The sequence below is a fragment of the Coptis chinensis genome, chromosome 1, assembly GCF_015680905.1.
Source record: "Coptis chinensis isolate HL-2020 chromosome 1, ASM1568090v1, whole genome shotgun sequence".
Lineage (NCBI taxonomy): Eukaryota > Viridiplantae > Streptophyta > Magnoliopsida > Ranunculales > Ranunculaceae > Coptis > Coptis chinensis.
The window spans coordinates 2,865,259-3,009,139 of NC_141456.1; the positions used below are offsets into that span (position 1 = coordinate 2,865,259).

At 34.0% G+C, this 143,881-nt stretch overlaps 14 protein-coding genes, 1 long non-coding RNA gene and 2 pseudogenes across 19 annotated transcripts in view; 7 read left to right on the forward strand and 10 right to left on the reverse strand.

The window, feature by feature from the left end:
• The window catches only part of LOC147521306 (inactive leucine-rich repeat receptor-like serine/threonine-protein kinase At1g60630), a 3,809-nt gene extending 370 nt beyond the window's left edge, over window positions 1-3,439 (reverse strand). Inside the window, exons 1-2 of the mRNA XM_086606740.1 lie at window positions 1,504-3,439; window positions 1-450 (exon numbers count right to left, since the gene is read on the reverse strand). The exon at window positions 1-450 is cut by the window's left edge and continues 370 nt beyond it. Coding sequence (XP_086462866.1) covers window positions 1-450; window positions 1,504-2,917 — 1,864 coding nt within the window. The 5' untranslated portion in view covers window positions 2,918-3,439. The remainder of the gene's footprint in view (window positions 451-1,503) is intronic.
• Window positions 3,440-7,104: 3,665 nt separating this feature from the next.
• LOC147521307 (serine carboxypeptidase-like 34) lies at window positions 7,105-11,875 on the forward strand. Its single transcript, XM_086606852.1, is given in 11 exon segments — window positions 7,105-7,512; window positions 7,699-7,803; window positions 7,972-8,061; window positions 8,615-8,707; window positions 10,274-10,362; window positions 10,488-10,775; window positions 10,880-11,016; window positions 11,102-11,197; window positions 11,325-11,430; window positions 11,608-11,710; window positions 11,713-11,875. Coding segments are annotated over 11 exon segments (1,416 nt in total). The 5' UTR covers window positions 7,105-7,247; the 3' UTR covers window positions 11,757-11,875.
• A 1,458-nt stretch (window positions 11,876-13,333) lies between these two features.
• On the forward strand, window positions 13,334-16,615 carry LOC147521308 (geraniol 8-hydroxylase-like). Its single transcript, XM_086606956.1, has 3 exons — window positions 13,334-14,761; window positions 15,133-15,588; window positions 15,723-16,615. The coding sequence occupies exons 1-3, from the start codon at window positions 14,261-14,263 to the stop codon at window positions 16,338-16,340; spliced, it is 1,575 nt and encodes a 524-aa protein (XP_086463082.1). The 5' UTR covers window positions 13,334-14,260; the 3' UTR covers window positions 16,341-16,615.
• Window positions 16,616-17,401: 786 nt separating this feature from the next.
• On the reverse strand, window positions 17,402-19,961 carry LOC147521309 (SNF1-related protein kinase catalytic subunit alpha KIN10-like; annotated as a pseudogene).
• Window positions 19,962-21,565: 1,604 nt separating this feature from the next.
• On the forward strand, window positions 21,566-28,531 carry LOC147521310 (zinc finger CCCH domain-containing protein 32-like). The gene is made up of 4 exons (XM_086607050.1): window positions 21,566-21,875; window positions 25,215-25,426; window positions 26,023-26,133; window positions 26,250-28,531. The coding sequence occupies exons 2-4, from the start codon at window positions 25,280-25,282 to the stop codon at window positions 28,290-28,292; spliced, it is 2,301 nt and encodes a 766-aa protein (XP_086463176.1). The 5' UTR covers window positions 21,566-21,875; window positions 25,215-25,279; the 3' UTR covers window positions 28,293-28,531.
• Window positions 28,532-28,683: 152 nt separating this feature from the next.
• Window positions 28,684-31,123, forward strand: LOC147521311 (photosynthetic NDH subunit of lumenal location 3, chloroplastic-like). The gene is made up of 3 exons (XM_086607149.1): window positions 28,684-29,467; window positions 30,102-30,349; window positions 30,814-31,123. The coding sequence occupies exons 2-3, from the start codon at window positions 30,113-30,115 to the stop codon at window positions 30,925-30,927; spliced, it is 351 nt and encodes a 116-aa protein (XP_086463275.1). The 5' UTR covers window positions 28,684-29,467; window positions 30,102-30,112; the 3' UTR covers window positions 30,928-31,123.
• Window positions 31,124-33,902: 2,779 nt separating this feature from the next.
• Window positions 33,903-35,081, forward strand: LOC147521312 (psbQ-like protein 3, chloroplastic). The gene is made up of 2 exons (XM_086607237.1): window positions 33,903-34,662; window positions 34,950-35,081. The coding sequence occupies exons 1-2, from the start codon at window positions 34,213-34,215 to the stop codon at window positions 35,043-35,045; spliced, it is 546 nt and encodes a 181-aa protein (XP_086463363.1). The 5' UTR covers window positions 33,903-34,212; the 3' UTR covers window positions 35,046-35,081.
• Window positions 35,082-35,971: 890 nt separating this feature from the next.
• On the reverse strand, window positions 35,972-40,141 carry LOC147521313 (uncharacterized). Of its 2 annotated transcripts, none has more exons than XM_086607423.1 (8): window positions 39,389-40,141; window positions 39,160-39,259; window positions 38,176-38,238; window positions 37,562-37,679; window positions 37,141-37,223; window positions 36,835-36,896; window positions 36,643-36,739; window positions 35,972-36,442 (listed from the first exon to the last, which is right to left on the reverse strand). In XM_086607423.1, exons 1-8 carry the CDS (start codon window positions 39,733-39,735, stop codon window positions 36,389-36,391), a joined length of 924 nt encoding a protein of 307 aa, XP_086463549.1. In that variant the 5' UTR covers window positions 39,736-40,141; the 3' UTR covers window positions 35,972-36,388. The 2 variants fall into 2 exon arrangements, with proteins under 2 accessions (XP_086463549.1, XP_086463463.1); XM_086607337.1 differs by having other exon boundaries at window positions 37,141-37,229; window positions 39,389-40,134.
• Window positions 40,142-44,059: 3,918 nt separating this feature from the next.
• Window positions 44,060-47,838, reverse strand: LOC147521314 (cytokinin dehydrogenase 3-like). Its single transcript, XM_086607549.1, has 5 exons — window positions 46,622-47,838; window positions 46,370-46,497; window positions 45,998-46,276; window positions 45,649-45,914; window positions 44,060-44,645 (listed from the first exon to the last, which is right to left on the reverse strand). Exons 1-5 carry the CDS (start codon window positions 47,199-47,201, stop codon window positions 44,276-44,278), a joined length of 1,623 nt encoding a protein of 540 aa, XP_086463675.1. The 5' UTR covers window positions 47,202-47,838; the 3' UTR covers window positions 44,060-44,275.
• Window positions 47,839-53,784: 5,946 nt separating this feature from the next.
• On the reverse strand, window positions 53,785-61,341 carry LOC147521315 (uncharacterized). Of its 4 annotated transcripts, none has more exons than XM_086607794.1 (5): window positions 59,477-61,341; window positions 58,835-58,931; window positions 58,704-58,758; window positions 54,798-54,872; window positions 53,785-54,171 (listed from the first exon to the last, which is right to left on the reverse strand). In XM_086607794.1, the coding sequence occupies exon 1, from the start codon at window positions 60,894-60,896 to the stop codon at window positions 59,547-59,549; it is 1,350 nt and encodes a 449-aa protein (XP_086463920.1). In that variant the 5' UTR covers window positions 60,897-61,341; the 3' UTR covers window positions 53,785-54,171; window positions 54,798-54,872; window positions 58,704-58,758; window positions 58,835-58,931; window positions 59,477-59,546. The 4 variants fall into 4 exon arrangements, with proteins under 4 accessions (XP_086463920.1, XP_086463852.1, XP_086464008.1 ...); XM_086607726.1 differs by having other exon boundaries at window positions 54,798-54,875; XM_086607882.1 differs by lacking the exon at window positions 54,798-54,872 and having other exon boundaries at window positions 58,709-58,758.
• Window positions 61,342-62,221: 880 nt separating this feature from the next.
• On the forward strand, window positions 62,222-71,305 carry LOC147521316 (ADP-ribosylation factor GTPase-activating protein AGD2-like). Its single transcript, XM_086607988.1, is given in 20 exon segments — window positions 62,222-62,372; window positions 62,456-62,532; window positions 62,626-62,726; window positions 62,801-62,871; window positions 62,939-63,001; window positions 63,357-63,401; window positions 63,519-63,584; window positions 63,756-63,803; window positions 63,916-64,011; window positions 64,105-64,146; window positions 64,800-65,015; window positions 65,235-65,366; window positions 65,890-66,108; window positions 66,490-66,576; window positions 66,699-66,953; window positions 67,310-67,343; window positions 67,346-67,430; window positions 68,002-68,089; window positions 68,648-69,069; window positions 70,840-71,305. Coding segments are annotated over 20 exon segments (2,310 nt in total). The 5' UTR covers window positions 62,222-62,324; the 3' UTR covers window positions 70,955-71,305.
• Window positions 71,306-99,106: 27,801 nt separating this feature from the next.
• LOC147521317 (uncharacterized) lies at window positions 99,107-105,408 on the reverse strand (the record flags this gene model as incomplete). The annotated part of the gene is made up of 11 exons (XM_086558392.1): window positions 99,107-99,537; window positions 99,631-99,672; window positions 100,368-100,558; window positions 100,743-100,847; window positions 101,074-101,212; window positions 102,151-102,207; window positions 102,423-102,563; window positions 102,670-102,828; window positions 104,514-104,819; window positions 104,920-105,007; window positions 105,335-105,408. Coding segments are annotated over 11 exons (1,476 nt in total), but the record flags the coding sequence as incomplete, so codon positions are not given.
• Window positions 105,409-106,097: 689 nt separating this feature from the next.
• LOC147521318 (uncharacterized) lies at window positions 106,098-108,320 on the reverse strand. The gene is made up of 3 exons (XR_015192814.1): window positions 108,268-108,320; window positions 107,094-107,208; window positions 106,098-106,185 (listed from the first exon to the last, which is right to left on the reverse strand). It is a non-coding gene; the product is annotated as an uncharacterized LOC147521318 (long non-coding RNA).
• THO1 (nuclear matrix protein-like protein) lies at window positions 108,088-117,181 on the forward strand. Its single transcript, XM_086608064.1, has 21 exons — window positions 108,088-108,582; window positions 108,753-108,836; window positions 108,992-109,066; window positions 109,231-109,324; window positions 109,443-109,588; window positions 109,729-109,800; window positions 110,517-110,589; window positions 110,684-110,749; window positions 110,863-110,909; window positions 111,280-111,351; window positions 111,439-111,567; window positions 111,664-111,729; window positions 112,332-112,373; window positions 113,989-114,105; window positions 114,238-114,320; window positions 114,815-114,881; window positions 115,552-115,623; window positions 115,750-115,800; window positions 116,228-116,287; window positions 116,366-116,518; window positions 116,694-117,181. Exons 1-21 carry the CDS (start codon window positions 108,475-108,477, stop codon window positions 116,940-116,942), a joined length of 1,926 nt encoding a protein of 641 aa, XP_086464190.1. The 5' UTR covers window positions 108,088-108,474; the 3' UTR covers window positions 116,943-117,181.
• Window positions 117,182-117,722: 541 nt separating this feature from the next.
• LOC147521320 (small ribosomal subunit protein eS24z-like) lies at window positions 117,723-119,914 on the reverse strand. Its single transcript, XM_086556871.1, has 4 exons — window positions 119,710-119,914; window positions 119,453-119,623; window positions 118,069-118,155; window positions 117,723-117,978 (listed from the first exon to the last, which is right to left on the reverse strand). The coding sequence occupies exons 1-4, from the start codon at window positions 119,827-119,829 to the stop codon at window positions 117,937-117,939; spliced, it is 420 nt and encodes a 139-aa protein (XP_086412997.1). The 5' UTR covers window positions 119,830-119,914; the 3' UTR covers window positions 117,723-117,936.
• A 3,111-nt stretch (window positions 119,915-123,025) lies between these two features.
• Window positions 123,026-124,107, reverse strand: LOC147521321 (putative F-box/LRR-repeat protein 23). The gene is made up of 2 exons (XM_086558399.1): window positions 123,811-124,107; window positions 123,026-123,544 (listed from the first exon to the last, which is right to left on the reverse strand). Exons 1-2 carry the CDS (start codon window positions 123,999-124,001, stop codon window positions 123,232-123,234), a joined length of 504 nt encoding a protein of 167 aa, XP_086414525.1. The 5' UTR covers window positions 124,002-124,107; the 3' UTR covers window positions 123,026-123,231.
• Window positions 124,108-133,362: 9,255 nt separating this feature from the next.
• On the reverse strand, window positions 133,363-134,985 carry LOC147521322 (uncharacterized; annotated as a pseudogene).
• Window positions 134,986-143,881: the final 8,896 nt, after the last annotated feature.

A 143,881-nucleotide genomic window follows, 5' to 3' on the forward strand; every position in this document is an offset into this window, starting at 1 on the left:
ATGCTTCATTCCCTGATGAAGGATCCTCCCCAGACTCCGTTTCTTCTTCTCGTACAGACTGAACCCAACCAGGAATGTCAGCTCCATGTTCTTGGACAAGGTCTTGGAAAGGTGTCTTACCCGTAAGAAGTTCTAAGAGGAGAACACCAAAACTGTAGATATCGGATTGTTGAGTTGGTAGTTTACGAGGATCTCGGCATTCAGGAGCTCGGTAAAAAAGGGAAGAAGCACTGGATTCTTCAACTGAGTCAGGGTCTCGAAATGCAGTCAAACCATAGTCAGTCAGACAAGATTCAAAATCTGAACCCAAGAGTACATTGGAGGATTTCAAGTTTCCATGAGTTAGGCCAGGGTTTGAGTGGAGGTAAACCAATCCAGTTGCTAGATCCTCAGCTATTTTTAAGCAAGATGTCCAGTGTAGTGGCTTTCCACCACCTGAACTTCTTGATCCTGCACGAATAGTAATGGTTTATTACATCATTCATTAAACTAAGCACACAACTATGTTTGCAGAGCCTAATGAAAATAACTGCTAATATTGAATTAACAGAATTAAGAGAAGAAAAACTATCATGTAATATTGATAAGAGAGAAGAAAATAAGTGTCAAAATACAAACACCAAACTTCAGTCTGATACAAACAAATCAGTAGGTCCCTGATCCACTGCTATTCCGCCAGTTATGCCAGTGACTATTTGACTAGGTCAAAACTCCAAACAATTCAGAAAATAAAACCCTACTAATGATAGATTTGGAGATCTATCAAATTTGTGATGTTGTATATCCCCGCAACTTTGGTTTATTCTTCAAAACAATGCAAGGAAGTTGAAAAACCCATGAACAGGTGAGACGTCTTTTTCTATCTATCCCAGACAGGACAACCTACCCCATACTACTTAATTTCGCTTCAATTACAGCAAAGACAGAAAAAACCAAATCTCCTTTTTTTGATCTGAGAAACAGGCCCACCTACAATTACCCATTATTATGAATGCATAGTGTCTTTTGTGAATCATGTGCCCATTTAATTCCATCATATGATTCAAGTAAAATAAGTAGGCATTATTATGGATAGCATTATGCAGAAAAACGTCACAATGAGAAGACAAGGCTTAGAGGTTTTGCCCAATAAGCTCTTGACCAAGTGACTAGCTCTCAATCTAGGTACAACCAAACATAGGTCGGGGATATAAGCAGGAAACCTTGAAATTTTAATGAAAATGTTGGTTTCTTTCTTACCAAAAAAGCATTGGAAAGTATGAAGAATTGAAAACTGCTGTCAAAACTTTGGTGTTTCAACTTGTCCAGTATTCCATTATGCAATTTACTATAACTTTGGTGTTTACTATAACAGTTACTGTGAATGCATTATGGCATGCTAATTGCTAAATAGTGCACACTCACATGCAAATTAGTTAGGAGAAGCTAATAAATTAGATTATTTAAGACAGAAACTACTAGAATAGAAGCAGTGAAAGAGGATAATGTGGGGTTAAGAATTACCATGAACAAGGGAGAACAAACTCCCATTGGGGAAGTAATCATAGACCAGCAAACGCTCTTCCTTGGCTTGAAAATAAGCCCTGAGTGGGACCAAATTAGGATGTCTAAGCTTCCCAATCACCAACATTTGCTTCCTAAACTCATCCAACCTTGGATACCTTGAATCCTTCAATCTTTTCACTGTAACAATAAAACCTGATTCCATCACTGCCTTGTAAGTACTTCCCATTGTTCCTCTCCCTAATGTCTCTGCAGAAGCTTTTAACAAATCCTCCAAACTGTAACTCATTTGCTGATCTCCTGGTCCACAAAACACTAAACTCCCTAACCCTTCTCCTTCCCATGAAAATCCCACCCCTTGTTTATCTCCATTATTACCACCACCCATACCAGAACCTTCACCACCCACTAACCCGCTTTCTGTCACATGATCTTCCCCACCTTTGTAACTCACCTCACGTGACTTGTTGCTCTCTCTACTCTTCTTGTTACAGAGTATACTCAACAGAAGTAAACACACTAACACAAGAACCAATCCACCAATACTTCCAGCTATAATGGCAATAAATTTTCCCCTTTTTCGATTTTTAGAAGACGATTTTTTCGAAGACGGTAATGGAGATTCTGCGCCGACTGGGGACAATGCACTACTACATGGTTTTTGAATTTGTACACCACATAGATTTAAGTTATTGGAAAATGAAGAGTTATTGAATCGAATTAATGCTGCGGTTAAAGGAATCGCACCGGAGAGTTGATTGTTGGATACATTGAAGAATCTCAAGCTAGTTTGATTGAATGGTGGGACTTTTCCTGTGAGCTGATTGTCTTGCAAGTATAGAACATATAATCGTCGCAATTTTAGAACAGACATTGGTAATTCACCAGAGAGCGAGTTCCCCGACATAACAACTACTTTTAAACGGTGAAGACTAGTAATGGAGGTCGGAAAGTGGCCCGAGAAACGATTGTCATTGAGAAAGAGAGATTTGAGATTGGGTAAACCAGAAAGATTGGGGATTTGGCCAGTAATGGAGTTTCCTTTGAAACTCAAAACTCGAAGCTGATCGAGTTGGTTCAATGTTACTTCTTGCAATGTTCCATTTAAGTTCAAGTGTTCTAAAACAAGCTTTGTAACTCTTCCTCTATTACATTCTCTGACACCATCCCATTTACAGAAATCTGAATTATTTCCTCCCCATTGAAGTGTGTTTAATGGATCAATCGTTGACTTCAAACTAAGCAATGCATCTCTATCCCCTCTTGATCTTGCTAATGGAAGTAAAAAAAGTAAACAAAGAAGCTTAAAGAATAAAAATGAGTAGTACCTTGTATCTTCCATTGAACTGAATAATAGTAATGCGCGCAGCAGAAAATTTGAAATCTTTTTCTCAGATCTTCTTCTTTCCCACATTAATGATGTTTCTTTCCTTCTCTTGCTGTGTTTCTATTTCCATCACTTTCTGCATTAAACTCATTTCGCATTCTTCCTCATTGTCTCTGTATCATTTCTCTTTAAAGTATCATCATTTCCACAGTGCAATACAGTGAAACATCACATTGTCAAACAAGCCCAACACCAATATCATACCAATATCAAAAGCTCAAATCTTCAATGAATCCCGAAAACTTATTTTAGTTCTTGAATTGCATGCTCGACAAAATCACGTGAAATGACTACAGAAGTTTGCAGAAAGATGTATAGTTTTTTTACTATTTTCCTCGGGTTCCTCAACTCAAGTACAGTACTCACACACAGACACTTCAGAATCTTACTTGTTTAACAACTTCGAGACACAAGAGTGAGTGAGTGAGAGAGAAGAAAATGTAGCTCAAACCCAAAAGCTTTCTTCTCTAAACTCTCTATCTCTTCAGTGCTGCATTGAAGAGGAGGAATGGAGTTCAAGTGTACAACAAGAATAACATTGAGATCTGTGAAGAAATGTGCATGTTGCTGCAACGAACATAACTAATAATTGAAGAGAAAGTGGTAAAATAAAAGAAAAAAACACCAGTCAACACATTCTAACACAGTAACAGCTCATCTGTTTATGTAAGATTTGCATTTTTTTTTTCCCTCACAGAGAAGCAGTGAAGGAATTGAAGTCCATAGTTAGAGTGTCAGCAATGAGCTGTCGATGTTCCAAGGACATGTGTAGTTGGTTGAGACTTGAGACTGTGGAGAGTTCAAGTGAAAAAGTGATGAGTTGACAAGCAGAAAAAGTGAATCTAAGATCACGTGGTCTGAGTGCTAGAGTTAATATTGTGGACCGAAATTCTGTTAAAATTATTAAACTTTGACATACATTTTCGTCTTATGCTTTCCTAAAAACTAAACGTTCTCAGTTAGTTTTGTACACGACGTGCTAACCCTACACGAAATTAGTTGGTTTTGGTTCGGAAAAAAAGTTTTTGGATCATTTAAGAGTTGACCCGTTGACCCATCAAATAAATAGATTGGATTAGGGTCATGTATGTTAATCCGTTAGTAGACCTGATTAGTTTTCGGGTCTAATGGGTCGGATCATCATAATTTGTATAATCTATTTTAAAATAAGTTTCATTATTTTTTAAAATCTCATGTATCCTAACAATCTAAAATAAACGACTAAAAGAAGAAGAATTAGCCATCATATTAATTTATTCAATAAATATATGTTTATTTATTCAATTTTCATTGATATGTAATTGGATTATGGATTGTTTTTGAGAATTAATACATATATATTTTTTTATATATGTTTTTTTGATAAATAAAATTGTGAAATACTAAATATTTTGTATACAAATTGTTTGTTAATCTGATCCGAAAATGATCTAAAATTGATCCGCTGACTTAACAGATTACCCGTTGGGTAACCCATTATATAAACGGGTTGGGTTTGGATTTGACAAACTTGACACAATTAGTAATTGAGTTAGATTTGGGTTTGCTCTCCTAATAACACTAACCCGACCCAACATGACCATTGCCACCCCTAGTTATTCCAAAAAGTAGTGGATTTGAGTTTGACGTTAATTTGTCAGTGAGAAAGTTCCCATTGAAATAGGCGGAAATCCAGGTAAAAGACAGGAAGAAGCAAATTATATGTCTACTTTCGGTTTCAAGACTTGGCCTCATATCCCGTTTCAAATCTCTCCCAATATACAAAAGGATCCCACCAGACTACCAGAGTACCTTATTTAGTTCGTATTCTTTGTCCCATGCTCAGCACGACTATACAATCGTGACTAGCAATTTCACAAACCTTACTACCACCTTTGTGTTGATTAGTTCAAAATGTGGGTATACTGACTCTGTGACTCAGTGTATCAAAAAGTTTAAGTGATTTGCTATGTCATTGCTCTTTCCCTTTCTACTGTGAAAAATATTCCTAATATCAATGAATTCCAGTTCTCCAACTCTCCACGTAAATGTGCCCTTTTGTGTTTGGCACAAGACAAGTGCACAACATGTTGGCATTTGCGCTTCAAAATCCAATTCTGGAATTAGGACTATAGGAGCAGCATCCACTGGCTCAAAAATCATCCGCAAAGAATCCAGCAAGGCGGAAAAGTTGAGATGAAACTTGATCCAGGCCCAATATATATCTTTCCTCTGTAAAGAAAATGGGCAAATGGCTCGTGGCAACAGTATCGATTTGGGTCAACTGGATTTTTTAGTTTCCTAAATTATCTTCATTACTAATTTCTATTTACGGCCTCTTATACTAGGTAAAATATAAATTCTGGTATTTAAAACAGAATAAATTTGTGGACAAGCAACTGTTTGCTGTCCATAAGACCTCAGCTTCTTATTGGTGGAGTGGCTGCCCAAAAAAACTATGCCTACTGACCGAAAAAACTGTTAAACAATAGAATTGTGCTGTTTGTGGACAAAATCTGTCCACAAATTCGGACTCTATTTAAAAAGAGTATAAATGTTATTAAAATATAATTCTTTCAAGTCAACAATTTCTACTGGGCTTTATGTAATATATATATGCTTATAATGCATGAAACCATTTGGGCCAGCCCTTGATTCTTTTGAATCCCAAGTCTGACCCGCCCAGACAAATGAAAAGCTGCAAGTAGAATGGATTTTGACTTAAACGAAAATCAAGCCCCCAAAACAACACTTAGAATTTGATTATTGGTTTTCTTAAATTTTTCCGTGAAAAAACAAAAAAAATATAAACACTACCTACGTAGAGGTGAAAAGAGAGGAAAAATAATGACTTACATTAGAAATGCTCTAATAATTTGGGATAATGCTTTTTAAGCATTTACAAAGAGTGGTCCAACTAGGTGTCCTTATAGAGGCCCATATAACGACTCATGAGGCCTAGGAAAAAGAGTTGACACTCCAACAGACGAAGACCCATTATCGAAAAAAGAGAGAGACGAAGACCTTATATATATGAGGCCCACATAAACGCAAAGATTTTGATAAACTGACAGCCATAAGCCATTGCAATCAACATGCATAATCTTCATCTTACGAAAATTACAAAACAATTCTCGAAGTCTACATCACCTCATGGTTTAGAGTCCGAATTTGTGGACAAGTCTGTCCACAAACAGCAGTTTCTTATTGGTTAACAGTATTTTTGGGCAGTTTTAACAGTATTTTTTTTGGGCAGTTTTAACAGTATTTTTGGGTAGTTTAACAGTTTTTTGGGGCAGCACTCCACCAATCACCAGCTGCTGTTTTGTGGACAGCAAATAGTTGCTTGTCCACAAACATACTTTCCATGGTTTATAACTCTAAATAACTTGGTTTTACCAGTTCGTAGTTTTTTTTTTTTTTTTTTTTTTTTTTTTCGATAATATATCATATATTATAAACTAAATATTAAGTACATCTGTTTTCTGAAAGAGAAGAGGAGGAGGCAAATGTCTGACATTCGCAGATGCCCATTTTGCCAAAATATGGGCCTCCCCATTAGAGGTTCTAGGTATCCATTTACATATAAACTTACTGAAACTAGTACTAAGGTTCTGAATAGACAGCAAAATTGGGTGGCAGTTCCAGTCTGTGGGAGATGAGCCTCTTGTGACAGCAGCAACTAGGGATTGATTATCACCTTGAATCTGGACTTCAGACAACCCCAACCTTTTGGCCAGTTTTAATGCCACTTCTGCAGCAGAGAACTCTGCGTGTTCAACACTAGTTGCATGAAACCTTGAATAAGCAGCAGCTATCATGAGTCCTTCCTCAGAGTAACAACAAGCTCCAGGAATGTACCAATAGTTACCGGCCTCACGATATTCATAAGCTGATATATAAACGACAAATTAGGAATATGTTAACTCTATTTCATTGCAACCTTGGTCTCATCAACTTTCTCATAGTCCAAATGCAAAAGGCAAGAAAATTTACAGCTTCGTTGAGTATTTTATGTTAAGAGTTTGGAGGTAGCATTGTTAGGCCTTCTAAAATGACAACAAAATTTGATCCAGTTTTTAAAGAAAACATGTTAAGCATTGCTAAGTATGTATTGCATAGACACTTCTTAAAGTTGCAATTACATGGCAAAAGAGAAAAAATGAACACAGTTAATACAGCATAAAACTTCTTAGTATAATGCTTTCAAAGAAAATTCGTCTCAAGTTTGTATTTCTTAGCTAACTAAAGCCAACCATATACTTCTCAACGCATCAAACACACAGTACATAAATTAGACTCAATTAATTGTCAAACCGTGGAAGCTCCCTATATAAATTAGGCAGATTCAGTATATTCTGGTAAATACTTCATTTCAATGGGTGTATTAAAATCTGCTCAGTGTGTCTTTCTCTGCGTATTTGCGCTAGCGTCCCGCATATCGTGGGCTCTTGACCCTGAGACAGAAGCGTTGCAAGAGGCAGATCGCGTTTGGCAGATTCCTGGCCAACCCCTGGTGAAATTCAAGCAGTACTCAGGATATGTGACGACTGATGAAAGTTATGGAAAAGCTCTTTTCTATTGGTTCTTTGAAGCTACGCAAAAGCCCGCTGAAAAGCCTCTTCTCTTGTGGCTAAATGGAGGTAATACATCTATATAAGATTCTATCAAGAGGAAATGCAATTCAATGTAGTAGAAAAAAATAAATGAAACTTGCACGAATTCAACCATGTAATGCTTATAAGAACTTGTTATATTTTCAAGACCAGTAAAATATTAATTGGCTTCTGATATGTTATTGCATATTTGCATGTGTATCTGTAATGCAGGGCCAGGTTGTTCTTCTGTTGGTTTTGGTGAAGCGCAAGAGCTTGGACCCTTTCTAGTGAGAAAAGACTCTGTAATCAAATTCAACAACTACACTTGGAACAGAGGTCAAATTTTGATTTCTTACAATTTTGGCAAATGTATTCAACAATTTCTTATAGAGAAGTATATAGCATCTACAGAAAGTAAATCATACTAGGCACACGTAATATTATAGTTCATCAAATATTTTAGATATTTACTAACTAATGTTTTATTCCCATTTATCATTTCAGCGGCTAATCTGTTATTTTTGGATGCTCCTGCCGGGGTGGGATTTTCATATTCTAATGCAAGCATTGATAACTACGGAGACAATTCCACAGGTATAAAACAAACACAGGGTGACACCACAACTCCATTAATAAATTAAACTTGCCTGCCCATGCAAAACATCTTCCTGTTTGGGAACACATAATCCTGGAAAGCCAAACAATATATTAGCCATCGCCAACATTAACATGTTTAATTTTGGAAATCATTGCATAAAGTTATCAAGTAATTGGGCCAAGAGCCCAATTTTTCCAAATATTTTCGCAAGTCCACTTTAATTTTAATTTCCCCTAAGTCCTATGTAAATTTATATAAACTATGTAAAGTTAAATTTTCATATATAAATTTATATTTTCATATACAAATTTAAATTAACATAGTACTTATGATCGAAATTAAAATTGAAAATGTGTCCTTGAGCCAAAATTATAAGTAAAAAATATGACGTTAACCTGGTTTGGGACCCATGGCGAAATCAAAAATCAAGGTGGACTTGTGGGGAAATTATAAAATTATTATTGGGCTTTCCCGTAATCTCTGTAGAATTATATATTATTTATGTAAATAAATCACTAATTGCAAGATGTACTTTTCTATATTTTTCAGCTCTTGGTTCGTATACATTTCTTGTAAATTGGTTCAAGAGATTTCCTCAATACAAGTCAACTGAATTCTACATTGCTGGGGAGAGCTACGCAGGCAAGTAAACTTCGACATTAACCATACTCGATGTGTAAAAAGAAAATTCGTATAAACGTCTATACTTTTTTATTTTTATATTTTTAAAAAATAACTGCAAGGTGTGTGCGTTTCCACAAGTAATAAGAATAAGAATAAGTACTCAGTATCAACAGAATGGTAGAATCGTCCTTAAAATCCAATAGTAGCAAGAAGGTAGCACCTGAAGCAATCAGTCCCTGCCCTCTCCTTTGTTCTATTCCTGGTATGTCGCAAGCTCCTGGATCAAAGAAGCAAGGAATAGCAGCAGTGCAAAGCGGAGTCTGATCTGTTTGATTGCCTAGCAATCATGGATATGAAAAGCACCCTCGATAATATACAAATCACTTCCACAAAGAAAGGCATGCAAGCTACCATCTCTTTCCTCTACGCCAAATTAATAGCACGCCACATCAAGACCAAGAGAAGGCCGTGCCCTACACAAACCCAGGCATATGTTTCGCTTCCCTAAATGAATGAAGAATACTCTTCTATCTCCTTTGTACACAATATCATCAAGCATCCATGTTGCCTCCTCCAAACCATGCACCTTAAGTAATTCCTTTCTCATGCCCTCTTTTTCTTCAAAATTGTACAGGACATCGTCGACAATGACCTGTCTCCGTCCATTTACATGTGTCCGTCTATTCACATCATTTCTAACTTCATCATCAATAGTCATGGGTAAACAATATTCCCATGACTGAGTAGTTACACCAAAAAAACACATTCCTACTCCCGCAAAATATAAAATAATTTTTTTCTTCTTTTCATAAACTAAAGACTTACGAGATAGGCGCCAAGAACAACTTCTGAAGGACCAGCGGGCAACTCATTCCACATATACCTAGCGGGATCAAAGACCTCAGAGCATGGTCCAACGTGGAAGCCATTATTAGTGGCGCACCTTTGCCCAAAAGCATAGATCTTTCCTTCCACAGCAGCAGCTACAGCACAAGCCTTTCCGATATTCAGCTGCTTGATATGTTTCCCAGTGATTTTGCGGTTGGAAGAGTCGATAATGTAGGCAACTGACCACGGCACTAGATTTAGACGCATACTGCTGCAGCATGCAAGGAAGTGTCTTAGCATCCGCAACAAGAAGGCCCATGGTCTGGGTTGACCTCTTTTGGCCGGCCTAAGATATCCCAGAGATGCTCTGGGGTAGCTTTACGTCTAAATTTGTGGAAGGGGCTGCGCCTGTCAGCAAAAAAAATATATCATCCAAGTCATCCATCTATTTTTTTGAAATGATATGATAGTGTTGGCAGACGTTTCTTTTCACGAGCCAAGACTCGAGCACAGAGTTGTCTCTTCTTCTTCCCTCTTTCTCCCCCATTCCGATATGCTGCTGATGATCGACCTTTTTTTTACGAATGCACCACAATACTTATTGTATCCCGTGCCCTGTAATAGCATATATATTACCCTAAAGCCTCAATCTCCATTAATTTTGCATATGGAGCTGAGAATTGTTCCAACAGTTTTCGGTCCCAACCCCGTAAGGCTAGTGCATCTGATTTCTTATTTGTTTTCACTGTTGTTCAGGACATTATATACCACAACTTGCAAATTTGATTTTTGACGAGAACAAGAAAACCTCAGTGGACAATTACATAAATCTCAAAGGTTTCATGGTCAGTAAGCCTGCAAACACAACCTCATCTTTTAAAAAAAATATATAGATGGGCCTAGCCTATTGGATAACAATTGATACTCGAGGTGCGCTCTGTTAAATTAAATGTCATATGTTTTGTCACAGATTGGAAATGCACTGATGGATTATCAGACAGATCAAGAAGGAATGATTGACTATGCTTGGGGACATGCTTTAATCTCTGATGGAACACATGAAGCAATTGTGAAAAATTGCGATTTTGCTAAATTGGGTCAAACAGAAGAATGTGAGAATGCCTTGAACGAATACTATGGCTTATATGATATCATGGACATGTATAGTTTGTATACTCCTTTGTGTCCAGAGGGAAGCCCACTCAGCACATCTTCAATGGTTTCTCAGAGTACTGCAACCCCCAAATTCTCTAGACTGGTACGTACTTCACTGTTCAATTCTCATTGTTTGAAACTTTGAATATAAAATGAAAATAGTTTTTCATTGATTTTTTGCTTCTATCATTCTATGTTATTTCGTAGGAATATCTGCGTAAAATACCAGCAGGTTATGATCCATGCCTAATGAATTATGCAACAACATACTTCAACCGTCCAGATGTTCAAGAAGCTTTGCACGCAAATGTTACAAATATTTCTAGACCATGGGCTCTTTGCAAGTAATAAGTTGTTTTCTTTTTTAATTTCGAATGTTGGGAACTTGGGGTTGATTTTCACAAATTTCATCTTCAACGTATACTGTAGCTTTGATGTTCTGTATGCATGGAATGACTCAACCGACTCAGTGCTTCCAATTATTAAAAAGCTCAGTGATGGTGGTCTTCGCATATGGATCTATAGGTAAATTGATGCTTTCTTCTGATATATTCAAATTATGTGCAAACTCACCTAATTTTTATTCTAAACTAACAAAATATTGCAAGTAGAATAGTACCAATGAATCGGAACTTATTATCCTATTTTGCAGTGGCGATACAGATGGAAGAGTTCCAGTAACAGCAACTAGATACACATTAAATAAGCTTGCTTTGAATGTGACTGAAGATTGGACTCCTTGGTACAGTCATAAGGAGGTATAAGAGAAAAATATTTAGGAATGATCCATTTCTTTTGTATAGCTCTGCAAAAGTATGTGGTGGTTTGGATATATATGGACAACCTTAATCTTCGACATTATTCATAACAAATGAAACCAACACGTACTATTCATAACAATTCCACTGTTAACATATGTTTGCTATGTATCACAGGTTGGTGGATGGAGCATTGTCTATGATGGTTTGACCTTTGTTACTGTAAAAGGAGCAGGGCACCAAGTCCCTACATTTGCTCCTAAACGTTCTCTTCAATTGATAAAAATTTCTTAGCAAATAAAAAGATGCCATCTGCCAGCTTCTAATGGAGCTTTCACCGATAATAAATTGAATTATGTATTACTCAATTTTGGACCTTCTTCATAGTTCATACACATGAAAGCGAAATAAGAATCAAAATAAATGTAGGGTAATTTTGGCCTTTTATGCGTTGTCTCATCTGTCATCCCTTGTATTATTCTCCCCCTTTCAATGGCCTACTGGGCGAAAGATCGAAACAACGACAGACGTTAGGTTGATTACAGACTTATAGTATTATTCACATTACTAGAATAGTTTATATTATCATCGATATGTATCAGTGTGTCACCTATATATTACTATATAGAAAAATATGGGACTAGAATAGTTTATATTATCATCGATATGTATCAGTGTGTCACCTATATTACTATATAGAAAAATATGGGATATGATGAATAGCGTTTTCATGTACGTCACAGGAGCAGTTTGGTAATTTCACATTCTCTTTTATTCTTTTTTTTTTTTTTGTCATTTTGTAGGGGCAAAATTGTAGTTTTATAATTTTTTAAATTAATTTCTAATCATAAAGGGCTTTATGTTGGGAAAAGTCAAACAAATAGGGGTAAAATAGTCTTTTTCACATATGTTATAAGAGTATAATTGTATTTTTTTTTTTTTTTTTTGAATGTCTAAACTTTGCCATTTGTCTTCATTGGTGGGTCTTCTCATCTCGTCGTGAGAAAGTTAAACAACGGCTGCACAGTTGAATATGTGCGCAGCACGTGCCTTTTGCTAGTACTGGATTAGTGGTATGGTAATGGTCTAATAGAGAATCAACTCTTTGAAGCTGTGTGAGTACTCTTAGCATCTACTCTGCGTTATAAAGAGGGTAGGCGAAGCACCGTGGAAAATACTGTTCGCACAAAACGACAAAAATACTTTTTTAGTTTTTATTTTTTTTGTTAAAGTGAGTACTAGTATACATAGTACAAAATATTGCGATATCTATTGACATTTCAAATAAGAATACAATAATATTCAGGATATGGGTTTGATATTCTCTATCATGGAAAATTGCAAATATCTTCAATATATCCTAAAATATTGTGGCATATATACTTTTTTTTTTTATTCTTCTCTCTCATTTTTGACCTCTAAAGCACTGACGCACCTGCTAATGGGCTGTGTCCGCGTCGGATGCGGTCAATATGGTCAAGATGCAGTCAACTAAACCGGACGCGGGTCAAGACACGGTCAACATGGTCGAGATGCGGATTTTGACCCAAAAAAAATAAAAAATAAATCAAAATAATATTAAAAAACTCAATTTTTTCATTTTTTGTTTTGTTAAGACTTAGGAGATGTTTTTAAAGTTTGATTAAGAAATATTAAACTTAATTTTGTGGCTATTTATTTTTAATAGTTTTGAATTTATAAATGTTGATATATTTAATTTAGTTTTTAATGTTCAATTTATATAAAATAAAATTATAAATATTAATTAATTTTCGCGTCCTTTGTTGCGTCTGTGTCCTACCTTTTTGAGATATAACAGAGTCGCTACGTCAGTGTTTGCGTCCGTACAATATAGTTTTTGACTTTTCTTCAATACACAAACAATAACTGCCTTTTTCAACATACTCAAAAAAGAGTTAGAATATGCAAAATTGGCCAATCTCTTTGAGCTTTTTAGGGAGGAAGAACTAAAAAGAGAGGTTTGAGTTTTCTAATTAATCTTGAACTTCATCTTCTCATTCTCATCTCTCTTGTTGCCTTTTTTTTTGTTCCAAATTTTTAGATATAATTAAACTCTTTTTTGTTTTTATTTTTCGGACCAATCTTCTTGAAAATCATTTGAATTTAGTCAATCAAATATAATCTTTCCATATGCATATAGAGAATGCCAATTATAAAAAAAAAAAAAAAAAATCGGTAAATCCAAGTTTCTTTCTTCTGAGTGTTTTTTGTTTAGTTCCTTTTATGAATTAATCTAAAGAAAATTAAATAAGAATATTAAGAATATTTTGTTTCAATTAAATCATTCTCAAATCTTTGGATGTAGATCTCAAATCTTTCCCTTTTATTATTGATTATTTAATAGGAGTATCTACGAAATTTTGGTTTATCATCGATATTGTACAATATATCATAGATTTTTACAAATATCACCCTGTCAAATACCGACACAAATAGTGATATTTCATAGATATATGTCGAGATTTGGGGGTTGGATATATTCTCCTATCGATACTTTGTTCTATGCTAGTATATATTCAAGAGGACTCTGAAGTCTCCCACGAGCAACACGCTTCGTACTTAAACTTGTCTTGCACGAGTCTATTATTTTTCCCACGGAGTCCTCGTTGCACTTCAAATCATCCTACATGCACATCCACTCACTTGAGTCAAAAATATGTAGTTTTCATAAGTCATAACATTAAATTTTATTATAAACTTTCCTCTCCTTACTATAAGATTTTATTAATCCAACATTAAATTTTACTATAAACTTTCCTTTCCTTTGCACTCATATCAAACTCTCATTTTTTTGCACTCATTCACAAAAATGGATCAGTTCAATCTTCTTCTCACAGAAACCACCACCTACCTCACCTCTCTAACGTTCCCCACCATCCTCACCATCGCCGCATCGGTCCTCGCCTTCTTCCTCCTTCCAATCATAATACAACGTAAAAATTGGCACAATGCGCCACCGGGTCCAACTGGATGGCCAATACTTGGGTACCTCCCATACTTAACTGATAGACTACATGAAGATCTTTTTCACTTAGCCAAAACATATGGCCCGTTATATAGTCTCAAAATGGGACAGAAGCCTGTTATTGTAGTATCATCACCGGAAATCACAAAGGAGATTCTCAAAAATCAAGATGCAACATTCTCTAGCCGTACCATCACTGAAGCTGTACGTTGTGTTACTTACGATGCGACATCGTTGGTTTTTGTTCCTTATGGTGCCAGATGGAGGTTGCTACGTAAGCTTTTGACGACTGAGCTTTTCTCTTCTCGTGCTATTGAACTCTTGCAGCCTGCGCGCAAGCTACAGGTTTGTTTTTCCTGGAAACCAACTCTTTTTGCTTTTGAATGGGAACATAACTGATTATCTGAAATGTTTTGGATGTATATCTCGTGGAATGTTTTGGTGAGAAAGCTTTTTTTGCTAGTTGTGTGTGTGACAACTGACAACTGACAAAAATGAGTTGGGAAATACCAACAAAATGTAGTGGACTAGTGGTTCAATACTTCATCTGTTCATCACTCAAATGTGATAGATTGTCGATTCAGTATTTTCTATTAATAATTCTGTTCAAATGATCAATTATAACTTTTTTGTTGTATACTTCTTTCTCTCTTCATCTCTATTACTGTAACGACACATGCATTCTAAGCACTGCATACTTTTTTCGTGGTTGCTAGGTCCATGGCCTTCTCAAAACTTTACATTCGGCATACATGACCAAGACTTCGATCAATATGGCCGATTCTACATTTGTTGTTTCTGCCAACCTCATAAGTAACCTTGTGTGCTCTAAGATTCTATTTGACAACTCAAAGAAGGAAGGGAGAGACTTGAAAGAGATGGTATGGGAGATACTTGAGGTGGTAGGCGCACCCAATTTGGCTGACTTGATCCCATTCTTGAAAGTGTTTGATCCGCAAGGACTAAAGAAGAGAGTGTGGAAGGTTGTAAAAAGGTTCGATGACTTCTTCGAAAAACTGATTGATGAGAGGCTGGAGGAAAGGAAGAAAGGTCTTAAGATAAATGAGAATGGGAGGTTGGACATGCTGGACGTTTTCTTGGATTATAGGAGCGACAAGAAAGACGATGAGTTGAAGCAATTTTCCCGCGTTGACATCAAAGGAATGCTCTCTGTAAGAAATTTTTCCTAGTTATTTTGCAAGCTATAAGATCTAGCTAGAGGTGTCAATATGTATTTTCTGATACAAGAATAACACCATTCCAAATTACAAGATGACCTTATTTTTAAAATGATTTTGTCTTGTAGGATATGTTCGTCGCTGGTACTGATACATCTTCAAGTACTGTCGAATGGGGGATGACTGAGATCTTGAAAAGACCAGACATTTACAAAAAAGTAATGGCTGAGCTCGACGAAGTAGTGGGCAAGGATCGATTTGTGGAAGAAAATGACATCCCAAAACTTACATACTTCCAAGCTGCCGTTAAAGAAGTCTTTCGATTACACCCTGGAGTTCCACTTCTCATCCCTCGCCGGACAAATGAAGCTTGTGAGGTTTATGGATACCAAGTTCCTAAGCATTGCATTGTCTTCGTTAATGTCTGGGGCATGGCCAGGGACCCCAAGGTGTGGCCTGAGCCACTTGAGTTCAAGCCAGAAAGATTTCTTGGGTCAGAGCTTGATGTGAAGGGTCAAGATTTTGAAGTGTTGCCTTTTGGGACGGGAAGGCGGTCATGTGTTGGTATGCCACTTGGTCATCGCATGGTTCACTACTCATTAGCATCATTGCTTCAGGCTTTTGAATGGAACTTTCCAACTGATATGTTGGAGGACATGACAGAGAAGGTTGGAATTACTCTTCAGAAAGCCAAAACCTTGGTTGGCATTCCAAAACCACGACTACAGAATTCTCTGTATCAGTAAAGGGTGAGCTTTTGCGGTAGAAAAGTTAAGGTTCCAAGATGATTGTAAAATGTGAGCTAGGCTGGGTTTTGAGGTTTTTCTAATAGGTAGCATGATTATCATTTCCATGAAATGGTAACTGATCGATGTATGATTTGTTGTGTGTCCAAAGTTAATCTGAACGGCTATATATGGTTCCTGTTGATTGAATAATGTGCATACCATGTTTAACATATCAAGAATGATAGACTGAAGAATGAGATATATACAGAAAAAAAAAAAAGGTATTTCTTCAATCTTGAGATATTTAATTTGTTTCTGTTAGGAATATGATGGCAACTTATGAATTGTCGAACATAAGCTTAAAAGTCTTTTCCAATTACCAAACTATAAAACCAGATTTATATATAAAACTTTTAAGTATCTTGGCATCCGCAGGTAGTGTAGATTTACAAAAAAAAAAATGTCCTTAAACAGCAAATTTTATCAACATTGCTTGAAGGTTGATGGGAAACTATCTCCCAAGATAGAATTTCCTTACATGTAAAACGAATGACACACAACATAGTATTTGACTTTGTAACTGAGGAGAAAGAGAAATCGTCCCATCGGTGTATTTTTCTCTCCAAATTCATCCACTATTTATAGGTGAGTGGTGCGCTTTTCAAATAACACAATAGAACAAAACTCTTGGGAAAAACAATCAATTTGAAAAGTCACGACATTTTAAGTGAAAGCCCATGCGCCATCATACTAAATTACTAATGATAGACTTAACCAATGTTAATATTACTTTTATTTTGTTGCTTGAAAAAATAAATAAATTTTCGGCATGATCTTTTTTTTCCAACATACAACACTCTTGTTTAAGTTGAACTAAGTTTAAGATTAACACTTAAAGATCATATAATGCTTGTTTCAAACAAATGCATCATTTTGAAAATGTGATTTTTTTTAACAATCAAAAAAAAAAAAATGAGCCCATTTTTGAAATTGTTATCCAAGGAAATCAAGCTTTTGGGAACAAACTAAATCATTCATATTTAAATGGATTTGAGCAAATCATTTTTCTAACATTTCTGTGGTCAGCACCTCAGCCCAAGGACGTAATTGATGGCATGAGGTATGAAAGATGTCGAACATAAACTATAAAAGTCTGTCTTCCTGTGTAATGAGATGTCTAGTTTTATATATACATCTGAACTTCTTTTTATCTTACAAAGTTTTTCGAGCAGATTAATTAAGTGGTTTCTGTCAAATCCCATCTGAATCACTTTCTGAAGAATTTCGTTATCACTCTGTAAAACCAATAGGGATACTCAGCTACTATGAAATATGAATGCGCTTAAGTAAAAGAATAGGAGAACATAGAACAAAAACTATCTGAAACAGTGAAACTGGAAAACTAAACAATCAAAGAACAACATGTTCAATAATAGATAAGCAACATTTGTAAGTGGTATAAGCCCATGCGCCATCATACTAAATTACTAATGATAGACTTAACCAATGTTAATATTACTTTATTGTTGATGTCTGGTTGAAAAAAAATCAAAAAATAAAAAGGAGAGGGATCCATATATAACACTTTTTGTACAACAATTTATACAACACTCTTGTTTAAGTTGAACTAAGTTTAAGTAATATTTTGTGGGTATGATCTTATCACTATAAAAATCATATCTACAAAATTTGAGTTCATTTTGAAATCTCCACCCCTTTGATTTGAAAATGTGATTTTTTTTAACAGTCAAAATTTAAAATTTTGAACCTTCTTTTGATATCTTTAAAAATTTCTAAATGAGCCTATTTTTTGAAAGGTTGTTATCCATAGAGGAAAAATGACATCCACAAAAAATCAAGTCATGAGTAAATTTGTAAAATAAAATATAGGCCATTGTATAAACTGTTGTATATGGATCCCTCCCCATATATATATATATATATGGCCTAAAGGATGTGTGATGATTTGATGGAAGCTTACGAACGCCTCACACACTGAAGTGTACGCTTCCTATGCATATACGCATCACTCAACGCTTCGCCTCGCCTTGGGGCGTACACAAACGCTTTTAAAAAAAATTGGACTTGACAAATTGTTGAGTTACTCTTCTTTACGGTTGTAAGGTTTTAGATTCGATTTGATGAATATCTTCCACTGTTTATGATGCTAAGCTAATTTCAAATTGACACCTACATAAAGTATTTGTGCATTTGACGCAAACTGGGAAATAGTATACACAAGCAATATAGCAAATGTTAATAAAACAAAAGCTGAAGTCAGAGTGAAAAAATAAGGGCATCAAAGAGTTCTACCAGAAAACATACCTGCATCTCCTGTTGCATTATATCTGGTGGAGTGGTGGATGCACCAGTAAGCAGCGGGAAGGATGAGCTAGGAACCAAGGGTGCTGATGGATCTGAGGAATAGTCATTCGCACCATTGGGTCAACTACAAGAATCCTACGAATCAGATCTCTTGCTCCTAGTGATAAATGTGTTGGAAGAGTATAGATTGCACCCTGCAGGACAGGACAGGATCATGTAAAAACCAGCAGTTCACTTTAATACACAGAAATAGAATGTCAACATTAATCTCTATTGTACCTAACTGTATATTTGGTGAATGCCAAACATCTTAGCTAGCTAGAGTCTAAATAGCTTGCAGTCAATACCTTGATTTTTTTGAATAGCTCTGGAAAGGATACATCATCAAAAGGAAGCGTGCCACAGAGAAGAGCGTACAAGATTACACCACAGCTCAAAACATCTACCAACATTATACTGAAACAAGAGTTTTATCTAATTTCGTAGTCACCGAATATTATACTACAGGTCAAGTGAGTCTAATGAAATTCCCTTCTCGCCTCAGGGGAAGCATAGTTTGGACTTCCACAACTTGTCTTTAGTAAATGCTAGCTCTTCGCGTATGATATTGTTCAAGCCAAAATCAGCAATTTTTACGTTGTGTTGTGAATCCAAAAGAATATTTTCTGGCTTAAGGTCCCGGTGAACAATCATGTTCGAGTGGCAGTACTCCACGGCAGAAATGATCTGTTTACGCACAGACTAAGCTGTTACTTCCAGAAATTAAGATACTTCTTCTCTTTATTCTGACTAGTGAAATAAAATTAGTATCAATAAGCTCTCCAGACTCTACGTTTGACACTCTATAATCTCGTAGAGTCGTATGATATGTGGATGCCTGATCAATCTTAATATTTCAACTTCTCGTCTCAGTGATCTCATTGCCCAAGCATCAAGGACAATGTAGGGTCAAATAACATATACTGCTTTTCATTACATTCAATGAGGTATTCGAATACAGCTTGCATACTCTAGTGATTGAAATTAAAGTGCTTGAGTGTATATGAATCTAGGATCCTAAAATCATAGAAGTATTCAAAATATAATAAAGCAAATACATATAGACAGACAACCTTTTTCTTCTATATTCATGTTCTTTATCTTATCGCCATTAAGGATCTTGATAGCTACTCGCTGCCCCGTCAGAGTATGCTCTGCAATTTTTACCTTACCAAACGAACCTACGCCAACAGTCTTGCCAACTCTGTAATTTGCTAACAATGTATGACTATTGCCCCCACCTCTGTCAGTAGTAGACGAGGACGACCAATCCATCGTTTTCTTCAAAGAATGCAAGCTATCAAATATTTTAGAAAAGAGATGAAGAACTTAATATTTTATCAATAAAATATTTGTCTTTGCAAAGAATATATCTTGATTTGAAGACGAGAATTCGAAGAACAGATAAACCTATAATAAGCCTATGCCTATGAGTGATTCGCCTAACAGGAAAGAATATATGTACTCTTTGCGGCTAATTGCTATTTGCTAAAGAAGTACGTGCAGTTTGTTTTTTAAGAAAATTTTGTTTTAAAAATCCGATCTCTCTTTGCATGTTACTCTTAGGCACCTTTCTTTACACTACTCCTTTCCATATGAACTCTAAAGTTACTCAACTCATAAAAATGAACTTAGAATATGAATTGAAGACTAATTTTTTGTAGAGACATATATAGCGTGGTGAAAAACACTCCTACAAAAAGCTCAATTGAATATGTTTAACTTTGTCAAAAGTTATTATAAAATTAAATAAATCTAGGCTATTAGATAATTTTACAACTTTCTAAACGATTTTTGACAAGGTTGTACATCTTCAAATAAACTGATTTTTTGTGTGGGTGATCTCTATTCTATGGAAAATATTTTCACCAAAAATCAGTTTCTAATTATATTTAGTGATAGAGTAATTTTAGAGTCACTTCTCCTTTTTCTAAATATAATATATATCAAAATAATCAAGTAAACCTAATGATAGCTAGTAATTCACTGGAATTATTCACAACTTGTCTTTATTCCCTTCGCGTAAGGTTTGGTGAATAAAATCGAATAATTGTTGTGAATTTTGAATGATACTGGTTTAATTCAACAATTGGTTCGAGTGGGGTACTTATAATTGCCGAATTATTTGCGAATTATAAGGTTTGGCGAATAAAATGACATTTGTATTATTTTTTCATGAATAAAATTGTAAAAATAAAAATAAAAACGTTATATACTTATATATCAAAATTTTAAATGTAAAATATATAGCCAAATTTTAAAAAAATACATTCGTATTATACCCGTTTAAAACACGTATATCATATTTTTACCGTTAGGGTTTTATTGAACCAAATATTTAAAAATATTATTGTTGAAAATTTTGAATCTTAGACGAATAATTGACGTACGAATTTACTAGGTATGGCAGTTGGGCTAATAAGCCATCACATTACATTAAAGAGTTGCATTGTCAAATGATGACTACAAAATTAGGGCATTTGACCTACACAACTCCACTAGTCCAGTTTTGTGAGGTATAAAAAGGGAAAGCTGTTCTTAATATCTTCAATAAAATGTATTGTTTGCAGGTTATCTTGATTTGAAGACGGATTCAAGAACTTAAACCTATAATAAGCCCTATACACCCGCACCCATGATTCGCATGAGTGGCTGTGATTTCACGGCTAATTGCTACCATACGCCTTGCAGTTTTTTTTTTAGATTTTTGTTAAAAAAGTGCCATTAAGCATTCAGCTATAAAGCACATTTATGTAGGCATAAGACCAAACTCTAAATTTTTCTTCCAACCCAAACGACCCAATAGCTGATTTTTCATACCGTTAGACACTTTTGACAAATAATAATCACAAGGAATCAAGTTGATCCATTTTAAGGATTCAGTAACAAAAAAGTGTGAGCCATTTTAAGGTGTCTGGGTACGGTAGCCGCAGTACCCCCGTGCAACTCAAAAACAAACCGTATCCAATACATGGATTTAGAAAATTTTAGAAGTCAGAAACCAGCCTATGTCTCAAAACTCAAAAGTGATGATAGATAGCCCTCGAATGGTTTCAAGCCCCCTTCTCTTCTTGCTCTCTTTCTCTCTTTCTTACGTCACGTGACTTAGATCTGAAACACTCTCTCTCATTTACCCTAATATCCAACACTTAAAAACGAGGCCAGAGAATTTTGTTTAATAATAATAAGTTAAATTTAGATTTTATTGATTGATTAATAATTAAATTGATTTGATTAATTAAGCTATCTCATATTAAGACTGCATATATGGAACCCCTCTTGCATCCTGATACACGAGCGGAGTTAGCTTTTACTGTTCTACCGGGTAGTGAGGGTGTTGATCAGTATGTTAGGGCTTTTTTTATGTTTTTTATTGGGCATGTTTTGTTTTCCAATGGTCATTCTACGGTACGACTGGGATATTATGCTTATGTATCTGATTTGCATACTATGAGGGATTATGACCTGGGTAGCTTAGTATATACCACATTGATATCGGCGCGATAAAGCTTCAAAGACATTCTAAAGTAGAAGTCCTCGATTGTAGGATTCACGGGACTTTTAGAGATTTGGTTTTATGAGTACTTTCGATGTCTTTGTCCTAACATAGACATGATTCCGATATCTAGCCCTAGATTTGCTAGTTGGTCGGGGACTCACTTGACTCGTAAATGTAGGGCGATTAGGAATAATATTTGTATGGCTCGTGCTTTCGATTGATATTAGATCATTGTCATCTATTGAGTGGAGACCTTGGCGTTTGTTCATCCTTTGACGATCCAAATTGCATGCTTGTGTTTGTCCGTTGTCACGCCACAGAGTTGTTTTGCCGCGACGGGATTGCCGGGTTTGTACCGTGGGCGGATGATGTTGGAGGCGGATGACCGGACGTTATAGAGTTCCATGTGCTCCCATGCCGGATGTTAGTGATGCAAAGTCGTGGGGTAGAATTCAAATTCATGAAGTTCATTCCAGTGGTGGTCCTTGGCCAGATGCGTTTTCTTTTGTTGTTGAGCAGACTGCTGATCAGTATTATAGATGGTGGAACCGTGTCTCCATGGGTCCGTTGTTGCCTCCTGTTGGTCGGGCTAGCAACTTCGAAGTTTATGGGCTGGAAGGGATGAGGCGTGAGTTACGTATTTCATCATCCACCATGCTGTTTAACCCACAACCTCCTCGAATGCATATCGGCTAACCCCGTATTCCGCCAAGAATCCTCAGATGTTTGCCGTGTGTGGACCTGATGGGGAGCCTACTTATATTTCCATTCCTGAGGTGCCTCATGATCGTTTCTCTGAATTAGAGCCGCATATTGATCAGTATACCATGGTGAGTTTAATTGTTTTATTTATTTTTTTCATTATATATATAATATGTACTCACACTGTATTTTCTTGGATTTTCAGGCTGAGGTTCGAGAAAGATATGAGAACCAGGTTCTCATGTTTGATGGGATGAGGACTGCCTTGTATCATTATAACCAAGAAAGAGATGAGGCATATTCTCAGACATATCAGCAATCCCAAATCGCATTATGACGAGACTTGGAAAGCGTGATGAGATATCGCGGGCAAGTGTACACGCGCAAAGAACATCGTGGGATATGAGGAACTTCAGTGAAATAGTTAACCTCCGTCTTGAATTGAAAAGATCATCAATCTCAGATTAGGAACTTAGAGGAGCAGCTTCGGAACGTCCAAATAGAGAGAGGAGAGGGATCGAGTGGTAAGGGGGCGTAAGAAGAGAGCTAAATAAATTTGATATAATATGATAGGTTTTGAATTATTTTAGATATTATATGATTATATCATAATCATAGATTTTGGACTGCATAATCATAATCATAATCATAATCATAAGTTTTTAATTTCTTTAATTTTTTCGATTTTGAATTACAATTCTTAATTTCTTCAATTGCACAATTGTTAATTTCTTAACTTCTATGCACAACTCATAATTTTCAAGTTCTATGCACTACGCTTCTAATTTTCGAAAAATGCATGCGGTTTTGCAAAACCGCAAAACCCTAAGCCCACGCGGTTTTGCCAAAACCGAAAAACCATTTAGCACGCGGTTTTGTTTTGCCAAAACCGCGGTGTAAAACCGCCATTTATAATGCATCAAAATCCACGCCACCAAATTTGATTTGGTGTTTGGTTTGATGTTTTTGGTGTTTTCAAACCGCGTGAGATGATTTGAAACTTTGCATCAAATGCTAAACCAAATATTGTTTGATGCTGTCGATATCAATGGTGTTTGGTTTAGTTTTTTGGTGTTTTCATATGAACTCTAAAGTTACTCCACTCATTAAAATGAACTTACAAGATGAATTGAGGACTAATTTTTGAAAAATAGCTTTCACAAAATATGTTTAACTTGAAAAGTTATTATAAAATTGAATAAATCTAGACTTGAGATAATTTTACAATTTTCTAAACGTTTTGATGCTTGGTACATCTTGATATCATTTCTATGGAAAATATTTTCTCACCAAAAATCACCTAATTCATTTATTTAGTGACAATAATTTTAGAGTACTCCTTTTCTAAATATAAATATATCTAAAGTTACTAATAACTCATTAAAATAACTAACGGAACTTACAAGATGAATTGAGGACTAATTTTTGTAGAGACATATATAGCTTTCACTACATTGAACTAACCTACAAAATAATTAATTGAATATGTTTAAATGCATTTAACTTTGTCAAAAGTTATTATAAAATTAAATAAATCTAGACTATTGGATAATTTTTTTAAAACAACTTTTAAACGATTTTTGACAAGGTTGTACATCTTCAAATAAACTGATTTTTAGTGATTAATTATTTTCTCTATATCTTATAGCTTTGTATAATTAAATATTTTTAGACCAAAAATCAGTTTCTAATTTATTATATTTAGTGATGGAATATAATATATATCAAAAAATAATCAAAATAATCGGTTCAGCACTTGGGCTAATAATCCATCACATTACATTAAAGAGTTGCATTGTCAAATAATGACTACAAAATTAGGGCATTTGACCTACACAACTCCACTAGTCGTCTGTGAGGTATAAAAAAAGTGCCATGAAGCATTCAGCTATAAAAGCACATTTATGTAGGCATAAGACCAAACTCTAAATTTTTCTTCCAACCCAAAACCGTTGCACACTTTTGACAAATAATAATCACAAGGAATCAAGTTGATCCATTTTAAGGATTCAGTAAACAAAAAAAGTGGAGCCATTTTAAGGTGTCTGGGTACGGTAGCAGCAGTACCCCCGTGCAACTCAAAAACAAACCGTATCCAATACATGGATTTAGAAAATTTTACAAGTCAGAAACCAGCCTATGTCTCAAAACTCTAAAGTGATGATAGATAGCCCTCGAATGGTTTCAAGCCCCCTTCTCTTCTTCTCTCTCTCTCTCTTTCTTACGTCACGTGACTTAGATCTGAAACACTCTCTCTCTCTCTCATTTACCCTAATATCCAACACTGAAAAACGAGGCCAGAGAATTTTGTTTATTATAAATAATAATTAAATTTAGATTTTATTGATTGATTAATAATTAAATTGATTTGATTAATTGAGTTGTGGTAAAGATGAAAGCTGTGACTCGAGAATTTTCGAGCCAGGCTCAATTAAATCTTCCAACAACAACAGCAACAATTGCAACTGCAGAAGATGAGGCTATAAAGAGGAATACAGATTGTGTTTATTTTCTTGCTTCACCTTTGACTTGCAAAAAGGTAATTATTTTATTAAAGATTTGTTTTTTTTTAGATTTTGGAAGTTTAAAATTAAGTTTTAGTGTTTAAAGTATGTAATTTGTTTGATTGTTGAAAGAAAGTATTGAATTAGATGAAATAGAAAGATCAGATGAATTGGGAACTTTTTGTGACACTTTGAGATCTGTTAATTATTTAATGAATTTGTGAAATTATTACTGTTTTAATTGTTTGACTGGAGTTTTATTGAACAAAGATATAATCTTTGATCAATTTGAAACATTTTGATTTAGGGAATGATTGGTAAGTGTAAATATATAATTAGTTGATGTCATTACTCAGTAGTAGTAACTTTATATTCTTCTTAATTCCTTAAGTTACATTTACAGTTATATTTTTCTCTAAGAAATTGGTGGTTATTGTTTTACGACGTTCTCACTTTTGTTCAGTGGCCTATTCATTTAATTGTGTTAGGTACTATCATCTTGTCGATTTTTCTTTAAATTAGTTGGGGACACATACCTTGTAGTTCATGCGTTTATCCCATGGAAACTGTGTTTTTATCAGTCTTCATTACCAGCCATAAGAATGTATCTGATGCATCTCTCCTTAAACAGGGTGTTGAATGTGAATATCGCCATAGTGAAGAGGCCAGGATGAACCCCAGGGATTGCTGGTACTGGTTAAATGGTAACTGCTTGAATCCAAAGTGTTCATTCAGGCATCCGGTGAGTCTCTTAATGTCCTTGTTGAAATGCCTGTTTTGATTATTATTATTGTTTACCATTTTTACTCTCGGTGATATTTTATCAATAACTTCTTCGTCCTACCATTTTCTCTTCAGCCACTTGATGGTCTGGTAGGAACTCCTGTGGCAACTCCAAAATCATCTCTGCCCCCTTCAATAGCTGCAACATCAACTCAATTGTCAGTTGCCAATACGTCTGCATATAATCCAGTGAAACAGGGCACTCCATGTTATTACTTCCAGAAAGGACTTTGTTTAAAGGGTGACCGTTGCCCCTTCATGCATGGCCCACATCCCATTGATCACGTGACTCCACAGCCTCCTACTCCAAAAGTTACTGCAAGTGTTACTGCACCTCAAACTCATAAGAAGCCTCTTTGGGTCCCTGAGAAGTGTACTCAGCCGAAGAAGGTTCTGCAAGAAAATATCATTATACCATTTGAAGTACCACCTCCCGCAAGATTGCCAGTAAAATCTGTAAAGGCACCATTGGAAAATGGTTTTGTAGCTGAGAAAATTGTACCACCTATGTCATTGCATAACGAGCTTCCTAGGTATAAACCAGCTATTGTGTCTTCTATTATCAGTGGCAACTCTGGAAGTATGACCAACCGTGGTCGCCTAGCTCAACCAGTGGATGATCGCACCTTTCATAATAGTAAAGAGCCTGGCGAATTCCTGGGGGAGGCCTCTCCTGGTTTCGATGTTCTGGTTGATGATGAACTCCGGAATTCTGGATACTATCAGAAGGAAGATGATTTTGGAAGAATCACAGGCCATGCTGGGAGGCATTTGAACTCTTTGAATGAAAATGATCACAGTCGCTCCGTAGATTACAATCCTCCTGCTAAATTTGATCGAGAAACTTATAGTGAGACACGTGGCTATGACCCATACAGGCGGGCACAAGATCCATATGACTGGGAACCACGCAGGGTATCCTCTGAGAGGGTTATGGATAGGACAGCTGTACCCGACAGGAGGGCATTACCAAAAGCCGAGAGCCCTGATGATCTTGATGATGTGGATCTACGCCACCGGCTGTTAAAGCAAAGGAAGACTAATGGGTCAAGATCAGCTGTTAGCCCTGATTATCGTGGTGATTTTTACAGGAGGGATGATCGCGGCCGCCATGTTGAGGATCAAAGGTACCATGGTCATACTCGCAGGGACTCACGTCATTTACCTCATGAAAGCTCAACAAGCAATCGCCTGCAAGGTAGAATATCGCTTCCTGGGAGATCTTCACCAGACAGGATCCGAAATGATACTCACCTAGAGAAGGAAACAGAGAGGGGAAGGAGGGCCAGGTTGTCGCCAGGCAGACTGCCATCCTACGCCGGAAGGGCTCACGATAGAATAAAGTGGGGGGTACAAGATGAATTTAACACTGAGGGAAGAAATTTTAGGCCCCCTTTAATCAGAAGAGATGAACTAGACAATGACGACTTTGCTGGTCCGAAAAGCCTGGTGCAACTGAAGAAAGGTACAAAAGTGATAGAGAGAGGTGAAGAGCAGCGAACTAGGGGTAAAGATACTTCCTTTGGAGAATGGAAAAATTCAAGGATCGGAAAAGTTGAGGGTCATTCAGAATTTGAAGGTTCTAGTTCTTTTGAGGGCCCAAAACCTCTAAGAGAGATTTTAAAGAGAAAAAGACGAGAGACAACAGATGTTTCTGGGGATGGCATGGCTTCTGGGGACAGAGAAGAAAACAATAGGAAAGAGCAGGATGGTGATTCATTAACGGTGGCTTCTGAGAAACAGAGGGTACAACCCTCCGAAAACAAGGAAGAAGACAATGACCATTCTAACAGTAGTAAAGAAGAACACAGGTTTGCCACTGGAAATGCCAATGGAACAATGGATGATGACGAAGAAGGCCTGATCTCTGAAGAAGTTGAAGGCCAGCATTATGTTCAAAAAGGAAGTGAGGTTGAGAATGAAGACATGATAATGCTAGACAATGGGGATGACGAAGAGCTAGAAACCTCTGATCAGAGGTATGCAGATTCTGACTACGAGCAGGTTGACGGAGATTTCAAAACAGAGGAAGAGGGCAACGCAGACCCAGAAGATGAATACTTCGATGAAGAAGATGGGGATGACTTTGCAAAGAGAATTGGAGTGATGTTCTCCTAAAGGAGAAATAGGAAAGAGTAGGCAGACTTGACTGCTGTTTTCTTTTAACTTCATTCCTTTTTGTTATGGTTGGTGGCTTTGTTCAAGTAAACATTTTGCTTCTATTTAAAGTATAATCACTATCTGCCTGGTGAGCAGTGTAGCAGATATGGTATTCATTGATACAGTAGACATCCTTTTTCCTTGGTAGCCTTTTAGGCTTTTACTTCATAAGATTGAATGAAAGTTTTCCTTGTATCTGTTTGCTATTTCTATAGCTTTTCAACTTTTATTGAATGTGCCCTGAAGCCCCTGATGAGATAACAACACTGAGAACATGTAGAATGGGAAGATTCATTTACTCGTTGCAGGCTGTAGAATGCTTGGTACGAACTACGCGGAGTGGGTTAAAAGTGGGCATAGCAAGTTTTTCTCTCGCACAAGTCTCCAGAAGAAGAAATGCCAAATTTCATCCAACAACTACATGAACTAAATTTCATCAAACGAATACATGAAGCTTGGTAGTAGCAAAAAAGTTCAAATTTTCTCTAATGGTTGGAATTTCTGTTGAGGTTTCGGCACTTTCCCGATCAGAGTGTTGGAATGTCCTGCACCTTTCGTGTTGATTAACTGGGAAACGAAAACTTCCATTGGTATTTTCAAACTTTTTGCCAGAGCCAGTGGATGTGTTCGTGTGTATGGAACAGTCTGCCAACAATTCATCTTACTTGACTCTGGCCTAGAAAGCTTTATTATGCCCAGCCCTGGAGAACGGATTTGATCAAGGAAAAAATAAAGAAAAAGGAAAGAAAGTAGAAGTAGCCTCACATAAATTCCATTTTTGTAGAGCCAGACGTTCAAACTGGAGAGTATTGAGAATGGCTCAGATGCTAAGTTGGTGTGTGCGTTTTGTCCACGTTGGACTAGGATTGCAAGGGGTATTAAAACCTGAGATGCGAAATTAGAGCAAAGTGGATGGTTGAAAGCATTGCAGCAAGCCAGAAAAGTACTAGAAAACAAGGTGGTCTTAATAAGACAAGAGCCACAAAGGCAAAACCGTACTCATTTTTCTTCTCATGTTCTTCTCTTCTCATAGTACAAACTTGTTTTGCTGCTCCTGTTTTTTTGCTTTTTCTACTAATCTTTTGGTGTATAAATCATCCAGATTTTTGTTGGCAAGGTCAGCTGGATTCCAGGTTATCCCAATTCACCACACCTCTGTCCCCTTTCCCACTTATTTTGTTTTCATGATTATGTTTATGAGATTAGATAATGTGATCCGTAACTATTTGCTTTTCATTTAGTGCTTTTGTTTGCTGGAATATCACATCAGAAGGCAAAACTTGGAGTGTGAAAACTCCGGTTAAGCAGACCAAAAGAAAAGTCTATGCGTCTAGGATCCTATGATCCTATCAACCAACCAGTATTCCTCCTTTTTTCTTTTAACAAGGACAAAAGAAGTGATATTTCCTCATCCATAAAGGAAATGTTTACAGCATTGGATGAGGATGACCATATGATCATGATGGAAGAAAATGCGATTTCAATGTACACAAGTCAACATCTGTTAATGGTAGAAACACAAATTACCTCACCACATTATCAAAGACGAGCAAGTTTTTGGAAGGATGTCTTATTTTTGTACTATGTGCTTTTCTTGTTGAATGAGAAACGAAAAGATGCATGTCTAATTCGTCAGCTTTGGGTTTGTACTGAAATGGATGACTAAATTTTGTTTCTTATATTATAATGTTGTGATCCAATTTCTCAGAATAATACCTGAAAATTATTAGTTTTTGCTAATTTTTGTGGTGCATTTTGGCATGTCAGGATTTTGAAGTATGGCAGATATTGAATCAAGAGGAAGCGCTTCTCGTATAAGGAAATGCGCTTCAGAATTTCTTTCTATCAAGGATTTGATGGATGAAGAGGATTCATGGGAACTTATGGGAAAAGATCTTTGCCTCAAATCAACTTTCTTATTTTGTGATATTAAACAAGTTATCTCCCATGCATCAGAAGATAAGAAGAAGTCCTTAACGGAACTAGGGAATCGACTGTTCTACTACATACAAGAGGTACTTAAACGAACCCATGCTGAGTGAGAAACACTCTTTTTACCTCTAGATTAAAACAAATCTTTGAGCGACTGCCATTAGTGCTATCTATCTACGTTGCATGCCTGGATGCCAATGCAATGCGCCAAAAGAGAATGCACCTCAATAGTTGTTTTATGCATTCTCCTGCCCTCTGGAATACCAGAGATGCACATAACAACTATCTTCTTTACGGAACATAGTCATATGTATGCGAACTAGTATTTATAATCCGAGGTATATCTTCCTGAAGCACATCACATCTGCCTCGTTGTGACATTATTATTATTATTTAGTATGGTTCAGGTACTAGCTAGGATCATCTTTAATTCGTCTAGTAATTTTCTCGCTGTTATTGATGAATTATTTTCTTTCTTCTTCCCTTCCAATAATGGTTGAATTTATCAGTTGGATTAAGTTAATTTGTTGTTATGATTCTGCTGCAGTTGGATCATGTCATTAAACTCCAGAACATTCCCTTGACCAGAAGCAGATTCAATGATGCAGCTCTTGTTTTACAAGAAATCATAGATATATTGCCCGGAGATATGAGTATATGACCACAAATCACAGGCTCTGAGAAGCAAATGTGGCAAAAGACTCTGCAAATGAAATATTGATAAATGACAACGGAAAATGTTTATGTAAAATTTAGTAGTTTTTCAATGATGTCTCCTGTGCCACTGTGCAAGACAAAAATACCTGTACATGTAAATACAGTATACTAACCCCTAAGAGCATCTCTAGGTGGAAGCATCATGTGTCAATTTGCCTCTACCATTTGGAATTTTGGAATAAACCATCTCTAGGTGGGGGCAAATATGGAGGTAAGTGTCTAGCCGCATCCGTAGAAGCAAATTTGCTATTTCGGATGCCGATGATGATATGTCTTGAAAACACTCTCCACCACTAAACTTTTTTTTGCTCGACTAGAACATCTCCATATATCTACAAATCTAATGTCGCCCATTTCCACTTATAATGCCACGTGACACTCCCAATGTTGGATGCTCCAACGGTAAAAAAAAAACATCCGGAATTCTATCTCCATATATCTACACTCATTTCATTTTTCATTTTACATACACTCAACACTAGTACTATACTTAAACAACTCAACCATTTCCCATCACACATCAACAAACAACACACACTTTGTCAAAAAATGGATTATGAGGTGTATGAGTTTTTTCCTCTTCAATCTTCATTTTCGTCTTCTCCAGCAGAAGACTCGGTTGATAGTCTCGATGAGAAATTTGTTAATTTCATTCCTCTTATCAAGCACAGTTTGGCTGTATTGCATAAGCACAAATGCATGCTCCGAAGGCTCCCCATGGTGGTTCAAAGAAAGATCGAAAAGTGAAGCATGGAAATTATGTTTTGACTTTGGAAATCTTGAAGTCCAACTACTCGTCCATCGTCCTATTTTTCCAAAATAGGATTTCAAATGGCGTATGAAAAAACTTTTATTCATTCACATCTTCAACGATATTCAGACTCATTTGGAGAATTTCGTATCTTGCTCATTTCCACTTTTTCGTAATATTAATTTTGGTATAGCCCAAGAAAATTTAGTTTTGTGGTAATAGCCTTCGTCTCTGTATGACCCCAAATGGAGAAGCTCAACTAGCAGAATGCTTTGTTCATTGGCCAGGTCAAAAGAGTGTCTCACACTTAGAAACTCTTCAGTTTCTTTTTTCAGTTCTAGTTTCTACAGAGTTTCCTAGTTCCCACAACTCCACAAGGTATAGTTTCCATATTTGTACAGAGTTTTAATTTGTGAGACAGTCTTTTCATGTGCCGCTGTACCTTACATGCCTTATATGCAAGTCTCTAAAGGAAAGAAGAATTATTGGTGATTTTGAGGACGTTTCTGATTCTCTCTAACTTCCTCATGGGCTTCACGGCAAGAAGGAAGAAGTACAGAAGATGTTTGGCAGCTGTTGAAGCTCTTAGCGACGAATTAATTCAGGAGATACTCATTAAAGTTCCTCTGAAAAGCCTGTTTATGTCCAAGTGTGTTTGCAAAAGGTGGCAAAATTTGATTTCCGATAAATTTTTCTTTAGTAGAATCGTAAAAATATACCCTCCTCGCATCAATGGCTTCTTTTATAGGCAGTATAAAGTGCCGTTGTCCAATTACAAGCTTCCTGAAGATTTTGGTGAGCAAACTAAAGAAGCAGAGGTGAACTTTTGTGATTTTGCTAGGAGTTGTAATGATAGTGATTCCAGTGATATAGGACTAGTAGTAGATACTAGTCTGAGCTTCCTTCAATGCTCTATCTGTTAGGGACCTGGGCACACACCCGGAGGCACTCATGGGATAACTAGTACCTTACCCTAAACCCTGTTTGGGCTACATCTTGGCCATGGGTGTGGGGTTTTCCTAATCCTAAAATGATAGTGATTCCAGTGATATAGGACTAGGTAGATACTGAGTTCCTTCAATGTAATCTTCCCATTTTATCAACCCCCCTAATGAACTAAAAGACTTTAGTAATCTTATTTTATCAATGTGAAACTATTCCTCTTTTTGGTCCACACACTCTAACACTATGGTTGTCGTTGCCTCTCACAATGGGTTGCGAATGAGTAAAAAAGGTTTTGATGATTATTATTACCATCGTTATATCCTCTGCAACCCTTTAACTGAAGAATGGGTGTCCCTACCAAAGCCCTATTGCAAGCATCGCATCAGTCACTATAGTAGTATAGTGCAACCAATCATGAGTTCAGTTTCATTCGCGTTCTCTTGTCTTGTCATGACAATGCAGAGTCGCGTGGGAAACACATCGAATTCAAGGTGGTATCCATTATAGGTTATGATGATAATGTGCTCAACGTGGACACATATTCTTCAGAGACAGGAGTGTGGAAGCAGTCCGAGATACTACATAATCTTTGTGGTTTTTGTCCATTTGGTCAAAATACTATAGGTTTTGACGGCTCATTATGCCTGTGGAATCGATGCCGTAGGTTATTATGTTTGTATGATTTGAAGGAAAAAGTAGACGTCATATAGAAATTCCCTTAGTTGATAGTATGCGAAGAGGAGCACTGGGGGAATCATCTGGATCATTATATTATGCCGAGAGCAGTAGGACTAGTTTCGATGTATGGGTTCTAGTTGATGGAGTTAAATGGTCGTTGAAGCATACGCTAAGTTTTAGATGTAGGTTTCGTCCATTAACTTTGCATCCTTTAAACTGTAATATTATTTTGGTGATATTATCAGGACGTGGAACGAATAAGGTTTGCTTATATCACGTCGACAAGAGAACGATTAAAATGATCGACGACTCGATGAAAATAAGTTGTCATCCCCTATTCCCTTCAAGCGTCGCCTCCTAGCCTAAGCAAGATTTAGTAAGTTAGAACTATTTCCCATGATTTTGTTTCAGAGCATGTTTTGATGGGTTAATTATTATTTACCATGGTTGTCCTCTGTTAATGACTTAACAAACTAGTCTGTTGCGCTTGTACTTGGTATGAATTGTGTTTTTGCTCTTGCTTGGTAATAGTACTACATGAGCAAGGATAGCCGGATACAATTATCGTTGTCTGTGAAATTTTATAGCATATTGCCATACGTAAATATTTTCCAGTAATCCACTTTTAATTTTTAGACAACTACTGCTACCATGCTACGACGTTCAGTGTTCACATACAAATGGACACAGTATAATAGGATTTATCCAATCCATTGACATCTTCTTTGCTGCCTGTAGGTTTATTTACTATTTTTTTTTTTGCGGATAATCTATTTATTAGAACATTATCACAACCAAGAGAGTTTAAAACCACTCAATCCCATTCAGCTGGCCGTTTCACACACCTAGGAAAAGATGGCACTAACAGCAATAGCCTCGCAACTGTGCCATCCAACTTTCTCTTGCTTTCTCAACCCCTCAAAAATATTGAAGTATATTCCCAAGAACCTTACCCATTCCAATATCATCACTAGAAGAGTAGCAACAATAGCAGCTGTGAACACAATTTTGCTAGCAAGAGAAACCATGTTCAACATGGATGTAGCATCTGCATTCGACTTTAGAATGACGGTTCCAGATCAGACACCTGAAGAAGCAGAGGGTACAATCAAAGACCATGCACGAGAACTCTTAGAAGTGAAAGATTTAATCGAATCAGAGCAATGGCGTGACGCACAAAAGGCGCTTCGCAAGAGCTCATCCTACCTTAAACAAGACATTTACACACTAATACAAGCAAAACCAGGAAGTGAGAGGCCTCCGCTTAGGTTGCTCTACTCCAACCTTTTCAACAACGTTACTAGAGTAAGTAGCCAAATGTCATACTTGAGTCTAGAGTTTTCTGGATTAAGATCTTAACAGGGTCACTCAGAGGGCAAACAAGCGATAGTTTTACCCATCTGAAAATATGTTAGCCACGCCGTGTCAGGTGACACTATCTTTCATGTTACTCTGATTGCGCCAGTTAAAGACCAAAATACAGGACCCAAAGTCGCGATGCCATTGGCCTCCAATCTTAAAACAATTGATAAATGCACCTCTATTGTTTTTTTCATCTTTTTGTGGTTCTAACATAACTGGAATTTTTGCAGCTAGATTATGCAGCAAGGAGTAAGGATGTCGTTGGCTGTAAGGAGTCTTTTCAGAACATAGTTGTTTTCCTTGATGACATTTTATCAAAATTATAAACTCATTCTTTCAAGTAAGGGATCCTTTCAAGTAAACTGTTGTGTTACCAATTACTGGCACTTTTCAGATGATACTAACAATTAGTCTCCCAGATTGATAATTAAGTATATTATCTTGAAAAGAAATGGAGTTGGAACGGAACCAAAATTAATTCTTATATAATCAAAACCCTTACTAACCGCAGTTGAAACCTCAAACTCTTGAGTGGACAAGACATTTCCACTGTCTGAGTTTCAACAAAAGCGACCAACTGTCAAAGATTGCAATATAAGTGTTACTCTCCTTGTGTTTCACTCTGAACTCTGAACTCATTAGCAAAAGACAGGCATCAAGTAAAAAAAATTTAACACTATTTCCTGCAAGAACTCAAATACTCAAATATTTCTTGAAACTGTTTGCATTTCAGTATCTTGGTTCCATCAGGAGATTACCAACATGTTTCTGCACTTAATGTCGAAACTGGGTGCGTGTCTACGTACTCAGAAGAGATTGCATTACTCGTTTATAAAATTCTGAAGTGCACAAATCGAGGCATAAAATATAACCATCATCTGTTACTGCATAGAAGACTGAAGAGAATTGCAATATATATATAATTTAGAATTAAGTATAAAAAGGTCTTGTTCACTGACGTATCGTTTCAGACCCTTCCCTTCCACTTCTTCCTTCCAATGTTTTGCTCAGTAACCGGGAACTTATTGACACTCACAAAAATCAAGTAAGAGTATGGCTTTAAACTGTTTCTTTCTCAATGACGTCTAAGTTGAAATCCAAAATATTATAGCCTTTCATTGAGATAGCATTTTTGAAGTCATTTTCTACAACTCATAGTTCACGGAACCATTCAGGCTGGACAACCCCCCCCCAATTAAAAAAAAACACAAAAACAAAATTAAATAAAATAAATAATTCCAAAAACCAAAAAGAAAATGAATGTACACCTCTATTAGACCTATCACAGGAAATGGTTTAGAACAGGCCAACATGAAAATATCAAAGCATCAATCTCAAGGTTTCCCATCTCATAACCTTATATACAATGATTTAAATATGTACCATAGGTTACAAAAGACTACTCAGAGACGGCAGTAGATCACAAGAGGTGAGAGGAACTACTTTTTCTTTTTTATTGCGTGGTACTTCAGTTCAACAACTGGTCAACTTTGGTAACCCAGAGTTGGATACTTATACATCCCAATTCCCTTGAGACTGGACCCAACTCAGTTGTGTGATATGGTTTCGAGTGTACACGACAGGAAAAGAAATTCTTCTAGCTTCTTCATCTTTAGAGAGAGAACTTGACCAAGTTAAACCACCACTACTTAAGCTCAGGAACTCTTTATCAAGATCTTGGCTCTTGCTTCAAATGGGCCTCCCTAGGCAAGCCAAACACTCGCTGCAGAATGAGCACAATCAAAATAGAAACAGTGTCACCATAAGGCATCTGATAATTTTATGGTGTTCCCCGTCAGATTGTCCATAGTTTTTGTTGAGGTAAATAAAAGAAGAGATGGACAACTATTATGCCTTTAAAGGTACAGTTGCTCAATTACTTTAAACATATACGTAACGGCATACCCAGCATTTTAAAGGTACCTGATATGTACTATGCAGAAAAGTATCTGCAAGTTCCTCATTGATTGATACAGGCAAAGGAGGCATCTGGCTCATTATTCCAGGCACCTCTCTCATCCTGAAAACATCAACAAAATAAACACATTACAAGCCCAAATCATGAATTGTATGTGGTTAATATTCACAAAATAACACGGAATAATGTTCACATACTCTTTTAATATATCTGTAATATTCTTCCTTGTGCGACAAAAAAGATCAATATTATCCTGTATCTGCATAAGAAAATCTCTTAGTTGGTGTTCAAGCCTGCTAAGTAAATTAGTGGATATGCTCCCTACGGGATCATCTTCATCTTGCATTTTGTGATTGCATTCTTGAGGAGTACGGCTAACACATTGATAATTTTTTAATTTATTCCATTCAGATTTAGATTTCCTCCCACCTCCAAGGAGGCTTCTCTGCTGCCACAAAAGTAAGAACTGAAGAGGAAAATAAATTGACCTCTGAAGTATTCACCTTGAATGTCGCAAAATTAGATGTGATCTGGTTAAAAACTTTCGCATTCTCCTCCAAAAGATGCCTACTGGTGTCGCTTATTGCTGGGGCTAACAAAGAAACGGTTTGATCCATATGAGCCCAGAAAAAGATAAGGTTACTATTAAATAACCCAAACAATCAGCATTGCAAGCATGCCTATTTTTAAAGGTAACCAATAATATATTGATCTGATCAAAGTTTAAATATTAAAATGGTATGAAATAACTGAGGAAAAGAAGGATAAGCTAATATAGTGAAGCGTAGCAGATATTTTATATATCTAAAATGCCAGATTCAATTACAGAAGAACGCACACGAAATAAAAGACAGTCATGCAAATAGAAAACAAATTTAACGAAGAATCACATTTAAACATAAAATGAACATGTGACTGACCAACCTTCAGATGAAATTGGATTATTTGGGTCCAAATGATGCATCATAAGAGAATAAGATGCCATATTTAGTGGTTGAATTGTTGATAAATTTGGCTTTAAAGAAGACTCCAGTAATGTTTCCTGAAAAAAGGAGCAAACTTTAAAATCTCAACACCTGGATTAACAAAGAAACTGGGTTCTTCCAACAGCAACAGAGATATGTCAGGTTAGGTTCCATTTACTTGTTTTTTTATTACACAAAAGTTTATGTCAACCATAGAGATAGACATCCAAAGTCTTACATGGACAGACAATTGCTTACAACGGAAGAACAGCATAAGCTTTTCCTTTTCTTTAGGAGAAACACCAGCATGTATGCATGTTGTGAAATATAGTTAGTAATGGACACCAAAGCCACTCTTCGCATCTATACCAGCGACTCTACTGACTGCTGCTTTAAAAATATGCGATCAGGGTAGTATTATAACACGTCAGGGATGTGGTGTGTCTAAAACTAACATAATGCAACCACAGTAAAAAAGGGAACAGTGTCAGGAATGTCTCATGTCAGTATGTTGCAACCCGCAATACCAATGGGAACAACATCATAGTGATGACAGAGTCCAATATAAATTACCTTCTTGTCTTTCATCTTCTTTCCAGGGTGATGTTCTTGTTTCCTTCGCTTCCCACTCTCATTCTGTAAGGAAATATAAAGCCAAAGAAAATTTCAAAACAATAATTCTAGAAATCTACTATGTTTCAATTAGGAATTAGTTCTTATTTAGCAATTATCAATTACGTTGCACCAAGTAGCAACAGAAGAATTTATATATGGAATTGTACCACTTGTACAAGATGTACGCTATTTTTAGCTGATAGTGTCATATAGGTGAATAAGACACGAAAGCACACACTACGGATTCTACAAAGAGAAATATAAGCCAAAGGGTTTTGTCAGCTGAACAAGAAAGATTTGGCTCCAACATCCATTCAACTCATTGCTGCATCAATGGGACTACAAAGAGATGGGAGACAAGGGATGGAAGAAAGAAAGGAGATTAGCAAGGCTATATTACAAAAATCCATATGCCAACTGTTTTAAGCCAATAATTTTTTATTCAGGGGTTTCTTACTCTGGTTGGAGACAATGCTACCACTTTATAAGACCCTTGCCCATCTAAATTTATATATCCTTTTCATCTCTTATCAATTTCCATACCACAAGAGTCAAAACCCTACTTTATCAACAGATAAATCAATTTCTTCAAATTTGACTAAAACTAATTTAGTCAAAGGCATATTATGTGGCACGCTCCGCAGCTAGTCAGTTTCATTCCAGTTCAGTCTCAAAAAGTCCCCACTGGTAGAACCTTACTTCATGATGTTAGTAACTGCTACCATGAAAATGTGACAATATATAGAATTGTGGAAGAATGAAAATGACAGTAGAATTTTGGTGAATATTAGGCTAAACCGCTAAAAGAATTTCCTATCTGAAGCAATTTGTTGTGAGTGTAGAGCTTAATCATCGCATAATAATCCCAATACCTCTGTGCATCATTTGCATATGATAATCCTAAACTGAGACAATTTAAAGTAAATAAATTCAAGCACTCACTGTCATCCACCGACATCTTAAAGCTACATCACGTACAGTCTTGTTAGATAATGAGGCTGCAATCTTGACGTATCTCATCATATTCGGTTCATTAATATACCTGAGAGCTCAATATAAATAATCAGTATATGCAGCAACTAATTTAAAAATCGTCAAACTGAAAGGCCTAATTGGTTTATCTACGCACACATAATCCAACAAGTGAAAAGTTAAGCAGAAGAAAACATACATGGCAAGTCCTTCCTCCAATTTGGCCTGTTCATCAACAGACCACTCGACAGCAAATCCAGGGTGGTCCTGCCTAGTAACTTGACCCGTATCATAAACATGACCACCAGAAGAATTCCCCGGCGAACCCCTTCCTCTACCTCGACTATCAATTACCGTATTAGAATTACCACTAAATATTATCCCAGCTGTATTGTTCATCCCAATAGAATTATTATTATTATTACCAAACGGTATCATTCCTGATTCACTACTCATTAACCCCGATTGAAACGATATTGAACGCGAATTCAAAGCTGAAGCCATAATTCTATCGTTAATATATCCCATGTTCGAGTCAGCTGCCATTTCACAACTTAAATTTCTCTACTACCACTACTACAACTACCACTACATCATTAAAAACAATAAAACAGGCTGCATAAAAGAAGGTTAATTTGTTGAAGTTACCAAATCAAGAGAAGAATTAAAACAGGCTGGATAAAGAAGGCTAATTTGTTGAAGTTACCAAATCAAGAGAAGAATTAAAACAGGCTGGATAAAAGAAGGATAATTTGTTGAAGTTACCAAATCAAGAGAAGAATTAAGTAATTAAATGGAAATGCAATCTTGGTAAACCCTAAAAAAAAAAAAATGGAATAAGAAAAATGAATCGAGTGAGTGAGTGAGTAAATGGTGGAGGATGAAAGGGAGTAGTTTTAAGACCAGTACCTTTTTCTTTCTTTCTTTTTTGTGAGTGTGTGCCCACTTTACAAAAAGAATACTGCCTCAAATCCAAGTTTGTTTTTGGGCCTAGTAAACTGAGCCCAATAAGTTAATCTGGACTTTTTAGTTGGACAAAATTATTGTTGCAGTCCAAATGAAAGAGAAGTTTGCATATATATATATATATATATATATGTATATGTATGAATTTGCATGTGTTATGTTGTCTATATGTTATGTTTGGTTAATTTAAAAAATAAAAATAAAATAAACTATCTGAATTTCTATTTTCATGTGTAAATTTGTATTTGCATGTGAATTTGTATTTGCATATGTTGAGTTAATATGTAAATATAGATTTACATATGTATATATTTTGTCAAGATATCGGACAATTTTAACTCTCCAATTTTGTCACTGCATTTGATTTGGGTTCTCCTTACTGGCCCATCACTTCTAAATAGATTAAAGTGATCGTTCTCTCTCAAGATCTCTTACTTCACATCAAATAAACATCAACTTATTTCCTAAAAACATTTCATCAAACAAATTCCACTCAATCTACTGATCTTTTATCAATCATTAAGTGCTATTAACGCTATGGTTCAAAGTCTCTAAAATGTCTAACTAGCTTATAAATATCATCATGAAGGTGTATGTGGTAAATGATATATTCACATAAGAACCAAATACCAACGGCTCTTGTTTGGAATCCATTTTGTTTATTTATTCAATGGGGAAAGAAACGAAGTTAAAATCAGTGTTCTCATTGGAACGAACTCAACGAAGAAAAAATATACATGGGTTTATTGAGAAGAGCAAAAAAAGGAAACAAATAAGTGTGGAGATAAAAATGAGACCAAGATTTGCTTCTATTATGGAAAGCAGGAAGGTTAATTGGTTGGATGTGAATAATAAGAAGGTTATGGGTACGTCCGTGAGCATAGGGTTTTATATGTAACCAAACCAAAACGAGCGGGCTGAGGCCCATATATGTTTATCACCATAATAATTCAATGTGAGATTCACCATCAACTCATGGAATGGTGAAATTATATGTGCAAGAAGCAGGCATATCTCAGCAGATTTAGCAGAAGGCGCAGAGCTACAAGCGCTCCACATAGGATTGCAACATGCTTTTAAACTAGGGGTGCAAACAGATAGGTTCGGATTCGGATATGTCTGTATCCGAATCCAAATCCAAATCCGAAAATTTATACTGATATCTTAATCCGAATCTGACGGATATTAAAAAAATTATCCGAATCCGATTTCGGATATCCAAATTGGATATCGGATAATATCCGATCCGAAAATTAATATTAATTAAAATTTTATTTGTTTTTAATAATTCATTTTACCACTATAAAAACTATTATAAATATATATATTTGTCATTTATTATTATTATTTTGTTATTATAGTTTTATATTATTAGTTTATAATTTTATATAATATTTTATACAATAACAAATAAATAAATAAATAATTAATATATTCATTTTTAAATCTATTCATTTTTAAATCGGATATCGGATATTTTTCCCAACCCATGTGGATATGGTAGTATCCGAATCGAATACGATATCCGATTTTTAATATTCGATTTTTTGAATATGAATTCGAATCGGGTTCGAATATTTTGATATCCACTTGCACCTCTACTTTAAACTAAATATTGAAAAACTCGTTATCTGCTCAGACAACCAGTCCATTGTTAAGGTGTTGAATGAAGAATCGTCTGATGTCTCTTGGAGTCTACCGAGTCTTTTGGCAGAAACATTAGCTCTAAAAAGTCCTTTGTAAAGGAGTAATATTCACATTCAATAAATATCACACACGTGTCCAACATATACAGAACTACCAATCAACCTAGTATCCTTGTCCTCATAACTCGCTTCATAGCAACTCCCTCAGGCAAATAGATTATTCAACTCACACCCAAATCGGTATCACCACCAACCGATCTCACGTACTCGACCTGTGAGCTCGCTTTAGTGTGACTCAAGTCAAGTAGACGATCTCATCCCAAGACGACCTCCATAGCGCTCGCCCCTCTCGCTCCATAACGGCTGGTAACGTATATCTTTATTACAACCATCAAGACCAAAGTTTCAGGCCCACAGCTCATTGACTTTTTCATAACTCGCCATCACGGCTCATAAGTGTCCTAAAGACCTAGATCTGACCCGAAGCAAGAAGGCACGAGGCGCAGGCTCCTTGCCTATACAAAGAGGATGGGGATCTACGTCTGAACTTATTCAAGTCTTCCCCAACAGAGAGAATTTGATATGTAGGTAGTTCATCCATGCGAACTCGGTCAACCCTATCTAATCCATAATACAAAATATCAAGATATGACAAAATATCAATTCATGATTTATTGATATGTATTGTGGATATATCTCTTTATTTGGGGATATTTGACATTGTTTCACATACAAATATCATAGATATATCTAAAATATCGATAAATATCATGAATATTGTTGATTTTTTTTATATATAATAATATATAATTTATATTTATTTGAAATATAATGATAAATATTAAATAAAATTGTTAACTATATAAAATATCACAAAATATCATTAAATATTGTTGATATTTACAATTGAATATATCTATGAGCATATCATAATATTTATATATCCTTTTTATAATATCTCGATATATATCGCATGACGATATATTGTGATATTTTGTACTATAATCTAATCATCCCAATCCCCTCACTAAATCTGTATTTGTAAGGATTACCAAAAACATTCTTTACATTCCTTTTGTTTCTGCAAATTTGTTTATTTTCTAAAAAGTTGATTCATCATGCCCATATTATGGCTGAATCGACAAAATCTGTTTTTCATTTATCATGTAATGGCAATGTGCCTCTAGCTGTAAAAGCCAGCTTCCGTCGAGTCCAAGACGAGTTGTATCAACTTTTTGCTATCTATTAAAACAATCAGCACGTTGATAAAAAAAAGTACAAATATTGCCAAAAAATGCGTTGTAAAGTTTAATATGGTTGTCTCCTTGTATATATCTCATCTAGAGGCAATACCTCACGGTGGGTTTTGCAGGAGTGGTCCAAAGCCGCTCTGTTTGGAATTGAATAGAATGACAACAGAGTATCCCATATAGGTCATAGGTAATAATAGGTTTACCCCTTTCTTGCAGTTTTGGCACTTTGGCCTTTTTGGAATAACCCTATGTCGCATACTGCACATTTCTGCTTTAGAGAAACTATACATACTTCCTAGCGAAAACCCATCAAAATAACAAAAAAAAAAAAAAAACCAAAAAGGTGTTTTAGAACCCAACCCCACTCTCCCGTTTTTAACTGGACCACTCTAATCTTCTTTAGACATACAGCCTCTTCTTCCCCTTTAACATTTTAATGCCTATCAACAAGACTTGACTGTTAAGTTTTTGTTTGTTTTTTTTTAAAAAATAAGAAAATAAAAAATTGTTTATATTTTTTTTTAAAGAAAATATAGAATTGTTTATGTTTTTTTTTGGAAGAAAATAAAAAATGTTAACTAGTATTACTCCCTACTAGATGAGCCAATTAGAATTTTCCCGAGAAATTAGGGTCTCCCCGAGACCTGAGTACACAAAAAAAAAAACGCTCAACCCAGGTTGTATATACTCAGAAAAGAAATCGTTGACCGCTCATCTAGTAGGGGATAATATTAAAAAATCCAAATAAAAAACTTAGACTAACAGTTAAAATTGATTTTTTTAAAAACATATTCGGTATTCTATCATACATGTTTTTTGTTTTGTTTTGTTAATTTTTAATTTTTTATCATAAGAAAATAAAAAACCTAGACTAACCGTCAAACCTTGTTGACCGGTATCAAAATATTAAAATGAGGGGCATGTCTAAAGAATATGAGTGGGGATATGTCTAATTTCCAATTATATAATGTCTAAAAAACCCAAAAAAAAAAAAAAAAAAAAACATAAAATAACATAATTTCTTTCTATAAAAAGACAGAACAGTCTTTTCACTGGGGGATGGGTTAAAACATTGGTTTTCACAGCACAAGATTCGATCTGTACCTCTGTACTCACAGAGAGATGGGTAGTCATTCCCTCAAAAAAGTTCATACAAAATCTCAGGAGATTTGGACCCATCAAGAAGAAGACACAGAACAAGATTTTATCTTTCTTCTCCTGTCATTGGGAACTGAGAACATTACTACTGCCCTTGCTTCTGCTCCTGCTGTATTTCCTTTTAAATATGGCTTGACCCGGTGCCAGTATATTCTGAGGATCAAAATCTGATTTCCGCGCCAAAAATCTCTGCCATTTCCCACCAAAATGGGCTCTCCATTGCTCCTCTTGGGTGTAGTGGGGCAGGTACTGTTTTCCACCAATCCCCATTCCAGGATCAATTGCTGTCTTAGCTATCTGATGGTTTTGCTGTAGTAAGTTTTCAAGACATTGTTGTGAACATGTGTTTGGGTTTGCTGACCGAAGCATTCCTACTATATAGACCACATTATCTTCAGAATCCGGTAACACCGCAGACGAGTTTGAATTCCACCTATATATGCATGCATACAAATAGTTGACATCAACATACATGCATAAAAAACTAGCCTCCTCTCCAAACAATTACAAGGGGCAAACTAACACATGGCATTGTGGATATTATAAGCTGTCTTTAACTAGTCATGAGAAAATGGAGACTACACTGTATTCTGCAGTTGTAAAACCTCAAATTCTGAGCAATTTATTAAGGCCATAAAGTACACTATGTTGCACAGTGAACCTAATAAGTTGGGGCCGATACAACATGACCTTACATCACTTTTAAGAGTGATGGTTTAAAAAGTTATGAAGATAGGAAAACCTAGGAACTATTGGGTCTGCAATTTACAACTAAAATAAGGAGTGAAGATTTGTTCAATCTTTGAGCAAATCCCTTTGGATTTAGTTGCACTTTTGTTTTATATTACCCATTATTGACGACTTAACCATTATGTTTAATCTTGTACCTAGAAAAGGGTAATCATTTGAAAGGCACACAAGGGATAAATAAAACACAAAATTAGAGCACCAAGCCACTTGACAATATGCTTTCCACAAGAACAGAAATTTAAATGTTTGTATTTCTTCTTTGGCCCATTGCAAGTTGCAATAACATTCCAAGAATGCAACAATAGTGGGGTAACAATTTTGGTCTTTGTTTTTCCTTGATTCATACCCACCAATAAATGATGAAAGGTAAACACTTAATAAACAAAATAAAATAGAATCCTATGTAAAATGTATGCTGCTATCCTGGGAACATCCAAAAAAAGATGATACTATTTTATTTCGGGGATGTGTGGAAATAGATTCAACACAAGAAAATCAATCTCGAGATGCTAATCTCTTTTACATTTTATGTGTGCGTGGGGTGGGGTGGGGTGTTAAGTACTTATCTTTCGTATGCAATTTTTTATAATAAATCTAGACATGTATTTTAATGTCTGTATAATAATAAAGACTAAAGAATAATGAAACTATACTCGTAGCTGACGATGATGATGTGGCTTTCTTACTTGTCTTTTAGAATCGGATAGAGAAGGATAGGGCCCTCAAATGTCGGTGAGGCCGAGATAGTTTGCAACATTAAATCTCTGAATTTAGTAATGCCAGCCTTTGGAACGAACATGTTGAGCCATGGGTGTGCAACATCCCATAGTCCTATTCTTCTCAAATTCACCTCTTCAATGTTTACTCTGTTCAAAAAATCAAAATAAGGAACTTCCACACTTGAAACAAGTGATGACATGAAGCTCATTTTGTTTGAAATCTCCTCCAAAACCTGAAAAGGAACAAAAAATATTTAATACGATAATGCCAAACAAGTCCAGTCCATTTCAAATAATTGAAGGGGTGTTAGCTTACTTGGCCTACATTAATGAACCCCTTCTTGTCATGTTGATCATAGATTGCAAACTCAATGCAGTAATAATGGATGTTAGAAGAGGTGTTTTGCTGGAAGAGTTGTGGAAAAATGGAGCTCATATTTGCAGGGAACGCAAAAGAGGAGCTATGTAGTGAACCTTCATTTAAGACAATGAATCCTTCCACATAATCTACCTTGTCTCTCATTGAAACAACTAGTAGCTCTTGGTCCTTGGTGAAAGTTTCAAAATCATCATAAAATGCTCTCACCCACTTCACCTACAGGAATCACATATTCTTTAGCTTAACTATTAAAAAAAACAGACTAAGAAATGAAAGAACTTGAGGATAGAAGTATAGAACAAGAATTACTTTATGTGGGGCCTCTTGGAGCAAGATTCTTGCACTTGTTATGATACCAAATTGGCCAAGACCTCCTAAAACTGCAAAGAAGAGATCAGAACTTTTTGAAGGCGAGCAGGTCACAAGCTCTCCTGACCCTGCAGAGAGAAAAAGTAAATAAAAAACCATCAAAAGCACTGCCTGATTCCCAATCCAATAAGTTAGCACAAAAGACACACAAACAAGCAAGAATGAGACAGAGAGGGAAGGAGATTTATTTACCCGTTACAACATCTAATTGGATGACATTACTGATCTGAGGGCCATACTTAAAGGTCTGGCCACTGATTCCACCATTAGAAAGAGTCCCACCAATGCTAAGGTACAGATAATCAGTCCATGACCTTGGTGTAAGACCAACTCTCAAGGTCTCTTTCAATAGTTCTACCCACAGAGTTCCTCCACTAACATCAGCATAAGAAGGACCAAACGTCCTATCAGCACTCCTGTGTATTTTGATGGAAGAAGGGAGTGAGTCCATCTCCACAACAATGCCATTGAGTGCCTGTGCTTGACCATTGATTGAATGCCCAGCACCCCTTGCTGCCACAGTGGCTTCACAGAAAGAAGAGGCAGATAGAAGGCTAAGAAGGACAGAAATCTCTTCAGGAGATTGAGGCCTAAGTACTGCAGAAGGGGTATTGAAGTAAATCCTTCCGAAGTCTAAAGATGCTGTGTTTGTGGTTTGAAGAAGTTTCAAGGGACCAAAGTCCATTGGGCTTTGGATGAATTTACAAGGTGATGAAAGTGCTAAAAGAAATGCAAGGAAATTGACTCTGGTGCAGAACAAGGCAAACTCCATATAATGATGAATATATTTTCTCCCAAAAAAATATCAAAGATTGGATTTTGGCTGTTTCTGAGGTGTTTATATTATACGGAGAGGATAGAATCAAGAAAAAAAATAAGAAAAGAAAGGTAAAATGTGCCAATGAAGTTGAAAATCACCAATTACTCTTCCACAGTTCCACCAAGAAAACTCCCAGTTATATTAAGTAACAATATCACACCAAGAACACACACAAATATTGGACTCTCTTCAGGAGCTTAAAAACACACTAGCAAAGATGTTTGCATAACCAGGGTGGGGGTAGGTAATGGAGGCAAAGTTCAAAAAAAACAGTACATATAGAAATGAAGCAAAGCAAAAATGCAGAAACAAGTAATTGTGAAAATCTGAGAGACAGGTAAAAAGGCAAGACAAACTATAGTAGGTGCAATTTTAAGAGCATTTAAAGAAAAAAGAGAAGCAGAGAAGAAAACCCACTGAAAGCTTTCTACAGTTAATGAGAGAAAAGAGTGAGAAATAATAGTCCAAAAAGAGAAGATGTCACATAAAAAAGGCACCCATGTGAGCCCCCTACTTCACAATCTCTGTTAGATATGATGTTCGTACTAAAACAGCACACTGCCTCTCTCTCTTCTCCCACTTTTCTTTCTCTCTCCTTTCACTGTACTCGTGCTGTATTTATATGGGTTGAGATTTTAGAATTTGAGATAACCACACAAGCAGTAGAATAAGTTCAGATTTTTTTTAGAATAAGTTCAGATGCAGACATCAGCTTCTCACCATATAGAAAAAAACAAATGCTGATTAGGACTATGATTCTAAATGAGATATCAAAAAATATATTCTGCCTAGATTTATCACCTTTCTCTGTAATCAACTGCCACCATGCACCAACCACAGAGGTTTCTGTAAGAAGGTGATGTTTCATTCCCCTATATTACCTTTTTCATTCATTTTGGAATGTAACTATGTAAGCTGGAGGGTTTTCCTTTTGTTTAAGTAGTTGGTTCCTTATTATCAAGTACAATATAAATGGATATATATATATTATATATGTAAGTGTGACAAGTGGAGTTTTAACTTTTAACCTTTTTGAGTCCAGATCATCTCCGTCAGTTTAGAAGAAAATATGGCGGAGATAATGAGATATACAACTGTACAAGGTGTCCTCATATTTCTTACACACATTTACCATTTCTGAAAACAAATCACATGAACACGAATGAAAATCTCTTAAAATAGGTATAACTTGGAATGAAAAGCAAGTAATACTATTTTTTTGCTAAAGAAAGCGAGTGATACTATACATACCAAGGACTCCACCAACAAATTACACCAATAGACACGTGGATATCCATTTCACCCCTTGGTTACAATTCTCTTTCATTTTAGTTTGAAATGATAAAAATAACTTTAGATATGCAATCAAGTTATGATCTCCAAATTGAATTAGTCACATCTTCTCAATTTTTTTGCGCTAAACCATCTTCTCCATTTTTCACCTACGTTTTCTTGTTTCTTTTAGTATCTCAAATCAGTTGTTAAAGGCATTTTTAGGTGGTGATAATATACTCTTTAAATTTGAAGAAAAAATTTGAAGAATCTAGTCGCAAATTTTGACCAACTCTAGGTGGTCGCAAATTCTATTAGTAAAAAACAACCCACGCGATATTACTACTGTCGCGCGACAGTTGGAATATTGCACATACAATTCCAAAATAACTCATGCGGCATTAGAGTGGTGTGCAATAAAGATCTTTCAACGCCGGTCTTTAGTCAAAGTAAAAAAAAAAATTGGCGCAATATTTGCAATGGCGCGCGACATTACCAATGTCTCCGCATCCACATCCAAATTGTCAAATTTGCGAATAAGAATACGAACAAACAAGTGATGCGATCGAATTTGAGGCCACCTAAAGATGAAATTCCGATAAATTTCAAATTTTTCTTCAAATTTGAAGAATTTGACAGATTATACTACCACCTAGAGATGCTCTAAAAACTAATTAGTATATATATAATTGTTGAATTTGATTGTACAATATTTCATTAGTTGATTTGTGCTTTAGTGAGGTAGTTTGAACAAATCCAAAATAACCCAAAATAAAATACATATGTAAGCACACATTGCATAAATGGAGTAGTTTTTTAGCGATGGTTTTCTCCTACCATGGATGAATGAATTGGATTTTTGAAATGATCATTTGCATCTCTCATCACATATCTAATAGACTAATAAGACAAATTTTAAAAAATCTCTTATATGATTAATTATTTTTGTTTTGTTATAGTTGTAATTTGTTTCTTTAGTGCTAGTCTAATAAAATTTTATTAGTGTAGAGGAAAAAAATAAAGATAATATTTTTTATATATATAAATAAAGTGGCAATAGAATTTGCAAATTAAAGTGAAATGATTCCAGGTGTATTTTGGTTTAGTTTGTTGGTGGAGTTGTTGGTACTCATGAAAAACAGCTTTAACTGTGATATAAATAATATATATTAAAAGTTAAAAATCACAAAAACTAAAATTTGAATGGTCATCCAGTTGGTTGACCCCTCGAATTAGGCATCGATTTCTTTCGTTTTTTTTATTTCTTGAAACACACACCACGTCGTGTTGTTCTTCCGAGGAATTTCTGTTAAATGAGGGGAACGAACATAAGCTAAGTCAACGTGGACATTTTCGATAACTAGTCTCTCTTACCACAAGTCAATGGTAGTTGCTTTGTCATCTGCTCAAGCTGCGTACTTGGTGGGACATTGGGACTATGGAATGTGGATTATTTCGGAAGCATGCAACTTCAATTATCTAAAGTACAAAGTGTTCCTCGATCCTCGGTTCGTTATCTAAAACTTCAACTGGTTTATTCAAAAGATAACAGACCACGTTTAGTTCACTTCAAAAAACTGAAAAAGGCTTGAAATTTTCAATAAATCCAGCATATAGCCATGTACTGATGTACCACGGTACCAGGATCAAAGTCTCTTACACGTCTGGTACTAAAAATTTTGTTAAATTTTGTCCCGTCTTGTATAGTTATACTTCTAAGAATTATCATATCTGATGAATTAGAAATGACTATGTGATGCATCATGCATGTACCCGTTTTACATGCGACTTGGTTGGGAGGGAATCTTCAAGGGTTATGATAATCGTTTAGAATATTAAAGCAACATTGGTATCAAAAAACGAAAAGTCTACTAGTTAACAACAGTACAACACTACCAGGTTGATCATGCTGTTCAATATTCCTGTTGACTTAAATTGCTGTTGACATTGATAAACTATTAGGTCCTTTACAAAAGTCAACCAACCGACTAACCAACTTATACCTGTAGCATGTAGTACTTTTTAGAGTCTTGGGGGCTATTTGTTTTTTTTTAAGTTATAAAGAGTATTATAAGACCAAGTGTTATAAGACCAATTCCGTTTGTTTGGTTTTCAAAAAATTTAAATTTTAAATATAGGTCGAATAATTGAAATTTGAAAAGAATTTGAAATAAAATGGTTTTAAAAAATTCAAAGTGGTTTTATTTTTATTTTAAAAAAGTTTTTTGTTTTAAACACTTTTAAAAAAACATAAAAAATAAAAAACATAATACATTTGTTAGATAGTTATTTGACAAATATAATTCTATTTTACATCACATTTAACTTGAATAGATTAATTTGAAACAAACATAGTTTGATTTTCGATTTCAAATCAATTATAATAATTAGAATATCGATTTTAATAAACTACCTTAATTGGCGGTGGTGGTAGTGGTCTTAATAGTACGATAGTGGTAGTAATGGAGGTCATGATATTGGTCTTAATAACACAGTAGTAGTGGTGGTAGTAGTAGTAAAAGTGGTAGATGTCTTAATAACACGGTGGCGGCGGTGGTGATAGTCTTAATAGTACAGTGGTGGTGGTGGTGGTGGTGGTAGTAGTAGTAGTAGTAGTTAGTAGTAGTAGTGGTGGTAGTAGAAATGGTGGTGGTGGTGATAGTCTTAATAGTATGGTGGTAGTGGTGGTGGAGGTAATGATGGTGGTGGTGGTGATGGTGATAGTCTTAATAGTATGGTGATAGTGGTGGTGGTGATGATGGTGGCGGTAGTGGTGGTGGTGGTGGTGGTGGTAGCTAGGGCAATAGAGTTATTTGGAGAAGAAAATAATGAAAATGAAATAAGAGAGAAATGAGGATAGAGGTATATAGACGGGAGAGTTTGAGTCATTTTTCAAGTTATAAGACTTGTAGAATTAAAGTAGATCTAATTTTGGTACTTATAGAATTGGAGTCTCTTATAAAACATTTATAGTAGAATGCCTCTTATAAGAGGTAAAAAACAAACCTAAAAAATGTCCAAAATCACTGGGTACATCTTATAAGAGGTTATAAGACCTTGAAGAGGCAAAAACAAATGGCCCCTAGTAAGTCAAAAACTTTGATGATCATTGAGATACTTGCTGATCCAAATGATCACTACACCATATCAGTCGCTTTGTAATGGATTCCGTTGGTAAAAAATTTAGCAACGGTTATTTTGCGTTGATACAAAAGCGTGACAAATAAACAATAACATATTTATAACGTATACAATTTAGTCATGGTTGTCAAGTGCTACTTAAATTAATTTCAATGACGGATATTAAACATTACAATCACTAGTAACATTTATTAGATCTACTCATAATATTGAATTTGTTACTATTATAAAACATTTGCATCAGTTTCTTATCCGTCACTAATAATTAGTTATTTTAAAAAATAATAATAATTGGTCTTTCTGACCCTTTTGTTTCCGTTAGGTCACCTTACATTAAGGGTACTAGATAACTGCAAGACAGTGGACGTGAGCGGAGGTGGAGAAGAGAGAGAGAGAGATGAGTTTGTGGTGGGGAGAGAGAGAGTTGGGTTTGGTTGAGAGGGAGAGGAAGAGTGAAGGATGGAGATTGAGGCTGTATAAAATAGTTTGGAGTATAGATTGGGAGAGGTTGGAGGCGAAGACGGAAAAATGAGAGAAGAGAGGGGGTACGGTCGGACACAAAATAAAGGTTATTTAGGGGTACGGACAGACACATAGGAGAGTGACACGTATGAAGTAGTTTTTTGTGAGAGTGTTGAATAGTGACCTCAAGAGTTCGCTCATGCTCACGGATTAAGTACGGCAGGAATCGGGTCGGATTTGATATGAATCCGACCCGACCCAAATATGAATAGTTCAATCTCAGGTCAATTTTTTTATCCATTTATTTATTCGGGTCGGGTTTGGATTCAGTTCGGATATATTTTGTGGGCTTTTTAAAAATTAGTGTTATCCGATCGGGTCATTCGGGTTCGGATATTGTCAAACTATTTGGGTTCGGATATTGTCAAACTATATTCGACCCGAACCGGACCCGTTTCCTGCACTAATATTAAGGGTGTCGATGGGCACCTGTTTAACCGGAACCGGAACTGTAGAAAAGATCATAGTTTCGATTCCTATTTTTATGAACCGTTTAAAATTAGGTACTAAAAAACTAGACCATATAGAACCGGAACCGAATAGTTTTTTAAACAAAAAAACCATACCATAATCGGAACCGAACGTTATCATACTTTTAACATAAAAAATATTAAAATAAATATTAAAAACTCAAAACGTTTATTTATATATTACTAAATTTTATTTATTGTTACAATATGTAGTTTTCATAGTATTTAATGTTATAAATAATATAAAAACATTGTTTACAACATGAAATATATGGTTTTATTTAACTTTTTATTGAATGAAACTATTAGATATCTATATCTAACAAACCTGAAATAGTTCACCTACCATTGGGCGACGCAGATGCGGCATGGATGTGGTTATCACGGTCAAGGCACAATCAACTAAATTAGACGCGGGTCAAAACACAGTCAGAACAAAGTCAACATGGTCAGGATGCGGATTTTAACCCAAAAAAAAAAAAAAAATAAAATAATATTAACAAACTTAGTTTTTTCATTTTGTTTTGTTTTGTTAAGACTTATGTCATGTTTTTAAAGTTTGATTAGAAAATATTAAACTTAATTTTGTAGCTATTTATTTTTAATAGTTTTGAATTTATGAATGTTGATACATTTAATTTAGTTTTTAATGTTCAATTTATATAAAATAAATTTATAAATATTAATTAATTTAAGCATATTTTACCGTGTCTGCGTCTTACCTTTTTGAGATATAACTAAGTTGCAACATATATAGCTTATATCAATATTTAAAAAGCGACTCATTATTTTTGTATTTTTAGTATACTTTTTTTTAATAAGACCAATAAAAAATGTGTACAAATAATGAATCTCTTAAAAACTGAAATAAATAACCAAAGCCGGGAATACTTGTTAGGAACAGATGGTTATGGGTATGGTTCTACAATTTTAATAAAAACCGAACCAAAACTGTAAAATTAAATAGTTTTTGGTTCTTACAACCGGACCGTTGACACCCCTACCTCACATGCTATCTGGGACTCTTCCCATTCATCCATTGATCCATATCACTACCACTCTCTACCTACAATTTCCAACATAACTTGATTACAAATACAACATCTGCCAAGATTTTTTTTTTTTTGACAAGTAAACCTTTATTAATGAGAGAATAAGAACTCTTACACAAACATTTTCAATAATACACTTATACACAGAAATTTTTCAGCACATCCCAAGTTCCCAACATACAAAAATACAAATCCCATAAAACATACAAGTTTCAACAATTATACAATAACTTGGTAAGTTGTACTTGTCGGCATCATCAACAATCAATGCTTGTAGCATAACAAATAGAACCTGCTCTAACCTCTAAAGACTCCACCATCTCTAAAGTATGCAACACCAAGCTCCATAGGGCAGCACATGTTGTCTCGGTAAATTGTTGTTTAAAAGTATGTGAATTCATTGATTTAGAGTTGTCCAGTTCTTTATTTTCACATTTGCAAAACACTAATGAGAATGCTCTACTCCTGCCATTATAAAAAAAAATCATGTTAAATGTTATTCCACAGTAAAGAAGAAATTCAAAGACAAATATACACAGTGAAATGCAAAACAAACACAAAAACAAAAAGGAATACAAATCCTAGTGCTTCATGCTATTCCAAGCGGTCTTTGCATGTCAAATGAGTTACCATAAATTTCTTATGATTCCAATTCCAAAATGCAAGTGGCAAGTGCAAAAATACTATGCAGTTCCAAAATGCAATGGCTAAAATAAATAAAATAAAAGGTTCATTGTACAATACTAAAGCCCTTTCATTCAATAGTATCTACCCGTGAGTATGTAGTCTTGTGAGGACATGCCATTTGCCTACTGAACACAGTACTACCCCCCTAACATCACAGAGCAACCAACAAAACCTACCCAGTAATTAACACTAACAGATCACAGTGAATCACTATAAAGTACAAACCCAAAAGGGCAATGATGTGAAAAAAGAAGAAATCACAGAGCAACCAACAAAACCTACCCAGTTTAAATTAACAGATCAGAACCATCATACAAACCCAAAGGGCAAAGATGAAATTGTGAGAACCATCATCACAAAGCCAAAGAGAACAAATTTATGCGCCACTTATGACATGCACTTACCAGTTACCACTGAACTTGGTCTTATATATTCACAAGTGACAATTCTGATTTAACAACGCCATCGCGCTTGATATGCTACTGCCATGAAGGAAAAATGTGTTTGATCACTTCATTCATGCACACATTCAGAGAAGGAAATCACTTTGTAGGTTAGTTGTCCAGGTGTTCTAAGCATGTATATACTTTTAAGTGATCCCAAATTTAAAATAAAGTTAAATTAATGATATCTATCAAACTGTAAAGAAGCAGACTAATACCTGTTTGGATCATAGGCAGCATATTCGTTGGTACACAACGACTGTCTCTATGACCTACAGGTATTAAACGACCGCAAGGTACTTTGATGGTATCTTTTCAGAAAAAAAATACTATTTCTCATCAGTTTTCTTCTTCCCTCCCTCTCACTGAAGATTACCCTTAGCACCCTAAGTTCAATGTCCAAGCTCAAGACCAAACACAAAAAAGAATGAAAAGAAATAAGAAAATAATATGGTACGGAGAAATAAGATAAGAAAAGTATTAAACACATCATGCAGAAATAAGGCAGCTCTTCCAATCCGGCAAATAAAATGAAGGTGGACGTGGTTGTGCTGGATGGAACCACTCAAGTGTCATTAGAACTATGAAACATCACACAAACCTCCGAAATGAAACATCAAACAATTCAAACAATTCTAAAATCAAACCACCCAAATCTTCACCTAACTCATCATAAAGCCTACTGACTTAACCAATCCATGAAAAATATAATGGCTACAAACCGATAATTTAGTAAAAACCAATAACTAACTAAACAACACGTACCGCAAACAAAAGTCATTTCAAACAAAGCAATCAATAAGATCTAACACAAAAAAACTGATTTCACACAAGTTCTAATCTTATATAACCATGAACAATAAGAAATAAAAGAGAAGCCTTTAAAGGATGATTAAGAAATAAAATGCAACTTATAGGTCAATGACTGTGTTCTAAACTTATGTAGTTGCTAATTCCTAACTCATAGATGCCCACATAAAGTGGTAAATGATGGTAAGCCCCTCCACACAAACTCCAAGATTATAATAAGAAAATAAAAAAAAGACAGTGATTACCATACCAAACCAAAAAATAGGCAGGAAAAGGAAAGGAAAAAATTTCTTAATGTACTAAGATCCAATTTGTATACACATACTTCAATGAAAAATATGAAAGATTCAAATTACAAAAACAAAGGAATTAGAAAACTACACTAACAAGTCATGTAAAACAAAAACAGATCACTAAGTTCTCCTATTTTTCCTCCTGGGTGATAAGCCCCTACGTGCAGTGTGTATTATTAACTACTAACTTCTTAATGCCCTCCAATGAGTCCCTAGTTGATTGATAAACTTCATTGAATTTATGACTAACGAACATAATTATTGGAAATTCAAGGACTGCTTCTGCCCATCTCAGATTAACTATATTTTACTTAGTTCCAGCAAATTACCACCAAAACCAAGCCAGAACAAGTATAAAGGTAACCTCTCTGGCCCCCATCACCCAAAAGCAAGCTAATTCGTGCCCCACAAATGCAAATGTCTGGATAACATACCAACTCATATGTAACCGAAATAGAAAAGGTAGTAAATTTAAGAAGGAAACAACTAATAACCAAAACAAGGATGCATCTTTGATCTGATAATTAGAAGTGTAACCAACCCCATAAGCTAAAACCTCAATTTCAGTAAATCGGTATAGAAAGTTGTTACCTTGAGCAAATTGAACTCTTAATCAACAACAACAACAACGGCTTGCTTGATATTTGAGATGAATTTATAACAAATTCTACCTCAGAAATAAAAAGCTAGTGTTAAGGAAAATGAAAACAAGATTTTTTAAGTTGAAAGAACAAAGAGGAGGAGGAGGAGGAGGAAGAGGCAAAAGATCAAAACCCTAGCAGCGGCAGCGCAACACCAATCTTTTTCCCTCTTCACTCGTTTCTATTAGATGGGCGCGAGAACTAAAAAGCTCTCGCTTAAGTTTCCGTTTTTTTTTTTTTTCCCTACTATGATATTTATCTTGATTTCCTACTTTGTAACGCATTACAAAGCGTCACTATCAAGAAATGTGACATAATAAATCAAGTGTTTGCCCTGATACTTACTAACAGTTAGAAACATTGCTAACGGATAATGAGTGTGAAAAATTACCTAACGGATCAATATGTGTTTTTTTTTTTTTTTGGCAAACCTGTTTTAAAATGAGATCAGTAACTCTTTGATGCTGGCGGGGTTCGAGCCCCGGAACATCATCAACATGTGTTACTAATGACAAATCACAAAGGTTGCAAAATCACCCAAATGGTGTAGTGGGATCCAACTGTTTTGGACCTAAAAAACCCATTGAATATCACTACCAATCAAACATTGGAGGGGAGATTGATAAACAGAAGACCTCAGGGAAGATTTATCTCAGGCACACATTGGTATAAAAAAGGCTTATTGATTGCCATGGCTAATAAAATTGGGTTGTGTGAGGAGAACCGCCTATGTTTCTTAACTGATGGCTGAGATTCTAATTACTTTGCTATGACCATCTAAAATGTAGGTAATGTGGTAACTTACAGTCTTACAGTGGCATCTTACTTATCAACCAGAAAAGAGAAGGGAAAATACAAGGATGAATGTTCATTGATCGAAAGTCAGTGACTATCAATCCACTTGTAATACTTAGCCCCCATATTATCAAGGCCTGCCGAACCACAAGAACCTCAGTAATAAGCAGTGTTCTAAAAATCGGTCTAGGCGGTCTCTAAGCGCTAGGCGGTGCCCAACTGACTTGCCTAGGCCCAAGTCATTTAAAAAATCAGTAGACCGATTAGGCGCACTAATCGGCCTCTAGGCAGTCCAATAAAGTTTTTTTTTTTTTTTTTTTTTTTTGAATGATTAAATGTCAAAAATTAAAGACCCATGTAGGCTTAAGATTTGAATGAATTTAAAATACTAAAGTCCAATGTAAATTATATGCCACTATAAGAAAGAGTATGTTTTTATATGAAGTTGATCTTCTTCAACTATTACACATTTTGTAATAAGTATCTTTGTTTGTGTTTATTTTTTGAGTTATGGTAAATGATTTTCTTCATTTCTTATAGTAAAAGTATGTATTACTATATATATTATAAAATATATTACGAAAAAAAACCGTCTAGGCGCTCTCCCACCATCCGATTACCACCTAGCGTTTTTTAGAACATTGGTAATAAGAAGGAAAATGAATGTTTATCGATCCAAAGTGATGATAACAGTTTGCACATTCAAATATCATTTTGTTACAAAGTCAATTTTCCAGCTTAAGGAAGCTATAAGTATTGGAAACAATTCTCGAGTATAGCTGAAGAATACAGTAAATTTTAACAAAAATTAATAGAAAGCTACACTATTTCAAAATTCACAAAACGGTCAAAAAGATCATTTAAAGATCATATTACGTGATTATGCCATATGGTTTAGTTTCATTAAAAGTGAAGTTGAAAATTTGGGAAGGCCTGCAAGGTATAAAACAAAACTTATTAGGATCTTCATAGTGTGCGCGTGTGTGAGGGAGAGAGATTTTTCAGTGACCGAATATTATAGACAAAACGTCAACAGAGAGCAACCCCCTTTTGTGTTAAATGATAACATAGAAACAGAGAGAGAGAGGGAGGTGGACCAGCATATTATCCTGTGAGTTCTTATGGTCGTTCCAGCAAAAAAAAATCTCAACAACTAGGTTTCACCATAAATTCTTTTATTTTCTAAAATTACCCCATGTAACATAGATAACAATGCCCTATTCATAGTATGCGCGTGTGTGAGGGAGAGATTTTTCAGTGACCGAATATTATAGACAAAAGGTCAACAGAAATGATAAAATAGAAACAAAGAGAGAGAGAGGTGGAACCTCACAGTAAAGCTTCCCCTGAAGATTCAATCAGTCTTTCCAGAATAGATGAGGTCTGGACCAAAAAGAATAGGTCAACGACCGAGAAACATGAGGAATCACAAAAATTGAATTAAAAGTTGGGTACATACCAATTACCATGAAGTTGGAATGCATGCAGAAGCATTCTGGTACAAGCCCTTCTCTTGGTTTTATACAGTAGTTTAAAAATATAAATAAGTTACCAACCTGGACATAGAAAAATAATGGAAGAATTCATTGAGGAAGGAAGAGGAAAAAAAAGTGTGAATTAAATGCTTATAATTTTGAGAATTGCAAACAAGAAGCAAAGGATTGGAAGTCATCTTATCCTGCTAACTTATTAGACTGCAATTTATACACTATTCCAAGTTGAGCAGTGTCATATGCAGCCTAGCAGTCACCAACTCTGCCCCCACAGAATTTATCATTCTGTCTGCAAATGCTCTGGGGGTGTGGGGTGGGTGAAGGTGTCCTAATTTCTAAGCCAACAAGAACAGATTCCATGTTATCCTGTGATTTCTTATGGTCGTTCCAGCAAAAAAAATCTCAACAACTCGGTTTCACCATAAATTCTTTTATTTTCTAAAATTACCCCATGTAACATAGATAACAATGCCCTATAAGCAGCTTTGTCTGCCTTGATCATTTATGCGTTAGAATGCTATTGATTTAAGTTGTAATCAGTACATATTACCAAAATGTAGAAAGGCAAGTCCTCTTAAAAAGACTTAATATACAAGTAGAGCACACACCTGAATCAGATATGTGAAGCATCCTTTGGGCAAGACAAAAAACATTAAGGGAAACAGTCTTCTCAATTTCTCATACACCACCATAAAGATGCCCATCTATGTCTGGGACAAACCCTCTTTCCACCATTTCATCTCTTATTACATCATAAGTTATCCGATTCGGAACTAAACCTTTCTCCAACATCTCATTAAGAAGTCCATTTGCTTCTTCCATCTTCCCCTTCTGACACAGACCCTTGATCAAGACATTATAAGTTACAATGTTTGCCCGTTTACCTTCTCTCTCCATTCGTGTTCTTGTATTCAAAGCTGTTGCCAGGTTTCCTTCCCCACAGAACCCATCTATCAATGTATTGTAGGTCAAATGACTTGGACTCAAGCCCATCTCAAGCATTTCATTCAAGAGCTTAACTGCCTTTCTTGACTCACCTTCCCTGCACAATGCACCAATTAGAATGTTATAAGTAATGATATCAGGTCTCACACCCTTGTCCTTCATCTTGTCCAGAAGCTTACTAGCACCCTCCCTGTTTCCTTCCCTACAGAAGCCGGAAATCAAACAATTATAAGTCGAAACATCATCATTGCGAACATCTCTTGCTAGCGACATTGCACTATGCAATCGAACCGCTTCCTCCATTTTCCCATCCTTGCAGTATGCATCAATCAAGGTATTATACGTAACAACTGTTGGAGTAATACCTTGTCCTGCCATACTATCAGACAGCTCGTGAGCTTCTTTCAACATCCCCTTCTTGCAAAACCCCTTAATCAGTGCATTATATGTAACAACATTTGGCTTTACGTCTGAAACTAACATATCTTTCTGCAACTCAAGTGCCTCATCAAGCTTCCCTTGGCAACAAAGTCCATTTATAATAGAATTATAAGTAATCACATTAGGTCTGGAATCCTTCCGATTCTTCAACTCCTCAAACAACTTCATAGCAGCACCAACATTCTCATCTTTACAATACCCGTCAATGAGAATATTAAAAGTAACCTCATTAGCAACAATATTACTCAACACCATTTCTTTACGCAACGCATCCGCCTTATACATTTTCCCAGCTTTTCCCATCTTACAATATCCATCAATAAGAGTATTATAAGTAACAACATTCGGAAAAACCCCCCAAACCTTCATATCTTCAACTAAATCCCCAGCCTTATTCAACTTCCCAACCTTACAATAACCATTAATCATAGTATTAAAACTAAACAAATCCAGCTCAACTCGCCTCCTAATCATCTCCTTATACACACCTTCCGCATTCTCAATCTCATTCTTCTTCACCAATGCATTCAGTAAAGGATTACACGAAACAACCGATAACCTATATCTATAATCCCCCGCCCGTTCAAACGCTTCCAAAGCTAAACTAATCTTCTCATTCTTTGTATACCCAAGAATAAACATATCAATAATAATCGAAACACTAAACCTACAAGACGGCACTGAAATCGTATGAAAAATGGATGAAATTGAGTCATTTGATTTCTTAACAAATGCATCAATGTGGGACCTAGCTTGTGAATATTTCTTGTCATTTATTAACAAATGCAAGAGTCTACAATTAGTTTTGAGGTCATATCTAGTATTGAACTCTTTTTGTGACCATTTGAAGTATTGAAAAGAATGGTTAAGTCAATTTCTTGTTTGGAATCAAATAACAAGTGTTGGAGATAGCTGGTGTGGTTTGTTTGGTTAATAATTGTTTTGAGTTCATGGTAGTGTTGCTTTTTTACCAAGTCTAAAACCTTACTACTACTACTAGTTTGGTTATCTGAAATATAAGATGACAAGAATTTGTGGGTTTTTGAGGGTTTTAGAAAATGGAAATTGAACACGTGGCGGGACATTACTTGTGACTCTGGTCGACTCTGGTCAGTGATGAAGAAGGCAGCTGGTCCGAAAACCCGATTTTTGTTGCTTTGGGAATTTGGGCTAACATATCATATCCGTGGTCCGGACTTAGTTTTGTAAAATCAAAACCCGACTCAGTTTTGGATTGGGCTCGGGTTAGAATATCAAAAAGGCAAAAAACCATAACTCGTGTGCATATATGTACGTATATTTTTCATATATATATAAGAGAGGAGGTGGAAAGAGAGGGTTTGAGAGATGGGTTTGTGGTGGGAAGAGAGAAAACATGAGTGGGTTTGGTTGAGAATGAATGAGAGAGAGGAGAGTGAGAGTGAAGGAGAAATTGCTTTTAAAATGAAGGCGAATATAAACCAAATATCCGAATATTTTTTGGGCCACATATTCAAGGGTTTGATAACGTTTGTTTCGGTTTTCGGCGATTATCTTGGTATCTTGCGTAGTAGCGAAGAGAGGAGGGGGAGATGAAGGCAGAATGAGAAAGAAACCAACCAAAATTACATTTTTGCCACATATCCCACCTCTTTGTCTAGAACGCTCTGTTTACTTGATTATTGTAAAAAAATAAGATGTAGAATCTCTATTTTAGAGAGAATAATATAATCAACAAGGTTATTTTATTTTCAAACAATCAAATATATTTGATTTCATTAAAAAAATTTAATTTAAATGTTTTTTACCTCATAATTCTTTAAAAAAAATCAACAAGCATTTTAACCAAAACAATCAAATAATTTGATTTAAAAAAAATTTAAATTTAAATGTTTTTTACCTCATACTAAAAAAAAAACCGGTCGAAGCATTTGAAACTCGAGTGAATGTTTTTTTCCCGACAACCCATTTTGGTAATAAAATAGAAACTAGTGATCTAGTCCATGGGATCATTTCTCCACGGTTAAATAAGAAAACAAAATCTGAGCTCAACAAATCATCATTAAAAAAACCTTAAAAAAAATCCAAACCATGTCTCACTTTATCAAACTCGAAGACTCCCCCATGTTCAGAAAACAGGTCATCTCTTTCTCTATCTAATTATTTTTTTTTTCTAGTTATAATTTGAGCTCACGTACGAATTATTATAAAATTATTTGCAGTTACATTTTCTTGAAACAACAACAGACGAATTAAAAGAACGGTGCCAAAGACTATTGAAAGGATGTAAAAAATATGTGTGAGTTGGCCATGCTTTAATTTACGTGCTGAAATAATGACACGAGAAAAAAAGTGTTAATTAATTAATACATTTGTTAATATGTACATACAGAGCAGCTATTGGAGACGCATGTGATGCCGACGTTGCTTTTGCTGATTGTTTAGAAGAATTTGGAGCTGGGCGTGATGATCCTGTCAGTGTATCCATTGGAGGTTGTTATTCAGTATGAGGATTTTTTTTTGGTTTGGTTTAATTGTTTGATGGCAATGAATTTATGTCGTTGTAGGGCCGGTTATATCTAGGTTTGTTACCACGCTTCGTGAGCTTGCTACGTACAAGGAACTTCTTCGTTCTCAGGTAGGTGACTTGTTATGCTTAATGACTTGGATTAACATATGCCTAACTTTTGGATATTAAATTTCAGGTAGAGCATATGTTAACTGAGCGTTTGATGCAGTTCTTGACTGTTGACCTTCTTGGTGCGAAGGTAATACGCTATACTATACTATATTCTCTTTCTCAAATTGGTCCTAGTAACATATGATGATGACTTTTGTTTGTAAGATGTCTTTTATTTTTGTCAGATCATAGTCTCACATGATTCTTTACTGATGATTCTTTATCAGGATATTAATACCTGAACTTAATCCATGAATCTGGTAGCTTTGTCTGTTAAAACTTCCATAGAATTTGTGTCATATTCATTTCTACCCAGATCAGGATAGTAATACCTGAACTTATACTTCGTGAAAATATGCAGTTATTTCGAAGGAAAAGTTAGTTTAGATCCTGTCAATTCTATTATTGTGAACAGAGATATTCATTGAACTTATACTTCGTAGGAGAGCCGCCGACACTTTGACAAAGGTACCCATGTTTATGATCAGGTACTCTTTTATTCTTATCATATATGTTAATAAGAGTTGCTAGTGAAAATTTAACGATTTCATCCTTTGCTAGTGAAAATAAACATTTCATCCTATTGATATTTGATACATGACTAGGCACGTGAAAAGTTCATGTCATTAAAAAAAGGAGCACGGGCTGATATTGTTACTGAATTAGAAGAGGTATGCTTTTGTCATTTCAGTGTATCTCAGCGTGCAACATTTGAAATTGTTGATCCAATTCCTCATTAGGGAGATATCCTTACTAAGAAGCATAAGAAATGTGATTATGTTTGTAATTAGACCTGCAGAATTCATATGTAAGTCTAAAACTTGTTTCTGGTAAAATTGCAGGCCCTGCACAACTCAAAGTCATCATTTGAGAAATGCCGCTTCAATTTAGTATGGGTTCCATCTATGCAATATCTTCATCTGTTCTTCAATGTTTTATTTCTTTCATTTGGTTGGTCTTTCTGGTTTTAAGGAGCTGTTCTGTGTGGTTTAAGAAATTCAGGTAAATGCACTCACAAATATTGAAGCAAAGAAAAAGTTTGAATTTCTGGAGTCTGTCAGTGCCATAATGGATGCTCACATGAGATTTTACAAGCAGGTACACAATGAACTGTTATTGACATATTCTTCTTTCAGTTGTTACTAAGGCCATCAATGTAGACTGAACGTGTTTGATGTTTTTGTCTTCTAGGGATATGGATTGTTAGGCCAACTTGAGCCACTTATTCACCAGGTAATAGCTGTTTTAATTGGTTTAAGAAGGTCCAAATGCGAACAGAGACTGTTGCACAAGGCCACCGGATGCAAATATAAAATCAATATGTCTATGTCCGCGATCATAGACATATTGGTTTTAAATTATTGGTGCAGAGATTCAATGTAACATGTTATAACGAAAATTATAGGAAGCTTTCTCCAGTGTCTTTAGTTGGGGGGGGAGTCGTCAGAGTAGAGAATGTAAGGTGGATGGGCATGCATCTGTTTCCTCATGGTACATCAACTTATATACTAATTGATAAAAGAAAATCAGTTCCAAAGTAAGAATTTAAATTAAATAGAATTGTAGAGCTCTTCCTTTGCTGAGGTTTTAAATTAAGCGTCCGACCAATCAATTTGGGATCTTCCCACATTGCAAGTTTTTGCCATGTCCAAACCTGTTCACTAGATACTTGACAGATTGTTCCTTTCCCATCCATTATTGCTTTTAAAGCAATGTGGACTCAATCGTCTTACCTTGTTCCTACAACCACCTTTGTCAGTCGATAAATTTATTTGAATGAAAGGAAAGTGAGTGAGACGTAATACTATATTGAGTTACTTAGTATGAATGAGTGTTGGTGACACCATTGTGATGAATATAAGAGAAATTGCTTTTCTTGAAGGCAGATATTAACGTATACGCTACAATCAAAAGAAATGTCTAACATCGAACAAGACAAACTTGCAAAGAGGATTCAAGAGTTCAGAACCCAAGTTGAGCTAGACAATTTGCGAGCTTCCAGTAATGTGGTGACTCCGACTAGTGACCATGGTTTTCACGTTTCTCGTACAAATTCTTACAAAAACATTGAGGCCCTAATGCAGTCTGCCGCAAAAGGGGAGGTAATTTGTTTTACATAATATTTACTGCAGATCTAAAATGAATTTGAGCACATTCATGTTTATCACCAATGGATTTCCTGTGACCCATAACTCCCCTCAGATCATTCTCCCCTCTACTTCTCAGTAAATTTATAGCTTTTGCATTGAGATTGACATAATTTATCATATTCTTGTTTTTGTGTCTCCACTGACTGGCTTAAGCTGTTTCTTTGTTTTCAGGTCCAGACAATCAAACAAGGGTATCTCTTGAAACGGTCTTCTAGTTTAAGGGCAGATTGGAAGAGAAGGTTCTTTGTCCTTGACAATCATGGGACTTTGTTCTATTACAGGAATAAGGGGACAAAAACAGCGGTATGCTGCCTGGTTATAATTCCTCCACGCCACCTTATCTTTCTATGTCTCTGTGTTTGTGCGCATGTGTGTGTGTGTGTGTGTGTTGGGGGGGGGGGGGAGTGTTACGTATATGATCCGTGTGTGATGAGAAGTTTGGGTTCTTGTCCCTCTGTCTGTTGGTAGTGGAATGTTGTAGCCAGTATCTTAAAAGGGTTGTTTTGACTTCAGCCCCCACTTTTTAAATAAGTTAGGAATAATAACCCCTCTTCATTGAATATTAGAAATGAGTGAATGACAGCCCAATTTTATCAAATGTGTGGTTGTAAAAAAATTGGAAGGAAAGGAGTTTTTTCAAATCATGGGGTTAATTGACATGGAGTTCACATACTTTTCATTTTGTTGCCTTCTTTTAGCTTCATGTATCTTAACATTTTATCGGAGTCTTGAATCTTGATTTATGTTATCTCCATCAATGTGATCCACAATCAGTGGATCTGTTAGTAAAATCTTACGATGCAAATACTTCCATGTATGCTACCAGGGTCCTCAATCGTATCAATCAACTGGTACATCTGAATATGGAGGTGGCATGTTTGGTAGGTTCAAACCAAGACACCATAGGGCCTCATCTCTGGGGGACGAAAACCTTGGGTGCCGTACTGTTGATCTTCGTACGTCAACAATAAAGATTGATGCAGAGCATACGGATCTGAGACTGTGCTTCAGAATAATTTCCCCATCAAAAGCTTACACATTACAGGTACGCTTTCGTAGTTTGAAGATATCATGATTTAAAAGGTCATCTATGTTGATCAACAATTTCTGAACAGCTCAATCATATTTATGTTTACATCTCAAAGCAGTGGGCCACCACTATGCATGCTCAAACAGCTTTTTGCTTCACCAACCATCCGGTCTACGCATCATATGTGGAAAATTCTATTTCTTAAATATTTGCCATTGGAAAAGCCAATCAAACATTTTTAAGCTGTTCAGCAATGTGGTGATCATTCCTTTGGCTATGAATTGCTTACACACTAGTGGTTAAGGGATTTTTTTAGAGAGTGTCAGCAGATCAAGTTCTTAGTGTTGGATATGCTATACATAATCCTATCTTTTCTGCTCTTAAATTTTCTGGCAGGCTGAGAATGAAGCAGATAGACTGGATTGGGTTGAGAAAATCAGGGGAGTTATTGCTTCACTCCTAAGTTCTCCATTCCTAGAGAAGGTTGGTTACTTTCCTTGTTTCCATCTTCTACAGAAGCATGATATGGTTTTGTAGTTTAGTTAAAAAATAAATCTCGTTAACAAGGTTTGTTGGATCAATGCAATTCTTGTTTTGAATATAAGGATGCGAGTATCAACAAAAATGCTGATGGTGGTGATTGCGAGTCTTTGTTAGTGGATGGTCCTGTGAGCTCAGAAGATGAGATGAAATTCAGAGGACAGGGTAGTGTTTCCAGAATTCTCAGAGAAATTTCGGGCAATGATCTTTGTGCAGAATGCAGTGCTTCTGAACCTGAGTGGGCATCTTTAAATCTCGGTATTCTTTTATGTATTGAATGCTCTGGTGTTCATCGAAACCTTGGAGTTCACGTCTCAAAGGTGTGATATCTTCTGAAGTAAAATACAGTCCACATTGTCATTCTCCTTCACCTATATGGAAACATGACAATGTTTCTATTTATAGCTACGGTCCTGCGTACCTTCACATTTTAACATCTTATAAGTTCACCATTGGTCTGCTTATAATTGCCATCAATTGCGAACTTAATGATGAAACTATATCATCTACACTTTAGTTTTAACTTAGAATATTGGATCTTTTCACATTTCTCTGATTGTGTTTTGATACTATGACAGTGCCCTTTTATTTGTTGTAGCTGCGATTTAGTACTCATCTGAAGCACATTTTATTTTTGTGCGGCAGTATGACCTAAATTTTTCTCCATCTACTGCAGGTGAGATCAATAACATTAGATGTCAAGGTCTGGGAGTCCCTATCTTGGATTTATTTAGTAACCTGGGTAATTCTCACTCTAACTCTGTGTGGGAGGAACTACTTCAACTTCAGAATCAAAGGTAATATATCATGAGAAAAGGAAGCCCTAGAAACACATCGTGTACATGATAATATGATATCTTTCCTTATTATCTAAATTTGTCTTGGAAACTGATGACGAGGAGTGAATATTCACATTTATACCACTCTACTGACGATAGGATGATATGACTTCTCTTAGAATAAACCGTTGGTATGAGTAGCACAATTCCTGCTATCTACTGTAACCATAGAAACTTTTTCAGGTAACTGTATCACACATAAATATTCCTAATACTTAATGACATAAAATTTCTTCTTTCCTGTGCTTTATTGAGTATACTGATTATTGCTCGTTTCAAAGTGTGGATTGAAATTTTGTAATGTATTATCCATAACCAAATTATGGTAGGAAAGCACATAGTACATCTAGAGGATGTCATCTTGTCTTGAAAGCATCCTTAATTCGCATCTTGGACCTACTTGAATAAAGTGACAACGTTTTGTACTGTAGGTTTTACACCTCGACTTTATCTTTATGGGCTTCTCTATTTTTCAAAATGGTATGTTTCTGCATTGTTGAAAATTGTGGTTTCACTCGCGGCTATGCAGAACAGATAAATCAGATGCAAATTTGTCGATTACAAAACCTGGACCTAGAGATGCCATTCTGACAAAGGAGAAATACATTCAATCAAAGGTTCTTATTTGAACTCACTCTGATATTCTTATGATTTCCAATGTAGTTTATATTTGATATACATACACCCATGCTCACGCACGAAGGTTAGGGATAGAGATTCTTGTAGGGAAAACATTTAGTTGAACTGTCTAAATCTTGTTATCTGTATGTCGGCTTTAATTGTAGCTTATTTACAGCCTTCGCTTATCAATTTCTTGGAAAAAGGAGTAATTTTTTCTTTGTTATTTTATTTTTTTTTTTCTTTTTGTTCTCATAATGGAACCTGAAAACCTAGTACGATGCTATGACAAAATAATGGAAGCCACAAAATGATAAGAGGACTTGGGTGTATTTCCCGTCAAAGACTCAATAGTCTGTTTGTTTTTGTAAAAGAAGTGAAGGAAAGAAAAGAAGTATAAGAAGTGTTATTACATTCTACAATTTCAAATTCAAAAATTTCCTTGGAAAAAAAATAAATCTAGAATTTCATGACAATTATCTCTTGGTGCTTTCCACTGTACATTTTAGCTGTAGAATGATAAAGCCATGCCCTTGAATTTTCTTGCACTTTTGCAGTATGTTGAAAAACTTTTTGTCATAAAAGCAGCAGCCTATATCGACGCACCTTCCCATGCCACTCGCATTTGGGAAGCAGTTAAGAGTAGTAACTTACAGGCAGTGTACCGTATCATTGTGACATCAGATGTGAATATTAATACCAGCTATGAACAAGTAGATGGTAGTGATTGTTATCATGCACCAGATTCAGAGGATGATCCTACAGTGTGTCAGAGAATCAAGGATTCTGGTGAACCAGCAAACTGTTTGCAAGGCTGCTCCTTGCTGCATTTGGCATGTCATGTTGGTAACATTGTGATGCTTGAGCTGTTGCTACAGTTTGGTGCTGACATAAATCGTCGCGACTTCCATGGAAGAACTCCTCTCCACCATTGCATTGCCAAAGGGAACAACTTACTTGCAAAATATCTTCTTAGAAGGTAATACATCTATTTTAAAGTAAAGGATCAATACATATGTTGCCCCATAAGAATGAAATTTCTGCAGGGAGATGGTGTTGGAATTCCCTTGAGGCATTTCAACCTACTTATGAAGTTATGAGTAATGAAAATGAAGAAGAACATTGAGTGTTTTCTTCATTTTGTGCTTTGGTGATAGTTCCACATCGGTAAGCCACCACTAATCTTGCATGTATTTCTAGACTTTCTCTAGCATAAGGGCGTGCCCTTAGGGTACAAAGGCTTTTGTGTTAGGAGGGAGGACCACTAATATTGCATGTATTTCTAGACTTTCTCTAGCATAAGGGCGTGCCCTTAGGGTACAAAAGTTTTTGTGTTAGGAGGAAGACGCGTACACAAAGCCACAGATACAAAGCCACAGATGCACCTGCCCGCACCGAGTCGCGTCATGTCGGGCTGGGTTTGGGTTCAGGCTTGGGCTTGGGATTCTTGTGTGTGACAAGTTAGTGAGTAATGGGCTTGGCCAATTCCCTAAAGTTTTTCTTTTGCTTGTCCACCAGGTTTCGGTCTACAGTAGGTTTCTAAAATTGTTTTCAACAACTGAACCGTTTGGATCTCTATAAAGGCAGGACTAGCGTCTAGATCTTTTACTGCGTGATAAAACCCTAGCTTCATCTTTTCTCTTCTTACTAAAAGCCGTTAGAGAGAGTTGTTTGCCGTTCTAGAGATAAGCTTGTTTAAGTGCATATCAGTCTTCTGTATACCATTGTATCCTGTGAAGAAGACGCCTGCTGTAGTCTTTCTACACCGTTCGAATGGGGCGAAATATTTCCTTAAGGACAGTGTCTAACATGCCTTGGTAGTTGTTGTTTCTTCAGTTTTCATCTTCTTCCTATTTCCAAACACCGGTTCTAACAATCTTAAGGAGACGAGGACTGAAGAACATATTTCCTAATTCCCTTTCAAACGGTGCAGAAAGGCTAAAACAGGCATCTTGCTCACAGGATACAATGATACACAAAAGACTGATATGTACTTAAACATGCTTCTCTCTAGAACGGCAGACAACTCTCTTTAGTGGCTTTTTAGTAAGAAGAGAAAAGATGAAGCTAGGGTTTTATCATGCAGTAAAAGATCTAGACGCTAGTCCTGTCTTTATAGAGATCTAAAACAGTTTTAGAAACCTACTGAATTATTAGAAAGACTGAAGCCTAGTGGACAAGCAAAAGAAAAACTTTAGGGAATTGGCCAAGCAAGCCCACTACCCACTAACCTGTCACACAAAGAAGCCCAATCCCGCCCGAACCTGACACGTCACGATCGCGACTTGGCTTGGCTTGGTTTCGGTGCGAGCGTGCGAGCGTGTGTGGCTTTGTGTGCGTGCTCCTCTAACACAAAAACTTTTGTACCCTAAGGGCATGCCCTTATGCTAGAGAAAGTCCTAGATATATATGCAAGATTAGTGGTGGCTTACCAATGAGGGACTATCACCAAAGCACAAAATGAAGAGAACACTCAATGTTCTTCTTTTTCATTTTGCACACTCATAAGTAGGTTGAAATAACTCAAGGGAATTCCAACAGATGATACTATGTAATCTTTTGTATTTTGTAAGACACAGACTCTTGTTAGGCTAGTGTATGTGGAGTAAGCACAATCTATAACCACAATAGCACACCTCCTTTATTTTGGTTTACAGCTTGTGAGTTTAGAAGGAAAATGTTTTTTTTTTTTTTTTTTTTTGCCAGAGATTTTCTTCTTAGTTATATCTATGCATGTTTTTTTTATCAGGGGAGCGCGCTCTTCTCTCAAAGATGGTGGAGGCCTAAGTGGACTAGAGAGAGCCATGGAAATGGGGGCCATAGCAGATGAAAAGCTATTTATTTTGCTTACCAAGAGCGAGTGAAAACGGAAATTACCTCCCAAGTCCTGACTGTTGTATGTCCATTGCCATCTCTCATCTCAGTGATTCTACTAATTTTCAGAATTTGTTTATTGTGGTTGACATGTTGTATCCATTTGCAAATACGTGAGTATAATTTCTGGTCAACCTCCTTTTTAATGGGACTGATTTTGTCCTCAAGGCAGGGTGACAGTATATTTGGACTTGAATAAAAGCCCATTGGTTCGAAATTCGGATCTATAAGCCAGAATAACTTGGAGGTGTGTTCGGATTATTTCCCGTTCTACTTCACCCTTGTTTGTATATGGCGAATAAACTTTTTCATTGAGTTTCTAAACAATTTCTTTCCTTCAATCGTCCTGATGATTGTGTTGTGATGATTGACTTAAAACAAGATGGTTTTACGAACAAAAAAGAAAAGGAGGTAAAATCACCATTCTCCAAAAGAGTGAAAAAAAAGAAGCCAAACCTTGGTTATGGTTTTGCAAACCGAGCAAGCAGCCATAATACACGAGGTAGACGCGTGCAAGTTTCGCGTGAGGGCAATGGAATGGGCTTTGGACTCTTTATAGGATCAGAGAACAGTACCATAGGACAGAATTGGAGATTAATTTAGCTTTTAGTTTGGGTGGCAGATAATTATGGCTGAAGGAGTTGAAGCCCTGAAGGACAAACTGGGTTGACCACTGCTTAAAGACTATATTACCCCCATTTAAGTTTTTATCAGTTAAATCAAAATTCTACGTGATTTTTCAAATTTGTTTTTGACTCTCAGCACACTCACATTTTATGTTAGGACTAACATGAGAAATTTAATTTATTTCATGTTGTACACATGTATAGTGGTATTTGCATGTTTGTTGGACACATATACTGGTGTATGCATGTGTAGTAGTAATGTTTGCATGTTTGTTGCACATATGCATAATGATGTGTGCATGTGTTGTATACACATATATAGTAGTGTTTGTATGTGTGTTATGTACATATATAGTAGTGTTTGCATATGTAGTATACACATGCATAATAGTAGTTGCACGTGTGTTATGCACATGCATAATGATGTTTGTATGTGTGTTATACACATGTATAACGATGTGTGCATATTGGTATACACATGCAATTTATATTATATATGCATAGTGGTGTTTGCATGTATATCAAAGAAGGTCATAATTGGTATTAAGAAAAAATAATTTGCTGACTTCATCCCAAAAATGTCCTTATAGCGAAATTATTAATGATAGATGATGATGTCAGCGCGTTTTTGTCTTAAAACCGTAATTATTGGTCAACCATACCTAAAACTGAAATTATTGGTCAATTTAAGTGTTTGGGCCTAAATCTTTGTTATAGAATCAATTTCACGGTCCAGGTTTCCTAAGTGCACACGTGTTTATTTTCCTGACCCACTCAGTGCTTATTTCCCACGCTACGTGACTCTTATATATAAAAACAAGCAGACAATGGGTTTAATCTCCCTGGTACTTAAATGGTTGCACAAAAACCCCCTGTAAGCGAACAAATGCATAAAACCTCCCTATTATTTAAAACATAACATCAAAGTCAAAACAGACCAAAATATCCCTGTGAAAACCGGGCTGACATCATCAATCTTTACTTATAATTTTGGCTTAAGGACAAACCGGGCTGACGTCATCTTATGTAAATTTGTATTTACATATGACAATATAAAATTACACAGTCTTCTTAACCTATTTAAATTTAAATTTTTATATGAAATTTTTTTTCATAGGAAAATTTAAATTTATATTTTGTCTGTTGTCATCGGAAAATTTTTAATCCCAAAAGTTACTATGTAAATTTGAGTTTTTATAGCTCCAATGACTATGCAAATATAGTTTTACATATATATATGACTATGTAAAAATACATTTACATATAGTCGGGAAATTTTCAATCCCAAAAGGGTAAAAAAAGAAATAAGATAAAATGGGAAATAAAAATAGACTAGATTTTATCTCTTTTTGGGAAAACAGGGAAGTTATTTAACGAGACCTAAATAATAGGGAGGTTATGTGATATGGGTCGATGGGAGGGAGTTTATACTCAACTGAGTTAGAACCAAGGGGCTGAGCCTCATTTCTTGTAAAAACAAGTCCTCAAGATACACAGGAAAAAAAAATCCAATAGGAAAAACAACAACATTAGTATGGGTATTTTTAGGGTTTTGTATATGGGCCCAAAATAGGCCCAAACCTTTAAAAAAGAGTAAAACCCACCCGAGCGCGCTCAAATAATTTTTTTTTGAGCTTTTCTTCCATGCGCAATCCCTTGAATGCCCTTAATACGCACAATTATGGGCCACATGATCTGCAGATTCTTTTGTAAAACCAAACTGTATTACTGGATGATCAGGTTACCATACAATCGCACAATTGATAGTTTGCTACTATCAGATTTACCCTCACTCGTCTTTTGTGCTCCAAGTTCTCCCTTTCGTGGTTTTCTCTTCTCGGTAGTATGCCTTCTCAATCTTTCTCTCCCCGACTTTTCCTTTTCAATCTCCTTTCTCGCCATAACATTTGACTCATATTGCCAAATATCTTCTTCTTCTTTATCTATGTTCTCTTGCGATCATTTTTTCTTACCCTTAGATTTGAAAGGTATCATCAAATTCAGATAACTAGTTTATTCATCGTATTCAGTGATTTGTCCAATTATCTACTCACTATATACGAACAATAGAGTTGAACTTATCAAATTCTATATATTCTATTGAGTTTTTTTTTTTAAAGAAAGAGTCATTTCTATTTATTTCCACTAAATTTCAACACATTCTTACTATAGTTTTAACCAAAAATTTGCATTGGGTTCAATTAGATTAGAAGGTTTAGAGCAATATTAAATTTGCATTTCTTGGTTATGCACTTTCGTCAAGCTTACTATCTTTAATTAACAAATTCAAATCAAGGCAACAACACTTTCTATTGATGAAATTTATCAGATATGGTTTTACGAAGGAGAAGATGTTTGAGGAGAATTAGTAGCGGAGGCAGGGAGAAGTCCCATTTTAGATTAAATTAAAAAACATATTTCTAACGTTTTATTCCAGTTTTAGCCTTTACCTAGTTTTTCATCTTTGTGATGATCGATGGCAAATCTACGGTCAATTTTGCTGCGCATTGAGATGCATATAAACTTGCGCGCATTGTAGATTTGGTCACTTGGCGCGGTTTATCCAAAACCGCGTCATTTTATGTCAACTATTTGATATTGCTCCTGAAGTTAGTTGGTATTTTTTTGGTTTGGTTCAAATATTTGGTGTTTTCTTGGTTTATCTCCTAAAGATGCTATTAGCTATTGAGAAAGAATTTGGGATTGAGACGGAAGAATTTAGAGGTAAGAAGATGCTAAATTTCTTATCTATTATCAAAGTTACCCACGTTTATATAGTGGATGAACAAACCCTTGACAATTCGGCTACAATTCTAAAACTAATACTTAAAATAAACTAACTAAACTTCAATTGAAATAGAAATATCTAACTTAATAATACTTCATAAATAAGAACCAAGGATCCTAACAAAATGTGGGTGGAGTGAAAGGCTTGCAAGTTACTAAAACGGTTCGGGTTTGGAACCGGATAGGACTAACGGGTCACTGTTCACCAAAACATTCTCTTTATAGTAGTAAGATAGTAGTAAGATGAATGAATAATTCCATCGTTCCATGTCTGTTTTATCACTTTGTGCCATGGTGACGTCACGAAAACTTACCAGCGCAGTTAAATCCTGATTTAGGGGCAATTTCTGATCAAATTACAGTATGCATATACCATTGGCTGTGCCTGAACTTGCAAACATTGGATTCTTTTAGCAACCTGCGGACTTTTGAACTTGGTTCATTTGCAATTATCAAATCAAGAAACTCCATGATCTAATCTAACTATTTTTATGAGAATTGTTCGGTGAACAATATACTTTTCCAATTATATCCCTATCCGGTTTCAATTATTACGATTATGGTCATAGAGATATTTTGTAATAACATAGGTGAGAGAGGGGTAAAATTGTCATGTAAAATTCAGACGTTTCTCTTTACTTTTACGACAGTGCCCTCAGTTTTACAAACATTTACAATATTACCACTGACTGAAAATTATATTTTTGTGCTGCCCCGCCCAAACCGCCTCTCCTTATTTTACAATATTGCCCTCCGTTTTACAATCATTTATAATATTACTACTGATCGAAAGTTAGGTTTTTATACTGCCCAGCCCAAAGGTACTGACCGCACACGATATTACCACTAACCGAAAGTTAGGTTTTTATGGGCTGCCTGGCCCAAAGGTACTGACCGCAGTTAACTAGTAATCTTTAAACACACAGTAAAGCTTAGATGTCTCAAAAGTATTACTTGCATCTCTACAAAATATAAGGTCATCCACTGAATTGTCTGAGACTCAGAAAGTTATATTAATGGCAATACTACCACTTAAGCCTATAAGCTTGCTAAAATATTCCACTTTACCCCATATACTTTTTTTAGAGCGCAAACCACTTTAAACTTGTAATCAAATTCCATTTTACCTATCCGGCCCATTTCAGGTACCGAATTGCTGATGTGTCTTATTTTATGCTTACGTGTTTTTTGTCTTCATCTGACACAGTGACGTGGCGGATATATATGTTATATATCATCATGGTATACGACATGTATCACCCTTTTACACAATGATACATGACATGTATCACGATGATACATGACGTGTATCACGATAATACAAGACATGTATCATCTGCTACATCACTATGTTGGATAAATTGAATGGGCTGGATAGGTAAAATGGAATTTCATTACAAGGTTAAGGTGGTTTGCGCTTATGGGGTAAAGTGGAATATTTTAGCAAGTTCATATGCTTAAGTGGTAGTATTGCCTTATCTATTATAACAAAACAAAATGGGAAGACAAATGGTGGTCGGGATCGTGCAGGGATCTTCATTAGGATTGTTTTGGGATCGGCTAAAAATATGTGTACGACAAATATTGTTTTGAAACCCCTTTGAGAATATTCTTAATGAAAATTAAAATATGTTGTTAGCGAGTTAAATGTTACTAAATATTTTTTCACAACTTAATTAGTCATTCAGCGTACTACATGCAAATGTTTTATTTCTCGAGCCAACTTTTGACTACCCAAGAGACAAGAGCCACTGAAACAATTCTCTTTCTTAATAAGAACTTCAAATCCCATTTTCGTAGCTGCGGGTGTTATTTTTTAAAATTAAAAAGTTTTAAATGAAAATGTTTTTTGACCTTTGGGGATTTAATATAAATTTACACTATAAATTTCCGTTACTATTTGGTTATTGGGGTTTAAGTTCTGCCAAAGCAAAACGGCTAGATACTTTGTCACTTCCGCTACATCTACCACTTCATTAGCTTCTTAAACTGTCCACTCGCCTGAAATCATTCATTCCAAATTCTCTTATAACTTCTTCCCTCCTTTCCATTTGGTATAAATTTTCTTTAAATTGCTTGTTGGAACCTTTTAGAAAAACCTTCAAAAGGTACGAAATAGCATGCCCCTATATATCTTGCTATCTATATTTCTTTAGCGAAATGTTCATATTATATTTAACATCTTTATCATCTAGATAAGAAATTCTGTTTGCCTGCTTTATTGTCGTATTTTCTCGGTATTTGTTTAAGATTTTTGGTAAAAGCTAGGTGTTTGAACCATCATTGATCGACTTCAGTCAAGCATCTCTTGCTTCTCCGTCTCTAACCAACAAAGTCTCAGGTAACTTTTACATTACAGATTATTGATTACATGTCCTTCTTTGTCGGCCACGCTTGAGGAAATGAAGTTTTGCTTTGTTTTTTACTGTTTTTCTTCATGTTGATGTTGTTAGTCCATTTTTGCCATGTCCAGTCAATAATGATCATCGTCGTGAAACTTTGATCCAGTAAACGAGTTTGGTGTTGTGAAGTATCTGTGGAAAATGACTATATGGTAGTTGATGCCACTTTCGTTGAAATTTGATTGATCCAATTTGCTTGACCACTAGGATTTTTTTTTTGTTAGTAATGAGCAAGCACTGAGACAAAGAAAAGTCTCCGCGGCATGTTGTTATGTTTCTACCATTATTTTGGTTAAGGAAAAAGCCATTCTATCGATTGTAATGCTACACTAATCAATGTTATTCTTAATAGGAAAGAACTTACCTTTCCTAATGTTATGACCGAAAAAATTGACCTAGTAAGTATTGCTTAGTTGTTTCCCGCTATGAGCAATCTAATGAGTATTTGACCATTTTTTATTTCACATTAATGAGAATATCTAATTTTCAGGGTTAGGCTTTATAGTATATTTCACAACCTCAAAATCTTAGCCTCAAATGAATCTTTTCATTGGTAATGTAGCATCTATTTCTTTAAAAAATATTATGGTGTGACATAAATATTTGGTCTCAGTTTCTGATGACTTCAATGTACTATGTTCTTTGGGTATGTATATGATTGGCTTTACACATCCCATTCATTTTAGTTGTGTATTTTTCTTAATAACAAATGAAGTTCTATGTTTGAATATAAGTTTGATAAATTTGTTTTATGTTTTTTTCTCCTAAATAAGTATATTGTTGACTATTATTCGATGTGAGCTTCTAATTATATGACTGTAATGAGTTTGAGAAGTTTATTAAATTAGTGGTGATGTTGAGAGTCCCACATACCCTAGCTACTTTACAAATATTATGGTTGTGACTTTCCTTTTTTGTGTTGATGTATAATTGGGTGTGATAAAAGTGATTTAGTGACTATGCTTTTAGGCCTAATTATTTATGTGTTTAAATATGTTCATCTGGGTATGTGCATGTAACAATAGTGCCTCATTGTTCATATTAGGGTATTTTAAGTCTTGGTCATACTTTATTAGGCTTTGGTACAAAAAAACTTAAATAATAATCTTTAGTCCTACTTCCGGTACTTGAGTTGACTGACGGGCAACTACCAGAATTAGGACTAATAACTAATATTTAAGATTTCTATACCAAAGCCAAAATTCCGTACTAATAGTAGGACCAACACTTAAAAACCCCTTCATTTTAGGTTGACCAATTGCACATATGATGTTTTCTTGATTGCACACTATAGTTATTTGCTCAGCTATCGATGTGGCAACATAATGCTTATGCCAATGAGGCATATTTTATGTATTTCACTGGTTTATTTTTAGTTCAATGACATAAATGTAAGTGGGTTAAGCGGTTTCACTGGGAACATTTTGTATTTTAGTCAATTATTCGTTAACTCTTAGTAATAAACCAAACTTAGATTTCAGTAAGAAACATATATTGTTTACTTACTGAAAGACTCAGATTTGAATAGAACTATAGATTTCCTTTGAAAATATGCGTATTGGTTCTGCGTCACTGCAAGCCAAAGAGTATATACTGCTAACATGGAGGAATAGTTTGTTCACCACCATAAACCTGGTGAATACCGTTGTCGGACCTGCTGTAATTGGTAGCATCAATTCCCCCATGGGTTCTGTCATACTGCCGTTGAACCCATACAGATTGGTTTGAGGAGCTTTTAACTGATTTCTACCGATATTCATCTCCACTATGCCCCCCCTTAAATAATAAGTCCACTGAACTTCCGCAGTCTATCAACACTTTTTTTACCAGATAATTGCCCATCGTTATAGTAATCACCAATGCATCCTCATGCGGGGAAATTACTGCCTCTAAGTCTTTTGGGGTGAACATTATGCTTTCCTCACCCATCGCGGTTCCACGAACTAACCGCGGTATGCTCACCACCTCATTCACCTGTTGTAAACTCGATGTCTTTCTTATCTTTTCTCTGTGTACATTCTTTCCCAGGGTTTCTCCACTAAAGATGACATTGATGGTACCTAAAATTCTAGACGGAGTTGACACTCTCTCGGCTTGGCGAACCTCCGCAACAAACTCCTTGAGCACCCCCTTTTTGATAATTCTCTCCACTAACCACTTCAAGGCATAACATTCATTAGTGGCATGATTCTTGATTTGATGATATGCACAGAATGGTTTCCCTTCTACCTCCACAGGTGTACTCCTTGGTCCCTCAAAGTAATGTTGCCCCTTAATTAGAGGCAAGATTTCCTCTAAGGGTCTGTTGAGAGGAGTCTATTCGATTTCACGGTATGACTTCCTCTCTAGGATATCCCTTCTGCCGCGGTCTCCCGTCCTCTCCGGTCCTCGCCCCTCCCCTCTGTACGCTCCTCTCTCTCTTTCTTCTATCCTACTTTTTCCCTTCCGGTCATCTCTGTCCTATAGCCCCGCTTTGCCTCCCCCCGATTCTTTTTGTTCCTTCAAGATTCCCTCCGCATTATATCCTCAGATCGTATGTATTTTTCTACCTTTGGATACAGAGCATGCAAAGAAGTGATTTCGATTTTGGAAACCGACTCATGAACTCTAGTTCCTGACCTTAAGTCGTGCTGGAAGGCTATGACCACTGTATGTTCATCCAAAATTTCCACTTTTAATGTCTCCTTCTTAAACCTACACAGAAACTCTCTTAATGATTCATCCAAAATTTGTTTTATGTTTAATGCCATATCAACCACCCTTCTTTTTAAATTGTATGAAGTGGTAAACAAATGTGTGCTCCAGTTCTTCAAACCTTTTGATGCTCCGCGAAGCCAACCTGTAATACCAATCTGAGGCTCCCTCCTTACTTTTTGAAGTATCATAATTAATCAAGACGGCAATGCCAACATCTTTGAAGTTGTTGTACATCAGCTTTTCTTATAACACCACCACTGAAGATAACAAAAAAGACTCTTGAAGCTAAGTAACTATAACTCAAGGGAATTCTCTCAAAGGTGCCACATGTATAGCTTTGTTGTGATTTTGAGATGGCAGATGGCAAAGTTTGAACGAGGATATTGCAATCTGTGGCGTGTGAGGAATGGACATCATATCCGAAGTCATTGATTTTGTAGTACTAAGTAAAATGGAGATCGAAGAAGAGATGACGACTTTCCTTCGATTCCTATTGAATTGGAAGTTTGGAAACAAGTTTTACTGTAAGTTTTATTTAAGTACTTTGTCTTCTTTATTTGGCTAAGTTATTCACATAGGATTATCTTTCAATGTAGAAATCATATTTCTTTTATATGTTTTGGAAAAAAAAATTCTTTTATTCGAAGAGTATATACTACAAAAAAAAAAAAAAAATAAATAAATAAATAAATAAATAAAAGAATTTATATATACTCTTCAAATATATATATAACCAACATTTTCTTTTATTCGAAGAGTATATATAAAAAAAAAAAAAAAAAAAAAAAATTTTTTTTTATTCGAAGAGTATATACTACAAAAAAAAAAAAAAAAACAAAAAAAAATTTTTCTTTATTCGAAGAGTATATACTACAAAAAAAAAAAAAAAAAAAAAACAACATTTTATTTTATTCGAAGAGTATATACTACAAAAAAAAAAAAAAAAATGAGGGGATTTTTTTTTCACTATTGTTGGTAAATTTTAGGTACGACTTTGGAAACCCTCTTGAAAGTTTTATTTCATTTGTCATTTGAATACCTTAGGATTATATGTGGAATACATGTACAGTTTCAATCCTTTTGTATATGGGATGATAGATCTTGAAATAATTGTATTAGAATAAAGAAAAGCATTTACATTAAAATGTTTGTGAGGTGTTGTTAATTGCCGATTATTTACATTAAAGTATTTATGGGTATTACTGTGTGCCTTGCTTCTGTAATTGGTCTCTGCTTTGTCATTCTATTCTTTCCAAGATAGATGATTCATTTACATAGTCATAACATTTTTTTCAATGAAGCATTTATAGACGTTGGATCGGAACATTTGTACTCAATATTTATTTTTTCAAAAAGTTTGATTTAAGTTGTGGATAACTTTACCATGTTACGTTGCAAATGCCGCAGGTTAGGCCTAGGCGGGATCCTTGGGATTAGAAATCAAGCTAAACTTTGCATTGGGTGTCAGTTTGTTTCTAATTGTCGGTATCATTGCCTAACCTCTCTCCGATCACCTTACTTCTTGAAGTATCATAATTAATCAAGACGACAATGCCAACATCTCTGAAGTTGTTGTACATCAGCTTTTCTTATAACACCACCATTGAAGACAACAAAAAAGACTCTTGAAGCTAAGTAACTATAACTCAAGGGAATTCTCTCAAAGGTGCCACATGTATAGCTTTGTTGTGATTTTGAGATGGCAGATGACAATGTTTGAACGAGGATATTGCAATCTGTGGTGTGTGAGGAATGAACATCATATCCATAGTAATTGATTTTGTAGTACTGAATTAAACGGAGATCGAAGAAGAGATGGTGACTTTCCTTCGATTCCCGTTGAATTGGAAGTTTGGAAACAAGTTTTACTATAAGTTTTATTTAAGTACCTTTGTCTTCTTTATTTGGCTAAGTTATTCACATAGGATTATCTTTCAATGTAGAAATCATATTTCTTTTATATGTTCTGGAAAAAAAAAATTCTTTTATTCGAAGAGTATATACTACAAAAAATAAAAAACCAAATAAATAAATAAATAAATAAAAGAATTTATATATACTATATATATATATATATATATATATATATAACAAACATTTTCTTTTATTCGAAGAGTATATATACTACAAAAAAAAAAAAAAAAAAAAAAAAAAAAACCAATATTTTATTTTATTCGAAGAGTATATACTAAAAAAAAAAAAAAAAAAAAATGAGGGATTTTTTTTCACTATTGTTGGTAAATTTTTAGGTACGACTTTGGAACCCCTCTTGAAAGTTTTATTTCATTTGTCATTTGAATACCTTAGGATTATATGTGGAATACATGTACAGTTTCAATCCTTTTGTATATGGGATGATAGATCTTGAAATAATTGTATTAGAATAAAGAAAAGCATTTACATTAAAATGTTTGTGAGGTGTTGCTAATTGCCGATTATTTACATTAAAGTATTTATGGGTATTACTGAGTGCCTTGCTTCTGTAATTGGTCTCTACTTTGTCAGTCTATTCTTTCCAAGACAGATGATTCATTTACATAGTCATAACATTTTTTTCAATGAAGCATTTCTAGACGTTGGATCGGAACATTTGTGCTCAATATTTATTTTTTCAAAAAATTTGATTTAAGTTGTGGATAACTTTACCATATTACGTTGCAAATGCCGCAGTGGGTCTTAGGCCTAGGCGGGATCCTTGGGATTAGACATCGGCTAAAACTTTGCATTTGGTGTCGGTTTGTTTCTAATTGCGGTATCATTACCTAACCTCTCTCGATCACCTTACTTTTGAAGTATCATAATTAATCAAGACGAAAATGCCAAAGATCTCTCAAGTTGTTGTACATCATCTTTTTCTTATAACACCACCACTGAAGACAACAAAAAAGACTCTTGAAGCTAAGTAACTATAACTCAAGGGAATTCTCTCAAAGGTGCCACGCGTATAGCTTTGTTGTGATTTTGAGATGGCAGATGACAATGTTTGAACGAGGATATTGCAATCTGTGGTGTGTGAGGAATGGACATCATATCCGTAGTAATTGATTTTGTAGTACTGAATTAAACGGAGATCGAAGAAGAGATGGTGACTTTCCTTCGATTCCCGTTGAATTGGAAGTTTGGAAACAAGTTTTACTGTAAGTTTTATTTAAGTACCTTGTCTTCTTTATTTGGCTAAGTTATTCACATAGGATTATCTTTCAATGTAGAAATCATATTTCTTTTATATGTTTTGGAAAAAAAAAACTTTTATTCGAAGAGTATATACTACAAAAAACAAAAAACCAAATAAATAAATAAAAGAATTTATATATATTCAATATATATAATATATATATAACCAACATTTTCTTTTATTCGAAGAGTATATATATAAAAAAAAAAAAAAAAAAAAATTTTCTTTTATTCGAAGAGTATATACTAAAAAAAAAAAAAAAAAAAAATCAATATTTTACTTTAGTCGAAGAGTATATACTACAAAAAAAAAAAAAAAAAAAAAAAAAAAAAAAAAAAAATTTATTTTATTCGAAGAGTATATACTACAAAAAAAAAAAAATTTTTTTTTTCAATATTGTTGGTAAATTTTTAGGTACGAATTTGGAAACCCTCTTGAAAGTTTTATTTCATTTGTCATTTGAATACCTTAGGATTATATGTGGAATACATGTACAGTTTCAATCCTTTTGTATATGGGATGATAGATCTTGAAATAATTGTATTAGAATAAAGAAAAATTCATTTACATTAAAATGTTTGTGAGGTGTTGCTAATTGCCGATTATTTACATTAAAGTATTTATGGGTATTACTGTGCCTTGCTTCTAAATGGTGGTCTCTGCTTTGTCATTCTATTTTTCAAAGACAGATGATTCATTTACATAGACATAACATTTTTTTTTAATGAAGCATTTCTAGACGTTGGATCGAACATTTGTGCTCAATATTTATTTTTTTTTCAAAAAAATTTTGATTTAAGTTGTGGATAACTTTACCATGTTACGCTGCAAATGCCGGTGGATCTTAGGCCTAGGCGGGATCCTTGGGATTAGACATCAGGCTAAACTTTGCATTAGGTGTCAGTTTGTTTCTAATTGCCGGTATCATTACCTAACCTCTCTCAGATCACCTTACTTCTTGAAGTATCATAATTAATCAAGACGACAATGCCAAAGATCTCTCCGGTTGTTGTACATCAGCTTTTCTTATAACACCACCACTGAAGACAACAAAAAAGACTCTTGAAGCTAAGTAACTATAACTCAAGGGAATTCTCTCAAAGGTGCCACATGTATAGCTTTGTTGTGATTTTGAGATGGCAGATGACAATGTTTGAACGAGGATATTGCAATCTGTGGTGTGTGAGGAATGGACATCATATCCATAGTAATTGATTTTGTAGTACTGAATTAAACGGAGATCGAAGAAGAGATGGTGACTTTCCTTCGATTCCCGTTGAATTGGAAGTTTGGAAACAAGTTTTACTGTAAGTTTTATTTAAGTACCTTGTCTTCTTTATTTGGCTAAGTTATTCACATAGGATTATCTTTCAATGTAGAAATCATATTTCTTTTATATGTTTTGGAAAAAAAAAATTCTTTTATTCGAAGAGTATATACTACAAAAAAAAAAAAAAATAAATAAATAAATAAATAAAAAAAAAATTTATATATACTCTTCGAATATATATATATATATATATATAACATTTTCTTTTATTCGAAGAGTATATATACTACAAAAAAAAAAAAAAAAAAAATTTTTTTTTTCAAAGAGTATATAACAAAAAAAAAAAAAAAAAAAAAAAAAATAAAAAATATTTTTTATTCAAGATATACTACAAAAAAAAAAAAAAAAAAAAAAAAAAAAAAAAAAACATTTTATTTTATTCGAAGAGTATATACTACAAACAAAAAAAATGAGGGGATTTTTTTTTTATTATTTGTTGGTAAATTTTTTGGTACGAATTTGGAAACCCTCTTGAAAGTTTTATTTCATTTGTCATTTGAATACCTTAGGATTATATGTGGAATACATGTACAGTTTCAATCCTTTTGTATATGGGATGATAGATCTTGAAATAATTGTATTAGAATAAAGAAAAGCATTTACATTAAAATGTTTGTGAGGTGTTGCTAATTGCCGATTATTTACATTAAAGTATTTATGGGTATTACTGTGTGCCTTGCTTCTGTAATTGGTCTCTGCTTTGTCATTCTATTTTTTCCAAGACAGATGATTCATTTACATAGTCATAACATTTTTTTTTAATGAAGCATTTCTAGACGTTGGATCGGAACATTTGTGCTCAATATTTATTTTTTCAAAAAGTTTGATTTAAGTTGTGGATAACTTTACCATGTTACGTTGCAAATGCCGCAGGTGGATCTTAGGCCTAGGCGGGATCCTTGGGATTAGACATCAGGCTAAACTTTGCATTTGGTGTCAGTTTGTTTCTAATTGCCGGTATCATTACCTAACCTCTCTCAGATCACCTTACTTCTTGAAGTATCATAATTAATCAAGACGACAATGCCAGCATCTCTGAAGTTGTTGTACATCAGCTTTTCTTATAACACCACCACTGAAGACAACAAAAAAGACTCTTGAAGCTAAGTAACTATAACTCAAGGGAATTCTCTCAAAGGTGCCACGCGTATAGCTTTGTTGTGATTTTGAGATGGCAGATGACAATGTTTGAACGAGGATATTGCAATCTGTGGTGTGTGAGGAATGGACATCATATCCGTAGTAATTGATTTTGTAGTACTGAATTAAACGGAGATCGAAGAAAGAGATGGTGACTTTCCTTCGATTCCGTTGAATTGGAAGTTTGGAAACAAGTTTTACTGTAAGTTTTATTTAAGTACCTTGTCTTCTTTATTTGGCTAAGTTATTCACATAGGATTATCTTTCAATGTAGAAATCATATTTCTTTTATATGTTTTGGAAAAAAAAAATCTTTTATTCGAAGAGTATATACTACAAAAAACAAAAAACCAAATAAATAAATAAATAAATAAAAGAATTTATATATACTCTTCGAATATATATATAACCAACATTTTCTTTTATTTATAAGATATATATATAAAAAAAAAAATTTTTTATATATATATATCAAAAAAAAAAAAAAAAAACCAATATTTTTTTTTTCGAAGAGTATATACTACAAAAAAAAAAAAAAAAAAAAAAAAAAAAACAATTTTTATTTTATTTGAAGAATATACTAAAAAAAAAAAATTCAAAATATACTACAAAAAAAAAAAAAAAATTTTTTTTTTTCATTATTGTTGGTAAATTTTTTGGTACGAATTTGGAAACCCTCTTGAAAGTTTTATTTCATTTGTCATTTGAATACCTTAGGATTATATGTGGAATACATGTACAGTTTCAATCCTTTTGTATATGGGATGATAGATCTTGAAATAATTGTATTAGAATAAAGAAAAGCATTTACATTAAAATGTTTGTGAGGTGTTGCTAATTGCCGATTATTTACATTAAAGTATTTATGGGTATTACTGTGTGCCTTGCTTCTGTAATTGGTCTCTGCTTTGTCATTCTATTCTTTCCAAGACAGATGATTCATTTACATAGACATAACATTTTTTTCAATGAAGCATTTCTAGACGTTGGATCGGAACATTTGTGCTCAATATTTATTTTTTCAAAAAGTTTGATTTAAGTTGTGGATAACTTTACCATGTTACGTTGCAAATGCCGCAGGTGGATCTTAGGCCTAGGCGGGATCCTTGGGATTAGACATCAGGCTAAACTTTGCATTTGGTGTCAGTTTGTTTCTAATTGCCGGTATCATTACCTAACCTCTCTCAGATCATCCTTACTTCTTGAAGTATCATAATTAATCAAGACGACAATGCCAAGCATCTCTGGAGTTGCTGTACATCAACTTTTCTTATAACACCACCACTGAAGACAACAAAAAAGACTCTTGAAGCTAAGTAACTATAACTCAAGGGAATTCTCTCAAAGGTGCCACGCGTATAGCTTTGTTGTGATTTTGAGATGGCAGATGACATTGTTTGAACGAGGATATTGCAATCTGTGGTGTGTGAGGAATGGACATCATATCCGTAGTAATTGATTTTTTAGTACTGAATTAAACGGAGATCGAAGAAGAGATGGTGACTTTCCTTCGATTCCCGTTGAATTGGAAGTTTGGAAACAAGTTTTATTGTAAGTTTTATTTAAGTACCTTGTCTTCTTTATTTGGCTAAATTATTCACAAAGGATTATCTTTCAATGTGGAAATCATATTTCTTTTATATGTTCTGGAAAAAAAAAAAAATTTTTTTTCAAGGGTATATACTACAAAAAACAAAAAACCAAATAAATAAATGAAAAAATTTATATATACTCTTCTAATATATATATATATAACATTTTCTTTTATTCGAAGAGTATATATACAAAAAAAAAAAAAAAAAAAAAAAATTTTTTTTAGATACTATACTAAAAAAAAAAAAAAATAAAAAAAAAAAAAAAAAAAAAAAAAAAAAAAAAAAAAAAAAAAAAAAAAAAATCCAACATTTTATTTTTTTCGAAGAGTATATACTACAAAAAAAAAATGAGGGGATTTTTTTTTCCAGTATTGTTGGTAAATTTTTAGGTACGACTTTGGAACCCCTCTTGAAAGTTTATTTTATTTGTCATTTGAATACCTTAGGATTATATGTGGAATACATGTACAGTTTCAATCCTTTTGTATATGGGATGATAGATCTTGAAATAATTGTATTAGAATAAAGAAAAGCATTTACATTAAAATGTTTGTGAGGTGTTGCTAATTGCCGATTATTTACATTAAAGTATTTATAGGTATTACTGTGTGCCTTGCTTTTGTAATTGGTCTCTACTTTGTCAGTCTATTTTTTCCATGACAGATGATTCATTTACATAGTCATAACATTTTTTTTCAATAAAGCATTTCTAGAGGTTGGATCGGAACATTTGTGCTCAATATTTATTTTTTCAAAAAGTTTGTTTTAAGTTGTGGATAACTTTACCATGTTACGTTGCAAATGCCGCAGGTGGATCTTAGGCCTAGGCGGGATCCTTGGGATTAGACATCAGGCTAAACTTTGCATTTGGTGTCAGTTTGTTTCTAATTGCCGGTATCATTACCTAACCTCTCTCAGATCATCTTACTTCTTGAAGTATCATAGTTAATCAAGACGACAATGCCAAGGATCTCTGAAGTTGTTGTACATCAGCTTTTCTTATAACACCACCACTGAAGACAACAAAAAAGACTCTTGAAGCTAAGTAACTATAACTCAAGGGAATTCTCTCAAAGGTGCCACGTGTATAGCTTTGTTGTGATTTTGAGATGGCAGATGACAATGTTTGAACGAGGATATTGCAATCTGTGGTGTGTGAGGAATGGACATCATATCCGTAGTAATTGATTTTGTAGTACTTAATTAAACGGAGATCGAAGAAGAGATGGTGACTTTCCTTCGATTCCGTTGAATTGGAAGTTTGGAAACAAGTTTTACTGTAAGTTTTATTTAAGTACCTTGTCTTCTTTATTTGGCTAAATTATTCACATAGGATTATCTTTCAATGTAGAAATCATATTTCTTTTATATGTTCTGGAAAAAAAAAAATTTTATTCGAAGAGTATATACTACAAAAAACAAAAAAAAATAAAAATAAATAAATAAATAAAAAAATTTATATATACTTTTCTTTTATATATATATAACCAACATTTTCTTTTATTCGAAGAGTTTATATACTACAAAAAAAAAAAACCAATATTTTATTTTTTTTCAAAGAGTATATACTATAAAAAAAAAAAAAAAAAAAAAAAAAAAACAATTTTTATTTTATTCAAGAGTATATACTACAAAAAAAAAAAAAAAAAAAACATTTTTTTTTTTATTACTGGTAAATTTTTTTGGTAAATTTTTAGTGCGACTTTGGAACCCCTCTTGAAAGTTTTATTTCATTTGTCATTTGAATACCTTAGGATTATATGTGGAATACATGTACAGTTTCAATCCTTTTGTATATGGGATGATAGATCTTGAAATAATTGTATTAGAATAAAGAAAAATATTTACATTAAAATGTTTGTGAGGTTTTGCTAATTGCCGATTATTTACATTAAAGTATTTATGGGTATTACTGTGTTCCTTGCTTCTGTAATTGGTTTCTACTTTGTCAGTTTACTCTTTCCAAGACAGATGATTCATTTACATAGACATAACATTTTTTTTTTCAATGAAGCATTTCTAGACGTTCGATCGGAACATTTGTGCTCAATATTTATTTTTTCAAAAAGTTTGATTTAAGTTGTGGATAACTTTACCATGTTACGTTGCAAATGCCGGTGGATCTTAGGCCTAGGCGGGATCCTTGGGATTAGACATCAGGCTAAACTTTGCATTTGGTGTCAGTTTGTTTCTAATTGCCGGTATCATTACCTAACCTCTCTCGATCATCTTACTTTTTACTTCTTGAAGTATCATAATTAATTAATCAAGACGACAATGCAAAGCATCTCTGAAGTTGTTGTACATCATTTTTTTATTATAACACCACCACTGAAGACAACAAAAAAGACTCTTTAAGCTAAGTAACTATAATTCAAGGGAATTCTCTCAAAGGTGCCACACGTATAGCTTTGTTGTGATTTTGAGATGGAAGATGACAGTGTTTGAACGAGGATATTGCAATCTGTGGTGTGTGAGGAATGGACATCATATCCGTAGTAATTGATTTTTTAGTACTGAATTAAACGGAGATCGAAGAAGAGATGGTGAGTTTCCTTCGATTCCCGTTGAATTGGAAGTTTGGAAACAAGTTTTACTGTAAGTTTTATTTAAGTACCTTGTCTTATTTATTTGGCTAAATTATTCACGAAGGATTATCTTTCAATGTAGAAATCATATTTCTTTTATATGTTCTGGAAAAAAAAAAATTTTTTTTGAAGGGTATATACTACAAAAAACAAAAAACCAAATAAATAAATAAATAAATGAAAATATTTATATATACTCTTCAAATATATATATATATATTTTTATTTATTTAATATTTATATAAAAAAAAAAAAATATTTTATTTTTTTATTCAAAATATATAAAAAAAAAAAAAAAAAAAAAAAAAAAACCAATTTTTACTTTATTTCAAGAATATATATACTAAAAAAAAAAAAAAAAAAAAAAACAACATTTTATTTTATTCGAAGAGTATATACTACAAAAAAAAAATAGGGGATTTTTTTTTTCACTATTGTTGGTAAATTTTTAGGTACGACTTTGGAATCCCTCCTGAAAGTTTTATTTCATTTGTCATTTGAATACCTTAGGATTATATGTGGAATACATGTACAGTTTCAATCCTTTTGTATATGGGATGATAGATCTTGAAATAATTGTATTAGAATAAAGAAAAATATTTACATTAAAATGTTTGTGAGGTTTTGCTAATTGCCGATTATTTACATTAAAGTATTTATGGGTATTACTGTGTTCCTTGCTTCTGTAATTGGTCTCTGCTTTGTCAGTCTATTTTTTCCAAGACAGATGATTCATTTACATAGACATAACATTTTTTTCAATGAAGCATTTCTAGACGTTGGATCGGAACATTTGTGCTCAATATTTATTTTTTCAAAAAGTTTGATTTAAGTTGTGGATAACTTTACCATGTTACGTTGCAAATGCCGCAGGTGAATCTTAGGCCTAGGCGGGATCCTTGGGATTAGACATCAGGCTAAACTTTGCATTTGGTGTCAGTTTGTTTCTAATTGCCGGTATCATTACCTAACCTCTCTCAGATCATCTTACTTCTTGAAGTATCATAGTTAATCAAGACGACAATGCCAGCATCTCTGAAGTTGTTGTACATCAGTTTTCTTATAACACCACCACTGAAGACAACAAAAAAACTCTTGAAGCTAAGTAACTATAACTCAAGGGAATTCTCTCAAAGGTGCCACGCGTATAGCTTTGTTGTGATTTTGAGATGGCAGATGACAATGTTTGAACGAGGATATTGCAATCTGTGGTGTGTGAGGAATGGACATCATATCCGTAATAATTGATTTTATAGTATTGAATTAAACGGAGATCGAAGAAAAGATGGTGACTTTCCTTCGATTCCCGTTGAATTGGAAGTTTGGAAACAAGTTTTATTGTAAGTTTTATTTAAGTACCTTGTCTTCTTTATTTGGCTAAATTATTCACAAAGGATTATCTTTCAATGTAGAAATCATATTTCTTTTATATGTTCTGGAAAAAAAAAATTCTTTTATTCGAAGAGTATATACTACAAAAAACAAAAAACCAAATAAATAAATAAAAAATTTATAGAATTTATATATACTCGTCGAATATATATATAACTAACATTTTCTTTTATTATATAGATATATATATAACCAAAATATATAAAAAAAAAAATAAAAAAAACATTTTTTTTTTATTCAAGAGTATATATAAAAAAAAAAAAAAAAAAAAAAAAAAAAAAAAAAATTTTTTATTTTATTCAAAGAGTATATACTACAAAAAAAAAAAAAAAAAAACATTTTATTTTATTGGGTATATACTTTTTTTTTTTTATTGTTGGTAAAATTTTAGGTACGACTTTGGAATCCCTCCTGAAAGTTTTATTTCATTTGTCATTTGAATACCTTAGGATTATATGTGGAATACATGTACAGTTTCAATCCTTTTGTATATGGGATGATAGATCTTGAAATAATTGTATTAGAATAAAGAAAAGCATTTACATTAAAATGTTTGTGAGGTGTTGCTAATTGCCGATTATTTACATTAAAGTATTTATGGGTTATTATTGTGTGTCTTGCTTCTGTAATTGGTCTCTATTTTTGTCAGTCTATTTTTTCCAAGACAGATGATTCATTTACATAGACATAACATTTTTTTCAATGAAGCATTTCTAGACGTTGGATCGGAACATTTGTGCTCAATATTTATTTTTTCAAAAAGTTTGATTTAAGTTGTGGATAACTTTACCATGTTACGTTGCAAATGCCAAGTGGATTCTTTAGGCCTAGGCGGGATCCTTGGGATTAGACATCAGGCTAAAATTTTCATTTGGTGTCAGTTTGTTTCAAATTGCTGGTATCATTACCTAACCTCTCTCAGATCATCTTACTTCTTGAAGTATCATAGTTAATCAAGACGACAATGCCAATATCTTTTGTTGTGTTGTACATCAAACTTTTTTATAACACCACCATAAGACAACAAAAAAAAGACTCTTTTTTTTTTAAGTAACTATAACTCAAGGGAATTCTCTCAAAGGTGCCACCAGAATATAGCTTTGTTGTGATTTTGAGATGGCAGATGACAATGTTTGAATGAGGATATTGCAATCTGTGGTGTGTGAGGAATGGACATCATATCCGGTAAATTGATTTTGATAGTATTGAATTAAACGGAGATCGAAGAAGAGATGGTGACTTTCCTTTTTTCCGTTGAATTGGAAGTTTGGAAACAAGTTTTATTGTAAGTTTTATTTAAGTACCTTGTCTTCTTTATTTGGCTAAATTATTCACATAGGATTATCTTTCAATGTAGAAATCATATTTCTTTTATATGTTTTTTAAAAAAAAAAAAATTTTTTTATAAGAGTATATACTACAAAAAAAAAAAAAACAAATAAATAAATAAAAAATTTTATATATATATATTCTTGAATATATATATATATATATAACATATTTTTTTTTTTATATATATAAGTATATATATATATATTTAAAAAAAAAAAAAAAAAAAAAAAAAAAAAAAAACCAATATTTTTATTATATAAAATATATAAAAAAAAAAAAAAAAAAAAAAAATTTTATTTTATTCAAAGAGTATATACTACAAAAAAAAAAATGAGGGGATTTTTTTTTCACTATTGTTGGTAAATTTTTAGGTACGACTTTGGAACCCTCTTGAAAGTTTTATTTCATTTGTCATTTGAATACCTTAGGATTATATGTGGAATACATGTACAGTTTCAATCCTTTTGTATATGGGATGATAGATCTTGAAATAATTGTATTGGAATAAAGAAAAGCATTTACATTAAAATGTTTGTGAGGTGTTGCTAATTGCCGATTATTTACATTAAAGTATTTATGGGTATTACTGAGTGCCTTGCTGCTGTAATTGGTCTCTATTTGTCATTCTATTTTCCAAGACGGATGATTTCATTTACATATTCATAACATTTTTTTCAATGAAGCATTTCTAGACGTTGGATCGGAACATTTGTGCTCAATATTTATTTTTCAAAAAGTTTGATTTAAGTTGTGGATAACTTTACCATATTATTGTTGCAAATGCATGCCTATCTTCTTAGGCCTAACATTTTTCTTTTTATCCTTGGGATATAGACATCAAAAAAAAAAAACTTTTTTTTTGGTGTCGGTTGTTTCTAATTGCCGTATCATTAAAATTTTTTTATAACCTTTCTCGAGATCATCTTACTTCTTTTTTGAAGTATCATAATTAATCAAGACGACAATGCGGATGCCAAAGATCTCAAATTTGTTGTACATCGAACTTTTTATTTTTTCACCGAAGACAACAAAAAAGACTCTTGAAGCTAAGTAACTATAATTCAATAACTCTCAAAGGTGCCAATTATAGCTTTTTTTGTGATTTTAAATGGCAGATGACAATGTTTGAACGAGGATATTGCAATCTGTGGTGTGTGAGGAATGGACATCATATCCATTTTTGATTTTTTTAGTATTGAATTAAACGGAGATCCCCTCAAAAAATGGTGACTTTTCCTTGATTCCCGTTTGAATTGGAAGTTTGGAAACAAGTTTTACTTGTAAGTTTTATTTAAGTACCTTTGTCTTCTTTATTTGACTAAGTTATTCACATAGGATTATCTTTCAATGTAGAAATCATATTTCTTTTATATGTTTTGGGAAAAAAAATCTTTTTATTCAAAGAGTATATACTACAAAAAAAAAAAACCAAAAATAAATAAATAAATAAAAGAATTTTATATATACTCTTGAATATATATATAATATAACACATTTTTTTATTATTCATATATATATAAATATATGCTTTCAAAAAAAATATATAAAAAACATTTTCATTTTTTTATTTTATTTAAAAATATATACTACAAAAAAAAAAAAAATTTAAAAAAAATAAAAAAAAAAAAAAAAATTGGGAAAGAGAATATACTAAAAAAAAAAAAAATTTTTTTTTATTCATAATTTATTTTACAAAAAAAAAAAAAATTTTTTTCAAAATTTTTAAAATTGTATATAATTTGGAAATCCTCTTGAAAAAAATTTATTTCATTTGTCATTTGAATACCTTAGGATTATATGTGGAATACATGTATTTTAATCCTTTTGTATATGGGATGATAGATCTTGAAATAATTGTATTTTGAATAAAAGAAAAGCATTTACATTAAAATGTTTTGAAGTGTTGTGCTAATTTTTGATTATTTACATTAAAGTATTTATGGGTATTAAGTTGTGGAAAAGTTTTATTTGGTTTTATATTTTGTCATTCTATTTTTTTCCTTTTTGATTCATTTACATATATTTAACATTTTTTTTTCAATGAAGCATTTCTAGATTTGGATTGAGATATTTGTGCTCAATATTTATTTTTCAAAAAGTTTGATTTAAGTTGTGGATAACTTTACCATGTTACGTTGCAAAAAAAAAAAAAGGCATAAAAATCCTTGGGAAGACATTAAACTTTTTGGTGTCGACTCTTTTCTAATTGCCTATATTATTAACAACAAACTTTTTATCAAGTAATTATTATTTAAATTTCCAATTGCCGGTATTCTAAAAAAAAAAAAAAAAAACAATGCGCGGCAATATTTTCTTTTATTTTTCTTAAGACCATATAAGACAACAAAAAAAAAAAATGAGTGGATTTTTTTTATTCTATTGTTGGGAATTTTTAAAGGTGCCACACATTGGAACCCCTCTTGAAATGGCAATTTCATTTGTCATTTGAATACCTTAGGATTATATGTGGAATACATGGACATTTATATCCTTTTGTATATTGGATTTTAGATCTTGAAATAATTGTATTGGAATAAAGAAAAGTGACTTTCCATTAAAATGTTTGTGAGGTGTTGGAATTTTGATTAACAAGTTTTAGTATTTATTTTATTTAAGTACCTTGTCTTATTTATTTGGCTAAAATTGGTCTTTCTTTGTTTGTCTTTTCTTGTTTCCAAAAAAAAATGCTTCATTTATATAGTTATAACATTTTTTTCAATGAAATAAATTCTAGATATATTGGATCGAACATTTGTAAAAATTTATTCAATATTTAAAAATTTTTTCAAAAAGTTTATTTAAGCGGATAAAAAAAAAAAAAAAAAAAAAAAAATGTTTTACTTTTATTCAAAAGAATTTAAAAAAAAAAAAAAAAAAAAAACAAAAAAAAAAAAAAAAAAAAAAAAAAAAAATTTTTATTTTATTCGAAGAGTATATACTACAAAAAAAAAAAAAAAAGGGGATTTTTTTTTTCACTATTGTTGGTAAATTTTTAGGTGCGACTTTGGAACCCCTCTTGATAATTTTATTTCATTTGTCATTTGAATACCTTAGGATTATATGTAAAAAAACATGTACAGTTTAAATCCTTTTGTATATGGGATGATAGATCTTGAAATAATTGTATTGGAATAAAGAAAAGCATTTACATTAAAATGTTTGTGAGGTGTTGCTAATTGCCGATTATTTACATTAAAGTATTTATGGGTATTATTGAGTGCCTTGCTTCTATAATTGGTCTCTGCTTTGTCAGTCTATTCTTTCCAAGACAGATGATTCATTTACATAGTCATAACATTTTTTCAATGAAGCATTTCTAGACGTTGGATCGGAACATTTGTGCTCAATATTTATTTTTTCAAAAAGTTTGATTTAAGTTGTGGATAACTTTACCATGTTACGTTGCAAATGCCGCAGGTGGATCTTAGGCCTAGGCGGGATCCTTGGGATTAGACATCAGGCTAAACTTTGCATTTGGTGTCAGTTTGTTTCTAATTGCCGGTATCATTATCTAACCTCTCTCAGATCACCTTACTTCTTGAAGTATCATAATTAATCAAGACGAATGCATGCCATCATCTCTGGGTTGTTGTACATCAGCTTTTCTTATAACACCACCACTGAAGACAACAAAAAAGACTCTTGAAGCTAAGTAACTATAACTCAAGGGAATTCTCTCAAAGGTGCCACGTGTATAGCTTTGTTGTGATTTTGAGATGGCAGATGACAATGTTTGAACGAGGATATTGCAATCTGTGGTGTGTGAGGAATGGACATCATATCCAAAGTAATTGATTTTGTAGTGCTGAGTTAAACGGAGATCGAAGAAGAGATGGTGACTTTCCTTCGATTCCCGTTGAATTGGAAGTTTGGAAACAAGTTTTACTGTAAGTTTTATTTAAGTACTTTGTCTTCTTTATTTGGCTAAGTTATTCACATAGGATTATCTTTCAATGTAGAAATCATATTTCTTTTATATGTTCTGGAAAAAAAAATTCTTTTATTCAAATATACAAAAAAAAAAAACCAAAAAAAATAAATAAATAAAATAATTTATATATATATATATAATATATATATATATATATATATATATATATATATATATATATATATATATTTTATTTTATTCAAGATATATATATACCAACATTTTCTTTTTATTCAAGAGTATATACTACAAAAAAAAAAAAAAAAAAACCCAACATTTTTTTTTATTCAAGAGTATATATTACAAAAAATAAAAATATATAAATATTATTTGCTATATCATAAATAAAAAAATGAGGGTATTTTTTTTTTTGCAAGCTGTGTCCTAATTATTTTTAAAATTCCTTTTGGAATCAATAAAATTTCCACTTAATTAAAGAAAAAACATGGGACATATACCTTAGGATTATATGTAAAAAACATGTACAGTTTAAATCTTTGTATATATGATTCTTGAAATAATTGTAAGAAGGACCTTTACATTAAAATGTTGGTTCTTAATAATGGCTAAAACTTTATATTTTGGCCATTTATGGATCCACTTTGCTCCACTCCTCGGTCTCTTTAATTGGTGTCCCGGCCCTCATTTGGGGAGTCGAGGTTTCTTTCCAAGGTGCGGTAAGATGATTCATCCTTTGTCATAACATTTTTTTTTCAATAAAGCATTTGAAAAGGTTATGATTTGATGGACCGTTTAGCTATATTTAAGATCCAAAATTTGAGTTAAGCTCTGGATAACTTTACTTGTTACGTTGGGCTCTCTATGTTGGATCTTAGGCCTAGGTCCACCATCCCTTTTAGACATCAGCACTAAAGACTTTTGATTGGCATCTCCATTGTTCTCTAATTTGTGGTTTCATTATCTAACCTCTGATTTATCACCTTTATCGACCTCCCATTACATCTTAATTAATCAAGGTATTTATGCCAACATGTCTCTACTTTTGTTTTTGTGGCCTCCCGTTTATAACACTTCTAAGCTTGAACCACCAAGACAACATTCTTTGAAGTTGTGGGCTATAACTCAATGAGATTCTTGATATTGCTAGCGGTATTGAGTCTTTGTTATGATTTTGATATATGGATGAATGTAATGTTTGAACGAGGATATTACAAAAAGTTTTTAGGAATGGACATCATATCCGATTAATTTATTTTGTAGGGAGTTTGTTGTTATCTGAGATTTCGTCAAAAGAGATTGGATGCTTTCAATTCCCGGTCGAATTGGAAGGTTGGTAAAGGATTTTCTACTTGCTATTTTTATGGAAGGACTTGGGCCGTCTTCATTATTTGGCTAAGTTATTCATCGTTATATTCTCCGGTAGAAATCATATTTCTTTATACTCGATGGTGGTCTATCCCTTTTTTTCAAAAGAGTATATACTAGATAAAAAAAAAATAACCAAATAAATAAATTGTAAACATTTTCTAGGTTTCAAATACCAACATGATCATGTCGGAGATATTTTATTTTATTTTTTTGGAAAAAATATATTACAAAAAAAAAAAAAAACTCGAATTTTCTCATGGATCAAGAGTATATAATGAGGGAAGATCTACAATTTTATTCAAAGCCTATAATATGTAAAAATATATAAACCCAACATTTTCTTTTATTGTGTTGATGTAAATGGAGCCTCTCTTTTTTTTCAGGGCTTTCTTGGTAAATCTTTGAGGTGGGAGAAACTTCACCCCTCTAAGAAAGTTTTATTTAATTTGATTTGAATACCATAGGATTATAGGTAACATACATGCATTGTTTCAATCCTTTTAGTTTTGTATATGGGATAATTCTTGGAATAATTGTATTGGTGATGAAGAAAAGCATTTACATTAAAATGGTTGATAGGTGTTATGACCGCCGATTATTTACATTAAAGAGTTTGTTTTAGAAGAATAGTATTTGCTATTTAAAAGGACTTCTTTCCAAGACGGATTTGATTCACTTGTCCTAATTATTTGTAAAGTTCCTTATCGATGGATCAATAAAATTTCCACTTAAAACAAAACAAAAAAAAGTTTGATTTAAGTTCCATGAAATTTTACTTTCTTTGAGTATACTATTCGGAACAATCTTAAAGCTATTTGGCTTATTTCAAAACTCTAGCTTAGTTGTGTGGGTTTTTTCTTTTAGGTTTTGATGTGTGGGTTTTGTAGTCATGTATATATCATTGTTTCAGCGAAGCTTCACTTTTGATAGCCCAACGTGTATTGTAACTGAGGCAATCTATGAACTTGAGCAAGTAGTATAATAAGTGAGCATAATTAAGAATTTTATATATTGAATTTTATCAAAGCCATGTAATTTAAAAAGATTCTTTGAAGACATCTATAACTCTTTTATTTTAGAAAACCTCCTTTTAATTCACATATTTTGATTTTTGATAGACCAGCGATTGATTCTCACCAATCAATATTGAAACATATTAATGTTTGGACATCATATTTAGTTTAATTATTTTATAGTTGGTAACTTAAACGTGTGGACAAAATGTGTAATGTACTTTTATTATAGTGTTAGGGTCTTTATAGATATAGATTAGTATTATTTAAGCTTTCGTCTTCTTTATTTGGAGATTCACATAGGATTATCTTTCAATGTAGAAATCATATTTTACAATAAAAAGATTTGACTTATCCTAATTTTACTACTATTTTATTTTCTTCGATCAATTTAAATACTGTTTCAGAAATAACTTCAATAGCACTTCGTGCTTTCGAATATCTAGAGTGTAAATATTGAACATGCAAGTTTTAAACATAGACCACACATACAACAACATATAGTACCACTTTAAAATAAAATGTCTACAAATTCCCACATAGCCTACACATTTGAAAATATTTGGGTGTACAAAATTAATACCACAAACAACATAATAAACACCTCATAACAAACCGTGTCGTAGGTGTCGTAGGCACTGATAATACCTAGTATTAATATATAGGAACAAGTGGAACAAAATATATCAATCCCATATTTGTAAGAGCTCTCCCCCAATCCAAAAATTGTGAAAGAGAACACTTATTATAAGAGATTCCAACAAAAAGTAACCTACAGACCTAGTGAATGTCGCCTCTTCACAAATTGTCAAATTTACAAGGCCTACTGGACAAAATTGCAGATGCTATGCTTCATTTCGTGTTTGTTTCTGCTACTTGCAAGCTAGATCGTACCAAATGCTTCATAGATGCAAAACAAACAGTCAGGCAGTTACGGGATCATAGCAGAAAGCAGACACCTACAAGGAAGATCTGGCTGTGTATGCACCCGAGTAGTTCCAAATGAAGACGATCCCACACGAAGCAAAAAGATGTAAGCATCTTTCTCCAACAAGAATGTAACTATAACTCATGTTTGTGTTTGTGGAATTGTGCTTCATCATCCTTCTTCTGAGAGAAGAGAAAGTGGAACAAGTTAAGAAACTTACTAGTAACAGAACAAGGCTCTGGTTGTTCTTGCTTTACGTTGCAAATTGAGTTGACATCGTGTTTAAGATGAGGACTGACAACTCTTTCCTGCAAAACATCATAAACGGCCATAATTTAAGGGAAAAGGGAAAAATAAGAGAAAAGAATCATTTATGACAGCTGGATAGCCCAAGATCTAACCTTGAATACTTCAAAAGGGCAGAAATCAGTATAGTCACAGCCCTACAGAGCAAAAAAAAACATCAGAATCTCTTTTTTTTAACAGTGCAACAATGTATTAATTATGATAGAAACCATATTACAAAAACCATAGCTTAGTGAGTGAGTGAGGATGTGAGTCAGGTACCCTCCGACTACATGGATCTTATTACCAACCATGCATGCTACAATATAACCACAAGACCAAAATTTACTTGCAAAACAAAGAAACAATACGGCTATATAAGATATGATATGGAAGATTGCATAAACTGATGTGGGCGATAACGATCCAGTCTAAGGCGACGGATGCACATAAACTGATGTGGGTGATTACAATCCAGTCTAAGGCAACACTCAACATTCGTGAAACATTCTGCTGTCTTAGACCCAAATTCTTGAATATAATAAACTGTTGGAGTCCATTGAAAAGTAAATTATGACGTAGACATGTGGTAAGATATAATTCTTTGCAGAGTTGATGGGGATCATGCAATATGGTTACCCCAAAGGGAATCCACTTTATATAGTAGAATATATATCTTTGAACACTCGAGTCTTGAGAATCCATAAGGGAGCAGGATTAACTAATTCCTAAGAAAAATACTGTGCGTTTAACAAGAGTGGTCCACACGCATCTATCTAGTTAGTTGCTTCTTAGCATTCCTCTATGGAGCAATATCAGAACTTAAGAAACCATATCCTCAGTTATATCTTACCGGCAATGGGACTGGAATTTCGTTGTGTAGTACTTGCACAAAATACTGGCTCGCATCGCTAGTTGGACAGCTGTACAGAACAAGTATATTATTCCCAGCAAAAGGTGCCACAGTGCTTCCCCTCCAATTTCTTTTGTGTGGAGGCTTTAATGGTAATTCCAGAGCCTCATCCCGTTGTGTTTGTGCAAATTCTGAACTCAAAAAGTATGCATCAGTATAGGAAGAAATGTACACTTCTAGAGAAACTATAACTAAATCTCCTCTTCAAGACTGCAGTAGTAGATGCAGAGGGGATGCAAGTCTTAACCATGCATGTCAACATGTTTTCCACGTACAGACAGAACACATGAGAAGCCAAACATGATAAAAGCTCACCAGCTCCATCAAGAAAGAGGCCAAGCAGACAAGAGAAAGGTACAACAGTTTCAGCATGAGCAAATCGAAGTCTAGCCTTTTCATAAGATCCTGGAGTATGGTGTTCTACAAAAACAAGAAAAGGAAAAACAGCTATGAGCAATTCTTCTATCGTTGTGGATAAACAAATGTACGCAAAAACAAAGTACAGTATCATGGTACTATGATGCCTAAACACAGCTTAACGCAACACTATGCTTGGGTATGTCATTTAAAATTGCAAAAAATGGGGAAAGTTGTTATCCAATTTCCTATTAAGATAATCAGGTACAACTGTGACAACATACAATACCTTCTTTAGCCTTTATAGCTTGCTCCATGGACTGAAAGACATCTTGAAGCAATGGTAATCCCATGTGGTAGTTTATTGATTTCCCATAACCCTTCAATATAAATACTTCCAAGTCATCCGTCCACTCCAATAGAGAAATCTGTATATGCATCGGAATTCTCATTAGCAATATACTAAAAGCAAGAAAAAATATTCAAAACAATTAAACTAAACATCTCCCCATACAAAACAAAACAAAAAAAGGAGCAATAAATGAGACATGAGAAGCAAAAGAAAGAATAGTGATATTCAATAGTTTAACCAAAATGCATGAACAACAGCACATAAATGCTCACGTCGGGGTCTTGCCCCTATCAAATGAATACTAAATAACCAATGTTACAATGACAACCAGAACCCCATTCACGAAATACGTACTGAATGAATAAATATATTTTTGACGATACGGACTGAATAAGCTTACTATCATGCCATTTTTATGCACAAACATTTTCATGAAAAAGAAAAAAAATATTAAGACCAAAAATTATTTGATAATAAAAAGAGAGGGAGGGCCTATGCATCTGCCCTTTCAAAGAGGGTGAGAGCCTCTCAACATGGGAACAAAAGGAACATAACAAAATAGTCAAAGAATCAAAGAAGAACCCACCGGAATGATGCCTCTATTTTCAATGACAAATCTAGCACAATTGCAAAACTATAGTATATACTGAAGTAGACAACTGAAAATGTAGCGCAGGTTTATAGGTACAGACTGAAATCTCTAAAACAGCCAAAAAAAATAGGACTAAGGTGATACACCAAGTTGCATGAGCTAGGTAGATTCTGGAAAATTTGAAAAGACCACGTATTCACCATGTAGCAAACCTAGAGACTTAAAAAGGGCTCACCAAATGACAGTCTCAATGCAATATTAGGTGATACGCACCAAGCTTTGAAAACAATAGACTCGATTCAGATGCTCATTCGAGCAAAGTGTATGACAACAAACAAAAAGAAACATAAAGTAACAAACAAAAAGAGAAAAAACAAGTGGTACAGAAAATGGAAATAAATATCCTTGTCAAACACAGATACCTCATAAGGGGAAAACAGTCCACAAGCTAGATCAGTTGTGTTCAACAAAGATGCTTCCTGTCAAAGGAGAAACAGAAGGGTTAGTATGGCTCATTACAACGAAGCTCAAAAATATGATAGTTCGTTTACCCAGATTCAGAAGAAGAAAAATAAGATAACTGTTTTGCACAATTTTTGCAGATTCAGAAGAAGAAAAATAAGATAGCTGTTTTGCACAATTTTTGCTAATGAAAGTCGTAGATATCTAGGCCTATACGTATAGGTTAACTTACTTGCTTGCACAGAAACCACAGTGAAGAAGTCTCCTGTCTTGTAATATTAAGTGGGTACCGCTTTGCTAAAACTGAGGTAACTTCATCTAGAATAGGTTCCTTCAGTTTTTCAACCGCAGGCTCCTGGTTTTTCCTGTAATCCTGCAATTATGTGATTAGGTTAAACAAATGAATTTAAAGCCAATTTGGTTATATTAAATTAGAATGTAATCACTCTCACCAAAAAAAATTACTCTAAACTGTGTACCTTGTAACTTGCACAAGTATCAAAAAACCTGAGCAATGTATCACTTGCTCGACTCTCACTAATTACAGAAAAAGCTCGATGCTGACCTGGTCCTAAACTTCCTTTCCCTTGAAACAGTCCCATCCCAAATGACACAGCACTAGCTGATGCTCGAGGAACCTGTCCAGTTGAACAAAAAGGTAGTACTAACTTTTTAGAACATAATACAAAGAGAAGCTACTCAAAAACAATTGTACTTAAGGAAAAGATACTCAAAAAAGCATGCAAAAAGAAGAGACGTTACAAAGAAATAGACCAATATTTTCATTCGCAAAAGAATTGTTACGAAAACATAAATACAGGTCCTTAATGTCTTCATAAATTAACAGTTCCTCTATTAGACTTTCATTATGATTGTAATGTGTATCAAATTATCAAAGTCCATTCAATCTGTTGCATCCTTAACACCAATTAATCTATGCAAAGATATGAATAACAACAAATAATTAAAAGAAATAAAAAATAAAAATAAAAATGTACACAGTAGAGGTAAACATAACACTGCAGTGGGTTTCCAGAACTAAGATTTGGCTACATTGCTACTTATATTAGTGTTGCACCCAACATAAGTCCTTGTTAATATATTTACTAAATTAGGTAAATGAACTAAGAACAAATGATGACCTAGAAAGTGAGACTGTAATCCAAAGTCATGAGCCAATAAACGGGAAGGAAGCCAGAAAAATCTCTTCTTTAAACTGACAATGGATCAAACAACAAAATATACAGAGCAGGGTAACAAATTATACATCTCTGCTTATCGTGTCTATGATTCAAGCCTCCCATCCTTTCCAAGGTTTTCCTGCTAACACTTCATTTTACTTCAACAAATTCAACTTCTTGTGTTTGTCTTAGGAACACCAATAGACGAACTAGGGTACCAAATGGCATGATCCTAAGAAAAGCCACATGCACAGATAAAAGGTTGTGGTAGCAATGAATTAGTCAATGCACCAAACTTTCTCCATCACTTTCCTCCCTGAACTTATATGTCAACAGAATTTTGATTGCCCAATTCAGGCACATTCATGGACCAGGCCAAACTCAATTAATGGGTCACCAACGAGAGATCTCTTAAAGTAAGCTGGGAAATGAAACTTGAATCAAAGCTGGTGCTTATTTCTCATTGCAATTTTAGGCATGATAAAGATATAGGTGAGGGAGACAAAGCTAGCAATAATCAGGTTCATTTGGAAAAACATAGTGTCAAGAATGCAAGTGCCAACAACATGATAAAGGCGTGAAGGATATGAACAAGACGAAGAGCCCAAAAGACTGCCTACAATGTAACTATTACAGTCACAGACTGTATTCTCCTTGGTAGAATTTGAATTTATTATAGTGCCCTCTAATTTGGTCTGCGCAGTACATAAACAAAGATATACACCCTTTGAACCAATAATATAGTTTAGCTCCAGTTACGAGTAAAAAAGCTAGACCCTCAGAAAGTCAGAATAAATTATAAACCATGTTGCAAGAAAATCTAACAAGCTAGTAACTTGGAATAGTGATGATAGAGACTTATTTTTTCATATTTTACCTCTTTCATTTTTGTATTATTTTTGTTTCCCTATTCTCAAATGGTAGGTTAATCTATTTCATAATACACCCACAGCAAGTGACTAGCTAAATTGTTTCCTAATGCCTCATCTAAATAGTTTACATGTTCTAATTTATATACATATAAAAGCTTTTGGGGTGTTGGGAGGATATTCTAGTGTGGTAGTTTTCCACTGGTGGGGGAGTAATGTGAATAGAGAAGAGCCTCACGAATATGAAAGAAATAAACAAAAGAAATGACTAACCTGGGTGGCTCTTATTGTGTATATGTCCGGGTGATAATCCTCATCAAACAAACATTTAAATCTTTCTCTAATTCTAGTCCCAAGTTGATATAATTCCTCTTCTCCTTGGGGAATCAGTTCACCTCCCACTTTCTTTCCTTTCCATGGAGATTTCCATCCCCATAACCAGGAAGGTATTTTCTTCAAAGCCTCATCTTCCTCTGGTAACCTTCTTTTCACTTCACTCAGAAGAACTTCCAAGCTGGTAGCCAATCTGTCTAACTCCCTCATACGCTTTTTAGTTGGTGAACGAGTTCCATGCCTTGCCTATGCATCCCAAAACAAACAAAACATAAAAACTCGTGAGCAGAAATAAAAATAACAAGAACAACAAAATAGATAATGCAAACACTCGCTAGCGATTTACCACTAGATTAATGTGAATCGGAGTACATTCCCTCGGGATGGTAGAAGGTACAAAGTTACTGTCAGCAACATCTTTCACAGCATTGTATCTGCATTAGAAGAACCAAAATGATCACTAGGTGAACGAAATAAAAATGGAAGAATGCAAGAGTTTTGACCCCCCAAAACATCCATCTCCTTGGACTGTTTCTGCCACATGTCAAGCTTTTAAATTTTCAATTTTCAGATTCAAATTACCGCTTTGTATTGCTTTGGAATTTGGATCATTAGCAACAAACACGTACATGACCCAAAACCAGAAACAGTAATATAAAACTAAGTTGTTTCCCTTACTGAAAAAACACATTATGAACAGTAAAACATATTATAATTCTGCCTCAGTATTGTAAAGGGAAGTGAAGAAAAGAAAGATAAACCTGGTAACGGTGGAAAGATGTTTACGAACGTCGAATTTTTTTTCAGAGAATGAAATTGTTAATAAACTGAATATAAAAATTTACACAGATTTAAAAAGATTGAGAAATATTATTATAACTGACACAATAAAACATGTTCAACAATTTATATACATATAGAAATTTTCCATCCCCATCTACACTTCAAGAAATTATTGGGGTTAGTAGCTTTTTATAAAAAAAATTTTCCATTTTAATAGGAAAATGATTTTCGCTTTAATTAGATATCTTTATATTTTACGATTTAAAAGATTGAGGGGTAAGTCCAACTAACCCTAAATATAAATGATATATCAATAAATATCCATAATATCCACAATATTTGACGATATTTTAGATATATCCACGATATTTGCATATCAAACAATGTAAAATATCCCCAAAGAGAGGGATATATCCACGATACATATTAAGAAATTGAGTATCGATAATAAACACCCATATTCTGATATTCTGTACTATGTCTATAACTACTCACGTTTTTTGGATGTGGACAATTTAGTTATTGAGATTTGTAACCATTTTATTATCTTTTTTACCCTTATATAACTACCAAATTAAATATTTTCACTAACATACCACCACCACTACCAGATATATCCATGTGAATCAAAAATCTCAATAAACACCCATATTCTATATGCCCTATGTCCAGAATGCTTTAGTTATTGTCTCTTTTTACCTCTTCTTCTTCTTAAGATTAATCCTTGCCAACTTTCTTCACAAGTCAAACTTCTCTATCTTCTTAGCTCAACTGAGACAAGCAAACCTTACAATCTCTCCTCAACAAGTTCGAATGGTAATCACGACCTCTACACAGAGAAACAATAAACATCAATCAGTATCAGTCATAAAAGAAAAAGAGTCTACATTTATCAAAGGCAAACATACCATCAAAATTACAGATGAGATTCTTCAGATAACTCCCAACAACACAATAAGAATCAATTATCAGCAATGGCCTATTTTCCCAAGATTCATTACTAACCCCATCCAATACAGGAGAATTTTTCACCGTGGTTTGCAAACTGAAATTGTTTGCACTAGAGCGCTTAACATCAAAATGCTTCAAAATGTCAAAACCTTAAACAACCTCCAGGTATTGCCAACGAACTGGCAAGGGACTTTCTCACAAAAATTCAAAAAACTACAAGTCAACTTGGGAAAGAGCAAACCCAAACCAACTTTCAACTTCGAATCTCACCAACAGAATCCGACTTATCTACTTCTAAAACATCATCAAACCCTAGCAACTCTTCTACAAACTAATCATAGCAAGTATCGTCTGAGTCCGACATAACTCCAGATCTAAACAAATACAACCTCCTAGAAATCAAGATAATAACAAAACAAAATTTTTACATTTTTGCTCTCACACCGTCCTTAGAACTTGATCAACCTACCACAAGGCTTCTTAAGCAAGCCAACTCTTCAGTTTCCCATAAGGCGTAATCATTACAGAAAATTCCAAAAAGACACGTCGACTCATACAAACAATCAAAAGTAAATCAGATTCATTCACCTACATAAAAACCGAGGCGGTTATCAAATGATTCAAATGTATATTAGACATGTGTCCGACACTACAAAACGTTTCTCCAATCGAACTACTCTAAGTTCACCCTACTCAGCAGCTTACCTCACACGGGTTTACCGACCTCTAAGAACGGTCACCAAGCAGTTCGGAATTTGGATGAATACTTATTCTCAAACTACTTACATCGCATGCTGATGTAACGGTCAACAAATGCAACTATTTCCCGCAGGTCTAGAACTTCAGCCGCTCTCTCTATTACTCTTCAATAAAGATCAATTAAGTCTCACGTCAAAAGAACCTGACATGACGCAAAAGACGGGGAAGGATCACCAAGATTACTATATAAAGAGAAGATGAACTATATCTGACTTGATTCAAGTTCACCTCAGAACTTGATACGGGGCAGCTCGCACAGACCCGAGCTCAGCCAATACCAAATCTCACCCCATTTTCCTACATTTTCTTAGAATTGAAAGGTTTTGCCACAAGGAACTATAGTGCATTCCACAAACTTTGGCTGAATGCTAAAGATTGTTGTGACTTCCTAGTCTATAATAACCAACTATACTTAAATAGCTCATCCTCCTCGACAAATCAATATAAAAACATGCATCCCCAGGCTAAAATTTTACTCATGTATTATTTTAACATATTCTAGTATTCTGGACCTTTTAAATTTATTTTCAAATTCTATTAATTTTAAAATATTTTGTTTAAAATATATATGTAATTCCCAAAGTGCAACAAAAAATAAAAAACTGTATAAAATTTTGAAGAACTACAACTGTAAGGAAACACTGAAAAGTTACAAGCCAAAATTCAAAAAAATTTGACCAATGCCAAAAAAAAGTCCAATAATACCATCTATTTTCATTTAAAACTTAAGTTTACCAACCTAATATTCTTGTAATGAAAACAAATGAAAAATCAATATAGCAAGGCTAAAATTGTATTAAAATATTCTAGAGGTTTTAAACATTATTCTATAATAAAATAAAATATCTAACTGTATAAATGAACAATTACAAAAGAAAAATGGCAAAAGACACATCAAAATTTTTATAAAGTATTCAAAATGAAATCACAAATTCACCCAATTACCAACATACTGCAGACCAAAGGTAGTGAGAATCTTCAAATGAAAAAAGATCCAACTTTAGAGTTCAAATTTTTTAGTTGAGATCTTCAAATGAAAAAGATCCAACCTTTGGCATTTCGGCATTTGGCAAATGAAAGAGTGTTTTTTTTTTTTTTTAATTCAATATATTTCGATAAAAATGGACGAAGAAAATGCATTGTGCTAGTTAGCTGATATAGATGATATCATTTGGAAAAGAGCCAACGTCCAAAAAAGTACCTGATGCCTGCCGAATCAATCTAAAAGGCATGGCTCCCGGCTCTGGAGGTTGAGGGTGGTGAGTGTTTTTTTATTTTTTTGGTGAAGGAGGTTGAGATTTATGACTTGGTGGGGCAGCAAATGATCTACCGGTTATACCCTTATTGAATTTTGATAAAGAGATTAGAAAAAGTAAATTTATTTATATATTTTTCTGAGTTGTGAAAAATGGCTGAAGCTACAACAACATCAGGTCTTCGAATCCTTCTTCATCAACATCAGAAAGAAAGAACTCCTGTTCACATCTCTAGTCATGCTGATCGTGACCGAGTTATTGTAAGCAATCATTTTACTCTTGCATTATAGTACAAATAAGTTAAACTTTTGATAGTGAATTTGAATTGTAATTTTTGGTGATTAATATGAATTGTATTTTATTGACCTAGAATTTGTAAACCCTAAACATTAGCAATTTACTAAATTATCCATCACTCTGTTGCCATCAGGATATATTCAAAACTGCTATATTGAAATCCGATTCGCCTGAAAATTTCGCGCTTCAGACTGTACAAGATGCTATAAAACCTCAGGTATTAACAACTACTCTACTGCATTGGACATTTGAGACATTTGAGACCAGTAGTAATAATGTTTGGTTGTGATTAGGAGAGAAGTTGTTGGTGCTTTTGAGTTTCTGAAACCTAATGTTGGAGAAAACTATGTAACTGAATGTTCTTTTTGGCAGAGGCAAACGGTTTTAGTCCAAGATGAAAACCAGTCGCTGGAGAATGCACTTCGGACTTTACTACAAGAGTTGGTGGTAAGTTACTATCTCCAGTACCTTGTGAGCTCAAAAATGTGAATCCATATTTGTGAGCTTAGTTTCATTCATTTTATATAGTTTTTCGTTCATCAACAATGTTGATCTCTTTATTATTTGTTTACATTTGTAATTTGGTTGTTTTTACCTCTGTTTATGTACAGTCATCTGCAGTTCAGTCTGGGGAGCAGATAATGCAGTATGGGAGATCAATTGATGATACGGAAAGTACCCACGGTCAAATACCCCGACTTCTTGGTCAGTACAACTTGAGACTTCAATCTCTTCTGTATAAACTTATCCTCTAGTCCGGGTTTAGTAGATGGTACAATAACTTATGAGGAATGAGGCTGTGACTTTTTCACATCTGTTTCAGATATTGTGTTGTATCTTTGCGAGAAAGGCCATGTTGAGGGTGGTATGATTTTCCAGCTTCTAGAAGATCTAACGGAGATGTCAACCATGAGAGACTGCAAAGAAGTGTTTGGTTACATAGAGAGCAAACAAGATATTTTAGGGAAGGTGTGTATTGTAGTTGGCAGTTATTGTGTTATCATGCTTTTGTAATTGTATTGTAGTGTTCCGAATATGGTGAACTTTTTCTACTTCAAAATTCTAAACATTGATACTTCCATTTGAACAATTTGTTTATCGGCTTGCAGCAAGAGCTTTTTGGACGAGGGAAACTTGTGATGTTGAGAACCTGTAATCAGCTACTTCGTCGTTTATCAAAGGTAAGATATAACTAATACTGATTTGGAGCATCCCATGAAACATGCCTATAGTGCATTACATCATGTTTCGTTAGTGTGTACACTTTGGGAAAAGGGGAGGGGGGAGAGCTTAAAAGAATCTTTATTATTTTATGAACACTGAAACTAATGTAGAGAGGATTACTTTCCTTTTCCTACTTAACCATTTTTTCTCATGAGCTCCTGTTTAATCTTGTAAGAGTGGTGGCACCATTTCCTGATGATTCTTAAGGTAGGCTCAGAAGTTTGGTTTTTGTCAAAACACTATGTTTCAGTAGTTTGAGTGGTTACTTCATATATAGAGAGTGAATAAGTTAATAAGGAATGAGTGGTTACCCCATCTTGGTTTTTGAAAATTTTGACGTTATTTTTAGACATCATTGTAGTTTACAAATATGTTACAGTTGCAGAACTCTGGTTTATCTTTTATATGGCCATGAGTTTAGTGGCAAACAATGCTTTGCTCGTGCCTCGTCTAGGACATCCTTGAGCAAACTTTTCTTGGTTGTTTGCCTTCTGTAAAAAAAGTTCCACTTACAAATTTCTATACAAAGCTAAAAAGAACTGAGCCGAAAAAAGAAAACATTTGTAGTCACTATTCTCTTTAAAGGTTGTCTGATTGCATGATGTGTAGTTACAGTTTCCATTTAGGATTTACTTGAAATATAGTGCACTAATGCAAGTATCATGTGTTTTAGGCTAATGACGTGGTGTTTTGTGGACGGATTCTAATGTTTCTGGCACACTTCTTCCCACTTTCTGAACGTTCAGGTTACTGTTTGGTATTTTGTCTCAGACGTATCTTTTTGTCAAAATCATTTGTTGGATTATCATGCTGCTCTTTTCTAATTGTGAATGCTTACAGCGGTTAATATAAAGGGAGTTTTTAACATTTCTAATGAAACAAAGTATGAGAAGGATGCCCCTGCTGGTAAGTCCTAACTGTAAAATTTCCTGTTTTGTTCTTAATTGCATGTAAATTTTGGGTCAAATGTGTATTCATACATTGTTATGTTTGTTTTAATGCGATAAATTGGATTTCAGGAATTTCTATTGATTTCAACTTCTACAAGACCTTCTGGAGTTTACAGGTAAACTTCATTTTTTGGAAGTTTGGCATATTAATACTTCCAAAAAATTTGTTTTCCCAGCTTATTTGTTGTGCCTTTTGACAGTTCTGACAGTCCTTAATACAGAAATGTTTGACCTAAGTGCAAAATGTTGATCGACTTGCCAATAAAATGCTGAAACTAGTAAACTTTAACTATCAATATCTTCTATATGTAATTAATTAGATGGCTAGTTCATCCATTCTATTGAGGAAATGTGCTTCAGTTATGTTATTTTAGTGATGGCACTTGGAAGAATACGTGTTAGCTGAGTAGTACATAGCTTATACCTTTTAAATAGATATGGCATTTCCAGGCATTGGTTAATATCCTATGCTTGTTTGGATTTCAGGAGCATTTCCGTAATCCTGCTACTACAACAGTTGCTACTACCAAGTGGCATAAGTTCTCGTCCAACTTAACGGTATATCTGTTTCCATGAGACATTTTTCTTCTATCAAGAATTTCAGTTTCTATATGGTCTCATTGTAGCACTCTAATTAACGTTTAGGTCATCTTGGATACCTTTGAGGCTCAACCATTGAGCGATGATGATGGAAAAGCAAATAATCTTGAAGAAGAAGAGTCAGCAGCTTTTAATATAAAGTATTTGACTAGCAGTAAACTAATGGGGTTAGAGGTACATAAGTTAAGAACATGAATACTTGAATTCTGCAGCCATTCCAAGTTATTTTTGTCAAATATTCCATTAGTAATTTATTTCTTTCACCCACAGCTGAAAGATCCAAGTTTCCGACGTGATATTCTCGTACAATGCCTTATACTGTTTGATTATCTGAAGGTACATATGTTGCCTTATATCTTTCTCTAATTCTGTGATAAAGGGATCATCAATGAGCATTGTGTAATATATGGACAAGGAGACTGTTTCAGGCTGTGGTTATTAGTATAGTCATTCCAACTTCTGGAAGTACTTGAGGGGGATGACATCTTATTCTATAGACCTGTTTCTATCTGATCAATTGTGTTTCTTGGGTAGTAGAACACCCCCAACTGTCATAGAAAAGGAATTGCATCATGCAGTTGGTATATGTTATCCTCTCGTATGCACCAGACAGCGCATTTTCAATGCTACAAAAGTGACACTATTTAGTCTAAAAAGATGCAGTTCTTTGATTGTTTAACTCCTGCTTCTAAGATCTTGGGGACAACCCTCTAAGGCTTGACTGCTGGCCTTATTTATTTTACATTAATGAATAGGGCACTAGTCCTCAGTGGCAACAGTTAAGGTTTTCCTAATTTCCTCCTTGAAATAAACTATGATATGCTGACATACTGAGGATAGTACATGCTCAACTAAAAGTCACCTCTTCGCTCGCATTTACTTAATATGCCTTACATATTACAACTAAATATGTTCTGCTTTTACTTCTTTTCATATAGGCCCCTGGGAAGAACGAAAAGGATGGTCCATCAGAGAGCATGGTCAGTGTTGTTTAAGCTGATTAGTATGAAACTTGTCATAAATATCCTTAGAAACACTTAATATGTTACTTGAATATAGGTTCACAGTTCTTCTCCAGTTTGAATTTCTTTTATTTCCCTTCTATTGTCTGAACTCTCTCTCTCAATAATATCTCAATTTACATCATGTTCTATATTGAGGATCTTCTTGTTTATTTAAAAGAAAAGACGTCACTGATGGTCATTGGTATTATTTATGTTTCTGGTTAAACCCTTAGCCAATTGTATGGGGGGAACTTTGGGTATAGTGGTGTCTGAAGAAAAGATATCCTTTGGTTTGGTTGTCTGGTAAAATATAGTTCTACTAATAGGTGGGCCATGTAAAGTCAGACTGATTGTGGACTACTTATAGGTGGACCTTCATAAAGTGAGACTAATTGATAATGACCAGCAATCAGTCAGCATTTTAAAAATTACTTGAATTATAGTCTTTTTTTTTCCCTTTTTTTTACTGTTTAAATCATGATCTATCAATGATCAGGAAACACGATTTAGGTTGGTTTTGTATAATGAGTTATCAGCTGGGGTGGAAGTGCATGGGATCAGTGGGGAACCATTTGGTGTCATGGGCCCATCGGAGTAATACTACATTGACACAGAAAAAATGACACAGTCAAGACACAGTGACGTGGCATGTTGCAACATCAATGTTGCAGTGATGCAAATAATAGCCAAAAATCTTTTTTCTTTCACTCAAAATATTTATTCTCTTTCTATTATAATCTTTCTATTCTTATTTTATTATTTTCATTTGTTTTTCATAGCAAACCATCCATTCCATTGATTTTTCATAGTGCAACATTGATGTTGCAGTGGTTTTCATAGTGCAACATTGACATTGCAGTGGTTTTCATGGTGCAACATTGATGTTGCAATGATATTTCTTTGTGCAACATTGACGTTGCAGTGGTTTTCATAGTGCAACATTGATGTTGCAGTGGTATTTCTCGATGCAACATTGACGTTGCAGTGGTTTTCATAGTGCAACATTGATGTTGCAGTGGTATTTCTCGATGCAACATTGATATTGCAGTGGTGGTTTTTTATATTGCAACATTAATGTTGCAGTGCCACGTCACTGTGTCGGTCAACTGTGTCAAGACCTCTGTGTCAGTGTAGAATTATTGGGGCCCATCGATACAAAATATGGATAATGGGGGATCTGTATCATTATTATATCTTTGATTAATAGGTAATCTTTTCTCTATGGAATAAGCTATTAGTTTAAAAAGGTGTCTAACAATCATGTGTTCCCACAAAAGAGAACGTGCATTTCATTGGTCAGATATATCTGACTAACCCTCTTACCCTATAATCAGTGTCTAGTGTTAGATGAATTTTCTCATTTGTCCGAGCGACCTAGTTGAAAGAGTATTTTCGTTGGACGAGTTGAACCTTCCTCATGTAATGTTCTATCTTATTGACTTGTTGATTCATACTTTGCTTTTGGTTTCTAATTTTCTATGTGGGGTGATCTGCAGAGTTTTGTTATTGCGGTCATCTAAACTACATATCTGCATCATTTATATTTACTTGTAAAACATTTTAACCATATTTTATTTGTTTCTGATTCTAGAAAGAGGAAATTAAGTCATGTGAAGAGCGTGTAAAGAAACTTCTTGAGTTGATTCCGCCAAATGGAAAGGACTTTCTTCATAGCATTGAGCATATACTAGAACGAGAGAGGAATTGGGTAATAAATCTTCATCTTTCATTGCTTTTATACTGCCTATGTTTAGTGAATGGGTTCACACATGCAAGTAACCAGCAAGTTGTCATTTTTTTAGTGTTCCGATCTCCAACATTTATATGTTTTTTTTATCAGGTTTGGTGGAAACGCGATGGTTGCCCTCCATTTGAGAAGCAACCTGCAGAGAAGAAAACGGGCCCCGATAATGTGAGAAAACGGTATGAAATTTTATTTTGTTCTTTCGCTATCTTATTACTTCATTAGATAATTTATTGTTTATTGAAAGGTGATTAAACACTGCTCTGACAACTTAGTAGCTATCCACATGACCACATGTCAAATGATGTTCCTTTAGTCTTTGGGACAACAAGTTGGGCCCACATTGATGGCTCAACAGGGCCAGATACGCGGGGACCCCTAGTTATAAATATATTAGCACGAGTCAAGATTTACAGCTATGGCATTTGAATATTAGGAAGAAAAAATATGAGTAGTTTCTCTTAGCAACACTCTTTTTGGAGTCGAACTTTTATCGTTATCCAAATTTTATTGTGAGCTATATATATCTTTTTAGCTTAGTATCGTGTTTTTTTTGTTCCTTTGTTCACATGCAGCTAAACTGCTAGAGGTTAATTCCGTATTGTTTAAGGCTCCATTTGCTATATTTTTCCAATTGTTTTACTTCTAACTATACACTGTCTCTTGTCTGTAGTAAGCCTCGCTGGAGACTAGGAAATAAAGAACTTCACCAGTTGTGGAAGTGGGCAGATCAACATCCGGTATTTTTCTTGCTATATGGTTTTATGTTTTGTTAAATGTCCGAGTTACTTTTTGAGGATATATGTTAAGTATTAAGTAATCAAACTGATTCATTTTTCATGTGTTCTAAGATTGCCTCCCCCCCCCCCAAAAAAAAAAAAAACTCCTTACTCATAATTACTCAATAAATAACTTATTCTGCATTTTTTAGAGACATTCTGGGTTGCTTTTGTACAAGCTCTAGCAGGCTTTCTGAGAAGACCTTGTAGACATCTTTTCCAAACCCTAAATGTAAGGAGAAATGGTAATAGTACAGGTGGTGTGTGGCTATAAAAATCTAAAAATAACATTAATGATACCAACAATAATGGTAATAGAAGCAGAAGAGAAAGGGGGGGAGACCTCTTTCTGCTCTTCATTTAGACTTGCTCTCAGCTTTCCTTCTTCCAGCACCTTCATGATTGACTCGTTGAGTTACTGAGCTCATCTGGATTGATTGATTGAACAATAGATGTTTGGGGGGGGGGGGGGGAGAGTGTTGCAAGTTCAGAATGATTTTGAAACAAAGATTTTAGAATTTGAAATTTATTGCCTAAGCATGTATTCTTCTTGTTATTTGAGGTTATGTATAGTGAATTATGTAAAATTCTCTCAGTGGTAATGACACGTAACTTCTTGTCTCAAATCCAGAATGCTCTGACTGACCCTCAGCGTGTTCGCACCCCTTCTATTACAGACTATTGGAAACCCTTGGCTGAAGATGTGAGCACTTTCATTGTTGTCTACTATTAGCTACCATCTTAATTTACATTATCGTAATTAAGTTTTTTCTGAGTGTGCATTTTAAGCAACCATCAACCTAATTCAGAGCTGTGTGCTTTTCCTCAGATGGATGATTCTGCTGGTATAGAAGCTGAATATCACCACAAAAACAACAAGGTGAGTGTATTTGTAAACTGTTTTTCAAAGGTCTTTTATGGTGATTAGCAAGGTCTGAATTCCATATACAGTAAATTAGAGCAGAAGTCGCTCCACTAATCAGATTGCATCCATGTGTCATACAACCATTACCTTGGTATTGGTTGTTGTATTTCAGTTGATATGGGTTCCCTACAAATAAATTTCTTCATTTTGCTCTATGTATACATGTTTTATGAGCTTACAAATTAAACACACTTTGACTGTATTATGCTTTTAAATTTCTCGAGTTCATTCTCCTTTTTCTTTTCCCCCATACCTAGATCCCACACCAATCATCATTATAATCTATTTTCATTAAAACAATAAAACTAAAAAGAACACCTGATTTTTTTAGCTCATTGGTCTCAAAACACTTGTTCTAATGTTGTATTTTTTTGAGAAACAGGTCTACTGTTGGAAAGGTCTTCGATTTTCATCTCGACAAGACTTGGAAGGATTTTCCCGAGTAAGCTTTAATGATAATAGTGAGAGCAGTAATGAAATTTAATTATATGAACTAAATTTGTATGGGTCACAAATGCAGTTTGCTGATCATGGTATTGAAGGGGTTGTGCCCCCGGAACTTCTGCCACCTGAAGTTCGTTCCAAATATCATAATAAACCTAGTGATAAGTCCAAACGAGCTAAAAAGGAAGAAGAAACCAAGGAATCTATATCACATGCAGAAGATAACCAGGTAGAAAACCATATGTTATTTTCATTTTAGCATTGCTCGGTTTCGTTGTTGTTACCCAAAAGAGAACTTGACAAATTCTTATCTTTGTAATTTTACGCAACCAAGGTTACATACTTACATCCGTTTGATGGACATCAATGCTTAAGGGATTTTTTTTTTTTTTTCTTTTATAAAGATCACAACCTCTGTGACGGAGAATGATGCTGGAGGTATTAGCACCGAACTCGAAGATTCAACACTGCCAATGGATACCGAGGTCAATATTTCAGAAAGTGGTGATCCAACGCCTGAAGAAAATCAGAAACTAAGTCCAAGTGCAGAATTGGGTCAAGAAGCAGGCCAGTCGGAAGCAGAAGGTGAAGCAGAAGTCGAGACGAGGATTATGGACGGAGAGACAGATGCTGAAGCAGACCCAGATGCATGAGCTGAGGGCTGAGGCTTGCATGTGTTCTGCTACCTGCAGGGTCGTGTGAAATCCCAAACTGCACATGGGTTATAGAAGAACACATGACAGAATTCTGCAATGGTATTTAATTGGATCCGGTACAGAAAATTTACCAACCTGTAAACCATGTCGTAACTTTTGATGACCGTAGCTACTGTCTAACTATTTGAAAGCGGGATAATTTGGTATGATACAGTCTTACAATTTTCCTTTGTAAATTCTGCAAACGTTCAATACGAGTTTCAGAGTTGTGTTTCATGCCTAATGCTAGTACAAGAAGACATCCTTATGCTGGATTTCCAGTTTGACTCCGGAGTCTTCCTTTAGGTTTCCAAATTGCAACTTCACTAATATATGCTTAAAAGGGCCACCTTTAACCAACATGCAGATGCGTAACGCATCTTCTTATAATTGTTTATAAAGATATGGAATTTCATTCAAACAAAGAAAATTAACTCCAACTCCGGTATTTTGGGCAAATCACCAGATCCTAATCCACAGCAGACTATAGATGACACTATACTTAATCAACCTAGGGACAATTCAACCAGATTTCACTACATTACAACATACAACTTCCAGTGTTAGGGTCAGCTACTTGAGCAATTATTATAAACAGATGTTATCGAGGCATTTGAAAAGTGCCACATTAACAAAATCCAATCACGCAGGCATTCTCTTGCTTGAATCAACTGAGCCTGATATACAGGGCAAATACCTGACTAATTGGATTTATGTATAGTAGGGGTTTAGAATGAATGATCAAAACCACTCAATTAGTTTGATATAAATGCCATTTAAAATCCATTAGTACCGACCAACAAAACTCAAGGAGAGAATCATAAAACCTTAAAATTAACAGATATAAGACTCTAATCACCAAAACTTATAATTCTGTCTCTTTCCTACTCTTAAGAAAATGAAACCAAGTGCAACAAAAACAAAAGCCAGAATCACATCTTGATCATCCACTTTACTTCTTCTTTCCACCCTTGGCAGCATCCCCAGCCTTGGTCTGCAAAACAGGAAAAGATGACATAAGAATTATGCCAGAGGTGAAACATGGAGTCCTGTACAACCACATATTTGAAATTACAGTAGTTACCTTTTTAACTCCACGGATCTTCTTAGCCCTGTTCTTCCTCTCCTTCAATTGTTTTCTTGACTTCTCCACCTTGGTATCTAACCCATTCTGTGAAACAAAAATATGTGAGGGCCCAAGTCAATAACTTGAACAGATTTCCAACTTTTCTGCATACAACAAGGGAGCCTCCCACACTCCCACGTCTTATCTAGTTCAAACTCAATTACAAACCATAAATAAAATGAGGTTCCATTTCCTCTTTTAAAATACACAACCGAGTAACAGTCATTCCCAGATCAAAACAACAACAAAGGTGATTCATACAATAGGAATGTGTACACAGCATATAAACATAGATAACATATTGGCACAATTCTACACAAACATTGAGGCTCCCAGCAGTTGTGCTTTGAAAAAAATGACCAAGAACAATGACAAAGTTGCGTTTGTACAAAGACATTTACTATGTCAGGTGGCATTGAATGCAATTACAATTGTCAGCATAATGTAAAAAAATACAATTAGATTATATGCAGTAGCATAGCATGTAAACACAGAGCACATCAGGGGACAAACATGAAAGAAAACAAGCAATAAAACAATAGTCAACATACAGTTATGAAATGGAGAGAAAACAAACACACAGCAAAGATAGAAACCATTTTTCAACAGAACTTACTTCCACAATTTTAAAACCATAAGCATGTAAAAAAGAAGATTGCATGAGCAAAGGAGACAAAAAGCACGTTCATTATGTGAAAACTTGCCAGAAAATAAGTTGTTCTAGACACCACAATCCATTTCAACAGTATGAGTTAGATGCAGTGTCATAACTCATAAACACCTTAAAAACTATTTTTTCACAAAAAAAAACAAGATAAACACTCAAATGTAACACCTTGACCCTCATAACAACTTCACGTCTACATCCACAAACTGGGATCAATATCAACTATAAAAACTGCAATAGATTTATCATGTCATAATTTGTTCCAATCAATTGTCAACAACAACAAAACATATCAAGCAGTAACTACTCAATGGAAAATGGGTATACATGCATAAGCAGTACATAGCATTACAATTTTTAATATAATATAATAGGTAGCTAAAGCAAATCACTATAAGCAAGTATGGCAACATAACACAAAAGCAACAGAAATTAAACAATGCCAATAAAAAAACAAACTTTAACTTACCCTGATAAGCAGCACATAGCATTACAATTTCTAATATAATATAATGGGCAGCTAAAGCAAATCAACATAAGCGATACCAAATACCCTCGGCAATAACAAGTATGACAACACAGTATATATCAAACGACACATAAACACAAAAGCAACAGAAATTAAACAATGCAAATAAATAAATAAAAAAAAAAAAAAACAAACTTTTAACTTACCCTGATGAGCCTATACTTGGGCTCAAACTTCTTAGCACTGTCAACAGAGTCATAAATCAAACCAAAGCCAGTTGATTTTCCACCACCAAAATGAGTCCTAAACTTGAAAACAAAGATCGAATTTGGATCCTTCACTTCATATATCTTCGAAAGCTTCTCCTTCAACTCCGCCTTTACACCACACAAACAAAACCAACCAAGACTCAAAAAAAATCTAATTAACGAATGCAAATGAGTTAATAAAATAATATTATTACCTTGGAAACATTTGGTCTTCCAGGGTGAAGAACATCAATAACGAACTGCTTCCTGGAAAGAAGACGGTTGGTCATGAACTTCCTTGTTCGGATCGTAACTGCTTTGCCGCTGTCTGCCATTTGAAGTTGTTTTGAGATTGAAGCTCGAATGAGGAATGGGGGCGAGGGAGGAGTGAAGAAACTTTGTTTGTTTATATACTAGGTAGGGTTTTTTTTTTTTTATTGAGCTGTTTATTTGTTAATGAGCCCAATTGTGACATGGGCCTTTTGTTTATGGGTTTGCAGTTTCAACCGGGTCACCCATGGAGGCTGGATTTGGGCCTTGTATTTATGGGCCCTTCTATGTGTACTTGTGTAGATACAATAATAATGACACTAGAAGTCGGGCTATATATATGCGATTATGCGAATATAGCAATTAGCAATTCACAATAAGAGGGTAAGACCAGTGGTTGGGACTTGGGATTGGATCGGATCTCAGAAAACTCATCCTAATTGCATATCCATATCTCTATATAATTCAAACAATCAACATGCAAAAAATGTTGTGCATTTTTATGTGATTTTAAAGGGCCCGATTTTAAAATACAATAAACTTGAAGTAGATCTCATTCTTGTTGTCTTTGGTTTAAACCAAGTTCTTTAAAAAAAAATCCTTATTTAGTATTGTTTGTTGAAAAAAACAAAACTTATATAGTAAGTTATAATGATTTGTCATCTCATCTCTTAATGAGTGGTTGATATATTCTAAACCCTAGTGGGCCAAAAATATTGGGTTTAGAAGGCCCATAAAAAAGCCTATGTAGCTGGTCGTTCCAAAGGATTAGAAAGCCCATAAAAACCGGCTAACCCCAACTAATTTTATAATAAGAGAAAGAAGACGGTTGGTCATGAACTTCCTTGTTCGGATCGTAACTGCCTTGCCGGTGTCTGCCATGTTGAAGTTGTTTTGAGGTTGAAGCTGAGAATGAGGAATGGGGGCGAGAGAGGAGTGAAGAAACTTTTGTTTGTTTATATACTAGGTAGGGTTTATTTTTTTTTATTGGGCTATTTATTTGTTAATGAGCCCAATTGTCACAAAGACGTGGCCATGGAGGGTGGAATTGGGCCTTGTATTTATGGGCCCTTCTCTCGCTATGTGTAGATATATATACAATAATAATGACACTAGAAGTCGGGATATATATATATATATATATATATAGCAATTAGCAAGAAATTGGGCTACAGAGCTACTTCAAAAATAAAATTACTTTTAAAGACCTGAAAATATTATTTTTGGGTTTTAATACCATTTTATGAGCTAAGGATTTGGTTTATAAGTGGCTCCAGTCAATTTTCTATGAGAGATGTATAGATGAGGAAAGCGTGATTTATAGGTGGATGTTCAAAAGACCAGTAACAACTCAAACTGCTGGTAGAGAAGATGGTATTCAATTCAGGATGACAAACATTATAAGATTAATGGCAAAGCAAAAAATGATTGCTAGATGTAAGGCTTTATGTATGGAGTTTGATGTGTGTCAATCGAGGAAGGATGCAATTAGAGCGAGGGCAAAACTTATTGGCGTGAACACCGACAAAAAGATGAAAACTAAGTTGAAGCAGATGAAAGTTTTACAAAAGAAAAGTGCTTCACGACACAACTCTCGCCGTGGAGCGTCCTGACTTTCATTTCTTGATGCGGGGATAGACCACTTTTCAATTTCCACTTCTACCACTTTGCATAGAAAAATGGCTTTACCACTATGATCTCTGCCCATCCCTCCATAGCCACAAGCCGCTGCGGTTATGAAACCATCGAATTTACTATAGAACCTCCATTTTCCTCGATCTTCCATGCATAGTCAATAGCTTGTTTGCTACTATATATAAGCGGTAGCCACTCCAATGTTGTGTAATAGTAGCGATCATGCAGTTAATCGAGGTCCTTTAATAGTGTGCGAGTATATAACCTCATCTTTGAGATGATCTTGGGAGTCATCATGAGTTGTCCTCTTGGCTCTAAATCTTATGAGATTCCTCTCGCTTGAAATGGCGTTGATAGAATCCCAAAACTGCATCATATTGACATCATATACTTTCGTGTTATTGGCCTTACACGCGTCTCTCCGTTCAAGATTAGAGCTTAGAACCGAGTTCCCAATCCCTCAATTTTTTAACTCTCAAAGAACCAGATTTGGAATATCTGATCATAGAATATGTGCTTGGAGTTCTCGCTAGCATTACCACCACACGCAAGAAGAGGAGTTGGAATACCATGTCTAACTGTCCAAAACAAAAGCCATGGTTTGCAAATGTGATTCTTGGCAATGAATCACCATGGTTTGCAATGAGAATGAGTTAAAGGTTTATTCTCAAAATCATCATAAAGATACAGTACACTAACCTAACATCTCTCCTCCAACATGTCTCCCTAACCGACCAATGTGATTCTTGGCAATGGAAAGCATCAAAGGATGGAGGCTTTTCGGTTAAAACCTTTGCATACAGGGCCCTTGCTCAGCCACTTCCACTTCTTGGGGTTCACCCCTGGAGCGTAGGCCGCCTTGATTCTGGCATCAGTATATCAAGACCATCAAGACCAAATTAATACTGTACTAAGCCCAAATTGGCTACTTTGATCTTTGTTATAACTTTTTCTTGCTTTAACTACACTTAATCTATCATTGCATACTTTCCACTTATGCATCTGATTGAAATAACAATAATATATACAGAAGAATAACTTTAGTAAAAATTAAAAAAGTGGAAACATTCTATTGCAATAACGGACTAATGTATGCTAATAATATCCATGTCTGTTGCATTGGCAAGTATAAATTAAAAATATAATATTCCCCGGCCAGTTGAGCTCATTCTCAAATAACAGATCACAGAACTTGATTAAATTAGACCTATATTTTAGCAGATTCGGACTTGTATTCTTTAATTAATTACATGTAGGAAGTGTTTCAATTAGTGTGGGAAGTGTTTCAAAAGCTTTGATATTAGAGTGTCACGTGGCATACCAGACTCAAAAGCTTTGATATTAGAGTGCCACCTAGGAAAGAGAAAAATCTAACTTAGAGGTCTCTACTTTAGTATATAGATAGTAGATTTACGAAAATCCTAATTGGAACCGATTTGTTCTATATTTAGGCATGTTCCAATCTAATAGCCATTATTCACATCACTGCTGCATCCAAATCAAATCTTATTTCTTCATGATCTAATTGGAGCATTATTTTGCAAGTGCAAAATGCACAAATTCAATAAAAACAGTTAGAAACAAATTTGCAAATATTTAAAATGAACTCAAATACTGCTCTAACAGTTCTTCCAATGGAAAATTATCTAATAACCAAATATAATCATAAAGTTAAGAGTCCAAATGAGTAGCTGCCATCACCATCATTAATAATACACAATTCACCATAGTTAAAAAGAACTGAAAAATACATACTGCTAGGGTCCTCATTACTGGTGAACTCATTCGAGTTCATTCTCAGAGAATGATAAAGGCAAAAGAACCCATACCTACTAATTTCTGCATACCTTTCTAAAGATGATGACGCAGAAGTAGGAGTTTTCATCTCGAATTTTTATGTTTTTTTTTTTTATTTGCTCGGTATCTCGAATTTTTATGTTTCTTATTCTCCATACACATCTCTTAAAAATTCCCCCCGGATCGATGTTGAAACAGGTTTGAAGATCAAGATATTCAATGCAGGGACATCCATCGAGAATGGCTTGCAAGCCCCTATTTGACGATGTGCTTTCAACAAGACAAAGGCGGCGTAAATCGAGGTTTTTCGCAATAGCAAATGCCTCTTCGTCCCCAATTGGCCTTCCACTTCCATAATATTCTTACCAAATTCAAAGCGAAAATATTTCAAATTCTGCAAGAACGACCTAATTCTTCAATCACTTTCCTCTCAAAATAACCTTGGGACGAAGTACCAAGTCTTCCAAAAAGATCAAGTCTTTTGAAAAGAGCAATGTATGCATTATCTCATTCAATAATGCCCGAAATCCTAATCGAAGAGATTTCAACGGATTTGATTGATCAACAATGTAGTTCACAAGCCCCTCAAGAATCAAAGAATTACCCGAGAGTTTTACCAGCTGTCCCAAGAGCTTCTATCCAATGCTTCCTTAGCAAAATTTTCAAAATGATTTCGATGAGTAAAATACTTTTTTGGCTCTCTAAAAATTATAGAGCGAAAAATTTGGGGCTCTTTGGAAACTTCCCGCCATAAAGAACATACCTTTTGAGCATTGACTAGAATTTCAATTACCCCAAGTTTCATAAAGATCCTAATCAAAACATCTAGAGGCAAATCAATCCAGGTTCCTCACTTCTTTCTTCAAAGTTTTTCTTCTTTTGATCTTTGTCACTGTTGACAAGTTGTACTTCTTCTTTTGCTCATCGTTATGCACGCGGCATATATGAACCTTACAAGATTTAACAATGTGGTTCGACTTGCGCAATTTCTAGCCTCAAAAACGAAATCCAATCAATGATCAAAGCAGGTCATCGCTTAAACTTGGACAAAAAAATTGAAAATTAGTCAAACGTGAAATCATTAGGATAAGCAAAAGTGTACACAAGCACACTCTCAAGACGAGAACTCATGCCAATACAAGAGGATGGGCACGTCCAACTAGGTTATTATGGAAAACACGCCTATGATCAATAATGTATATGCAAATATATTGATAGAGAGCAAGAGAGAGAGAAAGAGAAATTTGGTTGGTACTACAAGAAAAAAACATTAAAAAGAAGGAACACAAAAGAGCATTCGAAAGACCCAAAGCACAAAGCACAAAATCTCCAAACATGGTACTAGAACATTACCCTTGATCTTGTGCCCAATGAAGATAATAACTTTTTACTCAAACCGTATACTTAGCTATAAATAAAACAAGCTGTGAGGAGTTGAGAGCCTTGGAAATCTTTACGTCGATGAATTTCCTGGTGGCTTTTTTCCCGTATTAGTAGCGGAAAAAAAAAATGTCAAGGATATGGTTTATGGTTTTATTTGGCACAGGTGACTTTCATTCTACTGTTAATCATATTGGTATACTTTTGATATAAAAAATCTCTCACCCATAAAGTATAATGGCTTTAGACCTATTAGTTTATGTAATCAGTATTTCTAAAATTCTCAATTGAACTTATCAGTAATACTCTAATAGATTACGACCTATTAGATGGGGATCACAAAAGTATGGGTGGAGTCGGACTCCACAACAACAATTAAAGCATTCCAAACTAACTCAGTGCACTGGAAAGTTAGAGCAGATTGGGAAATAAGAACTAACGGGAAGGCAGATATAGTTCTAACAAGCACATGGAGGGAGGTAAATTTCGGAACAGACTTGTGTGCAAAGAAATGAGCGACCCTAGCAAAAGGCCAGAAGCAATGGTGGGAGAATAGACCTAATTTTGTGTATAGGGTAGAGAATCAACACTACTTATTTCAGATTTATTTCTTAAAAAAAAAAAAACTTATTTCAGATTTATTTCTTAAAAAAAAATAATAATAATAATATGTTGGAGTGGTCTATCGAGGGCCCTCACAAAATGTATAATGTTTTTTTCTTTGCTATCTAATACAATTACCCTTAAGCAAAAAAAAAAAAAAAAAAAAAAAAAAACGACAAATCAATGATCAGCAGCTTAAACTTGGACAAAAAAATTGAAAATTAGTCAAACGTGAAATCATTAGGATAAGCAAAAGTGTACACAAGCACTCTCAAGACGAGAACTCATGCCAATACAAGAGGATGGGCACGTCCAACTAGGTTATTATGGAAAACACGCCTATGATCAATAATGTATATGCAAATATATTGATAGAGAACAAGAGAGAGAGAAAGAGAAATTTGGTTGGTACTACAAGAAAAAAACATTAAAAAGAAGGAACACAAACAAGAGCATTCGAGCAGCCCAAAGCACAAAATCTCCAAACATGGTACTAGAACATTACCCTTGATCTTGTGTCCAATGAAGATAATAACTTTTTACTCAAACCGTATACTAAACTATAAATAAAACAAGCTGTTAGGAGTTTAGAGCCTTGGAAATCTTTACGTCGATGAATTTCCTGGTGGCTTTTTTCCCGTATTAGTGGCGGAAAAAAAAAAAGATGTCAAGGATATGGTTTCTGGTTTTATTTGGCACATGTGACTTTCATTCTACTGTTAATCATACTGGTATACTTTTGATATAAAAAATCTCTCACCCATAAAGTAAAATGGCTTTAGACCTATTAGTTTATGTAACTGTAGTTCTAAAATTCTCACTGAACTTATCTTACGACCTATTAGATGGGGATCACGAAAGTATGGGTGGAGTCGGACTCCACAACAACAATTAAAGCATTCCAAACTAACTCAATGCACTGGAAAATTAGAGCAGATTGGGAAATAAGGACTAACGGGAAGGCAGATATAGTTCTAACAAGCACATGGAGGGAGGTAAATTTCGGAGCAGACTTATGTGCTATGAAATGAGCAACCCTAGCAAAAGTCCATAAACAATGGTGGGAGAATAGACCTAATTTTGTTTATAGGGTAGAGAATCAACACTACTTATTTTAGATTTATTTCTTAAAAAAAAAAAAAAAAGTATGTCGGAGTGGTCTACCCAGGGCCCTCACAAAATGTATAATGTTTTTTTCTTTGCTATCTAATACAATTACCCTTTAGCCAAAAGAAAAAAAGGAACTATAATGTGTAAAATTGTATCCATTAACCACGCGCTTTTGTAAAAGGTAGCTCTATCCTGGATCATGTTCTTACTTGTCATGAAGCCCTATCTACTAAAGATTTCCATCCAACTGTTATCCAGCTAAGACTTCTTTGCATCAATGCTTTACAAAATGCTTTTCTTGTTAATGGTAATCCCACTGACTACTTTCATCCTAGATGTGGGCCACGCAAAGGTGATCCTCTATCACCATATTTATTTATACTACTGTCTTAATATATATATATATATATATATATACAATTTTATCTCCAAAACTCATCCTCATGCTCATGCTCGACTTAGTCACTGGAAATCTAAGTACCTCAGGAAGAGCTATATTAGCTCAATCTGTACTTAATGTTATTTGCATATAAGTCATTCTACACCGCTTGTATATTCTATTGGGCAAAGCTTAAATGCTTTAGCTACAAGAAAATTTCGAACATGAATAAAATTAACACTTGCAAGGATGGGTATCGTGGTATGAAAGAAAAGAGACAAAGAACAATCCAACCAATATTCAAATAGATAGACTATTTAAACGAAGCCAATGAGGCAATGAAGTATCACACTAATAAACAGTAAAGAGAACTAAACTAAACTAAAATCACTCTCACAATACCAATAAAAATTGAAACTTTAGCAGCAAATAAATTCCAATGAAAAGAAACTTACAGTCTTATTCATCACTGTTCATCCTTCCCAATAAATAAATAAGAGGACGTCTAGGGTGCGCAGGTTCCGACCAGCTTTACTCATAAATAAATATATAAATTATTTTCTCTTTTGTTTCGTTTCTGTGTACCAAACTACCAATTTTAGTATACTTCGCCTTTCACACGTTGACAACACCGTATAAAACAAAAATAGTTTGAGAATCGATCCTATAAACCCGGTTGTAAGAATTTGATATCTACAACCGTTTTATGGGCCAGGCTTCAGACCATAAATGGAACCATATGAATTATAAAATAGGTGGGCTGGATACATTATTCAAGAAATTGGACTACAGTGCTACTTCAAAAATAAAATTACTTTTAAAGACCTGGAAATATTATTTTTGGGTTTTAATACCATTTTGGACTTTTTCATTACTAAAAGTCGTTATTTTTAAAATGTTTTCGAAATTGGGGATACAGAAAATTAGTCTAGAGGAGTTAGTTATAAATATTTAGTAGTCCTAAGACTCCTCTTAAATTATTTTAGAATTTAATACCCCAATTTGACCAGAATATGGAACTGACACCTCTTACCCAACTTTACCATGAATAGACAAAAATATCCTCACTTATAAACCAGCAGAACCGACTATCTACCCAGTAACTTAGTGGGATGCAAAACAAAATTTTGATTTTCACACAAAAAAGGGTAACTGAACCAAAAAAATTAGATATGAAAAGTTACTCAATTTAGGGAACTAAATTTTCGAGAAAATTAAGTTTGTGAGAGATCAAAAATGAAGAAGACGTCAATTGCGAATCGTGATCAAAGGTATGTGATAAATTTGTTTCCAATTTTATCATATATAGAAATTTATTAATTAGTGAATTCAACGTATAGCAATTACCATCTTCCATTAATTTCTCATTTATTTCCAAAATCGGATATATAATATTTTCAAAACGTAGATGTTTCACTCACTTTCCTTATAAAGCTTTTATTTGATTGGTTAACGTTAACTGTGATTGTGAAATTAAAAAAACTGAATTGTTTACAAGCATTGCTTACTTTGTAATTAGTAAATAAAGGTTTCAATTTGTTTTAGGAATGCGTATGCCAACTTTTTGAAATGTGAAATCTCTGGCAACATTTTAAAATGTAAAATCCATTCATTGGTCATACATTTCAAAATGCAAATTCATTTTGTATTTCATTTTAGCAGTGCAGATGGGGAAAACTCTGACTCAAATTTTGAAGATGATCCAAAACATAAAGTTAAGAAGGAGATTCCAAAACCAGTTGAAGAAGATACGGAAAGTAGCTCATTTGGGGAATATCGATGCAATCTCAAGGGACTATACGACTTAATCAATGGGATCCGGGACAAAATCAATGAGCACCACTTGTACTTATTTAGAGGTACACTTTTTGGGAGTTTCTTCATGTTGTTCTACGAAAAAAGATTTGATAGGGACTCTATCGTGACCAAAACAGCAAGCAGTATAATCTCTGTTATAGGAACATACTCTTATGAGGAAGATGCCTTCAGAATTGGTGAAAAACCCTTGAAACTATCAGAGAAAGATATTGCATTAACGTTTGGGCTCCCACTAGAAGGGAAAATGGTACAAGTTTTCCCGAGGAACACATACAAAGCGCCAAAGAGTGATTTCTATTTGAGGAATTTTGAGGGGGAAGGAGTCTTACATAAATCTGTTGTGGTGGATGCAATAAATAACTCATTAATTAGACGCGATATGTACGCATTGGGAGATTTTGTAAAACTAGTTATAATGTACATGACTGCAACCATCTTCTTCCCAAGTGCTGCAGGGACATTAACAAGCTCATTTATCCAACATGTTGATGATTTTGATACCATTAAGGGCATCTGATGGCCTTATGTAATCTAGCATGATTTAATGAGCAGAATAAGAAGCCATCACTCATAGCCTACAAATGTTACAGGATGTGTTTTGCAGCTTCTGGTAAGTAATCTTATATCTCAATAATCTAGCTATAATACCTATGTTACTTGTTAATTTGTTTTTAATAATTTTTTCGCACTGTAGTATTGGGTGTGTGAGCACACATCAGTAATTCAACCACTACAAATAGATGCAATCACCTATCTACGTGTTGCAAGATGGGACTTAACAAAAATGACTAAAGCAATATCCAAGGAGATGCTACTAAACTTGCCAAATAACAAGGTAAACAAATTTGTAATATAATATATATTTGGCTTAACTATGCTAGTATATTGATTAGTGATTGTAACCAAAATACAATTTTATTTTTATACTGAATAATATTGATTATACAAATATTTGCAGGTTTCAGAAAAATGTATACTTGCCTTAAATGATGAAGAGAAAAAACTGATAGGAGAGGCAACAATTGAAGACAATGAAGGTGGAGAGTTCTATCGACTAAGGGTTGCGATTGGAAAACTGGAGTTTGAGAAGCATGTGCTACTGGAACAACTCATATTGACACAAACAGAAAATATGGAGTTGAAAAAAAAATAAAGGAGTCAGAAAATGTTTTAAGCATAAGAGAAGACATGGATAAAGTCCTTTTGGGTGATGATCTGGTCAAGAAAGAGAAAATAAGATTGTCTAAGAGAGCGACAAAGCGACAACACACAGACAACGTTTACTCTGGCTTGGAATCTAAAAAATCAATAACCGAGTATGGAAAAGGGAAAGGAATAATCGATGCTGATCATTATGAAACACCAGTACTAGATATATCAAAAGAAAAATTGAAAGACGTATGTAAAAGCCTGCTATGGTGGTATCTGAATGGCGACCAAAAGTTAGTAGTGAAAACTTTCTTCAATCAAGCTACTAAAAGGTAATTGCCATATGATTTTTTGGTTAATCTAAATCCCTTTGTTAAAATTCTACTTTTGATTTTTTTTTATCAAAATTTGATTTGGCAGCAGAAGTGCATGGACAAGCGATGATCTAACCATTAAAGGATTCCTACTTGAAGATCTAATGTTTAATCGATTCATCAGTGACGAGGTAATATTTGTGAATGAATTTTAATATCTATTCTAAAAACTAATTTACATAACATCAAAATTAAAAATATTTGCACACGTTTATTAACATATTACTTTTTTGGTTTATAAGATAATTGATTGGTTCACCTTCTATTTGAGAGAAAATGGCACAAACAATGCAAAAAGCAAATTCTTTGGAGCAATGTGTAAGGTAAAGGTTCTCAAAAAACCCAAATGATATATTAACCGAGTCATTAATCATTTTCTTATACAGTAAATGTAATTTCTTTTTCACAGACGTTCGTAGCTCAAGGGAACGAAAAATATGTGAAGATCTTCCTAGAAGATGTTTTGGAAGAAGTTGATGATGACGTCGAATTTTGTTTCTTTCCAATGAACACACCGAAAACCATTAAGTCGAAAGAGGGCTACCATTGGACACTACTCAAACTGGATTGGGATACTTGGGAATGACTCCTTTTCAATTCAATGAAGCCAAGAAGTGGATCAAACAAGTACATAAGAGATGTTGAAACAATGGTATGACTTTGATTTTATATGCATCACAAATACTAGCATTTCAAAATATAAACACCAATATGAAGTGACAAACAAACTCTTTACACTGCTTGGTAATAATTGTTTCAGTATTGCAAAACCATTTATGAAAATTGTTGACCAGATGCTTCATTAATTGCTATTTAGTTGGTTAATCAGTTTCTTAATTTGATGTTTTCATCAACACGACAATCTTCATCTTAGGATTCATCTACCCATTGATTCCGCTTTTGTTTACATGCATCAGGGGAACCCTCCACCAGAAAGCTGAAAATGTTTTTGATTGCTTTTCAAAAAAATTGTTTTTTTAGCTCAAAACATACTTAGAGTTTAACTGTCCAGCAGGTAGTAGCCCATATTAGTGTTTGGCTTGGCTCTTTGCCTGTTTCATTGGGCTTTCATTGTTAGTTTGAGACTTTGAGGCACACTAGAAAAATGTTTTTACCCCCTTGTATATAGGAGAACATTTTTTTTTTCAAAAAATTGTATATAGGAGTTCCATAGCAACCTGTGTTGGTTCAGGCATCTTATGTATAAGGGGGCTTGCATTTTGCATATTTCATTTTTGTTGCCTTACCTAGAGTGATGATAATGACTTTGCATTTTAAATTGCATATAGTGTATCACAAATTAAACTTGTCGACACTAGACCCTAAGCCTAAACCCTAAACCTCTACACACTAAACCCTAAATCCCTGTAAATTAGACCCTAATAATAAACTTTAAACCCCAATAAACTAGACCCTAAGCCTGAACCCTAAAAACCTCTAGACACTAAACCCTAAGTGCATAAACCCTAAACCTTAAGACACCAAATCCTAAAACCTTGTAAACTAGACCCTAAGTCTAAACCCTAAACCTTAAGACACCAAATCCTAAAACCTTGTAAACTAGACCCTAAATAATAAAATGCATTTTGTGAAAAATGCATATCATTACGCATATACATTTTAAAATGCATTAGTATTTTAACACTAGTGGTTTATATTTGTGCAATATGCATTTAAAAATGCAAAATAGGTGGTTATAATTGATTATTTGTAAACTTTTCTAAAAGAGGCTCCCTAACCCAATTTCTTGATTGTTAATCTGCCTTTGTTATTCTTCCCTAGTCTAACTAAATGATTGAATTTACAGAGAAATAAAGTGACCGAGTTGGTTAACAAACATCGCAGTAAAGAAGGCAAAAAATTGTGGCCTATTGATTCGCCGATTCAAGTTATGGACTGCCCCCAACAAGAATCATCGTATGCCCATAGTCCCAATACTTTTAAAGTTTCTGTAAATTATTGACTCATTATGAGGACTCTAATATCAATTATGATTTCAGGGTGGACTGTGCAATTTATGTATGCAAGTTCATGCAATGGTCGTATAAGAAAAACAATGCCTTCTTATTCACAGCAAGTAATTGTGGAGAAAAAATTCAAAAAGCTCGTGCAAAGTTGACATACAAGCTCCTGTCTGACAAGAAAAGAAGTTGGAGCTTAATGCCTGAATAAAATGCAGTGATTGGAAAGGAAGAATGAATCAATTGAAACTGAGTGTTTCGATTTTGGATTTTAAGTTTAGTTTATAATGTATGTAAACTTGAAAGTTTGGAATTACTGTAAATTGTTCCACTAGAAATTTGATTCCTACATCGATGCTTCTGACAAACACACACTTTGATGTTATATTAGGGAATCATTTCGATGTGCATGGACTTTGCCATTGTTTATATAGGATCTACTGCATTTCTTTGCAATTAAAAGATAATTGTTGGCATTCTTGAATAATCTATAAGCTACCAACATATAGCTAACTAATATACACAAAAAAGACAATTAACTCAATGAGAAAATATTCTACATTACAATGCTACGTTGAAAACTATACATGTTTACTTACAATACCTACAAATATCGTTGCAGTACTTTGGAAAACTTCACATTTATTTTTCTTCATCTCAGCACGAATTCAAACTATAAATCAAAGTAATGGAGGTCAAAAACAAGCTCTGCATTTCAAAATGCTAAGCAACATGACAGAGCTACTACTAAACCCCAAACCCACTAAACACCCATAAATCCTAAACACTAAACCCTAAACCAACTAAAACCTAGACCCTAAACTCTAAACCTAGTAAACAATAAACCCTTCAACACCTAAACAATGCTATGCAATTCACATTTTTTGCTGCACATTTTAAAATGCATTCACATTTTCTTGTTGTACATATAAAAACACTAAACCACATTTTAAAATGTGATTCCCAAATTTTGCAAATTTTTTAAAACAATGACTTCATAGTTTAACCCTAAAGCCCTAAAAACTTAACCTTAAACTACCTAATCAATAAACCAAAAATCATTAACTTTGAACCCTACACCCTAAATACCTAAACCATATACTTCAATTCACAAATTTTGCTATGCATTTTAAGAAGCAAATTACAATATTTGCACTGCATTTTAAAATGCAATCTTTGTCTTGTCTTGGTGCAAATAATTCGTAATTCAAAATTAACATCGTCAAGAGTAACCAAAATTTGACAACTCTCACAATTTTCTTAAAGTATATGAACATAAACAAGAAACAAACTTTAATACAAAAATAATATAACACCAATCAATTGATATAACAAATCCCATATATATAGAAAAGAAATAAAACAAATAATACATAAATGTTAATAAATTGACTAAGATATTTCTACAGGACAAGTAGCACGATTGTGATAAACCTTTTGATTGCACCTACTGCACTTGCGAAACTTCCTAATTTTCACACCTTTACTCTCTATTCTTTTGTTCCTTCTACGACCTGGAGTTCTCCTAGTTTCAAGGGGCAAAATATGAGCATCTTTATTCACCTCTAGCGGCTTCTCGTAATCAGGAACCGGCTCAATGGCATGTGAGTACGACTCACGAAATGCATTCACTAAAAAATATGAATCATAGAACTTATAAACATCTTCACCAATCCGTAAAATGCATTGTAAAGCATGCGCACAAGGAAACCCTTGAATAAGGCAACGTCCACAACTGCACCTAAAACAACTCAAATCAACACAATGAGACCGCTCAGAGTGAACTTCAAACACAAAATCAGATGATTTTGTCACTTTCCATGTCCGACCTACAGTAATGTTCTGAGCCAACACCTTCTCCATTTTAGGACACAACTTAGAACTCCATCCCCTACATTTTTCCCGATGCTTAGACATTATATCCATAATCTTAATACGAATTTTATCAACCATTGATGTAACCGGCATGTATCGTTCAGCAGCTATCCAAGAATTGAAACATTCGGCAATATTCGAACACATCTCTCCGTACCTTATTCAAAAAGAAAATTTTACCAATAAATAATTAAATTAGATAATTAAAAAAAATAAAAATAAAAATAAAATAGTAGAATATTAAAATGTATCCAAATAACAATACTTAACATGATTAAGTATTATGAAAAACAGAATTACAATAATAGAAATAAGTACCTATTTCCTAGAAAATATGCATTAGCCCAATTCTCAAAAGGCACATCCTCATTCAAATAATTATAAACTCCACTGCTAACAAGTCTTAAAACCTCCATGGCTTTCATGAATTCATCATGAGTTGCAGCATAAGCACAATCTGTAAACAACTTCTCAATGTAGGAACGCTTTGTATCCATGCTTGAGACTTTTGATACTACATTCTTCTTTAGATGCCAAAGGCAGAAACTATGGTATGAGTCAGGAAAAACCTTTGGGATATATGTAACCAACCCATGATGCCTATCAGAAAAAAAAAATGTAATTCTCCTTTGCGGCGAAACAACCTTCATCAAATTTTCTAAAAATCACTCCCAATTTGCGTCATCCTCTGAAACTACTATTGCAAAGGCCAATGGAAATATCCCTGAGTTCATAATTGAAATACTTAGTAGCAATCATTTAAGTAACAACATTAAAAAAAATAAAAAAAAGTAAATAATTTGATGCTCAATATTAAAGCAAAATTACATACTATTTAACTAAAACATCTATAAAATGAATTTTGAACATACCTTGATCAACATTTTTCGATGTTGCCGATAACAAACAACCCTTGTATTTCGCCTTCAAAAAAGTGTCATCCAAGCAGACCATAGGACGGCAATAATTAAACCCATGAATACATGCCTCAAATGATATAAAAAGTCTCACAAACTGGCGTGTATTCTTGTCCAACTCCAACTGAATATGACTACCAGGGTTGGTTCTCTGTAAAGCATCAGTATACCATTCCAACAGTGTATAAGAAAAAGCATCATCCCCATATACCTCCTTCATAGCCAATTCTTTACCTGTGTACGCATAATAATAATTTAAATCCAATCCATAATCTCTTTTGAATTCTTTTATTATGTCTTTGGGTTTCAACAGCGAGTTGTCCCTCACTTGATAAATAACAACACTCTTCACAAGTTGACTCGTCATCCTAGGATTCAATGAATCCTTAAAACCAACACCACATATATGATTAGGTTCTATTTTAGTAATTTCAAATAATTGGGTAATCTTAAACCTCGCAGTTGCACGAATTCTCCAAGGACACCCCATCTCCATATAGTTACCACAAACCGCAGTCACTAAATAGGGGTTATTCTTTTTCAGCTTGTAAACAAATCCATTTTCATTGCAATATTTGAATAAAATATTCCTAAATTCAACCGCACCACCAGAAAACCTTTGTCCAACCCGGCCCAGTAATCAATGTTGCCCACAAACTAGATTTCAAAGGCTTGCATACTTCCGGAGTTGGTGCAAACAACATGGTACAATTCTCAATCTCATCACAAATCAAAGTTTGAATTGAGTCATCCAAACCAACAAAAATCTTAAAGGAGGAAATCCCTTTTGCACAAAGAAATAAAACTAATGATTGTAACTCTGAATGAGTATCAATTGAATACTTTTTCTCATCACGAATAAAATAAAGCTTACAAGCCAATGGGGTAACATCTCTCCATTTATCATATATGTTGCGCTTTAGTGCGCTAACTGTAGAATCCAACCCAATACGAATAGCAAGTGTATCATACAGATATGATATCACAGCAAAAACATGATTACCCTTTTGAATTGTATGTGTATCAGTATTTTCCATTGCAACTGCACGGAAAAAAAAACGTTCTTATTATGTTTGTATGAAATATGAGTGAATTAACAATTCAAAACAATTCCATTTCAACACAATATGCACTTATATGAAATATGAGTGAAATAACAATGCATTTTAAAATGAGAAAAGAGTCTGACCTTATTAATACCGGAGTATTGACAAATTTTTTGAACACTGAGATTGTGGAAGAAATAAATTAGAAATAAAAAGAAGGAATTTAAGTGAAGAATATAAATTTTGAAACTGTGAAGTAGTTTTTTTTTCTATCAAAAACGGTTAAAGGGTAAAAAGAGAAGACGGAAAAGTTTGAAAAAAAAGGTTTCGGGGGTGGTCTCGAGTCGTATCCCCAATTTCGAAAACATTTTTAAAATAACGACTTTTAGTAATGAAAAAGTCCAAAATGGTATTAAAATCCAAAAATAATATTTCCAGGTCTTTAAAAGTAATTTTGTTTTTGAAGTAGCTCTGTAGCCCAATTTCTTGATTGGGGATACGACTCGAGACCACCCACGAAACCTTTTTTTTCAAACTTTTTCGTCTTCTCTTTTTACCCTTTAACCGTTTCTTATAGATAAAAAAAAAAATTAAAAAAAAAAACTACTCCACAGTTTCAAAATTTATATTCTTCACTTAAATTCCTTCTTTTTATTTCTAATTTATTTCTTCCACAATCTCAGTGTTCAAAAAATTTGTCAATACTCCGGTATTAATAAGGTCAGACTCTTTTCTCATTTTAAAATGCATTGTTGTTTCACTCATATTTCATATAAGTGCATATTGTGTTGAAATTGAATTGTTTTGAATTGTTAATTCACTCATATTTCACTCATTGTCTTCAATTGTTGCCTCTCCTATCAGTTTTTTCTCTTCATCATTTAAGGCAAGTATACATTTTTCTGAAACCTGCAAATATTTGTATAATCAACATTATTCAGTATAAAAATAAAATTGTATTTTGGTTACAATCACTAATCAATATACTAGCTATAGTTAAGCCAAATATATATTATATTACAAATTTGTTGCCTTGTTATTTGGCAAGTTCAGTAGCATCTCCTTGGATATTGCTTTAGTCATTTTTGTTAAGTCCCATCTTGCAACACGTGGATAGGTGATTGCATCTATTTGTAGTGGCTGAATTACTGATGTGTGCTCACACACCCAATACTACAGTGCGAAAAAATTATTAAAAACAAATTAACAAGTAACCTAGGTATTATAGCTAGATTATTGAGATATAAGATTACTTACCAGAAGCTGCAAAACACATCCTGTAACTTTTGTAGGCTTTGAGCGATGGCTTCTTATTCTGCTCATTAAATCATGCTGGATTACAGAAGGCCAGCAGATGCCCTTAATGGTATCAAAATCATCAACATGTTGGATAAATGAGCTTACTAATGTCCCTGCAGCACTTGGGAAGAAGATGGTTGCAGTCATGTACATTATAACTAGTTTTACAAAATCTCCCAATGCGTACATATCGCGTCTAATTAATGAGTTATTTATTGCATCCACCACAACAGATTTATGTAAGACTCCTTCCCCCTCAAAATTCCTCAAATAGAAATCACTCTTTGGCGCTTTGTATGTGTTCCTCGGGAAAACTTGTACCATTTTCCCTTCTAGTGGGAGCCCAAACGTTAATGCAATATCTTTCTCTCGATAGTTTCAAGGGTTTTTCACCAATTAAAGGCATCTTCCTCATAAGAGTATGTTTCTATAATGTAGATTATCTTGCTTTGCTTTTTTTGGTCACGATAGAGTCCCTATCAAATCTTTTTTTCGTAGAACAACATGAAGAAACTCCCAAAAAGTGTACCTCTAAATAAGTACAAGTGGTGCTCATTGATTTTGTCCCGGATCCCATTGATTAAGTCGTATAGTCCCTTGAGATTGCATCGATATTCCCCAAATGAACTACTTTCCGTATCTTCTTCAACTGGTTTTGGAATCTCCTTCTTAACTTTATGTTTTGGATCATCTTCAAAATTTGAGTCAGAGTTTTCCCCATCTGCACTGCTAAAATGAAATACAAAATGAATTTGCATTTTGAAATGTATGACCAATGAATGGATTTTACATTTTAAAATGTTGCCAGAGATTTCACATTTCAAAAAGTTGGCATACGCATTCCTAAAACAAATTGAAACCTTTATTTACTAATTACAAAGTAAGCAATGCTTGTAAACAATTCAGTTTTTTTAATTTCACAATCACAGTTAACGTTAACCAATCAAATAAAAGTTTTATAAGGAAAGTGAGTGAAACATCTACGTTTTCGAAAATATTATATCTGATTTTGGAAATAAATGAGAAATTAATGGAAGATGGTAATTGCTATACGTTGAATTCACTAATTAATAAATTTCTATATATGATAAAATTGGAAACAAATTTATCACATACCTTTGATCACGATTCGCAATTGACGTCTTCTTCATTTTTGATCTCTCACAAACTTAATTTTCTCGAAAATTTAGTTCCCTAAATTGAGTAACTTTTCATATCTAATTTTTTTTTATTCAGTTACCCTTTTTTGTGTGAAAATCAAAATTTTGTTTTGCATCCCACTAAGTTACTGGGTAGATAGTCGGTTCTGCTGGTTTATAAGTGAGGATATTTTTGTCTATTCATGGTAAAGTTGGGTAAGAGGTGTCAGTTCCATATCATTGGTATCTCTATATAATTCAAACAATCAACATGCATAAAATGTTGTGCATATTTTTATGTGATTTTAAAATACAGTAAACTTGAACTAGATCTCATTCTTGTTGTCGGTTTAAACCAACTTCTTTAAAAAAAAAATTCCTTATTTAGTTTCGTTTGTTAAAAAAAAAAACATATATAGTAAGTTATAATGATTTGTCCTCTCATCTCTCATATTTAACTAAATGTAAAATTTGATATCCATCCGAACGCCAGAAGTATTGGGTTTAGAAGACCCATAGACAAGCCTATGAAGCTGGTCGTTTCGAAGGCTTAGAAAGCCCCTAGAGGCCGGCTAACCCCAACTAATTTTATAATAAGAACAAGCCCTTTCTTGGCCAGAGTGAAAAACTTGTTATTGCTCGTGGCCTTATTAAGAGTACATCTGGTAGACATCCTATTCGAATAGTTAGAAACTTCCGTACATGAGTAGATTGTCATAATGCATTGAAGATAACTCGTCGTGCGAGATCAAAAACGCTTTCACCATTTTAATGAGCTGCTATGAATTTTGGTATAAGAAACAAGGAATTTGCTTATTCTTGTACAAAATAGCTTGGGCAAATATTTTAGTTTATACTAGATTTTGGACCCGGGCATACGCCCGGGATCTATTAAATATTTTGTGTGCTGAAAAGGCTTTATAAAATGTCTCACTCAAATTTTCGAATCAGAATATATTTTTATTGAAAATAAATCGAAATATGTTAATGAGCAGCGATTATGGTGCATAAGTACTTAGAAATTAAGAGATCAAATTGAGATAACATCTTCACTTTATGGTTTAGGATATTAATCCATAATTTTCAAATAAAATTATCTTAAACTTCGATCTAGCTTGTATAATATTTTTTTTAGATTTATGGTGATTTAGCAACAAATTTTGAATCAAAATATATTTTTATTGAAAATAAACCCGATACGTTAATGAGCAGCGATTTATGGTGCATAAGTACTTGGAAACTAAGGGATCAAATTGAGATAGCCGAAAGCGATTATGGTGTATAAGTACTTGGAAACTAAGGGATCAAATTGAGATAGCCTCTTCACTTTGTGATTTAGGATATTAATCCGTAATTTTCAAATAGAACTATCTTAAACTCGATCTAGCTTGTATAATAGTTTTATTAGATTTATAGTGATTTAACGGTAAATCATCACCGCTCAGCTTACGTACTAATGTGTACAAATTACTAAAATAGATTGATTGTTTCCATATCCTCAAAGAATACACTACTCCCACTTGAAAAGATTTATCACACGAACGTGTCCTACGAACGGGTGTCGTTATATTAAATTATTCTAAAAAATATTAGCAACTATGCATATATAGCTATGAGATATGAAAATTATATTAATTACTCAATTAAATTTCTTGCACCACTCTCTATAAAAAGAAAACATCAAACTTTGATAAAACTCATCGACTTCTTTTCATTGTTAGTTTTAACAATAGAAGTTTGATTGAAGTTTTTTGAGAATGTCCAATTTGGTGAAGATAATATTGAAGCTACTTGAATAGCAAGGCATTCCCAATCACAATAAAAGAAGTATGATAAACATTACTTAAAATGCAAAACTATATTTGTCGAGACATTTATTCCCCCCTACATATAATACAAATATATTTTAGGGTTATTAGTTGAATGCATTTGCATCAAGTTTATGATTTTTCATTAATTATTCTTTGAGGTTAGTTTAATATAGTACGTTGCATCCAATTTCCAAATTCTCATTAATTATTCTTTGAGGTTAGTTCAATGCAGTTGCATCAAGTTTTCGATTTCCCATCAATTATTATTTAAGGTTAGTTCAGTGCAATTGCATCCATTTTATGATATCCCGTTACTTATTCATTAAGGTTAATTCAGTACAGTTGCATCCAGTTTTTTATGTTTTGTTAATTAGTATTTGAGATTAGTTTATTGAATTTGCATCCAGGTTCTAATCTCTCGTTAATTACTCTTTGAGGTTAGTTCAATACATCTGTATCCAATTTCTGATTTCCTGTTAATTGTTTTTCTAGGTTAGTTCGATAGTTTACAATTTCTATACAGTTTGCATACATATAAGAGTATGTTTTTTTAAACTCACTTTCATTTTGAGTTCCTAATTACTCGTAATTACTCATGTGAGAAGGCTTAAAAAACCGACATTTATGCTATGAGGTCAGTGCGATGCAGTTACATTCGACTTTCGATTTTCAGTTAACTATTTTTTGAGGATATTTCAATGCATTTGCATCCAATTTCTGATTTCCCGTTAGTTAATATCTTATTTTAGTTTAATGCAGTTGCATCTAGTTTTTTGTTTTTTGTTAATTATTTTTTGAGGTTAGTTCAATGCAGTTGCATCCAATTTCCGAATTTATGTTAATTGTTCTTTGAGGTTAGTTCAATACATTTGCATCAAGTTTTCGATTTTCCGTTAATTATTTTTTGAGGTTAGTTTAATGTAGTTACATCACATTTATAATTTCCCGATAATTATTCATTTAGGTTAGTTCAGTGTAGTTTCATCCATTTTTCAATGTTTCGTTAATTAGTCTTTGAGATTAGTTCATTGCATTTGGATCTAGTTTTTGATTTCCCGTTAATAACTCTTTAAGGTTAGTTCAATACATCTGCATCTAGTCTCTGATTATTTATGCTTTGAGGTTAGTTCAATGCAATTATATCTGGTTTCTGATTTCCCGTTAATTATTTTTTGAGATTATTTCAATGCATTTGCATTTAGTTTCCGATTCCCCACCAATTATTCTATGAGGTTAGTTTAATGCAGTTGCATTCGGTTTTTTATTTTATGTTAACTATTTTTTGAGTTTAGTTCAATGTATTTGCACCCAGTTTCCGATTTCTCAGCCTATTAATTATTATTTGAGGTTTGTTTGATGTATTTGCATACCGTTTCCGATTTCCCATTAAATATTTTTCAAGAATTTGTATACAATTTCTAATTTCCCTTTAGTTATTATCTGACGTTAGTTTAATGCAATTGCACCCAGTTTTCAATTTCTAGTTAATTACTTTTTAGTTTAGTTTATTGCATTTGCATAAAGTTTCCAATTTCCGTTAATTACTCTTTGAGCTCGGTTATGCATTTGAATCCAATTTCCGATTTCCTTTTAATTATCCAATGTGGTGTATAATACCAACTTCTACCGATCCATCTCAGAGTGTCCTTGCAAACATGACATAAAAAGTAAATTATGTTTGATTTATTATGTGGGATCATTGAAGATTACCAATTCGATTTCCCATTAATTATTATTTAAATTATGCATGACTTACTATGTAGAATCTTCAAAGATTATCTACTTAACGGGTGTTGTTATATTAATTATTTTGAAAAATATTTGTAAATATGCAAAACTTTGATATATTAATATTATATTGATCACTCAACCAAATTTCTTATAACGTGAAAGCCTTATTCTCCATTAAAAAAAAATAACTCATGTACCTTTAATAAAACCCTTCAACTTCATTTTGTTGTTTAATAATAGAAGTTTGATTGAAGTTTTGTGAAATTGCCTAATAAGGTGAAGTTCATATATATTGTAGCTACTTGAATAGCAAAGAGTTCCCAATCATACTGAAAAGAGATAAGATAAACATCATTTTAAATGCAAAACTATACTTAATGGACATTCCCAACATATAACCCAACTATGTTTTGAGGTTAGTTTAATGTATTTGCATCCGGTTCTGATTTTCCGTTATTTATATTTTGAGGTTAGTTCAATCTGATTTGCATCCAATTTTCAATTCCCTTATTTATTTTTTGAGATCAGTTCAATGCAGTTGCATCCAGTTTTTGATTTCTCGTTAATTATTCTTTTTGATTAGTTCAATACATTTGCATCTAATTTCCAATTCCCCTGTTAATTATTCTTTGAGGTCGATTCAATACATTTGCATCCGGTTCGATTTTCCATTAATTATTCGTGAGATTAGTTTAATGCATTTGCATCCATTTATTTTTCTCGTTTATTATTTGATAAAGTTACATTTGCATCTAGTTTCCGATTTCTCATTAATTATTGTTTGAGATTAGTTTAATGAATTTGCATCCAGTTTCCTATTTACCATTAATTATTTCTTGAGGTTAGTTCAATGCATTTGCATCCAGGTTTATTTTTGAGATTAGTTCAATCTGCTTCCATCCGGTTTCCAATTTCCCATTAATTATTTTTTTAATATTAGTTCCACGATTTGCATTATATTTCCAATTAATAATTAATTTTTCTTTGATGTTAATTCAATGCAATTGCATCCAGGTTTATGATTTTCTATTAATTTAATCTTTGAGGGTTAGCTCAATGCATTTGCATCCAGTTTCGATTTGCCGACAATTATTTTTTATGTTAGTTTGATGTATTTGCATCCAAGTTTTGATTTTCCGTTAATTATTCTTTTTGAGGTTAGTTTAATACAGATTGTATCCATATATATTCCAATTTTCTATTAATTACTTTTTAATATTAGTTTAATGTTTGTATTTGCATCCAGGTTTATTTTCCGTTAAATATTATTTGAGGTTAGTTCGATACATTTGCATCCAGTTTTAGGTTCCCATTAATTGTTTTTTTCGTTAGTTTCATTCATTATATATATATATATTTTAAAATATTTGTCATTTTTTTTTTTTTTTTTTTTTTTTTTTTTTTTTTTTTTATTTTCTATTATATATTTTGTGATGTTATTTTTTGTATAATTGTTTTTAACTATGTTTTGAGGCCATGTTAAGGATATATTCGAAATAAGTCGGTGTTTTATCATAGACACTAAAATTGTATGATTTGTAGTAAAGAATTAGTTTATACAAATTACATATTTTTTAGCAATTTTTTTTATTTGATCAAATATATAAGAATTGGAACACTAAAAGTGTTTAATTCGTAATAGAAAATTATTTTTTACAAATCACTTATTTTTTAGCAATTTTTAAAAATATTTGTCATTATTGCTTTGCCGTTATTTTTTTTTTCCATTTTCTATTATATATTTTGTGATGTTATTTTTTGTATAATTGTTTTTAACTATGTTTTAAAGGTCAGTGTTAAGAATATATTTCAAATAAGTCGGTGTTTTATCATAGACACTAAAATTGTATGATTTGTAATAAGGAATTCTACAAATTACATTTTTTTTTTTTATTTGATCAAATATATAAGAATTGGAACACTAAAAGTGTTTGATTCATAATAGGAAATTATCTTTTACAAATCACCTATTTTTTTTAGCAATTTTTTATTTGATCAAATATGTAAGAATTGGAAATACACTCAAACTCTCCAAATATAATAATTAGAAATACACTCAAACTCTCCTAAGAGGTTATATGTATGTGAGATTG

Coding starts and splice junctions, on each gene's coding strand:
- LOC147521308 (XM_086606956.1), top strand. CDS start 14,261: ATGGATCAGTTCAATCTTCTTCTCACAGAAACCACCACCTACCTCACC. Junction 14,762..15,132: donor AGCCTGCGCGCAAGCTACAG/GTTTGTTTTTCC, acceptor CGTGGTTGCTAG/GTCCATGGCCTTCTCAAAAC. Junction 15,589..15,722: donor ACATCAAAGGAATGCTCTCT/GTAAGAAATTTT, acceptor TTTGTCTTGTAG/GATATGTTCGTCGCTGGTAC.
- LOC147521310 (XM_086607050.1), top strand. CDS start 25,280: ATGAAAGCTGTGACTCGAGAATTTTCGAGCCAGGCTCAATTAAATCTT. Junction 25,427..26,022: donor CACCTTTGACTTGCAAAAAG/GTAATTATTTTA, acceptor CTCCTTAAACAG/GGTGTTGAATGTGAATATCG. Junction 26,134..26,249: donor AGTGTTCATTCAGGCATCCG/GTGAGTCTCTTA, acceptor TTTTCTCTTCAG/CCACTTGATGGTCTGGTAGG.
- LOC147521311 (XM_086607149.1), top strand. CDS start 30,113: ATGGCAGATATTGAATCAAGAGGAAGCGCTTCTCGTATAAGGAAATGC. Junction 30,350..30,813: donor TGTTCTACTACATACAAGAG/GTACTTAAACGA, acceptor ATTCTGCTGCAG/TTGGATCATGTCATTAAACT.
- LOC147521312 (XM_086607237.1), top strand. CDS start 34,213: ATGGCACTAACAGCAATAGCCTCGCAACTGTGCCATCCAACTTTCTCT. Junction 34,663..34,949: donor TTTTCAACAACGTTACTAGA/GTAAGTAGCCAA, acceptor GAATTTTTGCAG/CTAGATTATGCAGCAAGGAG.
- LOC147521313 (XM_086607337.1), bottom strand. CDS start 39,735: ATGGCAGCTGACTCGAACATGGGATATATTAACGATAGAATTATGGCT. Junction 37,680..38,175: donor AGAAGATGAAAGACAAGAAG/GTAATTTATATT, acceptor TCCTTTTTTCAG/GAAACATTACTGGAGTCTTC. Junction 37,230..37,561: donor TAATCCAATTTCATCTGAAG/GTTGGTCAGTCA, acceptor TTTCTTTGTTAG/CCCCAGCAATAAGCGACACC.
- LOC147521314 (XM_086607549.1), bottom strand. CDS start 47,201: ATGGAGTTTGCCTTGTTCTGCACCAGAGTCAATTTCCTTGCATTTCTT. Junction 46,277..46,369: donor TCCAAGAGGCCCCACATAAA/GTAATTCTTGTT, acceptor TGATTCCTGTAG/GTGAAGTGGGTGAGAGCATT. Junction 45,915..45,997: donor GGTTCATTAATGTAGGCCAA/GTAAGCTAACAC, acceptor GTTCCTTTTCAG/GTTTTGGAGGAGATTTCAAA.
- LOC147521315 (XM_086607882.1), bottom strand. CDS start 60,896: ATGTTTATTCTTGGGTATACAAAGAATGAGAAGATTAGTTTAGCTTTG.
- THO1 (XM_086608064.1), top strand. CDS start 108,475: ATGGCTGAAGCTACAACAACATCAGGTCTTCGAATCCTTCTTCATCAA. Junction 114,106..114,237: donor TAGAACGAGAGAGGAATTGG/GTAATAAATCTT, acceptor TTTTTTTATCAG/GTTTGGTGGAAACGCGATGG. Junction 114,882..115,551: donor AGTGGGCAGATCAACATCCG/GTATTTTTCTTG, acceptor TCTCAAATCCAG/AATGCTCTGACTGACCCTCA.
- LOC147521320 (XM_086556871.1), bottom strand. CDS start 119,829: ATGGCAGACAGCGGCAAAGCAGTTACGATCCGAACAAGGAAGTTCATG. Junction 119,624..119,709: donor GAAGACCAAATGTTTCCAAG/GTAATAATATTA, acceptor TGTGGTGTAAAG/GCGGAGTTGAAGGAGAAGCT. Junction 118,156..119,452: donor CCAAGTATAGGCTCATCAGG/GTAAGTTAAAAG, acceptor TTTGTTTCACAG/AATGGGTTAGATACCAAGGT.
- LOC147521321 (XM_086558399.1), bottom strand. CDS start 124,001: ATGAAACTTGGGGTAATTGAAATTCTAGTCAATGCTCAAAAGGTATGT. Junction 123,545..123,810: donor AGCTCTTGGGACAGCTGGTA/AAACTCTCGGGT, acceptor ATATTATGGAAG/TGGAAGGCCAATTGGGGACG.